Genomic DNA, 144,179 nt, shown 5'->3' with positions numbered 1-144,179 from the left:
TTTATTGTTATGTTAATCCCCATACATTACATCATTAGTTTTAGATATAGTGTTCCATGATTCATTGTTTGTGCATAACACCCAGTGCTCCATGCAGAACGTGCCCTCCTCAATACCCATCACCAGGCTAACCCATCCCCCCACCCCCCTCCCCTCTAGAACCCTCAGTTTGTTTTTCAGAGTCCATAGTCTCTCATGGTTCCTCTCCCCCTCCGATTTTCCCCCTTTATTCTTCCCCTCCTGCTATCTTCTTCTTTCTTTCTTTTTTTTTTTTTAACATATAATGTATTATTTGTTTCCGAGGTACAGGTCTGTAATTCAACAGTCTTGCATAATTCACAGCGCTCACCATAGCACATACCCTCCCCAATGTCTATCACCCAGCCACCCCATCCCTCCCACCCCCCACCACTCCAGCAACCCTCAGTTTGTTTCCTGAGATTAAGAATACCTTGTATCAGTGAGGTCATATGATACATGTCTTTCTCTGATTGACTTATTTCGCTCACCCTTTCGAGGATTCTGTGGAGGCCCCTAACACTTGATTGTGAATTGCATATTTAGTCATTCATTTGGAGCCTTTACCACTCAGGCTTTTGTTTTGAAGTAATCAAGGCAGGATTGAGTTTCCTATTCCTGCTTTCTCCATTAAATGATCTCTTCTAGTGGCTTCTGATAGAAGATGACCTTTTGCAGACTGACTCAATCTCAGGGAGGGACGTAGGGCGGTTTCTATCCCTGCCTGCCCTGTCCTATCCCTGCAGCACCTGTGGCTTTGCTGGTATCCTAAGTGCTTGGCTTGTTTTATGATTCCGTTTCTGTCCTGATAGAATAACAACAATACCTTATATTTTTGCATTGTTCTATAGTTTATAATTTTCTGGGTTTTTTTTCCCAAATGAAAAAAAATTTCCTGTCTTCAAATAAAATCTTACATAGAAGCTTAAAATAAACAAGCACATTAAATGACAATGCTCTGGTTAGCAAGGGTGTGTGGCAGAAGGTGGGAAGGAAGGTGTGTCTCCAAGTCCGAAGGGCTCCTAGCACTTGGGGGATCAAACGGCAAAGTCAGTGACATGATTATTATTACCTCAATCCTTCAAACCAGATTGGGCAGGTATTTTTCATTTGAATTTTCCAGGTAATTGAATTTAGACAAACACTCAAGCTCTTGCACTTAGTACGTAACAGAGCCGGGGCTCTGGTCAAAAGGAGCCTGGTACTCTTTTCACAAAACATGATGGGTAATTACAACCTGGGCAAAAATGAATCTTACATGTGAAATGAATAACCCTACACAGATTTTAGTTAAAGTTATCATACACAAAAACATTTTTCTTCAACTTAAAGTTGATCCAACTGATTAAATAAATTATGATACGTCCTTTCAATGGACAGTTTTGCAGTCATTAAAAAGAATAAGGCACTCTATGTGTACTAGTACAAAATGATTTCATTGTTAAATGGAAACAAGACAGAACCAGTGTTTTACAAATAGTGTCCTATTATTTATTTAAAATGTATACAAGTATGTTTATGTATATGTCTAGGTATAATGGAAGAATATACCAGAAATTGTCGACACTAGTCCTTCCAGGAGAGGGACAGGATGACTGGGGGTTAAGGGTGGGACGAAGAATTACTTTTGGCCTTTTGGCCTTATATCATGGTACATTTGGAATTTGGAATTTGTATCACCTGCATTTAATCACAATTAGAAAGTAATTATTTTATATGCAAACTTGGTCTATGACAATGCATTTTTATTAAGGGCTACTTTCTGCCTCTAAACCATATCAGGTTCCCCATGATATGTTCTCATGTCCCTCTATACCATGTCTTTAAATTATTCATCAATTGGTCATTATTCAACTATTTTGTGATTAATTGATTAATATCAATCTCTTTCACAAAACTGTTAGCTCCAGAAGGTCAGGATCCTACTTATGCTCTTAACAGGAAAAATTATCTAAGACTTTCAAATGGGTAAAAGAGGTTATTGGATGTCCTTTTCTTTTCTAGTGGACCCTCCAAACATGAACTGACTCTCTAAGGGTCTGCATCTTTGATTATTTTTCTACCAACTAAGCTATTTCAGAGCTCTATATGTGTAGAAGTTACAGAAAACTGATAGCTATGCAAATTATTCTTGTCCATAGGAATGCAAAAAATGTGTGATAGCTTATGCCTTATTGAACACGTAATACCCCAAACATTATATTTTATTGCCTTATAGGATATTGACCAGTTATACATCTATTAGTCAATTAATTACAGAATGCTGGAATATATATATATTCAAGAATATATATATGTATATATTTATATTCTTCTTTGAACCAGTTTTTAACATTTTAGCACTTCTTACTAAGTCAGAAACTGTGAAGGATCTGAGCTGTTCTCTTACTTGCAGAAATATCAGACTCTGAATAGGATGTCACACCTTCGTTATTCACAGCAATAGCAGTGTGGTGCTGGGTCCTCATGCCCAACACCTTAGTGGGTAATGTGATGGGAGCCAGAGGGTTCACTGGGGCCCATAGGAGGTGGTACCACAGGATAGAAACTCCAAAATTATTATTCTCAGGGCTTATATAGGAGCTGGAGTACCTACCTCTCTTCCTCCTAGAGTAAGAGAGAGAGATTATTTTTTACTCAGAATGTAAACATATCCTCTTGTGGAGGAAAGGAAGATCTCTCCCCTGGAAAGTGCATTTGGTCTGGGAGAGATAAGAATGATTTTCTTCATCTGAATGGGAGGAGATATCTCTATTGTAAAGGAGGCAATCAACTTCATGTGGAATATCCTTAAAATGTGGAGTAAATGGTGCTGGCAGAAAAAAGGAGAGACTCCCTATCATTGCAGTATGGCAATTTCAGTGTTCAGGAGGCCTGCACTGTTCAGGAATATGGAGTAATATAGGACAGATTGCTTGTCAACAGTTACATCATTAATAAGTCGAATAAAATCTTTGACATGTATTCACTTCGTAATTATACAAAAGTCAGATTTTTAGTTCTGGAAATTATTCTTGAGAAATCCCAGTGTCTTTCATAGTATCCCAAAATAAAAGAAGTTCAATAAATATTTATTGAATAAATAAATAAGTAGATAAAACTGTAAAAATTTAATTTGTTCTATTTTCCAAAAATGATTATGGAACTTTAATGATTTAAACAATATTGTAGAAAATACCTATCCTCCCTTCCCTTTTCCATTTTCTTTACTGTTAGTACTTGTGAAGTAAGCATTAGTAATTGAGCTGACTCTATTCTAAAAACAAGTTTATCTCACTTTGCACATTATGTACTGCATTCCTTCATTTCTTTTCCAGAGATTAGCCCTTAGCCATAACATATCTTGTACCAGGTAGCAGTCAGAAGGGCTTTATGATCATGTGTGATGCTTTGAGAAGGAGGAGGGGTCTAAATAGGCAAGTTCCAAATTCCCTTGATTACAGTTTATATTGATTAGGACTCTTTTGATTGCAAATAACAGAAAATCAATTCAAACTACTCTAAGCAAAAAAGAAAATTTACTGGAGGGATAATGGACTATGTCATTGAATTTGAGGACAATGAAGCATCTGAATATTAGGAATAAAACTAAAGATTGCAGTGCTGCAGGGAACCCTGAGAGCCCTTTTCCCATCTCTCATTTCTGCCTCTCTCTCTTCAGACATCTGTTTCATTGCACTCTCAGACCACTTTCTTATTAGCTGCATGGCCTGGTAGAAAATGGCTGGTGCCTCCTGCTTCTAAGTAACGGTTACTTATTGTAGTCTGGTGACCCACTAGGAGACAGAGTACATGTACTAGCTCGCTCCGGCTAAGGAATTGCTTTCCAATTCCCAGGGAAGAGACTGATTGCCCAGCTGGGTCAGGTACCCAATCAATGAGACCAGAGGGTGTGGGGATGGGATGACACACTATACAAATGTGTTAACTTCTGGGATGACCTTGTGGATAGCAGGGAAGGAGGTAATTTCTAGAAAAGTAGAGTTAGGCAGAAAACTCAGTAAGTGCTCACTAGAGTGACTTTTCAAAACAATTTGTGGAAAAGGAGAACATCAACCCAGCCAACTGGGAAAGCATAAGAGAGGGCAAAGTCACAGTCTGGTAATTAAGAAAAAGAACAGAGAATGTAAAGTTGTGGGAAAACAGAGCAAATGAGACTCAGAGGGAGAATGGAGGATCCAGTAAGGTGATAATGGTGCTTGCATTTTCCTAGAGGTGTTGGAAATCTAATGAACAAAGTTGTGAAAACGTTTTTGTCATCTCTCGTGTACCGTTCAATAGAATTTTCTGCAGGTGGAAATGTTCTTTACCTGCACCACCCAGTTCAGCAGTCCATTAGCCACTTGTGGCTATTGAATTCTTGGAATGTAACTAATGTGACTGAGCAGCTGAATTTTACGGTTTATTTAATTTTAATTAAATTTAAGTAGCCACATGTGGCTACTATATTGGATAGAGCAGCCTCACACTGAGGAACTGAATCTACAGACAATGGTCCTACCACAAATAAAAATAAAACTTTTACCCACAGCCTGCAGCAAATCACCAAGGAAACCAAGCCCCTTGTCTACAATAACCAGCCCAGGAGGCCAGCCTGCTGTATGTGACTTGTAGGAAGCTAGGCCGTGATATATAATAACAACCAGGAAGCCAATCAATCACCACTGTAACATTCAGCCTCAAAAGTTCAGGACTTGATTAATAATAACAGATAGCTTCACTAATTTTTTCCCCTGCTTCCAACTTGGGACTAACCAGAAAAAGCCAAATATGTCCCCCTAACCAATCATGTAGGATGCTCCACTTCCAGTTAGCCACCTACAGCTTCCTCATGCCAACAGCCTCCAATCAGGGAACACCTGAAGCCTTCCCTTTTTTCCACTAAAAAGCTTTCCCACTCCTCTGTCTGCCTTTGAATTTCTGCCAAAATGCACGTGATGGTGATTGACTTCCTTGCCATAGCAACTCTGAGTAAATAGCCTTCGCGTGTCCTCATTAGTGTGGTCTTTGTTTATTTCCACATAGCATTGATTTGATGTGTTTTTATGCTTCCACAGGAAAGGTGGAGAGTTAGAGATGACCATGCCTTTAATTGGCTTGGCCTATGGTCCTTAGTGCTGTACTCTCATGGTATCCTAATGTGAAACCACTGTTTCATAGGATTTATATTTTTTAAAAAATGATAAGAGCCCCAATCATCCTTAATATGGGGACATGCATTCAATTATCTGTGTATATTTATTATATGTGTCTGTTCATAAGTATATAGCTTAGGTTGGCCAGAGTTAACACACAAAAATAGAGGACTCCTCGGGTGCCTGGGTGGCCCAATCCGTTAAGCATCCGACTCTTGATTTCCACCCAGGTCATGATCTCAGGGTTGTGAGACCAAGCCCTGGGTCAGGCTCTGTGCTGGGTCTGGAGCCTGCTTAAGATTCTCTCACTCCCTCTTCCTCTGCCTCTTCCCTCTCTTTCTCTCTCTCTCACTCTCTAAAAAATAAAAACATTAAAAAAATAGGATTCCCAGTTAAATCTGAATTTCAGATAAACAAATTAATTTTCCATACAAGTATATTACATGCAATATTTGTCCTATTCTAAAGAAATGATTCATTGTTTACCTGAAATTAAAAATTAAGTTGGCATCCTATATTTTATCTCAAAGCCTTAGTATACATGGTCTTCTCAATGTGTGACTGTCTCTTACACAGCTTCTCACTGGCCAGGTTTGATATAGGGCAGAAACTTCAGGAGGAAGGATAGGCAGAACCAGAAATGTTTCTAGTTATCCAACTTTGTCATGTGCCCCTTTCCTTGGGTGGAAGAAAAGAGTTAGAGGATGATAAGACAGGAGAGTAGAGCAGATGGCTGGGGAGGTTTGCATTTGCTCAGGTGGGGCAAGGGTACCAGAGTGGATGGAATCCCTAGGAGAGCAGCCCTGTGTCACCCATGGCATCTGTGCTTAGTGGTTCAGTGTTGTGCAGGATTCCAAGGGAGATTCTATAGCCTCTGTAATCCTTCCGGGGACCCAGACATACTGTGCATGTCACTGAATTTAGATAGGTTTCTGTGTCTGCCTTGTCTCCTGATCTTGGCTCAGCAAACCAACAGAGCTCACTATTCTTAACAATTTGAATGAGAACTTACTGTGTGCCAGACGTTGTTCTATTTGCTAGAAATTTTGCTGAGACTAAGACAGAAAAGATCCCTGCCATTATGGATCTTACATTCTATTCCAGGAGAAAGACAAATGAGCAACAAATAAATGACTATATATGTACTGTTAGTATTAAATGATATGAATAAAAATTAAACAGGATAAGTAGAAAGAGAGTGGGCAGAATCAAGAGCCAATTCCTCCCCCAAATCATCAAAATAGACTACTGATAAAGCAAAGCTAAGTAATCACCTCTGTGATTTCAGTGCTGAAAGGGAGAGCACTACCTTGACAATGTAAAAAGTGCCTCCAATGTGGAGGAAGGAGGTGGGATCATAAGGGGTTTTGGGGATCTGGTTTAAAGGCAGGTTTTTCAATGTCAGGCCTGATTGGGATTGGTAGACACAGAGAAGCTTGGGTTTGGAAGAGAGTTTTGAAGAGGAAACTGTGTTTGATGAACACAGCTGGGCAATCTATTGCCCTGAGAAGGAATTTACTTGAATGAATTTTAGAGTTGCTTAGATAAATGGATATTGGGAATTTCCTAAAATAAGCAATAACATTATCTACAAATTAATTTTTCTGGGAAAGAGTTTCCTAAGATATGAAATCCTAAAAAAAAAAAAAAAATGAAATCCTGTTCCTGCAAATAGTGAGCTGTGTGGTTGAGATAATTTGAGGGCTAGGCACTATTTCAGTTTGGGTGGTAAGGGAAAGCCTCTCAAGTTGATGACATCTGAGTAAAGTCCTGAATGATATGAGGGTAAGCCATGAGCAGTGCTGGAAAAGAGCATTCCAGGCAGGAGAAAGACAAAGGGCCAAGCCTCTGGAATGGGAATGATTTTGAGTGTTCAACAACCAGCAAGAGAACCAGGGTGGCTGGGAGCCTAGTGAGCAAGAGAGAAATTACTTTGGAGATATGGTCAGGATCCAGCTTGTTGAGGACCTTCTCAACCCCAGGAAGGGGTTTGGATTGAACTCTAAGTGATATGGAAAATCATTAATGGTTTTCAAAAGAGAAGTGATCTGATTTACAGGGTTAAAGAACTCCTTGGGCAGGGAGATCAGTTTTGGCAGGGAGACTATTGCAGTTGTCCAGGTGAAAGATCAGGTGGCTTGGTCTTTGGCTGTAGCTCTGGAGGTGAGGAGAAGTCACTGATGTAGAGATCTATTTTAAGGTAGATGGGTTAGGTGTGTGATGTGAGGAAAAAAGAGGAACCAAGGGTAACTCCTAGTATTTTGGCTTGAACAACTAGGTGAAAAGTTATGCTATGTGTTATAGACTGAATTGTGTTCCCCCCAAATTTATATGTTGAATTACTAACTCCTGATGTAATTGTATTTGGAGATAGTGCCTTTTGGGTGGTTATTGAGGATAAAAGAGTTCATAAATGTAGGTCCCCAATCTGATAGGACTAGTGTTCACTGAAGATCTCTTTCTCTTTGTGCTCATACAGAGAATAGGCCAGGTGAGGACACAGAAAGAAGGTAGCCATCTGTAAGCCAAAAAGAGATCTCTCACCAGGACCAACTTTGATGGCACTTTATTCTTAGCTTCTGGCCTCCAGAACTGTGAGATTATAAATTTCTGTTGTTTAAACCATCTAGTCTGTGGTATTCTATTATGGCAGCCCTAACAGGCTAATAAATTATGTCATGGTATACAGAACACTATGGAAGGAATATTTATTGGGGTGAAAGGGTGGGCTAAAAATCAAGAGTTCTTGTGGAGATGTGGTTGGTTATATGAATCTTAAAATCAAGGTAAACAATGTTGAGACATAGCAGTGGGAGTCAGTTGTGTGGCTCAGAGATTTTGATTTGTCTTTTCTTCCTTAAACATCTGACTCCATCATCACCATCAGCTTCCTGTCCTGCTTTCTCCAGTACTTTTTGCTTTTATGCCATTTCTCATCTTCTTACTGAAAACTACTTTGTGAAAAGAATTAGTTGTGGCGGGGTATAAAAATCTCTGGACTGGGTGTTAAATATGCTGCATTAGGGGCCTTCTCTAACCCTTACCATTTCTAGCTAAGAAGTCTTAGGCAGCCAATGCTCTTACCTCACTAGGCATCAAGCTCCTTTCCAGAATAAGAATGAGGATATTTGCCTTACAGGGTTACTGTAAAATAACAACAATGTGGAAGAAAAATTAATATGAAAGCATTTTACAAAGTGAAAATTTCAATAAAAATGCATGGGTTCATTAGTATTCAATTACATTTTCTTGTGGTGAGTTAGTTTCCTTGGGGTGATTGCCCATAAACTGTAGATTACAAATATTTGACCCATGAAAAATATGTCTGGAATTAATGGTGTAAGAGAACTTCTGTCTGCTCTCCTTCCTTAAATCTCTCCATATAAATAAGTGACTAAAATCTATTTACAACTGAAACCAGTTTAACCCTCAGTTCTCTTTGGAATGGATCTATTTCTGTATACAAACTAGACTGCCTTGTTCTAGAAGATATAATACAGACTGTAACATGGAATTATAGAATCACAGAATGTTAAAGTAAAATAATCCTTAGATATATTTCCAAGGATGGCAAAATTGCAACTTAAATCACGATTCCCCTATCCTTTGACCATGGAAAACATTGCTTATCCCTTGGAGTACACTTCTCCACTAAACCTTTACATAGCTTCAAATCCTTTTCTTTGTAGCACTCATATAGCTGTTGCTGTTCAGTTTTAGTGGGCAAAATTCATTTCCCATCTGTGATTAGAGTTAAAGCCCCTCGTTATTCAGATGGAAAAACTGAGACCCTGAAAGTTAGTCTAACAGTGCTTAATGTTTTCAGTGGGTGCTGAAATTATCCAAGCACATATTTGATTCCAGTACTATTCCTGTGTAAAATAAATGTGCTTGTTATGAATGTGAGTGCCATCTCCCCAATATCCCCCCACAACCATACAGATGATTGTTCATTTGAAGTATTCCTTTTGGATTGAAGATATCCCTAGAGAAGCTAGAGATGGCATTTGTTCAACAAATCTTTCTTGACCCACATTGGCAGTATTAAAGCACTGCTTTCTGAGAGATATGACTCTTGTCTTTTGCCTAATTATTAAGTGAGTAAAATAAAAGTAAAGGCAGGAATTATTAGATTCTTGTAATTTGTTGTTTATTTACTATATTATAACCAAGCTCTTCTATTCTTAAATCTCTTATAACTTCTGAAAAAAGCAGGCAGAGAAGTTTCTTCTCCTTTGATTTTCTTAAGGACAGTGATACATTAAGGGAGGCTATCTTTTCTCAGGCTGCCAAAATAAGACACTAATAACACTATGATCTCTCTAAACATATCCTTCCTGTAATACCTTCCCGTGACAAGCATAATTACTTGAATATCCACAGGGGCCTCTTAATGAAACTTTCCATGTTTGTGCTCACTTTTGTTTCATTTAATAGCTCTCTGCATGAGCAGCACATGAAAATAGTTGCCTCCTTCCACAAGGAAGGGAGAATGCCAGTTCATTTCTAAGAATGGATGAAATTGAAGGTACCTAAATTAGAAAAATTCACTTTCCTTTTGGGCTCAGCAAGCCCCAAATATACAAGCCCCCATGTTACAGTATATTTTGCTACTTACCCTTACCTATGAATTTGCAAATCTTTCATCAAGATGTCAAATGGGACTCTTCCTATCTCAATGTTAATTGATGCCAAAGACAGTAAGTGCTAGGTGCCTCCTTCAAACGTGAATTGTAAGTCAAACCACCATGGTTGAATTCACTCTTAAGCCACACTGAAGTTCTAAAACTTGTTCAGTTATTGAGCATAAAGAGAATTGGAGAGGATTTCTTTGGAGAAATTCACCCCATTGAGTCCGCCCTACCAAAAGAGAGAAGCATCTGTGCACAGGGAGCAGTGCTTCCTAATCCCAATCTAGTGAGAGGAACTCCAATGAGATCTTTGAGAGCTTGGTATGGAATCTCTGCAGGTGTAGGACACAGATACATGAGACTTGGTTCATGTTTGTGAAAGCTAACGTGGCTGGGGGTATGGAAGTGGTCTGTGTCTGGAAAAGCATTGCCTGCCTTCCAGCTGCAGATCAGAGTGCATGAATCCTACGGACCAAATGTGGGGCCCACACAGGTAATGTCAGCCTGAGGTAATTTTTAAAAAGGCTTTGAAAGGACTTCCAATTATGGTAGTATGAAAAAGCTGGTGAATCCTCTCATACAAGTTGGACAAAATTCTAAAAAAAAAGAGAAAAAGTTCAGGGCTCTGGACCACAGAACCCAAATTGTGTAGACCAGAATTTGAGAAGCGTATATGCATGTATTCTTAAAAAAACTGGTGTGCTCTAGATAAGAATAACAGAAGTCTATGGCCTTTTTGCTTGGGTTACTTTCATTCTCTCTCACACCCTTGGACAGTTGACAAGAAATGTTATTTTACCAGCTAGGAGCTGGTCAAAAAACCTAGCAGTTTTATTGTCAGATGGGACATAATCAATTTGGGGAGGGTGGCAAAAATCAATAGCCGTGTCAGGTAAAAGTGAAACATTTGGTAAAAAATAAATAGAGAAAAACTGTACATTTATTTGCCCAAGTTTGTGGTCCTGGTTAAAGTGAGCAGTGGACTAGCTGAGGAAGTCTTGGAAAAGAGAGATCAATTGAAGGATTGAAAAGCTCTCTACATGTCCTTCGTTTACTAGGAAACTATTTATCCCAGCTTTATTGCAATAGAAAGTATAAATCAAGAGACCTGAGAACTTGCTGCAACTTGGAATGTACTTGCCAATCCGTATACAGATCAACAGGCAGAAGGTCTCAACCCAAATTACTGGGTGATCACCAAGCTATGCAGCCACAACGATGACCCATAAGAATCCAGGCTAAACTACAACAACAAGAATGAGAAAACGGAACCAAATCATCAGTAGGTGCACATTGTGGGTAGACAAGCATTGTAGTCTATATCCAGGCAAATGAAAGTAAATCTCAGAAAAATAAAACAGAATCTATGGTTGTATAATAGGTTATCTGAATTGTCCTGTTTTTTTTTTTTTTAAAGATTTTTTTAATTTATTTATTTGACAGAGACAGAGATAGCAAGAGCAGGAACACAAGCAGGGGGAGTGGGAGAGGGAGAAGCAGGCTTCCCGCTGAGCAGGGAGCCCGATGCGGGGCTCGATCCCAGAATCCTGGGATCATGACCCGAGCTGAAGGCAGACGCTTAATGACTGAGCCACCCAGGCGCCCCTGAATTGTCCTGTTTTTAATAAAAAATTATGAGACATGCACAGAAATAGGAAAATGTGACATATACTCAAGGAACAAACAAACAAACAATAGAAACTGACCCTTAGGAGGCCCACATGTGGGCTTTAGTAGACAAAGATTTCAAAACAACTATTATAAATATGCTCAGAGAACTAGAGAAAAATACTATGACAATGACTCAGCAAAAAACCTAGCAACTTGAAAAAGAACCAAATAAAATTCTAAAATTAAAAATTCCAAAAACTGAAATGAATTCACAAGGTGGGCTCAAGAGCAGATTCGAGATGGCAAAAGAAATAGTGAACTTGACATTGGATAAATCTGGAGAGCAGAGAGAAAAAAGATGGAAGAAAAATGAACAGAGTCTCAGAGTCTGATGGGATAATGTCAATGTACCAATATACTTGTGATGGGCCTCCCAGAAGAAAAGGAAAGAGAAAACAGTATTTGAAGAAATAATGCCTGAAAATGTTCCCAATTTGATGAAAACATTAATTTACAAATCCAAAGAGCTCAACAGACGTCAAGTAAGATAATCACAAAAAACCCACTTCTAGACCATCATGGTGCAACTGATGGATGACAAAAACAAAGAGAAAATACTGAAAGCAGCAAGAAAAAAGTGACTCATTACATATAGGGAAATATCAATACAATGAATGGTTGACTTCTCATCCAAAACAATGGAGTCCAGAAGGCAGGAGAATCATATACTCAAAATGTTGAAAGAGAAAAATAATTGTCCATTAAGAATTTTTTATCTAATGAAACTCTCTTTCAAAAGTGAAAGAAAGCTATTCCCAGATAAAACCTCAGGGAATTTGTTGTTGACAGACATGTCATACTAGAAATACTAAAGAAACTCCTTCAGGCTGAAAGGAAATGACGTCAGACAGTGACTTGAATTCATAGGAAGAAATGAAATAAATATGTGAGCATATATAAGACTGTGTGTGTATTTATATATATGTATATATATGTATGTATGTGTATATATATGTGTGTATGTGTATATATATTCATGAGAATATATATATAAAATATATATGAATATATATTGTATATTCATGAGAATATATATACACCTATATATGAAAAAAATATATATTCTCCTGTCTTTTACAAAGATGTTGGCCCGCCAGTCAGGGGCTGAGCAGTGAAAAGGCAGGACAGAAACTCAGGGGGAATCAGAAGTAGCTAGTTGGAGGACATGACTCTGTGCATGATGATAATTGCAGTCAGAGGGGCCCAGAAGGGTGATCTGTGAGGAAGGCACAAAAGTGCCCTTGAGAAAAGAATAAGCTTTAAATACTTGCCAGATTTAGAGAGCAGGAAGGCAACTTTAAACAGGAATAGTCAAATTAGAAATTTCCAATCCCCCTTACTCCTTCTTCCACCTGGCTCTGCTTTCAGTCTGGCAAGGGTTGAAAAAGCAGTCAGTGGGGAGAAAGAGAGAAGCAGCCAACCACACCCCTTCCCAAGGGGTAGGCAGCCCACCTATAACTAGCTCTCACTCAAGATGAGGAGGGAGACAAACCTCGTCTTTAACGGGGATTGATCTAGAATTGGACAGTTTTGATTACTGGCTTGTCTGTGAATGAAAGGATCTGTAGAACTGTTCACTACCTGAGGGAGGCCAGAAGAGTTGCGAGCCTGCTCATCTTGCACTTACCTCACAGGTTGAAAGAGTAAGTGGTTTGGATTTCCCTGATGCCAAGTGATGTTGAACACTTTTTCATGTGTCTGTTGGCCATTTGGATGTCTTCTTTGGAAAAATGTCTGTTCATGTCTTCTGCCCATTTCTTGATTGGATTATTTGTTCTTTGGGTGTTGAGTTTGATAAGTTCTTTATAGATTTTGGATACTAGCCCTTTATCTGATATGTCATTTGCAAATATCTTCTCCCATTCTGTCAGTTGTCTTTTGGTTTTGTTGACTGTTTCCTTTGCTGTGCAAAAGCTTTTTATCTTGATGAGGTCCCAATAGTTCATTTTGCCCTTGCTTCCCTTGCCTTTGGCGATGTTTCTAGGAAGAAGTTGCTGGGGCTGAGGTCGAAGAGGTTGCTGACTGTGTTCTCCTTTAGGATTTTGATGGACTCCTGTCTCACATTGAGGTCTTTCAACCATTTGGAGTCTATTTTTGTGTGTGGTGTAGGGAAATGGTCCAGTTTCATTCTTTTGCATGTGGCTGTCCAATTTTCCCAACACCATTTGTTGAAGAGACTGTCTTTTTTCCATTGGACATTCTCTCTTGCTTTGTCGAAGATTAGTTGACCATAGAGTTGAGGGTCCATTTCTGGGCTCTCTGTTCTGTTCCATTGATCTATGTGTCTGTTTTTGTGCCAGTACCATACTGTCTTGATGATGACAGCTTTGTAATAGAGCTTGAAGTCCGGAATTGTGATGCTGTCAGCTTTGCTTTTCTTTTTCAACATTCCTCTGGCTATTCAGGGTCTTTTCTGGTTCCATACAAATTTTAGGATTATTTGTTCCATTTCTTTGAAAAAAGTGGATGGTATTTTGATAGGGATTGCATAAAATGTGTAGATTGCTCTAGGTAGCATTGACATCTTCACCATATTTGTTCTTCCAGCCCATGAGCATGGAACTTTTTTCCATTTCTTTGTGTCTTCCTCAATTTCTTTCATGAGTATTTTATAGTTTTCTGAGTACAGATTCTTTGCCTCTTTGGTTAGATTTATTCCTAGGTATCTTATGGTTTTGGGTGCAACTGTAAATGGGATCAACTCCTTAATTTCTCTTTCTTCTGTCTTGTTGTTGGTGTATAAGAATGCCACCGATTTCTGTGCATTGATTTCATATCCTGCCACTTTACTGAATTCCTGTATGAGTTCTAGCAGTTTTGGGGTGGAGTCTCTTGGGTTTTCCACATAAAGCATCATATCATCTGCAAAGAGTGAGAGTTTGACTTCTCCTTTGCGATTCGGATGTCTTTTATTTCTTTTTGTTGTCTGATTGCTGAGGCTAGGACTTCTAATACTATGTTGAATAGCAGTGGTGATAATGGACATCCCTGCCGTGTTCCTGACCTTAGGGGAAAAGCTCTCTGTTTTTTCCCATTGAGAATGATATTCGCTGTGGGTTTTTCATAGATGGCTTTTATGATATTGAGGTATGTACCCTCTATCCCTATACTCTGAAGAGTTTTGATCAAGAAAGGATGCTGTACTTTGTCAAATGCTTTTTCTGCATCTATTGAGAGGATCCTATGGTTCTTGTTCTTTCTTTTATTAATGTATTGTATCACACTGATTGATTTGTGGATTTGAACCAAACTTTCAGCCCAGGAATAAATCCCACTTGGTCATGGTGAATAATCTTTTTAATGTACTGTTGGATCCTATTGGCTAGTATTTTGGTGAGAATTTTTACATCCATGTTCATCAAGGATATTGGTCTGTAATTCTCCTTTTTGATGGGGTCTTTGTCTGGTTTTGGGATCAAGGTAATGGTGGCCTCATAAAATGAGTTTGGAAATCCAAATCAAAACCTCAATGAGATACCACCCCACACCAGTCAGAATGGCTAAAATTAACAAGTCAGGAAATGACAGATGTTGGTGGGGATGCGGAGAAAGGGGAACCCTCCTACACTGTTGGTGGGAATGCAAGCTGGTGCAGCCACTCTGGAAACCAGTATGGAGGTTCCTCAAAAAGTTGAAAATAGAGCTACCCTATGACCTAGCAATTGCACTGCTGGATATTTACCCCAAAGATACAAATGTAGTGATCCAAGGGGGTACATGCACCCTGATGTTTATAGCAGCAATGTCCACAATAGCCAAACTGTGGAAAGACCCAAGATGTCCATCGACAGATGAATGGATAAAGATGTGGTATATATATATATATACCCACTGAGAAAATATATATATATATATATATATATATATATATATATATATATACCACAATGGAATATTATGCAGCCATCAAAAGGAATGAAATCTTGCCATTTGCAATGATGTGGATGGAACTGGAGGGTATTATGCTGAGCGAAATAAGTCAATCAGAGAAAGACATGTATCATATGATCTCACTGTTATGAGGAATTCTTAATCTCAGGAAACAAACTGAGGGTTGCTGGAGTGGTGGGGAGTGGGAGGCATGGGGTGGCTGGGTGATAGACATTGGGGAGGGTATGTGCTATGGTGAGTGCTGTGAATTGTGTAAGACTGTTGAATCACAGACTTGTACCTCTGAAACAAATAATACATTATATGTTAAAAAAAAAAAGAAGATAGTAGGAAGGGAAAAATGAAGGGGGGGAAATCAGAGGGGGAGATGAACCATGAGAGACTATGGACTCAGAAACCTACTGAGGGTTCTAGAGGGGACAGGGGTGGGGGGATGGGTTAGCCTCATGATGAGTATTAAAGAGGGCATGTATTGAGTGGAGCACTGGGTGTTATACGCAAACAATGAATCATGGAACACTACATCAAAAACTAATGATGTAATGTATGGTGATTAACATAACATAATAAAAAAATGCAAAAAAAAAAAAACCCACACTAAACTGAGCATAATCAGGTAATGAAAATGAACAATGAAAAAAAAAAAAGAAAGAGCAAGTGGAAGCCAAAGGTAATACTCGTTTTATAAATTCATCCCATCCTTCCTTTGTATTACATATTTATGGTATCTTTGCTTGTTCTTTGCCATCATTGAGATTTCTAGTCCCTCAATTCATTTTTTTACTCCCTGTTCATTCTTTTTGTGATTTAACATTCTCATCTATTCAAAGCAGTTCTCAGAATTGGTTACTTCAACCAAACTCTTCCCTACGTGTTTAATGATTACATCTGTTTTTCCAGCACACAAATCTTGAATCAATCTAATCTTTAGAGAAAATCCCACACCTGAGTTCTTGGCATCAGGATTACTTAGTGGTCTCCAGTCTCAGATGGGTCATTTACACAACTCATCAAGACTTTTGTCTGCCTCTGGTCAGTTTCCTTTCCCATTCACCCCACGGTTATCACAGCTTTTAACCACACTGTTCAAGGTCCTTATTCTACACTGGCCCTTTCTTCTTCTAGCTAGTGAAGCTGCTATCTACCTTCCAAAGATAATTGAAGTTGAAGTGGGATAAAAAGAGGAAAAACTTTATGCTCACTCACATCTTCACTTCTTGCTCACTAGCCTTAGGGAGAGAAGCTTCTATTTACAGCTGATCTTGAGCTCATTCATCCTCTCTCATCTCTTCTATATTTACCCCTCTTCTGTATTTTTAAACTTATCCTCTTCACTGGATTCTCAGCATCTTATGAACATGCTAAAGGTGTTCTCACTTTAAAATTAACCTCTCTGTCAGACCTTTGTATTCCATCACATAAAGCCCTATATCAGGGCACCCTTTTACCACCAAGCATATTGAAAAGGGGTCTCTATTTTCTGTCTACACTTTTTTAGAACCCTTAACTCTGCTCCTAGAAATAGATATGTACACCTTGTATTTGACAAATAAAATACGATTTTCTCATTAGCTCTGTGAGATTTGATACTGTTGATGGTCTCTCCTCCTGTAGACCCTCTCCGTCCTTGAGGACCTTTTGGGACCCCACTGTCCCCTGCTTATCTTTCTTTCTCCCTGATGTTTCATTCCCTTAGCCCATCCCTTTATTTCTGAGAGTTCTGTTCTCAGAGTTTTATTCTTTTACTCTATATTTTCTCCCTAAATGATGGCATCTGATCTCAAAGGTTTAACTGTGGACTTACCTAACCTGGGTCCCTGGACCAGAGCACTGTGTATTCAAGAGCTTGGACTTCTTTGTTTAGATCTCCATCCCCCAAGCACTAGGATGTGTCTAACAGTCATCTTATCTCATCCCAGCACATGCGCCTTGCCTGTCTTGGTGAATGGCACCACCTATCGTTTTACTATCCAAACCATTCACGCAAGATGAATTCTCACCTATGTCATTTACTTCTTTTCTGTCTACTCATATCCAATTGATTTTCAGATCATGGAGATTTTACCATCTTGGCATTTAGCCTATAGTTCTTAACCTCTTCTGTAAAAGTCTCAGTCTAGATCCTCAAAAGCTCTAATGGGCAATTACTACACTCCATTTCTACAACTCTGCCAGGCTAAATGTTTTAAAATGCACTGTCTTTAATCTTCATGGCTTTCAAGTTAAAGCCTAAATTTCTTAACGGGTTTATAAGGTCTTTCATGATCTAGTCTCTGCCTCTCTCTCACACATTGTTCCCTACCTCCCTGGACACAATCCTTGCTCCTTACCTTCCCAACACAGCTGAGCTCTTTTTATCTTCACTCAACTATCTGTTCTTATTCAAATCTACTATGTATTTCATGCTTCTATCCTTTTGTGCACACTATCCCCTTTGTGTTCCTATGCCTTTCCCTACTTGCCCCTTACCCTTCAAGTCTTTGAACTTTCTCTTCTTTAGTACAACAGTTTCCTTCCTTATTTCTGTTTTCACTCTCTTCTATAAAGATACTATTGTGTCACTTGGGATTAAGTTGGGTTTTCTGTAAGCTTCTTGGGGGCAGAGCCTCATTTTGTACATTAGTGTATACACAACACAGAGCATAGTGCCTGGTACACGGTAGGCACTTATCAATATTTCTTCAATATAATTGAATAATAGCAATAAGTTGCTCTGTGTCTAGATAGCACACTTCTTCATTTTACCAGTAATATTCTTTCAGGCTCTGTGTGGGGGCAGGACTGACAGCCCATACTTAACTAGGTCCAATTTCATCACTTTTAGCCAAGTGGCAGGTGGACTCCTACATCTTTCTTTGGATCACTGTACTGAGACACTTCAGTGAGCACTCGGGCAGTCAGTTCAAGTGGAAATGGTCACACCCCATTATTGTTTCTCCTATTTATTTATCTGTTTTAAAAATAAATAATCAAGAATTTTGGAATACACTCTACAATCCCAGTCAATATTTTAATGTTTGGCACAGTGAAGGTCAGCTAAGCTTCTTCAACTAACTGGAAAACATAACCTAGTGTTGTGTCTTCTTCTTTTTTTTTTTTTTTTCCAGAAAAACAGAGGCATGTGAGGTTCAATGACTTGCCAAAGGAGGTTTCTAAGTTTTTGGTGAATTAGAAAGAAATACCTGCTTCTCTTATATATAGGCCTGGACCCCTTCCCATGTCCTTTTTAAGTAAACCAGAATATGAAATTGAGGTGTTATAGAAATATTCTTCTCAAATTGCTAGTTTTTTAGACTTAATTTTTTTTTTAATTCATTCACTCTCTTTTCACCCAGTCCATCAAACGATATTGGCTGACCACCCTTTGCATTAAACATGGTGCTACAGTTGACTTACAACATCTTAAATCTCACCCTGCCACCTAGAAGCTGTGGGATCTTGGACCAATTGGTAAACCCCCTTAAGTCCCATTTTCTCAACAAGTAGAATGGGTTTGGAGGAATTATAAAAAAGCACAATTGACTCTGACCCTAAAGATTTGTTCATTAACTGGATGAATGTGCATAGTAATCCCGAGAATAACAATGCCACATAATAAAGAAATCGTTACAGTTCCATGTGAGGTAGTTAGGGTATAGAGAAGGAAACTGGTCATAGTGGTGGGCAAGGCCTCATGGCAGGGTCAGCTGGAACCCAGAAGATGTGAAGTTGTGGGTAGAAGCCATTAATTTCATTTTGTAAACTTGAAGTGTCTTCTTGGCTCAGTGATGGTAGAAGAAATTGCCCTCTTTGAATCTCTTCCCATCCTCACTTGTTTTCCTCTATTGCCTTTCTCTGTGGTGGCTGTCCTCCTTTAGCCCAGGTCTTTTATATGGTGTTCGTTTTTTACAGACTATTAGCCTGTCATGCAGGCTTATTTTCTACCTGGTCCTTCTTTAGACCTTGGAAAGCTCCTTGGTCTTGTTGATAAAGCCATGGCTCAAAGCTCCAGAATTCTAGAGATCTAATTCTGGGACAGAATATCCATGGTAAACTCAGAGAAAGAAGCCATTTGTTATCACTGTATTTTGTTTTACTGACTTTGTAGATTTGACATAAGTATAACCTAAAGAATGGGTGCCAGATACTCTGCATTGATAATTCAAGACAGTTTATGTATCCAATACATATTAATAAAACAATCATTTGAAGGTAAAGTCCCTTCCTTGATTTCTTTCTTTTTTTTGTTTATCCCACCATACCTTTGAAAACTGTCAAGAGACACACATTCTATAGCTACAACATAAATAATGATGAAGGAAGGCTGCTTAGCCAAACATCTGAGCTCCCCTTGCATGCTCTCTTCTGTGCCTGACCCTGACATCTATCCCAAACATCAAGGGGCAAGTCATACTCCATTTGTGAAGCAAATGTTTCCCTTTGTTTGAGGTACAGTCAGGATATACCAAAGCCCTGGGCTATTTCTTCTTAGTAGCAGGGAAAACCAGGCAAGTGGAAGGGGTGGCCCAAGCACTAATCTGTCAGTCCAGGCAGAAGTGAGTTAAGAAAAAATATCACAAAAGGAGTTGATGACACTCTTCCTTACACTGTAGAGCTGCCTGTTGGGAGGTGTGGATTTCTGAGCAAGCAAAGAAAGGTTTTTTTTTTTTTTAACTGCTACTGTCTTCTAGCATTAGAAATAAACAGACTAGAATCTTGAGATAATCCTTGGGAGAAAGTAGAGTAATAAAACTGTCAATCTTGATGCCAAGTAATTGTTTTGCCTTCTGGATTATGGCCATGAAAAATTTGTGAGACCCTAGTTGGTGATGATTTTCGGGAGTGTCTCTTCAGCTGCCTAAAAACTCCTCATGGGCTTGATTCATTGACCTTAGAGTTGGACATGGGGGTTTAAAAATATTTTTGGAGATTATTTTGTGAAAATCTTTAATGATGGCCAATTATAACATGATAATTTTAGGAAAATGGTTTGGAATAATGTATCATAGGATTCAGGAATATAGAAATAAGCAGAAATCATGAACTTTAGGGAAAGAATGGTTAAGGGATGATTTTCTTAGAAGTAAATAGTGCAGAATGGGACAAAAATCTTCCATAACTCAAGGATAAGGTGATCTGATAGGGCCAAGGACAAGCAAAAAAAGGAAATAATTGATTAACATAGTTACTGCTGAGCTTTGGGACATTCTTCAAGTACATTCACTTCTGTGATCCAATGCCATTGCAGATACAAAGGACACTGTGATATGTCTGTGAATCATTCATGAAGTGACGTTAAAATGTTCTCTTTAATTAGTGATGACAACCAGCTGGACAGTTTAAGGGCCTCGGTGGACTGGAGAGTGTTCCGTGACCTAGCACATGGGAGTAATCCTCCCACCTCATCAGAGCTTCAGTGAGTGTAAACTCTATGTCTGAGCTGGCTGGAAAAAACAAAAACAAAAACAAAAAACAACCAAAAAACAAAAAATGGCCTTCTGACTTTAAGAAGAGACTTTTTCAAAGTGGGCATAATTGGAGCAATGCATTTTCTGGGAGAATGAGACAGAAAGGAAATTGACTCCATGGAAAGCAAAGGCCTTTTTATATTAAAAAGAAAGAAAAGAGAAACAGTGTGCCTGACTCTCCCAAGGAGCCAGAGAATGCACTTTTCTAGGGAGTAGAGTAGGTACTATGTTTTGCAAATCCTGTATTTTTTCCCATGATGCCAGCCCCCACACGGAGGATCTCTAGGCCCAAATTGATGGTCCCTGCATTGTGCCAGTTAGAAATGGCATGGCCTCTTGGGAAGACAATTTAGCAGTCTCTTACAAAGCTAAACGTAGTCTTACCATAGGATCCAGTGTTTATGATCCTAAGTATCTACCCAAATGGGCTGAAAATTCACATCCACACAAACCCGAGCATGAATATTTATAATAGCTTTATTCATAATGGCCAAACTTAGAGGCAACCAAGATGTTCTTCAGTAGGTGAATGGATAAACAAATTTTGATACATCTACACAATGGGATATTATGCAGCAATAAAAATAGAGCTATCAAGCCATGAAAAGACATGGAGGACACTTAGGTGCATATTGCTAAGCGAAAGAAACCTGTCTGTAAATGCTACATACTGTAAGATTCCATCTATATGACATTCTGGAAAAAGACAAAACTATAGAGACAGTAAAAAGATCAGTGGCTGCCAGAATTCAAGGAGGGGGGTGCTGTGAATAAGTGGAGAACAAGGGATTTTTATAGCAGTAAATCTATTCTGCATTTTACTGTAAGGCATTTGCCAAAACCCATAGAACTGCACAACACAGTGGATCTTAATGTAATTGATGGGCTTTACTTAATAGTAATATAAGAATATTGGTTCATCCATAGTAACTAATGCAAGATGTTAATAATAGAGAAAACGTGGTTGGGAGACAGGGGACCTAAGGGCACTCTCTGTATATTTTGCTCAATTTTTCTATAAACCTTTAATTACTCTAAAAAAATAAAGTCTATTAAGAAAAAAAAAAACTTTGGTAACCTACTGGATTCAGGAGTAGAGATGAGAGAGGGCACTGGGGGTCAATGGAAGGAAGAGAATATCACCTCCTTCCTCAAACAGTATATTAGAGTCCAGCATGATCCAGAGCACACTTTCTAGTTAATGTTAGAACAAACACCAGCCTCTGAGGCTGGAAGAAATCACCACTCCCAGATTGGGATATGAACCAAAGATCAGTTGCATTTCTTGGCCCAAATATTGAAGCAGAGGAATACAGTCTCTTTGATGATGTATTAGTGCCTGATTTTGACAGAAAGTTATTTGCAAGATGGGCTATGACCTGAGTTATAGAACAGATCATTAAAACTTCCAAAGAGGATTGTTTTTTGTTTTTTTTGTTTTTTTTTTTTTAAGATTTTATTTATTTATTTATTTGAGAGAGAGAGTGAGAGAGAGAAAGAGCACAAGAGGGGGTAGGGTTAGAGGGAGAAGCAGACTCCCCGCCGAGCAGGGAGCCCCCAAAGAGGATTGTTATTCTATCCACAGTGCTGGTCAATGTCAGTGAAGGGCAAGTAAGATTTCTGTTCTAGTGAGAAACAGCTATGCCAGCCTATGGCTCTGTGTGCTGTCAGAGCTTCATGCGTTTAGAAGTGGTTTTCCTAAGAGTGAGGATGAGTTGCCCTGTGACAAGCACCCATGTTTGCCCAATCTATCCTTGCAGGCTGGCGCTGAGCCTGCGTTTTATGCCCAGAGAGGAGACTTGTTTGTTCTTTCTAAGCATTGAGGACAAACCTCAGAGCACAGAACAATCTTTTCAAATATTAAAATCTGGTCATTTAATTCTCCTGCTTAAAACCTTCAAAGCTTTCCAGTGCTCTTAAAGTAATGTTCAACATTTTAAAAGAGCCTCTAAGGTCATACAGCGTCTGGCTTGTATCTACCAGCTTTGTTTTCTGCCTCCACACTTTGCTCACAGTGCGCCAGGCACAGTGACCTTCTCAATGTTCCTTGACTTGTACAAGGTGCTCATCCTTTCTGGAGATTCTTTCCCTGGCACACCTCTCCCTCTATACTTCTGTGACCAATTTCCTCTCTTTTTTCAGGTCTTAGATTAAATGTTACTTTAAGAGGAAATTCCTTGCCTGATGTCTCCAAAGGTAGGGGGCCTGGGATTTTATTATTGTACCTTGTACAGTTTTATAACCATCATCATGGTTGTAATTATTCAGCTATTTTCTTCTTTATTGGACTGTGGACTCTATGAGGTTACGAGTTGTCTCTGTCCCAGACACTGCTCTAACTTCTGTTGCTTGCTTAGCATCTGGCAAAATTAGGTGGCTAAGAAATACTTTCTGATGACTGAATGATGTAACCATGAGTTTAGTCATTTTAGTCTCATGCTGACATTGTTGTATAATGAAACTGCATTGCTGGAAGATTCTTTAAGGCAAAATATTTTAAGCTTAACAAAGGGGATTTTTTTAATGTAAAAAGGCAACAGCAGAACTCTAGCAGAAATAAAATTGCAAGGAAAATTCGGTCCTCATGCTTCAGAGAGTAAACCAATCACCATTTCAGGGTAAGTTGAAAGATGTTTTCCTCTTGCCTTATCCATCAAAGCATTATAGTTGGCAGACTTCTTTGTGAATTCACTTTTCTTCCTCTGAATGATCTTGGATGTGGCCTGGTACATTTCTCAGTGACACTACAAAGGCAGAGGATCAGAATATTCCAAAAACAGAGCTGGGTCCACAACTTAGTGCAAAAGGTGAATATCCAAAGGGTACCACTTTCTCAAAGTAGGTTTGGCCTACTACTCCTGAAAGCTGAAGGATGCTTGTAGCAAGGTTAATTCATTTAGGTTCATTTCTAGTGCAATGGTGACTAATCCCTTTAGAGTTCTGAGAAGGAGAGCTTCTATTCTTAAATTCAATAAAGGCAGTACTATTCTAATTCCTGGAAGATCTCAGAGATGTTCTATCATCTCACTGCTCAGAGATTCAAGGTTCCTCTTCATGAAGGAGAGAATTTTCTTACTATTGTAGAATTCAGGATCTTTTTTTTTTAAAAAAGATTTTATTTATTCATTTGAGAGAGAGAGAGGGAGAGCATGATCAGGGGGAGGGGGCAGAGGGAGAAGGAGAAGCAGACTCCCTGCTGAGCAGGGAGCCAGACAGGGGTTCAATCCCAGGACCCAGGAATCATGTCCTGAGCCAAAGGCAGACCCTTAGCCATCTGAGCCACCCAGGTGCCCCAAATTCAGGATCTTGACAATTTGTGATTAGCTCTTCTGAGACTTAAGTGTGAATGAAGAGACATCATGTAGATTATGGAATTTGATGTGCTTAAATATACAATATATTAGTGTTTATTAATATATTAACATTAGGTAGAGATCTTTCTAATATGAACCTGTATGTTCTCCTTATTTTGTAAATTCAGTGCCAGGAAAATAATCCATTTTTCCTTGAGCATTGGGGAATTTCCCAAAGTTTCCATGCTATGAATATTAGTTTTTATTTTCTAGAATTATGATTGCAAATACAGAAACTGTGAAAGATTGGAATAAATGTTTACAGACCCAAAGACATAATCTGAAAATTTTATTTCTTGGAATTTTAATTACTAATATGACTTTATTTTCTCTTAACTTATTCCTTCCCACTAAAATTAAATTCCAAGAAAATTCTGAGTAAGTTGTCTAATTTGAAGACTTCCATTTTTGGAAATACTTGTCCTAAATTTAAGAGAATTTAATAAATCTTTAACTATGTCTCCTACAGTATTCTGCAGAGATGACATTTATTTGGTCTAAACTTAGATAGGGGAGAAAAACCCTCAAATCCTTGATGTCCAGGAATCAAATGTTTTTACAGAGTTTGAGAGGCAAGTTGTAAATAGATTTGTGTGTGTCTGTGTGTGTGATTCTTTCATCCAAACAACTCCTATGGAGGAATAACTTTTATTAATGCTTTACTTTGATTGACACCTACACCAATGTAGGAATTGTACTTCTAGAAGATAAAACTGTCCTATTGTAACCAATAACTAGAGCATTGCAAGTAGAAGGCAAGTTGCACGAATAAAGATGGAAAAAGAGAAGGGAGACTAAGAAAAAGAGAAGGGAGACTAAGAAGGGAGACTAAATAGGGTTTTCCCTATTTCCTAACTAGGAAAGAAAGATTTGCTTGTAGGTGACATGTGCAAAAATGATGACCTATGCAAAACACTAGCATTCCATAAATAAGGAAGCTAACAATGTGGGCCTACTATGTGCCTGATATTACATACACCTGTATTTCATTCAGTCTTTATGTAGACTCGTGAAGTAAATGCTATTATCTACATTTTATAGAAGTTAAAGTTATTGCCATAGTATATGTGGTCAGTAGTGAACACGTTTGATGATCTTCTTATTTTACTAATCATATATCACATAAAAATAATGAGATTTTTGAGCATCTTCAAGAATGAAACAGCTAAGGAAAATGCCTGACTAGATCTTGGTTTCCAGTGAAGGAAAAATATAATCCCTTCCTGAGAATTGATAATCACTAGCCTGCCCACAGGTGGGTTTAAAAACCAAGTTTTATTTAAAGTAGTCTCAGATTTGACCCCCAGGCTAAATAAATAAGTAAATAAATAAAAGTAAAAATAAAAATCACAAAATATACAAGGAAGCAAGGCACCATGAGCAAGAATAAGAACAACCAGAATTAGAACTGCAAAACTTCAGGTATTGAAATTATCAGACTGAGAATATAAAATAAGTATACTTAGTATGATTTGAGATTCAAAAGATACTTATCAAAATCTGTGCAAAGATCAAGACACTATAAAAATGGCAAAAAATTCTGTCAAAGATACAATGGGAATTTCTAGGAACAAAAACATTATAATTAAAATTAAAGAACCGCTAGATCTAAACAGAGGTTTAGAAACAGCTAGAGAAAGAATCAAGAAAATTAAAAATGGTTCTGAAGAAGTTTTCTGTAATTCAACCCGGAAAGAAAAAAAATGTAGTTAATCAATTTGGAACATAGAGTGATAACTTCTAATATATATCTAATACCAGAGGAGATAGTATAGAAAAATGGGGGGAAAAAGAAATATTTGAAGAGATGATAGCTGAGAATTAAAAAAATTGTTAAGACATTAAGCTTCAAATCCATAATTACCAGCCAGGCACGTAAAAAACCACATCATAGTGGAGAGTGAGATGACAAAGAATAGATCTGAAATGTGTGGAGAGAAAAGATTGGTCACCTCAACAGAAAAGCAGTTGGACAGAGGGTTAGGGCTCAATGACAATAAAAAAAATGAAAAATGACTGTCATATTATCTTCAATATGCTGAGAAAAAAAAAACACCCTGAATTTAGAATTCCAAGAATTGGAACTCTGAACTGAAAGAAACTACTTTTCAATAACAGGAGCACAATACATTTTCAATCAAATTAAAAATTGAGTTTATCACACTCAACACTTGTGAAGGGAAATTTTAAAGAATGTGCTTTAGGTAGAAAGAAAATAAACCCAGATGGAAGGTCTGAAATCTCAACATGAATGGCAAGGGAAAAAATTGGTAAATATGGGGTGAATCTAACAAACTCTAACTTCATAAAATAACCTCCAATTTGTGGTGTTATAAAACAAGATGAAACCAAAATATTGGACAAAACTAAGATATAAATCAGGAGGGGATGACTAGAGTTACAGCATTCAAAGAGCCATGTATTTTTTAGGAAATGGGAAAAGCTTGACCTTAAATGTAGTAAGAATGCGTGTTACAATACGTAGCATAGAGAGTATATAATTTGCAAATTAATAGAGAACACAAGAGTGAGAAAATGAAAACAGCAATTACTTTAAAAGTAATTTATAATTTATATACATTTATAAAGTAACTTATAGAGTAAATTTATAAAATAATTTATAATTAATCCCTCAATTATAAGGCTAGAGTGATGGTTTCCAACCAGGGGTGATTTGGGCAATGTCTGGAGACATTTTTAATTGTCACATGGGGGGGATGGGGACACAACTGGTATCTAGTGAGCAGAGGCCAGGGTTGCCATAGGACAGGCCCGTATAACAAAGAATTATCCAGCCCAAAATATCAATAGCGCTGAGGTTCAGAAATTCTGGAATAGAGAACGATTAGAAGTAAAAGAATTAAAGAAGATGTCCAAATATATTAGTCATGATTGGTCTGTTATGGTCTCAAATAACTCCAGAATCTCAGTGGCTTAAAAGAAAAACATGTTATTTGTCACTCGTGCCTATTGCCAGTCACTTGGGGTTCTGCTCCATGTCTCCTGCCTTCAAAGCCTGGGATGACCAACAGCCATTCCCTTGAACTGGGTTAATCATAATAAGAGCAGGATGGTTGAACACCAGCAATTTTATACTCCTGCTTGAAAGTGAGGTACTTTGTTTCCATCTACAGATCACTTGTTGGAACTTTTCCCATAACTCAACAAACCACAAAGTGTCCAGAAAGTGTAGTCCTAATCTGTGCCCCAAAGGAAGGAGAATGGAAGCATTTGGCAAACCAGAGGAATGACTACCAGGCAAATATGACCCAAAGAAGGCTACCATAGCCAGATTAGCACCAAATAAAACAACTTTAAGACAAAAGCATTCCTAGAGATAGAGTCCCTTCACAATGATAAAATAATTCAACTCACTCAAAGCCATAACAATTCTAAATTTGCATTCACCCAACAACACAGCCTCAAGAGAAACAGCAAAATTTGGCAGTCTACAAGAAGAAGGAGAAGAAGAATCCGTGAATCGTGAAAACGACATTTTCAGGCTCTGCTGCAAAAATAGATCAGGTACAAATCTACACAGGTTTTGCCCCAGACCTCTTTAGGGACCACTGGTCATTCTAATTTAAATGAGCTTTCTCCTTCTCTCAGGAGACATGCCCATCTCCTATAATTGAAAGTTAAAATGTAAGATCATTTTACTCCTCTGCTCAAAACCCTCCAGTGACTTCCTATATCACTCAAGTAAAAGGAAATGTCTTTACAATGACCTTTAGGCCCCTTCACAATCTGACTTTCCTCCCCTTTACCTTTCTGAGCTAATCTAATACTCTGCTCCTAGCTCACAACGCTCTAATCATACTGACCCATACTGTTCCTTAAAAACACTGGTTACACAGTATTATGGACTGAATTATGCCCCCCCCTTTCCTAAATTATTATGTTGAAATCCTAACCCCCAGTACCTCAGAATGTGACTGTATATGGAGACACAACCTTTGAAAAGCTGATTGATTTAAACTGAGTCCATGAGAGTAGGCCCCGATCCAATTGGACTGGTGTCTTTGTAAGAAGAGAATATTAGGATACAGAGAGACACCAGAGGCAGGCATGCACAGAGGGACAGCCACAGGAAGGAGGAGTAGGAAGGTGGCAATATGTGTGCCAAGGAGAGAGACCTCAGAAGAAACCAACCATGCGGGTATCTTGATCTTGGCCATCTAAGCTCCAGAACTGTGAGAAAGAAAGTTTCTTCTGTTTAACCACCCAGCCTGTGGTATTTTTTTATGGCAGCCTTAGCAAGTAAATATACATAATCACCCCAGGGCCTTTGAACGTGTTCTCTCTGCCCAGAACACTCTTTCCACAAATAAACACAGTTCTCATTTTTTACTAACTTCAGGTATGCCTTTATACAAATATCTGCTCAGCAAGGCCTTCCCTGGTACCCTATATAGAAGTGAAACCTGCCCCTCCCAACACTTGCTATACCCCTTCCCTGCTTTATTCTCTGCACAGTACTTCTCATCACTTACCTCTAGTATATCTTCCCCTTTTTATTGTTCTCTGTGTCCTGTTACTAGAATGTGAGTTCCATGGGGTAAGATCTTTGTCTATTTCATTTCCTCCTTTATTCTCAGAGCCAGAAGAGTGTTTATCACAAGGTAGGCACGCAATGAACATTTATCAAATACATTTTAGTATATGTGCTGCTGAAGCGAGCACTATCAAATACATTTTAATCAATTACTCTCAGTAATCCAAATATTAAGGGTTTAAATGACTCATTTTTAAAGGAGAGGTCAGGCATCCCCTAGAGAGAAAAGCAAGTTCACTGGCAAGGGGATCCAAGGCCTGCCTAGGCAGGTGGGCTCACGACAGGGTGAGCACAGGGCTCATCGTAATTGTCACCCAGGAATTTCACCCAGAAAGCAAAGCAAACATGCCATTTGCAGAACTTCTCTGGGATTTCAACATTTAGTCAATAATTCTGAAAGTTAGGAGAAGAATGGTTTTCCTTTATCCAGGGTAGCATTAGCGGATATAAAATTTTCTCTTTTAAGGAGCAGTTTCTTCTACTTCCATTTTTTTTTTTTTTTAGAAAGTAGAACTTCAGAGAATAGATATTTAATAATAGTCTGCACCGTAAAGGAGAATAGTACTCCTGCTTGTGTGTGTACAAGAATAGTTGGACTCACTTAAATTTTGAGGTACTGAAATGTTTTGGGGTACCTGACTGGCTCAGTCGGTGGAGCATGTGACTCTTGATCTCAAGGTTGTGAGTTTGAGCCCCACACTGGGTGTAGAAATTACTTAAAATCTTAAAAAAAAGTTTTACTGAAACATTTTAATGTGAATACAGCAGGCTTTCGGGCTTTTTTGCCCTCTTGGCTCTCCTAATTTTTTATTGCATGCTATAATAATAAACGGATTTGTCATCCTGGGAGAGTCTCCATTGATTTGAGTTTAAAGATATACTTCCTTTCATTCTGCACCCATGCATGACACAGGAACTCAGTTGTGCGTAAAACACGCTACTTTCAACAAATAAGCAAAATCAAAATATTTTCAGATGACTTGGCTTTTGCCAGTAAAGTGAAATGTGGCCAGGAGTGGTTTGAACATATTTCATCTCATGGGTATTGAGAGTAGTTACGGATCTTGACTTTGGAGTTGTTTAAAGTTGGTTTGAATCCCGCGTGACCACTTCCAAATTACTCTGGTTAAACCATGTAACCTCTTTTCTGTATTTGTGGAATTTGTAACTCAGAAATGTAGAAATGAGGGTCATAACACTTACCTCATCTAATTCACGTAAGGGTAGATGAGATAATGCATATAAAGTATTTAGACACCTAGTACGTGTGTAATAAATGTTAACTATCATTAATGTCATTATCTCATGCCTTGACTTTTATGCTTGTTTCCTCTGTGTTTCTCTAAGTTTTCACACTGGCAGGAAGGTTTCTTTAAAAATATAACAACACACAAACCATCCATTATCTTAAAATGCACCTCCCCTGTAGAAGGGTCTATATGAGGAAAAGTCATATCTCGTGAATCAGGCCACCTTTTCCCTTCCTCATGAGAACTCCACAGTCAGACTGTAGGGGAATTAAATTGGGAGCGTGAAGAATCCTTATTACTACAGAGACAAAGCAAGTTTCTCTCCGGCAGCTTTGAATACAATAGAATGCAAACAAGGGATTACCAAATAAACCTGTTGTTTTCTAAAATGTGTCTATTTGTTCTTTTATTAGGTTAGGTGTGCAGAATTCCAAGGCCAGAAAAATAAATTAGGGACAAAACAGTTCTTTGGTAACTTACTTGCCTTAATTTGATAGTTGCAGGCTCAGGAGTCATGGGCAGGGCAGTACCTCTCTTCGATATAGAAAAGAGGGCCCCTGCTTGGGAAGTCATGCTGTAAAGGGTCCTGCTTTGGCCTTCCTTTGGCTAAGCCCCTCCCCATCAAATGAGATGTTCAGAGGACCAAGTGTCTGCCCCCTTTGTAGACTACACATGAAGTACTTAGGACCCCCAAATTCCCTGCTCCAACACCCCAGATCTGTCTTCCTTAAGCAGACCATTGACAATATGCACATGCCTGTGTCCCAGACATGGCCAAGGAGCAATGGTTTGGGGAGTGGGGGGGTTGGGGTGGGAGATATAAATGCAGCTGCATGTGTGGATTGGGGTGCCTACATGTGTGTACACAAAGCTCCTCATCATGCAGGATAGAGTCTAGGGGGAGAAACAAAGAGGAAACTGTCTGTCTGTAGCTTAAGGGGCCCGGGGGCAGAGGGGCTGCCATATTCAGGAACTCTAAGGAACGCAAGAATTTTAATTTAAATCTAGCCTCCCACTTCTTTGAAAGGTAGGTTATCAAACATATTTCATTTAGCTCTTTACTTGATTTATATAAATTTTGTTCTATGATATTATGCTATATTATGTGACGTGGAACTCCATTTACACTCTTGCTCTGGATCCCGCGAATGTCAGATGTAGGCGGCAGCCAAGGACATATTACAGAGAGCCATAGATTATAGAATGTCAGACCTGGCAATTGTCAAGATCAATATAGTGCAATCATTTCATTTTACTAGAAGCAAAATTAGATTGTGTAGGGATTGACAAAAATTTATAGCTTTATCGATTCTTTGATGAAGGATGACACAGGTGCCATGATTCAGTAGATATGATGGTTAAAAATGGCTTCAACCATGTTAATTATTGTGTTTGAAATTTATCAGAAGATATTGGTATTTTATGGTATGTTTTGTGCACTAAAAAAAGTGTTTGGGGGCACCTGGGTGACTCAGTTGGCTAAGCAACAGACTCTTGAGGGCATGGAGCCTGCTTAAGATTCTCTCTCTCCCTCTTCCTCTGTCCCTGCCCTCCCCTCCCATGTTCTCTCTTTAAAAAAAAAAAAAAGTTTGGTTAACTTTTCCTGATGGATGGTGGTTGGAGGTATACTGGTGAATTAGAGTTCAAACCTCATGCCTCTTCAGGTAGCCCCTGCCCACCTCTGGAAAGTTATGGTCTAAGCCCTTAAATGAGAAGCAGACCCAGGTAGATCCTTAAATCTAGGTGACCATACTCTGTTCCACCTGATGCCCTCATCCTGGCCACTACTGAACATACTCAAGGAGCAGATGCCCAACTCAAGGGAGCTCACTTGACTTGCCAAACACCTAGTAAATGACTGATAGGACTATTTTACCTGACAAGGCAAAGTGACTAGTTATACTCTCTCTTGGGAAATTTGAATGTAAAATAGGAAACTGAGGGTAGGTATGGAAGCAGAAGTTAAGTGTCACACAGAGAGAAAGCAGCATGGGGACATCATGAGTAAGCAGAAACTGAAAGGGTAAAAGCAATGAGGTCAAGGAAAGGGTCCACAGACATGGAATCAAGGAGAAAAGCTGAGTCATATTAGTGGTGAAGACTGGGTGAAAACAGATTTGTGGCTCAGGTGGCATTGGGTCGGGGGGGCAGCAAAACAACATGGTCATTAGCACCACTCAAGTTTTCAATGACTTACCAGTTCAAGGTATTCCAAACTTCCTGAGGCCTGCCTGACTGAAACAGACTTTTTTCTCCCAAGAATTCTTGCCACTTAGCTTCTCCTGGAGCCTAGAAACTTAACACTGTTCATGAATAACATTTATTGATCCCTCACTTTTCACCAGAACTGTTTTAAGAGTTTTTCAAGGATTTTCCCTTTAACCTCAGAACAATTATTTGAAGTACGCACTTTCAATAACCCCATTTAAAAATAAGAAAACCAAGGCAAGAAAGGTTAAATCAGTTGCCCAAGGTCACATAGTGTTCATATAGGGAATAGAATTTGGAAGTCAAATGTAAGTAGTATGATTTAGAGCCCAGCTCAAATCAACCATACAATACCACCTCTGTACGTTTGAGATTTGTTTTCTGTCTTCCCTGTGTTTATTATTATTTTCTGCTCACCACCTGCATGCCATATTCTCGAGTAGGTTTATATTCCTTGCAACCCTGAGTTCCTAAGTAATCCAATTCTCGGCAACAAGAGACCTGCCGTTTCAATCACTAGGCAATTAATTTTAGCTTTCTTTTCATGGGCATATAGTCAGAGGTTTAGTGCTGATTCTGCTGTGCACACAGCAGGCCAGCTCCTTGGAATATAATGTTCTCTTTGACCTGCTCCTAGGAAGAGTGATCCTCTAAAACAGCACATCCTGTCCTAAACTCAGCTAAATTTTAGTGTGTCTCCTCCCCTAGACTGAGAAATCCCGAGAGCACTAATTGTTCTTTTCTTTTATTTTTTTGTCTCTGGTAGGTCTCACAATGTCTGGGACAACGATGCTCCAAAACAGGTCAGTAAATGAACATAGTGTCTTCTTACTTATACTCCGGACCTCAGATGTCCACTCACACTCTGTTCTAGCCTACTTTGGGAACAAGCCAATTTGGTCAATAGAGAATATATACCTAATCCAAGGTGGCTTTCAACTCAGAATGGTAGTATGTAGGCATTTAAGAAAATTACTTTGGTATTAGAGACAGAAGGCCAGACCAATAATTCTGTATTAGGATAGATGTAACTGAGTTAATAGTACATAATTAAAAAATAAGACCTTATTTTTATAGCACTTTATAGAGTGAAAAGCATTTACATTTAAATGGTTTCATTTCATGCTCACGGCATACCTTTGAAAATTTATTATCCTGGTCTTGAAGTCTGCGCCTGTGCTAAACCGTGTGGGCAGCCATGTGGGTCAGTGGGGTCTTCTCTGCTGCTGCAGTTCTGTGGGACTCTCCACTCTGGGCTCCTGGGTGGCACTGCCTAGGAAATCCCAGGATTGGAGTGGGATGGGGTAAGGATGGAGGAGTTCTTCCTCAGCTCTGTCTATGATCAAGCCTCTGAGAATGAGGGGGTAGGTAATGGTTTGTCCCCTGGGTGTCACCCTACTTCTTGTCACCAATCTGCCAGTCTCCTCCAACCCATCACACACCTAACTGTGATGGAGACTGAAGAAGTATTTTTCTAAAGGGTCAAATTTCAGAGGAAATAGTATCTCTCTCTAAGGAGAGTGAACCACGGAAAACTTTCTCTCTCCTGATCTCATTCATCTCTGCCCTTCTCCTTTCTATGCTGCCTTTCCCTTCAATCCCTTTTCTCTGGTCCTCCATACCCCTCCTTGATAATATCCTTTACTCTCCATGGAGAGATGCTCCCACCACCATTTCTACCTTCCTAAACCTTAGTCCAATTATTAATTCAAGAGGTTCTTGTCTGCTCATTCATTATTCAGAGGGGAGATAATGGGCCATAGTCCTACAAGTGGTGATGGTCAGAGGATCTCCAAATCCACTGTAGTCTCCCCACCAGAGATATAGCCAGGCCAATCTCCTCACAAGTTTACCTGGGATGCTGGTTCACACTGCCAAGGCCAAAACTTTCTCTGTGATAATACATTCAAATTTCATTTGCAGGAAGAACAGTCATCCTACCGCCAATAAACTCAGGCATTGTTGTTAGGGCCTTAGAGTCTTTTCTGGGCTATAATCAGGTTACCAGAACCTCTACTAGGTACAAATGTGTTTCTTTTTGCTGTCAAAGAAGGATAAACCACTTCTGATTAATATTTTAAAGTTTCAAATCCTTTCTTCCTCCACACCAAACCTAGTTCCCCTTTCCCAGGGGAGTGGGGTTAATTGATTCTAGCACAGTGTAAGAAAATGGAACCTTAGAGAAATTAAGTGAATTACCAAGCTATGGCAGATGCACGCCCTGCAATGTCTCACTCATAAATATTAATTGTATACTTTGTAAGAGATTTACTGGCAGCTCTGAGGAAACTTCTGATGGTAAATTATTGAATCTATTTGTTGGTCTCATTTTCCATATTTCCTTCATTTCCTTCCAGCTCCCTCTTAAAAAAAAAAAAAAGCAGTGTTAAATATATTGAAAAGCTCTTGATTTAGAATGATCCAAGATGTAAAGTTTTGTCTCTTACATGGACAAAGTGGAAATTTCTGAAGATAAGAAGGAAAAGGTTAAATATTCTTTATGTCATAACTTCTTTACAGATCCCCCAGAATTAATGCTCATAGCATCTATATTCTGCTTGATTATCCCCTTCCCCAACCCTGTGCCTTACACAGAGTAGGAATTTGAGGGAGTCCCTTAGAATTCCGTGTATGATTTTATTGAGAATGTTTAAGTAAAATCATCCCAGAAGTCTGATCTTTGCCAATAATATTCATGCCAGGTCAATTCCCCACCAACAAATTCTGCTCTGCTGTTGAGATTTTTTTTTTTTCAATCAAATTATGTGAAACTTAATGTGTTTACCAATATGGAAGGATCTGAAAAATATTTTTTCCTTTTATTTTTGAGGAGTACCATTTCTTGCAGAAAAATAATTTTGGCTCATTATTTTCTAAGCAGTGACTTGCTTAGGGAGATGAGTACTTTTCTCCCTTCCTCACTCAGCTTTTCTGGTCAAGCCTAATGACTGAGGAGTATAAAAAACCAAACCAAACCAAACCAAACCAAACCAAACCAAACCAAACCAAACCAACCATCTCTTACTCATTTTGCCTCCCTCTAAAAATCTTATTTCACCTTTGTGTGGTCTTCTCTCCCTACCATATTTTGCTTTCTCTCTCTGTCTTTGTCTTTCTTTCTCTCTCTCTCCCTCTTTCTCTTTCTGTCTCTCGCATATATAATACACACCTGCAGAAAGTGGAATTTCCTTTGGCAAATGCATATTACATGTGTTTTAACAACTGCTTGATGTGCCAGGAATTGGTCTTTTCATTTCTGCCAGCACCCTAAGCATCCCTGGGACATATTTCCAGATTTTCAAGGAAAGAAGCCCTGTTTTCAAGTTAAGGGTAATGAGCACCCCCCTTTTTTTTCCAGATTGGTGGGCATTCCACAGGGTGGGTACGACCCATGGTCTTTCCAGTAGCCATGAAAGAATGTGACGGGCATTCAAAGGCATTACTTTCAAGTCAGGGAATTGTAGATGAAGGTGTGCCACACAGCAAGAATGCAGACTCTGAGTAAATACCTGGATAGGATGGACTATGGAAGGCAAATAGATCCACCAAGACCTTAATAGAATGAGGCTTGATTATCACTGTAATGTCAGTGGAGTCTTTTCACTCCTTATTCTTCCCTGCTTCTGCCACTGCTCCCCTTCCCACAAATACCAGGGACAGCACAATGAATTGGAGGGCCAGTGAATGGGGAAGCTGAGCAAATGGGAACCAGCCAGAGCCTCTTCCTGCTGGTCTGTGGGTTTTTGAGCCTGAGTCAGGATCATGTCAGAGGACCCAGAAAAACTTTATGTCAGCTGAGAGACTGGAACTTGATATAAGAGAGGACTAGCTTTTTTTACATCTGAAGATGTTACGTTTATTATTTCCTGAAAACCATCAGAGATGCTATGAAATCTGTCCAAGAAATTGCTCAAAGAGAATGAAGAAAAGGCATGCATGAGAAAGAATAAGGATTCCTTTTTTTTTATCTTCATACACAACTTTGCCCAACTTATTCAATAAATTAATTTATGTTCCATGAATAAATTTTTGGCAAAAACTTCATATCAATTTATTTTACTTCAGTTGAGAAGCCCACATCACCAGACCCCCTTCAGCATATTAACCTTAAACAAAAGAAATTCTGAATGACTTGGGTGAGAAGGAATTGTTGCTGATTTAAATAATGAAGATTTAAATATCCTCTACAGGCTTTTCTAGCATTTGCTAAAGATGCTTATGGGCTCCTTTTGGTTAGGCAGTACTTCAAATAAAAATGCTCTCTGACCCTGGAAATACAGCTTGGAGCAATTCAGGTAATGGCTCATAGCCTTGGTCCTTGCTAGAATCTTACTTTACATAACACAACACATTGTTGGGAATTATGAAGAAGTTCATTATCTTCCTTTGAATAGGAATGCAGGAGAACTATTTATTTCAAGTATTATCTTAGATAATGTGTAATGTTCTCTTAAGCTAGCTAACTTTGGCCTGGCCATGTGCCCGAGTGTAGTTAATACACATAGGCTTAGAGGAAATTTTACTGTGGTGAATTGAATAATTTCTTGAAGATGGATATTCCATTTCTTCCAGTTATATAATAATTTTGATATTTACTCTTTGGGGACTGTTCTGAGATAGTCTAAACTCTTAACCCATAGTATGCCAAAATGTAGACTAGGCCGCTGTGCAGTAAATTAAGCCCCCGAGCAATGAAATGTTAGGGTTTCTGTGAAAGCAATGGAAATGTCATGAAACAGAGAATGTGCACACATTGAGAATGTCAGACCCCCCCATTGTGATTGCCAAGAATTAGATGCATTTTTTTTTTCTCCAGAAGAGATTAGACGGATAATCTCCAAATATAGAAAAAAACGTGTATGTGAAGGGTAATTGGTTCCTTCTTTCTTCTCGTATCCCATTTGGCTAAAGAATATCCATAGAATTAAGTAGAAAATATAACATCTAAGATTTAGATTAGACAAAATAAGAAAAACTTTAAATAACGATTGCTAAGAGAGAGTGTGGAGTCCCTTGGACCAGTTCTATAGCAAAGGCAGTACCCTGGTTTCGATGTTGAGATATATGTCACTGAGGGCAAGTGACTGAGTTCTAGGGGTTCATCCAATGCCCTGAGCTGCATTCCCCATGTTCCTGTATTTCACAAGCATTTCAGTTTGGGGTGGAGAGAGGTCTGTGAAGTGCTGGCCTCCTCCTATGTTGCCTTCCACTTGTGGGTTTCCAGAGCATCAAAAAAAGATTTCACTTTAAATTTAATCTAGAACCTAGGCTTAAATGTTTTCAAACTCAACTGCTTTTCCTAAAAAAAATTCAACTGTTTAAAAATCATCAAACATTTTACTCCTTTCCATGTGGGAACAAGGCACCTATTTGCAAAAGGCTTGGGAATAGGCATACCCTTGCAGAGATTCTCCTGGAACCCACCCTTTTGGAAGTTGTGAATGCCCATGTCATTAAATAGGGTATTCCTATTAAGTTGTGTGGTTGGTGGGTAAAAATCTAACACTTTGTCACTCCAACAATCATAATGAAATCTAATCTGTGTTCCCTGTTGAGTGACTCAATGAAATCATACATGACCAGCTTATTATCTTAAGAAATACAAAGCAGAAAAATGCAAGTTTCTATCATTGTTGTGCAGGCAAACTCCTTAGGAAAAAAAAGGATGACAGATCCAATGAATCTGTGAAAGAAAGTTATAGTTTCAATATGAGCGTACATATTTATATAATCTATTAGTGTAAAATCATAATAAACATACTCATGTGAAAATATCATTTATTTTGAAAGTTTCTTATTATAATCTTCTTAGAATTATCCAGCCATTTAATGCATTATTTAATACCTATTAAAAAGAAAAATTTGCCTTAGAAGACAAATTATAGAATTACTTTTCTCCAAAATATTTTCTGTAATCAAAGACAAAGCTTTTCTTCCTTTGAATTTCCATTTCTTCCCACCAATTCATGCTACTAACAATTTTCTTCTTATATTTTTATTGTTACCTTGAAAGAATTTATAGGCCATAACTATGTCCCTCTGAGTCTTCTCTTTTCAACTAAGTTTAGGTTTCCTAAGTTCTTAATATGTCATCCTGTCTAATGATTGAGTCATTCAAGGTTGTCCTTCTTTGCATCTCCTTGGGGTTGTTATTATACATGTTGGCCAACTTTTTGGGAGCTGAGGTGCACATGAGGTCCTTTTTGCAATCAATCCCAACCCGAGTCTCCTCTTACACCTCAGATTAGATGGAATCTATTAGCTTCTGTGCTGCCTCATACTGCGGCAAGGGCAGAAAGAGCTTCTTGTATCACTGAGTTTGGCTTAATGAGGCAGGACCCATTGAGGAAGAGATCCAATGTTTTCTCTCCCATGGCATCCTGCAGGGAACCTTCTCCTAATGCATCACTAACAACCAAGCAGAAAGTCAGGTGCTGAGGAGCTGGTTCTTCCCAGAGCTTTAGTGTGATCCTAAATCCAGGGCTTCTTCCTTAGGTAAATCAAGGGCTCTGGTCTGTTTGTTATTACAACAGCCTCATTGTATCGTAGGCATGCTGTGAATGAGGCAAAGATGCCATCACAAATATTTGAAAAAGTAAAGATGAATACCTTGGGAATTATGGAATCCCCTACATGCGGCATTTGAAAATAGATCCAAATTCTCTAAGCTCTGTCTGGACTCTTCTATAAGGAAATGGTAGAAATAATCACAGCACCAGCGGTGTGCTAGTGACAACAGACTCTCAGAAAAAAGTTCATGCACTTATATATGTACATAAGTGTATTATAAATTTTACTGATACAAAGGATGTGTATCACATAATTGATAAATAATAATAAAATATACTATACCCTTTATTATAAATTCCATATAGCCAATTGATTCTCACAGATTGATGTGGTTGAATTTTGCTAAACTCTATTCGTATGTGGTCCACCCACAGTTGTAATTGATGAATGAGTATAGTTCTAAAATGAGTGATGGTTAATATTTTTATTTACTTTAATGAGTAAGACTAAAGTGAAAGTGAAACAATGAAGATGTGTCAGAACTTCATTAATGTATCAATGATGTCAGCAACTTTTTGCTTCAAACCTGGGAGAATAATCTTTAATTTTTTGTGCTACTCATTTGTAATGGTGATAGACACTTACAAATTTAATCTGCATTATTAACATTTTCTCTGTTACTCCTCATGACTAGACAATCAAAAAAGAAATAAATCAGGCTCTGATTGGTAGCCACCATGATCAATTTAAAGCTACCAACATATTACTGATTGCAGAGCTTAAGAGATACACAGCAGCACATTTTCATATATTCTTCCTACCATAAAAATAGAATATGTGGTAATAACCTCAAAGGCATATATAATAGAAAATGTAGTATAATACTCAGGATGTAATGAGTTTGGGGTATTTGTTATGTTTCTTTTTAATATGATTCATTTAATATGTAAGTTTGCATGATGTAATTTTTAATAATGGCTTTGTTTAACAACTGGCTCTCAAAATCTCTGAAAAATTATTAGTCAGCTCTTGTGAGCCAGCACAAGTGGGCTCCAGAATACCATGGACCACACCTCAGATGTATTAAAACATTATAAGGATGGGACATTAGAGCTGGAATGGATCTTATCCATTGTTCCTGGTAACTGTGGACTCTGATGTGTCATGGTTTGTAGAGGAGACGGTCAGCACAGTGAGTTCTGGTCTGGTTCCCAGATTCCTGGAGTTATGAATCACCAAGAAAACATCTCTAGTACAAGTTGGCCCTTTTCATGGGGCAGCTTGGCAGGGGAGTGGCAGCTCTTGATAAAGGCCAGGCCAACTTCTGTGTCTGTTTGCCATACTCCATGTTTTGTACATGTGTGTGGGGAAAGGTGCGGCAGAGAAAAAGGCACATGTTGGGAAGTCGTATCCTACCACCCAGGACTCTAAACCCTAAGGCAATCTGGAGCTTTGGGAATGTCTGGGTTCCTCTAGGATAAAGATTTTCTCTATATATTCAGAAGCAATCAGAGAGAGTAAGCATGGAAATGGTAAAAATTTAGGAGAGAAATGAAGTTTCAATATTGTGATTATGCAGAATGGGAGAGGGAAAAGTTAAAATCATCAACTCCAGCTGGGACTAGAATCATAATAGCTCAGAACAGTTAACATTTAATGTTTCACTGCATATTTATAATATGCTAAGTACTTCACATGCATAATTTCACTTAAACTTCACCACGACCATATAAAATAGATATTATTTTTCTTGCCATTTTTCAGATAGGGAAATTGGTTGAGGTAGTTGCACAAAATAATACCAATAGAAATGGGCAGACCTGGACTTGATAGAAATCACAAACTTTGAATGATGAATATATGCAGTTGTATGATTTTCTCCATCAGCTGCCCATATATTGGGACCAAGAAGACTAGGGTTGGGTTTAAATAGGGTTGGGTTTTACTGGTTAGATTGGATAAAACAAAAAACAAAAACAAAAACAAGGGAGAGGTGGATAGAGAATTATTTCTCAGTCCTCTGGAATTCTTATCTATGACCAGGATGAAAAAGGGGATCAAATTAGCTATTTCTACCACCATTAAAACCCAGGGTCAAATACCACCAAGAATAACAAAGTGTTATGAGTAACCAAAAGAGTGTCAAATTCCAGGGTACTGACACCACAAATGAAGACTGTAATAATGGTTCCCTCACTTTAAGCTTCTGGAGCCACTTAACTATTTGTCTTCATCGAATGTTATCTTTACCCCAAAACTAGCCTGAGAGAAATAGAGGCAAATGACTGCTGGCTGTCAGACTGAAGATAGGGGTTAATTAAGAAGTGGCTGTGGTATCTGTCCCTGGATGTGGAGTAATGTCTCAGCAGGCTGGTCTACAACTGTCTGAAGCTCTGCTGGTAGTGGGAGTAGATAAGACAAAGTGGGAAAATGGTCTGTTTTATAATGGCCCATGGTGGGTCCTGCATGGGTCTGTTCCACTGTTGTCCTGAGTTGGTGCTTTGGATTCAGTATGGTCTTGACTCCTTGTACTATCAGCCCCACTTACCACCTTCAAGGTGGCAAAACTACTGGCAACAACTTTCTTTCTGTTACACAAGTCATCTCTCAACTTTTAATGTTTAAAGATAAAGCTTATTATAGCTGTTACCATGGTGGTTTTAATGGCTAGACCCAAAAGCAAGTCTGAGGATGAGGATGAAAGGAAAGCAACATGCTTCCTAATATCATCCATGGCAGTTTTAAAATATGACCTTAAAATACCAAGGTGGGGGTCTATGTCGTTTCTCTAACTACAGTTATAGTCCAGGTCAGAAAGGGCTGTGCAACTCCTACCTGGCCTTCTTGGGAATCTCCAGGACACTCCTACTCAGAACCCAGTCTCCATGCTGTGAGATGCTCAAGCCTCATGGAGAATGACAAGTAGATGCTCTGTTCATCAGTTCTAGTGGAAAGAAGTCATCTCAGCTTGCCAGACAAATGAGTGAAGAAGCCATCTTATAAATGGCTCCCCTCCTTCCAGATACGCCTTGTTCCAGACACATACTTCTTTCTGGCTAAGTCCCCCAGACATTGAGGGGCAGAGAAAAGCTGTCCCAACTGTGCCCTTTCCTAATTCTTGACCCATAGAATCTGGCATGTGAAAAACCATGCTCATGATGTTGTGCGATTTCAGAGGCAAGAGTTGCCTGGGTTCTTGGCTCCTGGAACAGTGGAGGTTCTGTGTGAGTCAGAGTCCCCTCATCAACTTCCAAGAAAACTGGCAGTGGCCTAACATTTCAAGTTAAAGCTGATAGAAGAAACACAACCAAGGATTAAGGACAGTTATTATAATCCATATAATAATGATACTAGACATCTATTTTCACTGCAGTGCTGATTTGGGGCTATTTCTGTATCTTCTTATTCTATTGCGCTTCAGTCTTTCAGTATTTTGGGTACATAGTGTTTGGGGGTTATTTCCATATCTTCTTATTCTATTTAAACTCGAGTCTTTGCATGTTTAAGGTGCACAGTGGCAGCAAGCATTCAGAGCAGTATTATGTGCCCAATGGCAACATGAAGCACAGGCAATGATCATACTGCAGCCCAAGGCAAATATGGAGTCAAATGGCTCACGTCTCTGGTTGCTCCCGAGAGGCCACCAGGAATGCAGTTGGTGAGATGCTTGCTTCAGTTCCTAGGGGTGAGACCCAGGCAAGCTGTGGTTGAACACTGTTCTGGGGGGAGGGGATGTCTATTTTCATGCTTCCAAGATGATATAACCAAAGTAAGCCCCATATTGAAAAAAATGTGCAAAGGATGCCCAGTCTCTACAATTGTATCAATATCAAAATTGTCTTTTTACATATAGCTTCCTGTTGATATTTTACTGAATGGCTTCTGGATTAAATTTCACTTTTTTAAGAGCAGAAAAACTGAGAAAATTGGCACTGATTTGGGTATTGTTATATGCAAATTGGATTAATCTTTGGGTTAATAGGTCTACTTATTCAATCCAACAATTGGTCATTTCCCTCAATCTTTGGTAGCTTATTTCCTAAGAATCATTCAGCAGTATTTATTGAATGAAATTGTTGTTTTTATGTAACATGGTTATGATCTAGTGCAGATATATTATTAATAATATAAGTAAATAAATATTAAATAATGTACAAATTAAACATTTGCATTATCTGCAGTCAAAAACATTTCCAGGAATTATAATTCCTTTGCCATTCAGAGTTCTTCCTACAGTTACAGAAATCAGATTTCTGGGCAGTATATTAACTTAAAGAAAAGGAAATAGTGCATATTCTGGGAAAACCCTTATTAACTGTAACTTTCTTCTGAAAACAAAGGTGGACTGGTGAAGTAGGCATGAATCTTGGTTTTCCCTCTGTTTAGAGCTCTACAGGCTGAGTGAGGGAAAAAATGTGCCCCCCTCCCCTTATAAGGGATCACCACATATCCCAGTTTGCTCTAGAAGCAGTCCAACTTTATATCTGCTCTCCTGATATTATTAGAACCCCTTTTCACTCTCAAAAGTGTTCTGGTTTGGATGATAAATTATATGGTCACTCTATTCACAAGTCTAAGAGAAAATTTCCAGCTACCTACCTACACAAACACACTTGGTCCATACTCCTTTTATGCACATGAATCGCTGGCCATAGCACAGAATCCTGTGTCGAATTCCTTCCATCATGTGTAAAACAGAATCCATTAAATCTATATTCCCCTTGGTTTTTCACTATAAAACCAAATTACCTGCAATCAAAGCTCAGTTTGTTTCATTTGTATGAATCAAACACCTGTAACTTTTATGGAACATCATTTGGGATTGGTTTAAATTTTGCAAACATTTGTAATTATAAGGCTTAATTTAAATACAGTACTTACTTGGGGGGCGGAGCAAGATGGCAGAGGTGTAGGAGACCTGGATTTCATCTGATCCTAGGAATTCAGCTGAATAGGGATCAAACCATTCTGAACATCTACGAACTCAACAGGAGATTGAAGAAAAGAATAGCAACAACTCTCTGAACAGAAAAGCGACCACTTTCTGGAAGGTCTTTTCTGATTTGTTTAGTGTATATTTTCTGGGGACACTGTAACCCTGTTAGCATTTTGTTCTCTCATTCATCTATTCTCCTCTGGACAAAATGACAAGACAGAAAAAATCACCTCAATAAAAAGAACAAGAGGAAGTACTGACTGCCAGGGACCTAATCAATACGGACATTAGTACGATGTCGGAACTAGAGTTCAGAATGATGATTTTAAAGATACTAGCTGGGCTTGAAAAAAGCATGGAAGTTATTAGAGAAATGCTTTCTGGAGAAATAAAAGAATTAAAATCTAACCAAGTCGAAATCAAAAAGGCTTTTAATGAGGTGCAATCAAAAATGGAGGTCTAACTGCTAGGATAAATGAGGCAGAAGAGAGAGTTAATGATATAGAAGACCAAATGATGGAAAATAAAGAAACTGAGAAAAAGAGAGATAAACAACTACTGGATCACGAGGACAGAATTCGAGAGATAAGCGATACCATAAGATGAAACAACATTAGAATAATTGGGATCCCAGAAGAAGAAGAAACAGAGAGAGGGGCAGAAGGTATATTAGAGCAAATTATAGCAGAGAACTTCCCTAATTTGGGGAAGGAAACAGGCATCAAAATCCAGGAGGCACAGAGAACCCCTCTCAAAATCAATAAAAATAGGCCAACACCCCGACATCTAATAGTAAAACTTATGAGTCTCAGAGACAAAGAGAAAATCCTGAAAGCAGCTCGGGAGAAGAGATATGTAACCTACAATGGTAGAAGTATTAGATTGGCAACAGACCTATCCACAGAGACCTGGCAGGCCACAAAGGACTGGCAGGATATATTCAGAGCACTAAATGAGAAAAACATGCAGCCAAGAATACTATATCCAGCCAGGCTGTCATTGAAAATAGAAGGAGAGATAAAAAGCTTCCAGGACAAACAAAAACTAAGGGAATTTGCAAACACAAAACCAGCCCTACAAGAAATATTGAAAGGGGTCCTCTAAGCAAAGAGAGAGCCTAAAAATAACATAGACCGAAAGGAACACAGACAATATACAATAACAGTCACCTTACAGGCAATACAGTGGCACTAAATTCATATCTTTCAATAGTTACCCTGAATGTAAATGGGCTAAATGCCCCAATCAAAAGACACAGCTATCAGATTGGATAAAAAAACAAGACCCATCAATATGCTGTCGGCAAGAGACTCATTTTAGACCCAAAGACACCCCCAGATTGAAAGTGATGAGGTGGAAAACCATTTACCATGCTGATGGACACCAAAGAAAGCTGGGGTGGCAATCCTTATAACAGACAAATTAGATTTTAAACCAAAGATGGTAATAAGAGATGAGGAAAGAACTATATCATACTTAAAGGGTCTATCCAACAAGAAGATCTAACAATTGTAAATATCTATGCCCCTAACATGGGAGCAGCCAATTATATAAGGCAGTTAATAACAAAAGCAAAGAAACACATTGACAACAATACAATAATAGTGGGGGACATTAACAACCCCCTCACTGAAATGGACAGATCATCTAAGCAAAAGATCAACAAGGAAATAAAGACTTTAAATGACACACTGGACCAAATGGACTTCACAGATATATTCAGAACATTCCATCCCAAAGCAACAGAATACACATTCTTCTCTAGTGCCCATGGAACTTTCTCCGGAATAGATCACATCCTAGGTCACAAATCAGGTCTCAACCAGTACCAAAAGATTGGGATCATTCCCTGCATATTTTCAGGCTACAATGCTTTGAAACTAGAACTCAATCACAAGAGGAAAGTCGGAAAGAACTTAAATACGTGGAGGCTAAAGAGCATCCTACTAAAGAATGAATGGGTCAACCAGGAAATTAAAGAAGAATTAAAAAAATTCATGGAAACCAATGAAAATGAAAACACAACTGTTCAAAATCTTTGGGATACAGCAAAGGCAGTCCTAAGAGGAAAGTATATAGCAATACAAGCTTTTCTCAAGAAACAAGAAAGGTCTCAAATACACAACCTAACCCTACACCTAAAGGAGCTGGAGAAAGAACAACAAATAAAGCCTAAACCCAGCAGGAGAAGAGAAATAATAAAGATCAGAGCAGAAATCAATGAAATAGAAACCAAAGAACAGTAGAACAGATCAATGAAACTAGGAGCTGGTTCTTTGAAAGAATTAACAAGATTGATAAACCCCTGGCCAGACTTATCAAAAAGAAAAGAGAAAGGACCCAAATCAACAAAATCATGAATGAAAGAGGAGAGATCACAACCAACACCAAAGAAATACAAACAATTATAAGAACATATTATGAGCAACTATATGCCAGCAAATTAGATAATCTGGAAGAAATGGATGCATTCTAAGAGATGTATCAACTACCAAAACTGAACCAGGAAGAAAGAGAAAACCTGAACAGACCTATAACCACTAAGGAAATTGAAGCAGTCATCAAAAATCTCCCAATAAATAAAGCCCAGGGCCAGATGGCTTCCCAGGGGAATTCTACCGAGCATTTAAAAAAGAATTAATACTTATCCTTCTGAAACTGTTCCAAAAAATAGAAAGAGAAGGAAAACTTCCAAACTCGTTTTATGAGGCCACCATTACCTTGATCCCCAAACCAGACAAAGACTCCATCAAAAAGGAGTATTACAGACCAATATCCTGATGAACATGGATGCAAAAATTCTCACCAAAATATGAGCCAATAGGATCCAACAGCATATTAAAAGGATTATTCACCACGACCAAGTGGGATTTAACCCTGGGCTGAAAGGTTGGTTCAACATCCGCAAATCAATCAATGTGATACAAGACATTAATAAAAGAAAGAACAAGAACCATAGGATCCTCTCAATAGATCCAGAAAAAGCATTTGACAAAGTACAGCATCCTTTCTTGATCAAAACTCTTCAGAGTATAGGGATAGAGGGTACATACCTCAATATCATAAAAGCCATCTATGAAAAACCCACAGCGAATATCATTCTCAATGGGGAAAAACTAAGAGCTATCCCCCTAAGGTCAGGAACACGGCAGGGATGTCCACTATCACCACTGCTATTCAACATAGTATTAGAAGTCCTAGCCTCAGCAGTCAGACAACAAAAATAAACAAAAGGCATCTGAATCGGCAAAGAAGAAGTCAAACTCTCACTCTTTGCAGATGATATGATACTTTACGTGGAAAACCCAAAAGACTCCACCCCAAAACTGCTAGAACTCATACAAGAATTCAGTAAAGTGGCAGATATGAAATCAATGCACAGAAATCAGTGGTATTCTTCTACACCAACAATAAGACAGAAGAAAGAGAAATTAAGGAGTCAATTCCATTTACAATCGCACCCAAAACCATAAGATACCTAGGAATAAATCTAACCAAAGAGGCAAAGAATCTGTACTCAGAAAACTATAAAATACTCATGAAAGAAATTGAGGAAGACACAAAGAAATGGAAAAACGTTCCATGCTCATGGGCTGGAAGAACAAATATGGTGAAGATGTCAATGCTACCTAGAGCAATCTACACATTTTATGCAATCCCTATCAAAATACCATCTACCTTTTTCAAAGAAATGGAGCAAGTAGTCCTAAAATCTGTGTGGAACCAGAAAAAACCCCGAATAGCCAGAGGAATGTTGAAAAAGAAAAGCAAAGCTGGCGGCATCACAATTCCGGACTTCAAGCTCTAAAAGCTGTCATCATCAAGACAGTATGGTACTGGCACAAAAACAGACACATAGATCAATGGAACAGAATAGAGAGCCCAGAAATGGACCCTCAACTCTATGGTCAACTAATCTTTGACAAAGCAGGAAAGAATGTCCAATGGAAAAAAGACAGTCTCTTCAACAAATGGTATTGGGAAAATTGGACAGCCACATGCAGAAGAATGAAACTGGACCATTTCCCTACACCACACACAAAAATAGACTACAAATGGTTGAAAGACCTAAATGTGAGACAGGAGTCCACCAAAATCCTAAAGGAGAACACAGGCAGCAACCTCTTCGACCTCAGCCGCAGCAGCTTCTTCCTAGAAACATCACCAAAGGCAAGGGAAGCAAGGGCAAAAATGAACTTTTTATCATCAAGATAAAAAGCTTTTGTACAGCAAAGGAAACAGTCAACAAAACCAAAAGACTGCCGACAGAATGGGAGAACATATTTGCAAATGACATATCAGATAAAGGGCTAGTATCCAAAATCTATAAAGACCTTATCAAACTCAACACCCAAAGAACAAATAATCCAATCAAGAAATGGGCAGAAGACATGAACAGACATTTTTCCAAAGAAGACATCCAAATGGCCAACAGACACATGAAAAAGTGCTCAACATCGCTCGGCATCAGGGAAATCCAAATCAAAACCTCAATGAGATATCACCTCACACCAGTCAGAATGGCTAAAATTAACAAGTCAGGAAACAACAGATGTTGGCGGGGATGCGGAGATAGGGGAACCCTCCAACACAGTTGGTGGGAATGCAAGCTGGTGCAGCCACTCTGTAAAACAGTACAGAGGTTCCTCAAAAAGTTGAAAATAGAGCTATCCTACGACCCAGCAATTGCACTACTGGGTATTTACCCCAAAGATACAAATGTAGGGATCCGAAGGGATATGTGCATCCCGATGTTTATAGCAGCAATGTCCACAATAGCCAAACTGTGGAAAGAGCCAAGATGTCCATCGACAGATGAATGGATAAAGAAGATGTGGTATATATATACAGTGGAATATTATGCAGCCATCAAAAGGAATGAAATCTTGCCATTTGCAATGACGTGGATAGAACTGGAGAGTGTTATGCTGAGCGAAATAAGTCAATCAGAGAAAGACATGTATCATATGACCTCACTGATAGGAGGAATTCTTAATCTCAGGAAACAAACTGAGGGTTGCTGGAATGGTGGGGGGTGGGAGGGATGGGGTGGCTGGGTGATAGCCATTGGGGAGGGTATGTGCTATGGTGAGTGCTGTGAATTGTGCAAGACTGTTGAATCACAGATCGGTACCTCGGAAACAAATAATACATTATATGTTAAAAAAAAAAAGAAGAAGAAGAAGATAGCAGGAGGGGAAGAATGAAGGGTGGGGGAAATTGGAGGGGGAGATGAACCATGAGAGACGATGGACTCTGAAAAACAAACTGAGGGTTCTAGAGGGGAGGGGGGTGGGGGGTTGGGTTAACCTGGTGATGGGTATTAAAGAGGGCACGTTCTGCATGGAGCACTGAGTGTTATATGCAAATAATGAATCATGGAACACTACATCAAAAACTAATGATGTAATGTATGGTGATTAACATAACATAATAAAAAAAAAAATACAGTACTGGGGCACCTGGGTGGCTTAGTTGTTAAGTGTCTGCCTTCGGCTCAGGTCATGATCCCAGGGTCCTGGGATCGAGCCCCGCATCAGGCTCCCTGCTCGGCGGGAAGCCTGCTTCTCCCTCTCCCTCTCCCACTCCCCCTGCTTGTGATCCCTCTCTCACTGTGTCTCTCTGTCAAATGAATAAATAAAATCTTAAAAAAAAATACAGTACTTACTCTAAGGTGGGCTAAGTGCTGTTTTCCAGAAGAATTCCTTAGTTTCAACTAGATCGAAAGGCCAGATACAGGATAGACGCAAGAACATCAGACTTGGGGTCTGGAGCTCTAATGCTTAAGTCCATACTCTGCCCTTTATATGAAGAGGGACAATGCATGACAGTTTTCCCAAGATTGTCCCTATTTACACCTACTATTCAATGTAGCTATTAAGAGTACCCCTTTTCATTCTCAACAGTGTCCTGGTTTGGAAAGTAAAGGATATGGTCACCCTACTTACAAGCCATGTAGGATCAGGCAAATGACTAACCCTTTTGTGTCTCCATCTCTTATTTGCCTAAAAATACCCATTCCCGAACATTATTTTGAGTGAATAAGAGTGCAAACATGAAAAAGCATTTAACAACCCAATATACTAAGCAAGTGTAACATATTAGATGAGCTGCTATTTTTCAGACTTCTGCCTGGGGTAAGCAAGATCAAGGATTTGTAGACTTCCCATGGCTGGGCTTGATTCTTGCTCAGTGCAGTTGTTGCCTTTTCTCTCAGGTCCCCAGCCAGCCCAGTGAGAGGGTCGGTTCCCCTTCTGTTTCACCCTGTCAGAGCTCTCCACTACATCCTGTGTACACCACATGCACTCCTGCTTCCTAACTCTTCTGCATACTCTCCTCATTTTCTGGAGTATCTTCTCTTTGCCACTCTCACTGTTCACCTTCTTAGCTAAAGTCCAATCTCAAATCATGTCATTTGAAAGAAGACTTCTGTTAGTGTGTTTAGGGTTTTGGGGGTGCTATCTAAGATTCTGGCCACTTAAGTTTAGGTACAAAAACAATAAGTAGGAAATGAAATATAGTTTTATCAATTATGGAAAGCAATGATGCTACAATGCAGCACTCTGATCAGTGGCTGGATTAGCTCTAGGCTGGGATGGGGAATTCTATTTCCTTTTCCAGATCTAAATCTTGAAATTCACATGCTTAGGTGCGCCAACGCGGGAAGTGAAAGAGGAAAAGGGAGAGAGGAAAGAAGAGAGAGAGGGCTGGCCTATGGAGCTGACTCAGAACCCACTGATTAGAAGACTTCAGGTCTTCTCACACTTGAAATCATGAAAGGATGACAAATTCTTTCATCCCAAACTAATTACTCCCTTCTTTAACACCATTTTTACTTAAAGGCAACACTGCATAGTTTAATGAATTGTTCTCTGATTGTTTCTTGATGGTCATTTTTTAAACAGTGATGATATTATCAGCTCTTGGATATCACTGATTGGTTCTTCACTTCTTCGGTATCTTTGAGAGAATCTAAGATAAACTGGACTCCTACTAGGTAATTGTTATTGGTTGAAGGATTGAGTTGCAGGCTTAAATAGCCAAAGTTTTGGGGGAGAAACTTGACCTTTTCTAATTTGATAAGATCACATGGTGGGACTGTGCCCTAATGCTGAAAATATCTCTGTCACTATATTGCTATAAAAGCCCCCCAGTGCTACAAAGAGGGAGAGGTGCTGAGATTGTATCAGCAAACACTTCACCAACTCCTTCATGCTCCTGAAAACATCAGAACAGAGGAAGCATGGAGAACAATCCAGAAAACCTATGGAAAAGACCAACTGCTGGTCAACAAACTCATCTCCTCTTCATCCTGTACCTGTAGCTACATTTTATTTCCCAGCCTCCCTTGCAGGTAGGTGTGTCTATGTGGTTGGGTTCCGGCCAATGGAATTCTGGCAGATGTGTTGTAGGCCACTTCCTGGCCCACACATGGTCTACCACACTGACCTCCTATACTCTTGCCCTTCTGCCTGGCCAGAATGAAGATGACCCACAGGGAAACACCGAGAGTCCTGGACTGGAAGGCTTGCACTGGGAGCTGGTCCTTAAATTAGTGCTTGCAGGAGAGCTACCCAAAATGGAACACTGGCATCAGTTGTAAAGAGGACTAAACTTGTATTATTTTGAGTTGCTGAAATTTGAGGTTTACCTGTTATTATTATTAGTATTAGTGTGCTAGTGCCTTCTTGATCTTATCAGAATAATCAAGGATTTCTTTCCCTCACAAATTATGTCACTAATGCCAGTTACTAAAAGAATCTATTGGCTGTAAAATGTACCTTGATTTCAGAGAGGTTAAAAGGTGAAAAAAATGTGTATCTTAAATTGATGAAATAGGATAATTCTATGTTCCTGCATGGAATTTTTCATAGCCTTTGTGTGAGTCCCATAGCGGGTGCCTTGAAGAATGGAAAAACTACTCTTTCTAATGATCAAAACATAAACTCTTAGAGGACTTACAGTTAATCTCCTTTATTCTCCCTCATGTCCCACACCCAGAACATCGCCTGGTACACTGTAGGAACTCAGTAAAATTTGTCGAATGAGAGACCAATGTCCACATTTTAGAAACCAAATGGTAATTTATTAATTTGTGATAAGAAATCTAACTTGAGGGGCGCCTGGGTGGCTCAGTCGTTAGGCGTCTGCCTTCAGCTCAGGTCATGATCCCAGGGTCCTGGGATTGAGCCCTGTGTCGGGCTCCCTGCTCAGTGGGAAGCCTGCTTCTCCCTCTCCCACTCCCCCTGTTTGTGTTCCCTCTCTCGCTGTCTCTCTCTCTGTCAAATAAATAAATAAAATCTTTTTTAAAAAAAGAGAGAAATCTAACTTGAGCATGCTGCCTGTAGCATTCAGGTCTGTGTGAGGAGGAATTCTCCTGCAGTTAAGCCTCACGGGAAAGTGAATGACAGTGAGGAGCATGGATTCAAAATCCAGAGATATCGGGTGTTTAATGGCTTCATGGTATGATGCATGTTAGCAGGGCTTCTGAAGCATGCGGGAGGAGAGTATGTGGAGGCAGACAGCTTACCTTTTTATACAGACTCCTGAAGAGCTGCCTCAAGACTGCAAAGCTGAGTTTATGTATTTATGTGAATTATAGTCTTCAGTGTTAAAAAAAATCTATAAAGCGGTTTGTCCTATTTTCTAAATAATTTCAAGGGGATGCTTTGTTTCTGATGATTGTGTTTAGGTCTCTGTGAGGATGTCTCTGTCACTGGAAGAGGAACACACACCATATAAGAGCTTGTCCTACTCTGACGTGCATTGAGTTGGCTCTTTATGGCAGGGCAGTAAGCAGGGACCGTGTCTTGCCCATTGCTGTATCCCCAGTGCCCAGTACAGCACCTGGCACTGAGCTGGTGCTCAATGCATATTTTATGAATAAGTTGTAACTATTAGTTAGAATGGCTGAAAGGATGACTCAAAGCTGAAAACCATATCAACTCCTATCTGGAATTGGAAAATAATATTAGCCCCATTTTTTGAGTTATGTTCTATGAGCCAGGCATTTTACACATATCATCTTGTCTAATATAAAAGGAAAGCACTAGCATTATTTCTAAAATAGAAAGAATTTGAGACTCAGAAGGACAAGCCATTTGCACAAAGTCCCAGATTGACAGAGCTCAGGTGTGAGCTGAGGTTTGATCTCCGATTAAGCCATTCTTGCCCGCTCTGCCTGAGAAATGGTGTGCTTTGAACAATGGAATAGCACCATTGCTCCAACATGACATAGCTCCAACTGTGTACGCTCCTACCTTCTTGGTGGAGGCGCCTGGCCTCAAACCAGCAAGTCCGCACAGAAGTGAATAATGCTGTTTTTTTTTTGAGAAAAATGGTTCTCATTTGAGCTGTACCCTTTCAGGTACCAGCCTGAGGCATTTGGGGTACCAGGTAAGAGTGAGCACGGAGTGGTTGACCACATGCCATCTATTACTTCAGCTGCTCAGGATCTGCAGCGAATTCCAGATGCCGGTTTCTGCAGCATAGTATTATAGGCTGAGGGACCAAAACATTTGCAAGGACATGGACTCCTTAGAGGTGCTAAAGGTAGGTCTCCCAGGGAAATGAAAAGGTTGCAATGTCATCATCTTTTAAGTTATAATGAAACACTCCTAGCTTTCCTTTTAATCTGAATGAAAAATCAATGCACTTTTACCCTGTGGCAGAATAGAAGTGAGACTTATATTTCAAAATAAACATCTCTGACATCCTGTCTTATGCACAGTTTATTTTGATTCAGACAGTTACAATTTGTTTTTCCTCCAGGAAGTAGGGGTGACGGTGTACATGTTACCCCCTCTCTTCCTTCCCTGAGTCCTCACCGTTCTTAGGCTGATTCATAGCATCATACTGGCCACAGATTGAAAGGATTTTACATGTGCTGGAATAGTTTGAGATAGTTCATGTTTCAGATTGGTCAGCAAACATATCACCTCTTTTTTATTCAGTGCTAGGAACTCAGCTCAGTGAGATCATTCTCAGGGAACTGATTATTTGCCAGGCATCAGTTTCTATAATAGTTGATAGTGAGTGGTCTTTGTAGAAGTCATGAATGCAATGCTCTCTGTTCTCTGAGTGCTGGTTGGAAACCAGGGAAATTTTGTAAACTGGTGATTCTATCTAGAAATTTTCGTGTAGGTACAAGACCAATTAGGGTCTCTGGTTGCTGTGCATGCAGCAGGGGGCCCTGAAGAAACCCCAAGTGCGAGGCAGAGTACTCTTCTTTTTCAGTGAAACGCTTCTACCCTAGTTTTTGGCCTAAACAATGAAGAATATAAGATGTTCTACGGAATTTAAAACCAGTCACTCTCTACACTGTTTCTGAACAGGAGAACATGAATAAATATCTTCAGGTGACACGGACTGTCTTTGAAATTATTGCCAATGAAAATTATGCTCTTAATATTTTCTTTAGCTAGTGTCATACCTCTGTCTATAATGACACAGGTTTGTTGCTCACCTCTCTGGTTATTGCAGTGGCATCAGAAACAGTATCTCACATGAAATATTGAGGTAATAATGCGCATGGACTTGCAACCACAATCTCAATCTGAGCATGCAAGCTGTGTTGTATTTCTTTATTATCAAATAAAGTCTATCCTGAGCCCCTGTCTTGTCAGGTTGGTGAGAAGCTGGTCATTGTTGGTGACTAGGAAATTTCCAGTTTATTCTAGAACAATGGCAGTTGAAATGACAAAAGTAACAACAACAATAAACCCTAGCTTCAAGGTGGCCCCTTTAGTTTTCTGTAAGAATGAAACACCCCAAGCCTTTAAGAGCCTTAAAAGTCAATGTCTATGTGGCTTCCATGCCTCATTTTGACAAGGGAAATTTTTCGATGCCAAGAATCTGAATCCTCATCACACATACCTATTAGTCCTTCTCCTTGAAGTGCTCACTGGGCAGGGCATGCTTTTTTTGCTTTTAGACCCTGATGTTTTTATGTTGACAGGAGGTGGGTTTACTATAAAGCTAATTAAAACTGGCCTCAAGGGGCCCTTTCAATGACCTTGGAGGGGCCCTGACAATGTGTTCGTATGATCACATGTTGTGTAAAATTTTCAAATGCAAAATATTTTAACCATCAACAATGAAGACCGCTGTCTCCATTCTGACTTCTCATGTTAGGTGTCTTTGAGGTTTACTGGCATTTTGGAAGTCACACTACATGGAGTCAAGGAAATGTTTAGTTTGCTTAGATCATGTTCAGTGCCTCACATATATGATTGTGTTATTGCTGGATGTAGGTATAGCGTAGGAATGGCTTCCAGGGATCCTCCTACATATGACTCTTTCAGCATTGTAAAACAATGGTGTGGGACCAGAGGTTGGTTGTGATATATAAATGTATCCTAAGGCACTGGAAATAAGTGGGTATTGGAGGAAAAAATAAGGTTTGAAATGTTTGGAGCCAGAAGCTAGTCTATGGGGAATTCTCTCAGTCATTGGGTGTTTATTATTGAAGCAATTCCTGTTGATGCCTAATGAAGACGTTCTCTGAAAGTAAACACTTGTTGATGCATTACATAATTATAAATGTAACATATTTTTCTTTTTAAAGTGAAAATCATGAAAAACATTATCAGAATTTTTGCATTTGTAGAGCAGAAACCTTTAAATACTAAGTCCTTCTCTGTGTGAAATCACATGTTTTATGCATTCCAACATATTAGCTCACATCTTGGCCTAGCTGAGGCGTATTGTCATGAAGTAACGTGAAGGTTCCAGATGGCTTGGCGTACAAAATTACCACCAATACAGCAAAAATCCTCAAGAAAGAAGTGGTCTAGTGACAGAACTCCTACATGGATTCATTGATACGTTACCAATACTAATTATATATTACTATATTAAACGCTCCAATATTTAACATATTAGTTTTATCAGTGCACATTAATCTATATAATTGCATATATAATAGAAATATTATATAACTATATAGCTCACTATAACGTGACAGTAGACTAAAAATAAATTTTTTATATGCCTTATTTTCAGATTAAGATAACATCATACATTGTTATCTAGAATTATTAATTATATATAAGTTCGGATACTATGCAAAGAATATTCTAGTGGAAGCCAAAACTGTAACAGAGACAATCAGGCAGAAGACAGTTTGGTACAGGGGGCCTGGGTGGTGCAGTCAGTTAGGCGTCCAACTCTTGGTTTTGGCTCATGACATGATCTCGGGGTCGTGAAATCAAGCCCCATGTGGGGCTCCGTGCTGAGTGTGGAGTCTGCTGAAGTTTCTCTCTCCCTCTCTCTCTGCCCCTCTCCGCCTCACATGTGTGCTTTCTCTCTCACTCTCTCTGAAATAAATAAATCTTTTTTAAAAAGACAATCTGGTACAAAAAGACAAAATTTGGCATATCAAACCTCTCTTACTGCAACCAAAACTAAAAATCTGTGTGGTCATCAGAGCACACAGGGATTTCAACAACAACTTTATTGGGAAAATTCATTGACTTCGATAAATTCCATGCTTGTCCTTGTAAATTGACTTTAACACTGTTTAATTAAAAAAAGCAGATTTTTTCCCCCAAAAGCATGATGCTGGTTATATTTACAGGGAATTAAATAGAACGTACAACAGACAGTAGAAATATTTTTCAAGTACATATGAACAACAACAGGAAAAACAAAAAGCACAATGTTTAAACTGCTATAAGATCACAGGTAGTGAGTACAAGATAAGATGTTGTGTATACTGTATAATTTATAAAGTATTTCAATAAGTCAGACATAACTTCCTAAAAGTCAGGAGGACTCTCCAGACAAGAAGGTACTTGAATGACAGATCAATCAAATACAAATATACGAGATGAACACCTTGAAGAGCAGAGAAGAAAGAACAGTCAGTTTTATTGGTAATGTTTTGTATTATTTTTAAGCATTTATAAGTGAATGGGATTTGCCCTTCAGAGGGTACAATGAAAAATGGTGTTCTTTAAATAATGATAATTACTGAAATCATGGGAATTTTTGAACAAATCATTGTATTTATTCAGTTTTGTATGAGCACACTGAAAAATGTCAAAATGAAAAAGTGGTTGCGACTCAATTATTGCAAATCATTTATCAGAATTAAATCATGGGAAAATGTGTAAAAATGAAATAATAGCTAAGTAAACAAGATATCAAGTATTACTACTTTATTGTTGAGTCTACACTAAATGTGATTGGTTGGCCCTTATTATATGCTACTGTTCTCACTGAAACCTTATGAATAACTTTTAATTCTTTTGCCAGCCAAAAATTCTGTGTGAGAGGAAGTGATAAGCAGAGATAATGAATATGACCTTGGATTGCTTGATAATCCAATTAGTGAAGAGGAGTGACTCATACAAATACATTGGAAAAAGATTTAAATTTCTTGCTGTTTTGACATAAAATAGTGACTTCAATGACCATATTGTAAATGCATGTGACCCTATCCATGAAGACATAGATAGGACAAATGGATCAGTGGGCATCATCATTGAAAGAGTATTTAAAATTGGTCACCACAAAAACAAACAAAACAAAACAAAACAAAAAGAACCTTGAAATGACCTGAGATCTTCCAGCTCATATATAAACTATAGACTTGATAGAGGTTTCCTAAATTTGACAACTCTAAAGATTTACATGATATTACCAAAGGAGTTGTAGAACTGAAAGAAACTTTTCTAAACTTAAATAAAAATCATAATATTGCAAAATTCAGTGGACCATACTAGAAGAAATACTGAATTATCTACCTTTTCTTTAGAACATACACAAATGTCATATGAAAAAAATCATTGAAGCGTACGCAGCTGAAAAGTAAGCAAAAGCAGAATCACATAGGTGTGTGGGTCAGTTCTTTTAAGAAAAGAGTGCTGTGAATTGTGCAAGACTGTTGAATCACAGATCTGTACCTCGGAAACAAATAATGCAATATATGTTAAGAAAAAAAAAAGAAGATAGCAGGAGGGGAAGAATGAAGGGGGGGAAATCGGAGCGGGAGACGAACCGTGAGAGACGATGGACTCTGAAAAACAAACTGAGGGTTCTAGAGGGGAGGGGGGTGGGGGGATGGGCTAGCCTGGTGATGGGTATTAAAGAGGGCACGTTCTGCATGGAGCACTGGGTGTTATGCACAAACAATGAATCATGGAACACTACATCAAAAACTAATGATGTAATGTATGGTGATTAACATAACAGTAAAAAAATAAGAATGAATATAGAGAGATAAATTTTAGAAGAAACTCTTATCAGGAACATTATGTACTAAATGCTTTCTCCTGGCTTTTTTTTTCTTTCATTTAGTTCTCTGAATTTTTTTCAGTAGATTATTCTAAGTTTGAATTTGAATTATGTTTATGTCTTGGGAACTGGTCCTTATATACAAGTAATCAAAGAAAATGTTGAACGTGCAATTTTTTAAATAAAACAGGATTAACAATGTAAAGGATTATGAAAAATGTCTTCAGAATGAGCAAACTGAGAGACAGAAGAGGTGGTACCAACATGTATTATCAAATTTTTTTGGTAGAATATGTTCAGAATTAATTGAAAAGTAAACTAATCTTCTATACTAAAAAAAAAAGAAAAGTAGTTTTACAAGTAAAGCTACTATATTTATGGATTTGTAATGTTTTCTGTTTTCAAATGCTTTGAAAATTTGTGATCTGTTGTGATTTCTCCTCCTAAATTTATTTTGAAATCTAATTTTGTATTCGTAATTTTTTATTTTTTTAAGATTTATTTATTTGAAAGAGAGAGAGAGAACGAGTGGGAGGGGCAGAGGGAGAGGAGAGAGAGACTCCTCACTGAGCATGGAGCCCGACTTGGGGCTTGATCTCATGACCATGAGATCCTGACCTGTGCTGAAACCAAGAGTCAGAGGTTCCACCCCCTGAGCCACCCAGATGCCCCCATAATTTTTTATTTTATTTTTAGATTTTTTAAAAATTTATTTGAGAGAGAGAGAGAGAAAGCAGGAGCAGGGGGAGAGGCAGGAGGAGAGGGGAGAAGCAGACTCCCCACCAAGCAGGGAGCCCGATGTGGGGCTCGATCCCAGGACCCCAGGATCATGACCTGAGCTGAAGGCAGGCACTTAACTGACTGAGCCACCCAGGTGCCCCAATTTTTTATTTTTTAAAGGAGACTCATTCAAGCATATAAGCTTCACCCCCATGAAACCCTTGGTCTGTCCTTCTCATTTTAGGCTCCATTCCAGTGTGAAGGTTTCTTCTTCTTTCTCCCTCTTTGGACCACTCTCCTTTCTTGCCTGGAACAAGTTGTGCTTTACACTTTAGCTGGGAAGATCAGAAGTGACTTCTGCTTTAGGAGCAATCCCTTATTTTTCCCCAGCAGCGCTGGAGCCCAACAGAGAGGGGCAGTGTCATGGAGGGTGGGGGATACAGAGACCAAAACCAAAACTCTACCTCTGGGTAGCATTCTGCCATGTTCAAATTGCTAATAAGTGTGCCCGCCCCTTGCTATGCCCCCTTGCTATGCCAGCCCCCCATCTCCTGTTCATTCTCCACTACAAAAGCAAAAATTTAAAGCAATAAATGAAGGCCTCACTTGATCAGATGACTCTCACTGATTTATTTATTGGTACCTGCTCTGCATGAACAATTCTGTGTTGTCCACTGGTGTTATTTTCAAAGATTTGGAGCTTTAAAGAAGGATCATGTGTGGAGGTTGGAGGTGAGGTGGTCAGGTGGCCACTCAGCAGCTCAGAAGAGCTATGTCATTTTCTAATTGATATCCTGGACTTTAGGGTAAGATTTTCTGAAAGAACATGTCTGTGTTTAAAAGGATTTCGAGTATCATTAGTCTTTATGCAATTTTAAACTCATGATTTGTAAGGCTCCTCAAGATCCAGCCCAAGCTCATTGACTGCTTGTCCATGATATGCATTCTCTATGCCAGCCAAAGAGAACCGCTTCTCTTTGTCTCAAATATGCTAAGTGCTCATGACCTCCACACCCTGCACACACTCTTCCCACCTATATCCAGGAGCACCTTCCTTCCCTGTCCCAGAGACAAACTTCTTTTCCTCTCCCTTCCAGCTTAAAAGCCATATCTGCTCAGTGGTGGCTCTTTTGACCCTGTTCTCGTTTCTTCCTGCCCTCTGGCAAGCCCGGGCAATCATTTATTTATTGATTCAATTTCATCATGGGACTTCGACATTGCCTTGTAATTATTTGTCCTGTTTGCTCATTATGAGTTTTCCTACAGCATTTATCTTGTTTATCTTGTATCTTTGAGACCTAGCTCAGGACCTGGTAACATACATAGCAGGTGCTTGGAAAAAAAATTACTCAGTGAATGAAGAAGAGATTTTAAAAATGAGGTAAGCTAAACAGTGTTTGTCAAGACAAAGGAATACTTCCCCGAGAAACCATTTCTTGAGCTACAAACCTCTAGTCTGTGTTTGTACTAAGCAAACAAAATGACAGATATGTCTTACCTTCATTCTACTCTGTAATCCCTCTTCCCTTCCCTGACTGACACAGCCTTAGGCTCGCCACATGATGTTTCCGTCTGGTCAGTTCGAGGAATATATAAATCAATGGTTTCTTTCCTATCAGTTGCTTCCTCCCTTTGAAATGGGAGAGTACAGAGCATGTGTTTGCCCATTTCTTTTAACTACTTTTTTCCAATGCTTATTCCGCTGTGGAAAATCTAATGTCCCTGTTTTTCAGGCATCTAAGGAAGATCCTTTTCCTCTTCTTTTGTTATATTTCTGCGACAATATCCTCAAGCCACGGCATGGCATAGGAATCATGTGAACATTACATTTTTATCAGGAAAAGGGAAGGTTGCTTTAAAAATACATGAATGCAGCAAATATTTATTGAGCACAGGCTATTCTATGTAATGGGGTCATAGAGGTGACCAGGACAGACAGCATCCCTAACATCATGGAGCTTGTTGTCTAGCTGGGGAGACCAGATAAAAGAAATACTCAGAACAGGGTGCCTGGGTGGCTCAGTTGGTTAAGCAACTGCCTTCAGCTCAGGTCGTGATCCTGGAGTCCCAGGATCGAGTCCCACATTGGGCTCCCCGCTCAGTGGGGAGTCAGCTTCTCCCTCTGACCCTCTCCCCTCTCATGCTCTCTCTCACTCTCAAATAAATAAATAAATAAAATCTTTAAAAAAAAAATACTCAGAACAAGTAACTATACTAATTCCTAGTAATTATGATTGAGATAAATGCATGAATGCCCAGCCCAGGATGCTACGCTGCTTTAGAAGGGCCTGGTGTCCATCCCGGTGGATGGGCCTCTGGTTTGAGATCTGAAGCTGAGCAACCGTGTGATGTGGGGAAGATGGGTCGAGTAGGGGGGCTTTAAGGACAGAAGCAGCAGCATGTCTAGAGATCCTCAGCTCAGAGAATCCTGCAGAGATTGAGGAAGAGAGAAAAAGTCTGTGAGACAGGAACAGAGAAGGCAAGAGCATGACTAGATATGAAGTTCATTAACAGAGTAAAATAACAAAGCAGTGTGGTCAGCCTTGAAGCTCTGCTGCTGTCCAGAGGTTCTTTTTTCAGACTGACTTTCTTAACTCAGCTTTCTTGCTTTTTCTGCTGTTTAATTATGAATAAAACGCGATATTTTCTCCTTTTGTCCTCCCAAATGTAGTGCGTTTCAGCCAAATTATGGGTAATTTAGGCATCTGTGGACATGTGTGGAACTCCCACCATCTTTTATGTGTTTGCCTCTGGGAAACAAAGCCTCCTGAAATTCAAACAGCCTACTTCCTGTGTTCTTCTGGAGCACCCCATTTCTAAGTTGGGAAGTGGCTGCCTACACAGGGGTCTTGTCTGTGATGACTGCTGAAGAGTGAACATTAAACTCATTCTGAATAGCAAGTGATAAAGCTCTTCTATCTGCCAGCGAAATTGTGGTTTTCATAATTTTATTGCTGAAGAAAGAGTTGTCATGGCAATGATTTACATAACTTGGAGCAACCATTGGTTAAGTACTGTTAATGATGTGCTTTCAATGCACCAAGAAAGTACTGTATAATGAGGAGTTTGCTCAATGCTTTGTCAGAGTTGGTGTATTTCCTGGTTTTGCTGACATAATTGATCAAATTTTTAGAGCCTCAGGTGATTTCTATACATGTTTATTTTAATCCCTCAAGATGTTCCATTATGTCAGGAACTGTCCCTTTGCTTCTTTGTGCTTTAACCTCATGCTCAGTTCATTCGGTGAGCTTATGTGGGTTCTCACAGAATGCATTTGTGAGATCCGAATCTTAGCAACTCTAAAATAATTTAATTGAATTAAAAAAATATTTTCAAGTGCACACTGTGAACAGGGCATAATGCTAGGCTCTGCAGAGGATAGAATGGATTCTGAGGCATGTACCTAAAAAATGCAGAAGGAAATTTGGAAATAAAATAAATGTTGCTTGATGTTATGATTATATAGAGTAGCATTGCTATGGGTTAGAATTTGCAGCTCATGCCACTGAGACTGAGAGTGGTGTGTGAGCACTGGAAGTCACTGCTGAATTTTCTGTACTCCTCTCTGGTTTATTTTCTATGGTTCTTGTAAAAGGGAGGTAGCATAATGAAGTCATTAAGAGTGGAATCTGGGACTCCTTCATTTAAGCACGTTTCTTATCTTCACTGAGTCAGTTTCCTTTCTGTAAAATGGGGTTATAAAACTATTTTCTTTAGAGATTCATCTTGAGGAGTAAATGAGTTAGTATGCACAAAGTATATAGATGAGTGACAGCAAATGCTGAGCAATTAGTAATAATAATAACATTATGGTGATGGTGATGATGATGATGGGTGAAGGATGGTGATCCATTTAGGTACATGTGGCACATCTTGGTTTCCTGATTTAGTCCAACTTTGGGTCTTTCTAATCAGTGAATCGTCTGGCTCAAAAAGATGGACACATCTATCCATCCAGTAATCATTGATTCAATAAACATAAATTGGGAGTCACTAGTTAGATGCTAGAGATATAGTGATGAAATAGACATAGTTGGAGTAGGGGGACCAATCAGTGGTTGTAGCCAGTTTGGATTTCATGGAGGAATAGCATTGCAAATACAAATTTGGAGATTGGCACTGGGTTGCCAACATTTTACTTTGCCGGGTCAGGATGCTTAAAAGAGGCAATTTCATTTTGTATCACCACATTTCGACCCCACAGCAGTAGGAAGAACATAATATCACAATAGATGAGTCTATAAAATTAAATAAATTTAGCATCGAGGAGAAAGGGCCCAAAATAGGTGCTCGATAATTATTTGTTGAATGAACTTGCCATTTCCTTGTTTTCCGCAGGCCTGTGCAGACCAGTGAATCTTTGTTTGCAGACCAGTATTTAGGAATATGGGAGAAAGTGGGCTTCTGTTCTTGCATTTAGATTAGACTCTGCAGACACCTTTTACTTCATACATCTCCAAGGAGAAAACTAGATGCAGAGGTGTAAGGTTATCCGTTTAACAGAAGGTAGTCAATGATGTTTAAATAAAAGGGGTTACCAAGGAGAAGGCTTGGAGTGTTCTTTGATAAATTATGGGAATGGATTTTAGTTCATAAATCAAAAATTTGTATGAGCTTTTTGTGAATTTTATATGCTTTGTGGTTGAAGGTTATATTCCTGAGAGTTTAAGCAGAAACTTCATGGTTAACAGTTAAATATCTTGGGGAACACAGTGCTGCCGCTCAGTAGAGATAACGAGACAGGACCCACAGACATATAACTTGAGAGACCTTTTATTCACTGGGATCATCTTTTATCAATGCACTTTGTTCACTGTGATCCTGTTTTTGAGGAACGTTACTATTTTCTCGCCTTCTATCCTTTATCTTTCCAGCACACAACTATAATAGACTTGTGTCAGCAGGATGTTTCTTCCTAAGGCTTATCAGATACCACCAGGTGGAACATTTTCTCTTAATTTTCACCAAGGTGGAAAATTTTTTTTCTTAATAGTTTAATATGCACAGGAACCACTGATCCAGGATTAGCTATAATCCAACTGATATCATAAGATTGAAAGTAACAACATTTCTTTTCATAAGGACATAATATATGTATCTAATAGAAAGGTGACTTTGTGCTTTTTAAAGCTTTTTAAAGTGCCACAAGTTGAAGGACAGCAAATTAGTGTGGGAACAGCACATTGAAAGGGTGTACCTCTCTGCCTTGTGATTGTCCCTGTAAACGTGGATTCTCTGGGGCTGCGAGAGGCTGACTGATGAGTGGGGTTTTTTTCTAAAGACGTCAAATTGCAGACTGCAGGAATGAAGAGTCACATTTCCTGAAAATCAGAGTCTTCTGAAGACCTGTCTCAAGTGGGCTGTGACAGATAGACATGGGATGACGATACTGCTAGAAGTCCACCTCAGATTCCTTGGGATATAGAAATTAAATTATCTCCAGGAAATGGCATTATGATCATTAAAATTTTCTATTTTGATTTCTTCAACTTCCTGTAATGAAAGTAAGTTATTTTTATAATCTCTGAAAAAGAGCATTATGTTTTTTTAAATAAAAGGTCAAGTATTATATGTCAAACACCTAAAGTTCTTAAAGAGTAGTTCACATTGTTATTCAAAACCTATTTACTCTTATTCTAATGTGTTTGGTTATTTGTGTTATTAGCTTGTATCAGTGGAAAAGGTGTAAACAGCACAAGATAAAGAACTTGCAGTTGGAAAAGCAAAAGGCACCAATTATAATTTCAGAAAAAAACAGATCCTGACAGCAGGAAAAGTGGCAAAATATTCTAAATCTAAACATAAAAGAACTTTTTTTTTAAACATAAAAATATTCCAATCCATTCCACTGAGTATAGGGGCATAAACTTCGTGTTCCTTGATTCTTTCCCCCAACAAAAGTAACGTTATATTTTATGCCTTTTAATTAAGAAGACAGCGATATATGTATTGTGCATAATTTTGTTCTTTTAAACATGTTAAAAAAGAAATTTATTATATGGGTCATTATGTGGGTCTTACTTACCTTATTTGAGCCTCGGTTTCCTCATCTCTAAAATAGGGTATATTAGTCAGTGTTCTTCAAAGATATAGAACCAATGGAATATATAAAAATGATTTTCATATTATTTATTTATATTATTGATAATGATTGGTTTATTAGAAATAATGAAAAATGATGGTTTGTTTATACTATTATATTTATTGTATATAATGATGTTTATCATAAGGGATTGGCTCACATGATTATGGAGACTGAGAAATCTCATGATCTGCAACCTACAGGCAAGTGCTCAATATTACCCAAGCTGGATCAGTCAGAGGCTGTCTCCTATACCTAATGGTGAGGCCTGGGGACTGACATTCACTAGAGCTGAGTTGAGGTCATGGCAACAGGTAAAGATAGAAAGGGTATTAATTTCTGCTCCTGAGACTCCCAGGGAGCCAATGGTGTAGTTAGAAGGCCTAAGAGACAGAGTCAATGTTGTAGATTCCAGCCCAAATCTCAAGGGCTGAGAACCAGGAGCATCATGGGCAGAAGATTGATGTCCCAGCTCAAGTAATCAGGTAGAGAGCAAATTTAACCTTCCTCTGCCTTTTTGTTCTATTCAGGCTCTCAGCAGATTGGATGATGTCCACCTTCTCTGGAGAGGATCATCTACTTTAAATGCTAATCTCTTCTAGAAACACTCTCATAGACACTCCCAAAATCATGTTTAATCAGAATTCAAAGCATCTCATGGCTCAGTCATGTTGACATATAATATTAACCACCATATTAATATATGATGCTAACTATATCTGCCAGTCAGGGTCCAACTAGAATATAGAAACTACACAGGAATTATTAAAGAAGTTTAGTATAAAAAATTGTAAACTATAAGAGAGGATTACTATAATGAGGAATTGGCTAGTAGGAAGGAATAAAACTCTAAAGAATATAAAAATAGTGAAAGCAAGGACCTTATCCCTAGGGCTGAAATAGAGCCTCCAGGAAAAGGATTCTTCAGAACTGAGATCCAGACCTCATTGGAGAGGGCATGGCCATGGCTCAGTGAATCGCACCATGCTTGTAGCTCTTGCTGGAACTCCATGAGATGCCAGTAGAATTTTTTTGAAGCTGCCTTCGGGAGTGGGTAAGGAGAGTTGTGTCAGGAGAAGTTTCTGGATAAGCATCCAGAACACAGGAATCTCTCTAACCTTGTTCTCTAGTTAACACTCTATCTTCTGCCAGGTATCCCTGACTCCAGCTGCACTCTGGTATGAAATAGGTCAAGTCTCTGGGAAGAGTGTAATAAATTTTGACTACCTTGAGGAAAAAAAATGGTTTTGAGTCAGAAATAAGGAGAAAGTGAGGAAGGTAATGTACATACACTGAAAGTGTTGAGACCTTTCTCCAAAAGGATTTAAGGCTCATTTTCAGCAATATGCTGAAAATATAATTAGCTTGGTGGTTTCTCAGCTACATCCCAAAGGAAATATTAATTTGATTTATTCAGGTTGCAAGAAACATAAAAAAATCATTTCTAGCTTAAACAAAGAATTCATTGGAAAGATACTAGGGAAGCTCAGAAAATTAAAGGAAGGGTTGAACGGCCTTTGGTTTTTAGAAGGGAAGGTCCTAGAACAGCACTGGAGTCTCAGGAGCAGAAATTAATACCCTTTCTATCTTTACCTGTTGCCATGACCTCAACTCAGCTCTAGTGAATGTCAGTCCCCAGGCCTCACCATTAGGTATAGGAGACAGCCTCTGACTGATCCAGCTTGGGTAATATTGAGCACTTGCCTGAAACCCAGGGCATGGGTCACAGGGTGTGGTCATGACCAACAGACATTTGAACTGGGTATCAGGGTCAGAACCAGAAATACTGGCATCCTGTTGAGCTAGGCAGCCAATGGAGAGAAAGCTGCATGAAGGAGAAATTTTACTTATAGCCTGTTCTTGCTAATAAAAATGTGAGGAGCTATCTGGAAGCAGCCAGCCCTGTCCTCTCAATTGATAGCTGGTCCTCATTTGGGAATGTTCAATTTGTGACTGGTAGGACTTCCATTTCCATCAGATAAAGCCTGGCAATAATGAACATCTTCCTGATAACTCTTGTCACTCCTCTCCAAGGAGCTGAAAATGGTAATTAATGCAAAAGCTGTGTTTATTGGTTCGTGAAATTGAGTGTGTACAGTCCTTTGATACTGTGTCTTCTTGACAGTGAAAGTTTGGGAGGGGGCGGGAAGCATACTGCACATTAAAGATACAATTTATTTTACAAGATATTACAACAAAGGCACCTCATGTATATGAAAATCTTGGCCTTTTGTTTGCTTTGCCAAAGTAGAGACAACAGAGCAAGAAGCAGGTGTTCTTCCCATTCTCCCTCCTCCCAGAGTCTCAACATACTCCTGTACTTTGTTTACCTCCTTAAGAAGGCAACCACAGGGTTGGAATGACATTCTGTTTTGCTCAAGGACACAGCTCAGAGTTCTGTCCCTAAAATGCCTCTTACTCTTGAGTTCTTAGTAGGAGGCCAGGGCGAGCAGTTTTATCTGATAAATTCCCAAAGCCCTCAAGGAGGTATTGAGGCGTGGAGGGGTAGAAAGACCCTTTCTGCAGCAGAAGAAAGTAAGAAACTGTGTTTAACTAATAAGGATTCTAGGACTGCTAGCCTCATAGCTGGAAGGCTTGAGTATGCTCTGCGTGTCATTATTTTAAGTTGTGAGTTTCAGTTGCAACCAAATCAGGACTGGATGGGGTTTTGTAATCATATATTAGTCATGATGGAAGTGAAAGAAATACTGAAGGGAGCCTCCAAGGAATTTTACACACATACACACACACACACACACATGCACACACATGAGGAGAAGGTTGTGTGACCATAGAGACAGAGACTGGAGATAGTAATGCAGCCACAAGCCAAGAAAAGCCACCAGAACTGGAAGATGAGTATAGACAAGAGTTGGAGACTTTGAACAGAAATAATAGGAAAGATGCTCAAAATTTGGGAACTTTCTGGATTGAAAAATCAAGTGCTTTTGGACTCTAAACACTGAGTATTGAGAAGGAAAAGAAGTTTGAACAAAGACTCAGAATTTTTTTTTTTTTTTTTGGTAAAGCAGAAACCTTTTTCTTGCAACAAAGAACTTATTAAGAACATTTCTTTCCCACTGAAATCTATTTTTTAGGTGACTTCAAAGAAGCTACCACCAAACTGAAAGAGACACATCGTGGCAAGAAGGACATGAAATTCAGCAGTATTGGATAATATGTCACAGGTTCTTGGCACATGGAGCTGAATAGAAACAAGTAGATCAGAAGCCCAGTAAGTTGTTGAGGGGATTGTATTGTAAAAGTCATCACAAGCCTGGACTAAAAAAGCCTGTGATTATAAATCAGCCTGAAGACTACTAATTTACACCAGTAGGATATGGGCTTCCCAATGCCCAGTTCAAAGGTGAGCATAGAGTATAATGGATAGAAACTCCCAGAGAACAGAACCAGGGGTTACAGAGAGCTATGGACAAGAAAGTTTCTCAGAAAAAGCAGAAGCAGAGTCAAAGTGCAGAACTTTGTCCACGGCTAATGCACAGGGTCTTTATTATTTCTTCCTGGAAGGATTCCTTTTTGCTGTGGAATCTCCCATTCTTCCCTTTACACAAGGAAATTTTAATTGAACTATGGGTCACTGGTGCACAAGGAGACACACCTATCCCTGATGGAGAACACCATATGCCACCCGGGACCCCTGGACTCTGTCCCAGGCACAGTGCCGGGATGGGGCTTTGGCTTGACTAACTTGGGGAGGCAGTGAGGGTTTTCTTGGTGGGGAGGGGGTGCACCAGGCAGACTGTGCAGAGGTGGCTTTCTGTCCATAAACATCTGTGCTTCACCTTCTATCATACTGCTGAGGAATGGTGTCTTGTCAAGGGTCACTGTTACCAGCCTTGCTTGTTTCAGGGTGAGGTCATATGATCAGTACTCACCAAAAAACTGTGAAAGAAAGTGATGTGTATCATTTCTGGTTTAAGAAGTGGGCATACCTTCTCTTCCCACCCTTTCCCCTTTTGCCTGGATGCAGTGAACTCTGAGACCTTAGGGAACGGCAGAGCCGTGGGATGGCAGGAGTGAGGGTCCCTGAAGACGAGGTGAAAACATTCACCAACTAGGAACACGTGCATTGGGTTGTTACATGAGAGAGAAGAAACAACCTCTGTGTTAAGTTGTAGGATTTATTTATTATAGCATTTGGTGTCATACTAAGGCATACCTTGTATACATATATAGGACACACACAGACATACACATACTACATTCTACTCACAGCCACCCAGACACAGATAAATCATACTCACTTTCTTATACTCCACTGGAAGGCTGTCTGACTTCAATGCTTGTGCCACCCAGCACAAGTGCCAGAAGGTCCCCAGATTTATGACCTCTTGGGACCACTGAGGACATATTTACACTTAAGAGACCAATTCTTGATTAGCAAGGACTACCATTGCAGTTTGGGACTTATCCAAAATCCGTTGCTCCCTTGAGTCTTATCTCTCTTAAAAGGGCAGGAAGCCTTTTGCTATACATGGAGATGGGTATAGGAAATGGTGGGGAATCAAAGCAGCTAGAACTGGAATGGACCCATGATAATTACATAGATGGAGAAGTGATGCAGTTTTCAGGAGATGACTTGCTGGTGGTAGAACAAGGTTTAGGGGCAGTATCTGCTAATTCTTTGTTCAGTGGTCTTTCTACCTGACTGGTTTTCTTCCCAATTTCAGAAGCCACCTAGATCACACACTAGGGACAAATCAGTAGCTCTAATAAAAGGCTTATTCCTAGAGGAAATTAAAACTATTGACAACAATAAAGTTCAAAATTACTTTTAAGCTCCAATCATCTTGCTCTACATAGCTTCATGAATGATTAAATAGAAGGTGGTTATGGCCAAGAATCAGCACTGATTCTTCACTCATTATGGGATTTACTGTTTTCTAAAAAAAGTATTTTCCAATTTGCATCCTTAATATTTTATTTTTTAACCTCATTATTTTTTGTTAATTTCAAAAAAGTATTTAAGTATATCTTCTGCTCCTTGCTTCTTAAATTCTGAGTGGATAGCCTTGCCATATTAACAAGGATTCTGGGGACCATCAACATGAGCTGTTAAATGGCGACTTTCGTCCAGACCTGCCTGTACTGCTGCCCTTTCTAATCCAACTTCAGGAGACTAGAACTTCTGCTTCCTGCCTAACACTGAAACTTTCACCCGACTCCTGGTGCCATTCTGTCTAGTGCTTCCTGAAGTTTGCACCACCAACTACTAATTCTCTGTATCTTATGTTTAAAGCCTCATCTTAGCCTGTATATGCTTATTCCTCTTTAAAAACAATCCCCAAATTAAATCTTTCAACCTTGAACCCCCTTGCAGCTAATACTTTATCTCCTTCCTTCCCTTGGCTATCTATCATCAACTACTTGAGTTTTCCCTATTCATTCTCTCTACCTCATATCTCCTTTGCTCCATACCTCATTGCAGTATGGATGTTCCTCCAAAAGTCACCAGTAATTTCCTAATTACAAAACATTAGAATCATTTTTATTCCTACTTCCTTTGACTTCTTTGTAGTATTCAGTGTTGGTTATCACTCCCTTTTTTCTGTGACCCTGTTGGTTCTCCTTCTAGCTAACTGCACCTTCTCCATCTCCTTTAACAAAACATCTTGTTTCCCTTGGGATTTAGTGCTAAACCAGAGATTCAAATAGCATCTTGCTCTTGAGATTATTGTGTGAGTGAAGTGATATAATTTATATAAAAGTTATGATAACCACTTGGGACAGAGTAAGTGCTTGGAAAAAAATGTAGTCACTACTAATGAGTTTAATTTTAGATTGGTTGATTTGAAAAGCTTGCGACAGCTAGAAATAGACAGCTAGAAATAAGGAATTGGGTATCAGGAGTGAGAGCTGGGGTTGTGGATCTGGAATCGACAGTACATGCATGAGAGCTGAAGATATGGGAGACCATGAGTTCACCCAGGGGGTGCATATCCATCAGGATAGGCTAAGTTAGGCTGAGGTAGCATCCCCAAGACTTAGTGACTTGCAGCAACAAAAGATAAGTTCCCACTCATATCATGTGTCTATTGTGGGTCTGCAGGAGTTCTGCTCATTGCTGTCATTCAAGAGCTTAGACTGCCTGAAGAGCTGCAGACTCAAATGTGGAAAAGAGGGAAAAGAGCTCTAGAGGTTTGCATAAGCAAGGAAGTGCTCTGGTCTACAAGTGATCCAAATTTCTTTTGCTCACAATTTATTGGGTAAAACATCATGAGGTGCACTCATCCATAAACATGGGCAAGAAGTGCAATTCTATCAGAGACTGGGGAGGTGAAAAGCTAGAAATATTTGGTGAGTGTACCAATCACTACCAGAATATGTCTATAATGAAAAGCAGAGAGAATATTTAGGAAAATATGCTGTATTGCCTTTCATTACCTTCCACATTTTCCTTCCCCACCCAGTGCCTACATTGTTTTTCAAATCTCACTTTTCTAGATACTCAAGCCTGATACTTCTTTTTTTAAAAAAGATTTATTTATTTGTTTTAGAGAGAGAGAGGGAGGGAGATAGAGGGAAAGGGTGAGGGAGAATTTGTTTTTGAGAGAGAGAGGAAGGGAGATAGAGGGAGAGGGCGAGAGAGCATCTCCAGCAGACTTCTCACTGAGCACAGAGCCTGACTTGGGGCTTGATTCCAGGACTCCGAGATCATGACCTGAACTGAAATCAGGAGTCGGAAGCTTAACCGCCTGAGCCACCCAGGCGCCCCTCAAGCCTGATACTTCTAAATATCTGTGACTCTTTAATCTTGTTCACTCTTTCCCTCTAATTTGAATATAAAATTCTATCAATTCAATTAGCAACGTATTTGCTGAATCCATTCCCTCCTCTCTATCAGCTCTGGGATTCTTATTAGAGGCTCCAAACTGCTTTCAGTCAGAATGACCTTATAAAACACAAATTTTGTCATCCCACATGGCTTTAAAAATACTTTTTTTTCTAATAAAATAATTATCAGGATAGGATAAAGATGGAGTGATAGTGGTTAGGTACTAGAGTTTTTATTTATTAAAATACAGACTGGGGATAGAAAAATTATAGAAAACAGAAAAAGTATAAAGGAACAAAAGTCCATGTCTCCCTGTGGCATTTGATATGATCAACTGCTCCTTTTTGAAACTATTCATGTGGTTCTAGCACTCTCTCTAGTTTTCTTCTCACTGCTTCTCTGCCCTTTACCAGCTCTTTCCTCCTCTGAGGGATGCTTAAATACTGGTAATCCTTGGGGCCCTATTTTGGTTCAAGTCTCCTCTTCTCTTACTCTGTATCTTCTCTCTAGTGATCTCATCCATATCTTACCATCAGTCAGCCCACCACACCCAGCACCAAACTTTTTCTTAATATTCTCTTAGAAGGTAAAGCATAGTGTGTTCAAAAGTTAGCTCATTTCTTCCCCCCACCAATATTCCTCTGCCTGATTCTTTACAAGTTGCACAAGCTAGACATGTGAGGACCATCCTAAGTTTCCTGTCTTCTCTACTCTCTCTACACAATTAGAACAAGCACTCTTGTTTCTAGGCTAACTCCCTGGAGCCTTCTTACCCTCTTCTCCATCCCCATTGCCACTGCCTCGATTCAGGCACTCATCATTTCTTGCCCAGGGAACTGCAACAGAGATTCTTCGTGCATCTGCCTCTACCTCCTTGCCTTTCCCCCAACCCTCAACTCACCAGTATATCCTGTCTCTACTGCAGAAGTAGACCGATTCTTCTAAAACCTGAAGCAGATCAGGATACTCTTTTATTTCTTCCCCAGCTCTCTGTTGACTTCAGGCTAAAATCCGAGGTCCTTAGCATGGCACAGAAGGTTTCCATGACCTGGTTCTCGCTTGCTTCTCAGTTTTGCTTGCAGTCTTACCTCCTCCAAATTCCTCAGGAGCACCTTGATATTCAGAAATCTCAGTGTTCAGTCTTTTAAGGCACCACACTGTTTATTTCTTTGTAAAGATCACGCACAGTCCCTTCTGCCTGGCATGCTCTTCTCTTACCCTTCCTCTCTCCACACACCTGCTTCCTTATGAGATCAAGTATATTCTATTCATCATTTAAGATGCCACTCTGGAGTGAAGTTTTCCTACCACTCCTGAAACCTCCCTCTCTGTTCTAGGTCCATTCTCTGGTTTCCATAAGATTCTGTATTAACCATTTTGTACTCCCCTTGAGGGAAAATACTTTATGTATATCCCTAACACCTAGAATAGTACCTGGCACAAACATGGCATTCAGAAATACTTGTGGAATAAATGACCATGTTCAGTGCTCCCATGGTACTTTGTCCAACAGTTTTCTCACTGCCTTGTAATTATTTCATTTATATATCTTTCTATACTAGATTATGAAATATCCCCAATATTTATGCAATTCTAGACACAAAGTAAGTACTATAGAAATGTTACCTGATGTTGTCCAATTTGAAATTCTTTTGTATTTCAAAATACTGTTCAATATAAGGCTTTATTTTAGAGTTTAATAAAAGCAGGGTATATGAACTCTTATTATTTTAATGGTGACTATAAGATACAGAAATGAAGAAAAACTGATGTTAATTTCATTTAGACTTTTTTTCTCTTCTATAGTTATTTTAATTCTCTTAGTTTTTCAAGGTTGTTCCCAACAAACATAAGACATTGTACCCGTGCCTTTCTAAGGGAACTGGAAAGAATAAAAATAAGAACAGAAGAAAAAAAAATGAGCAAAGAATAAAGGAAGGGGAAGAAGGGGAAGGAAAAGAAAAAGACAGGAAAGTTTACTTATCCAGAGTTCTGATATTTATTTAAAAATAAGGAAACATTTTAAAAAGTATTAATTAGTCAAGTTCCATTTCATGAAACAGACTTTAAGTTATCTTTACATATATTTAAAACCAGAGATAAATATTTTTACATTCTTTAAAGATTTTATTTATTTATTTTAGAGAGAAAGAGAGAGAGAGAGGGTGAATGTGAGCAGAAGAGGAGCAGAGGGAGAGGAAGAAAGAAAATCTTACTCAGACTCTCCGTTGAGCATGGAGCCCAACTTGGGGTTCAATCCCACAACGCTGAGATCATGACCTGAGCCGAAACAAGAGTCAGATGCTTAAATGACTGAGCCACCCAGGTGCCAGTAAATATTTATACATTTTTAAAGAATAAATTAACAAGTGTACTAGATTTAACATCATGTTTAACTTGTAGATTTAACATTTATTAGAAGATATGAATGTTTTATTCCCTCTGATATTTGGTTTAGTATCACCTTTGTTATATACTACAGTGAGGAGACACTGTAATAATGCTGGTGTAGAAGAAACACTAGCATTTCTAGCACATCTTAAATGCATATAGGCAATATTTGAGAATAACAAATAATTTCTGATGTGTTTTTCCTTATCTGTCCCATTTTCGTATTTTTACAAACTCTTTAAATTTACTGGTAAAACTATCTCATCAGTTTTGAATTACTTTCTTGGGGGAAATGATTAAAAAAAAATCTCTGTTAGGGGAAAAGTTCTCAGTAACTTGAGTTAATCAAAGTACAAATAAAAGAGGATTAAATTCTATGAGGCTGCTACACTTCTATGTTTTCCATCTCTTCAATCAAGACAAGGGGCTTGTTTTTAAGAGGCTTATAATCTAATTAGGGAGACAGAGCATATACATAAAAACATGAATAGCACTATGGGGAATCCAAATGAGTAGTCCAGACAGTAAATGTTTCCAATTTCAGAATCCGGAGGAGTGCCTGAAAGCTGGGGTGGCTGGACTTGAATTGATCTTCACAGAAATGAGGGGATCTTTAACAAGGGGTGGGAGGAAGTGGGGAATGACTGTTAATGCATACAGAGTTTATTTTGGGGATAATGAAAATGTTCTAAAATCGAATGTGCTGACAGTTTCGCATCCCTGTGAAAATACAAAAAAATCATTGAATAATACATTTCAAATTAGTGAATTGTATAATACCGAAGTATATCTCAATAAAGCTGCTATATTTTTAAAAATCAGCTATGGTATTGGCACCAGTTACAGAAATGGGGCCTTCAGGAGCTGTGGATATTATCTCCCCCCACCCTTTCCTTTCTCTACTTTTTTGTAAAGGGTGGCTGGTGATGCTTAACTTCACAATCTAGTTCATAAGTCACTACACAGACCAGTGAGAAGCCATATCCAAAATAGATGCGGATGGCTGCATATTACCTGGAGTTCCTGAATTATTGAGACAATATAATGACTGATGCGCTGTGTCTCCTTTCTTTGAGGAGAGTATGAGAATGACTGTCTACAAAAAATAGTTGCAACACATTAGGTAAAAGCTTGATAGTGCTATATGAAAGTAGAATATGATGGAAGTCCAGAATGGATGCAGAATGACCCATCTTTGGCCTGTTTTGCTCTCAGATCCATTCCTTTCTCTTTTCTGACTGGCTCTGTATAACCCACCCTGTGGCTGTGGGTGACTTCTGTGGAGGGCATTTTCCAGGTTATAATGGCTACTGGTTTCTGGATTGGTTTGACCAGTAGGAGGCACTAGCTGGTTGGAGGACAAGAAGAAGTGAGCCTCAAGGGTATTTCTCACTCCGTCCTGCTGCTTTGAATAGCATCTCTGGCAACAGCTACATCTTCTCTGTTGCTATAGCTTGGCTGCAGCTTTGCTCCAGTGACCTTAAATCTTGAGCTTTCTATCAAAACCTCCTCTCTTCATTCTTCTAGCTGAGATTAACTAGTGTTAATCTATGTGTTGCCTCACCATGCCTTGTTCGGCTTCTCAGCTCTCCCACCACCTATGTAACCAATTTCCTGCCCTAAGTTCCCTCTGTTTAAGGCATTTTGACTGTTTTCTGGTTTTCTGTTTGGAACCTTAAACAGTATGAACTTAATAAATGTTTGTTGAATGACTACACTTAGTCGATGGGGAACTGGAAAAATTCTGGGGCTGCTACAAACAAAGGAACGTAAGAGGTGGAAACATTTGGGTGGAGATGAGTTTGATTTTAGACATTTGAATTTGGGAATATAAGGTGGTAATGTAATCATTGGCTAAAGTAGGGAAGTGCGTTGGGACTGGGAAGCCAAAACTTGAGAGCTGTTTCCATAGAAATAAGTCCTGAAGTAGAAGCAATAGCAATAGGAAACATGAACAAGGGGGAATGTGTAGAAGATGAAGAACAATAAAAGATCATGGAGAAAAACTTGGGTACCCACAGACACAGACTACGAGGGAACCAATAAAGGATGAGAAAAGTTAGCCATAAAGGTGGGGAAGGTATCTGCTTAGCACTGAGGGCAATGTCATGGAAACCAAGTAAAATAGACAGAGAAGGAAAAATTAGTTAAATGCTAAGTAATACAGGGTAGTCATGGAAAAGAAAGACTGAAAACAATTACTGAGTTTGGTGATTAGGAGGTCATTGATTATCTTGAAAGTGTGGTTTCATTAGTAGTGTGATGGCTGATAACCCATTGCCAAATGGGTAAGTAAGTGAAGAAAAATTGAGGTTAAAAGTATACAGAGATAATGTGATTATAGAAATTCAGAAATGAAAGACAAAGCTAGGGTAACAGCTAGACTGGTAAGATAAGCAGCTTGTTGTTCTCTCTCTGTCTCTTTCTTTTTTTCTTTCAAGGAAAAGTAAAATCTAAAAATATTTGTAGATGAAGGGAAAAATACCAATGGTTATTACATGAATGAAAATGAAGAATTCACAGAGAATAAATGATGGAATAAAATGCTGGGGGAAAGAGCAAAAAGATCACTCAGGACACAGGGGAATAAACACACTGAGGAAAATGTGAACTGCTTATTTTGAAATAGAAAGTCACAGATACTCACAGGCAGAGTGGAGATTGGGGAAGTTAAGGAGCTTGTAGTAGATGGCCTGGTGAGAGTGAGGGGTCCCAGAGAGTGATGAGCAGTTTGGAGAGAGTGTTTGAGGACAGAGAGCAAGAAATCCTGAGGGGTGTCAGCAGAGAAAGTGATTGGTGGGCCAAGTTAAGGAAATGATGGTGGACAAGAGTAGGTTGGAGAACTAGGATGTGGTGGGAGAGTCAATAGCACTTGGTAACCATATGAAAGAGACAACCTAGAAAGTGCTAAGTGAAGGCTGCACCAAGTTTATTGCCACTGATAAAAAATGTTTCTGTGAGGTGTGGTAGGTAAAAGATAATGAGTTTGTTGGATGGCATCTTTAGTTTGAATTGAAAATATCTAATATGCAGTTAGAAATTTTGGACTAAATCTCAGAGAAGCAGATGTAAATTTGAAGTCAATGGGAAAGAGTTGATAGCAAAGCCAAAAAAGTGAGTAAGAGCTCTTAGGTACACAGTGTAGAACAAGAAAGGTAGAATGCCAAGGATTGAATGCATCACCATATCTGAGGATAAGAGAGGAAATGGAGCCAGAAAAATATGCAGATAGGAAAAATTAAGAACCTTTCTCAAGTGGAAAGTAGCAGTGCTTCTCTCTAAGTTAAATTCCCCTAACTCAAATGTTTCACAAGTAGAGCTACTGGTTTTGTCCATATCCTGCACATTTGCATCCCTAATAGACATCTTGCAGAGCACTTTGAATGGCCTTAATGTTTTTCCACATTTACGAAGATGAGCCCATTCACAGAGAAGCACACTAAGTGAAAGAGAAATTTCTGTAAATAGGCACATTCATGGGCTACAAAGCCCACTGAAAATTCCCAGGGATGTATATATAAAAGCTGAATTGACACATGTGGATGGTTGAGAGTGAGAACATGGAGCTGTCATAGTTGAGCCGTCGAATTCTTTCCCGAAAATAAGAGGACTTTTCTGTTCCAAGTCCTTTGACATAGATTACTGCACTGCCATGTTCCCTCAGGAACTTACTGTGGCCAAAGACTATACTAAGGTGATTTTATCTTTTGTAAGAGATTGGACACATTGATGGGCCACAATGTTATTTTATTCATCCGGGGTAAGCTGTTTACAACATTAAAAAGCTCTAGTTCCTCAGAGTTGACATACTTTTGAAGCTGGAGGTGGCATCCTGGTAATAGTCATCGCCCATCCCCAGCGAAGTCAGGCCAAATTACTTAGACCAGGGGCCAATAAGGGGCCTGGAGGCAGAAATACGGTTATATCAATACCTGGCAAACATAACCAACTTAAATTTACTTTAGGATACTTTCTTGTAGTTGTTAAAAGAAACTTCTACATTAAAAATAAATCAAACTTTCTGCTTTTAGGCAAAATTTCTGATCCAAAGACCTAGAAGCATCTAAATATTTCTGTGCCAGCCATCTAGCAATTCCTTTAAACTTACAGGTTGTGCCCTGGTTTCAAAATGAAATCTTACCCACATAAGACGATTCTAACTATTTGATAGGATTCAGATCTGCCCTCTCCTCTCCATTTGACTGCTCTGTGCAGCTCAAACAACCATCATCTCTGGCTTGCTTATGACACCTACTTCTTAACCCTCTCCTTACCTTTTGTCTCATTCATGCAAACTTGTTTTCTCATATTGCGATCAGCGTAGACTTTTTAGAATGCAAATTGTTAATGTTATTCATTTATTCATTCATGAAGATTGGTTGAACACCAACTATTTGTCAGAAACTGTCTTTGATGCCAGAAATAGAATAGTGATAGAAAAGAGTCCAATACAAGCAAGTATTCACACTGAAGAACTTATGAATATATAACAAAAGAAACTGACCGACACAGTGATGTCAGGAAAGTGGAGCCTGGTGATGGAGGAGGGGTGAGAAGCAAGGAGGGGGAAAGGGAGGTTAATCTAGTTGGAGGGAACAGTGTGTGCAGCAGGGGTGGGGGTGGGAGGACGTGGTATATTTGAATTGCTGAGAGAAGCCCAGAGAGCAGGATGACAGGAGTTGGGAAAGGTAGCAAAGACCAAATATGTAGCTTCTTATGGGCCTTTTAGGGTCTTTGATTTTCATCACAAGAGCATCGCTAAGTAATAGCTTTTAAACATGGTCAAGGCGGGATTAGATTTACATTTTAAACAGTTCTAGCTTTGATGTGACTATCAGATTGGAGGAGAATCAGTGCATTTGGGGAGTCTGGACAGTTCTTTACCACTATAGGCCAGTTGAGAGATAATGGCAACTCAGACCAAGGTGGTGACAGTGGAAGAGAAGAAAATTGATGCACTGCAGAGACATTTTTGTAGTGATGTGGGGGCAGGATGAATACGGGGATGAAGGTGATTTAATGTCAAGGATGCACTTATGTTTCTGGCTTATGAAGCATCACTGATGATGTGACATTCACTGGAATACGGAACACCAGATGAGAGCTATTTTGGAGGGAAATTAGATGTACTGAGTTTCAATACATTGAGTTTAAAGTGACTTTGAGATTTCTAAGTTTAAGTGTTTAATGGCTTCCCGTTGCCCAAAGAGTTAAATTAAATCTCCTTAAAACAGATATTTCAAATCTTTGTGACCTTATTCCAGACCCATCTTGGGTCACACTCATATATGCTCTGTATTTCAACCATTTTGAACTAGTGGAAAGATCCTGAATGCCCCAAAGTGTTTCACATCTTGATAGCTTCGCAAATACTGTTATTTTTGTTGGACAGATTTTTTTCTCTACTCCTTTCTAGAATACTAAGTTAACACTCCTTCAAGACTCAGCTTAAACATCATCTCCTTTGGAAAGAGTTTTTGTTTGTTTGTTTGTTCCTAATGTTATATATGTGTGTGTATGTCTGTGTGTGAGTATGTCTATATGTACACACACATACATATGTATATATATATATATATATGTATTGTGTATGTATATATTTTTTATGATTATCAATTTATTAATCTCAACCACTAGATTATGAACTTCTTGATGTCAGGAACTATATTTTGCTCATTTCTATAAACACATTTCTCTAAAATGCAGCAGTCAACAAACGAATTCAATGATGAAATCAATGAAAAAATGAATTCTGAATTCTTTTCCTTCTTTCCAGGAAAATATTTTTAAAAATAGACTATTTTTGGTTAACATAACCAGAGACCACTGATAAGACTGAAAAAACCAGAGCTCTGTCTTTCTTCTTTGAGCAATTATTTATTGAGGACCTACTTAGTGGCTCATCAACAAAAAGACACACTGGAAACCAAAGTAAATGCAAGATGTCAGTCATCAAATGCCTGTTTCATGAAGGGCACAGTACAAGGGTGGGGTTACAATGACAAATTGCCAGCCCTTGAGGGTCCTGGTCTGATGTAGGAGATTGGACAAGGAGTCTGACCTTGAAGTGGGTCTGGCTGTGAGTAGAGATGGATCAGGAGCTCTTTGGGCAACTTGGGGGTGGTTGTGTTGTGCACCATGGATGGCAAAGAATGAGGCTGCAAAGCAAGAATTTCTGCTGAGACTTTGAAAGGTCTAAGTGACAAATTTGGTACATCTATATAAGATTTAAACACCACACAGAGTCTAGATTTGAGCTGATAATGAAGACCTCTTACAGTTTTGAGCAGGAGACATATTGAGGACATATATTTTGATACCACACAATCACTGTGCAGCTGATAATGCACTATAATTATTATGATAAAATTATTATGATAATTTTGAGGGTAAAGTACCATTATTCCTGTTTTACATAAGAGATTAGGAAGCTTGCAGGTGATGCAGCTAAATAGTGACAAAGCCAAGACTTGAACCCATAGAACTCCTTTCCTTGTGAAAGATTTCTATTAATAATATTGAACCAAAGAATACATCAATCTCTCTTTCCCTGCCTGATCAAAAGTAAAACTCCAATTAAAAGCCATGTCTTTCCTAAGATTCACAGAATGTCATTTTAACATGACCATAAACTATAAGTCAAAACCAGTATGAAAAATCTGAATTTTAAAAATGTTTTCCACCCCCCCATTATAGAAATGATATAGGTCCACTAGGAAAAATCTAGAAAGAGTGCAAAAAATATAGAACGTAAATATAATCTCACCACCAAAAGAAAGCCACTTTTCATATTTTATTTGTAAAGTTTTCCTGTCCTTTTTCTGTGTTATCACCTATATTCTGCCAGTTTTTCTAATGGAGGTAAGCATCTAGATGTGCAAAAGGCCAGCATTCCAAGCCACCTTCTGATGGGTGATCAGAGTAATTGTGTGTTCAAAAATACATGAAAGTTTTCTAGTTCTTTCTAGGGCCTGCACCTCCTGCTTCCTCTCCAGAAAAGGTTAGAGGACGAGACAGAGCCAAGCTCACCTTGCCAGCTGGCTCTTCTTTCTCTCCCTTTGCAGAAATAAACAAACTTGGTAGCTTTAAGAGTCAGGTTTGGGGGGAGTTAGTAAAGGACCATATTTGGTCCTCAAGGCCTGAGCATTGTGCTCAACACAGTTTTTAGACAGGCAGCCTTGCTATGGGGGATATTATTCAACTACTGGGAGTTATTAGCTCAACTGCTGGAATGGATGAGTCATACTCTGAGTCAGATTTATTTTCTTATAGATACCTCTCTAAAGAAGTATATGGGGAGGACAGATGATTGTTAAGCAAGTACACAGGCATTTCTAGCTTCCCAGAACATGAATGAATTTGAAATTCCACATCTGAGTTTTAACACCATGCATCTTATAAGATTAAGGGAAAAAACGGTAGCAAAAGTGTATACAGACCCGACATGTTCGTCCAGCCAAGTGGGATACTACAATACAGTCTGAGGGATTATAACATATATACACACAACACATATACAATTTATGCATAAATATGTACACATATCCACATGTAGGCACACACTCGCATCATCAAAAAAGTAAGTTCCAGATCTACGATATTTGTCAGAATTATTTCTGTTTATTTTATGGCAACTTTGAAAACCCCAAATACGTTTGCTTTACTCTTATTTGATTCTACAAAATGACCGTATTTCTAATCAGTTGGTATAGTTTAATTCTAATATGGCAGAGTAGCTTGTTAATTATTAGGCATCTTTTCCCCTAAGTGTTCATTCATTCTCTTATTACTCACTTGGTTACTTGGCTGAGGAGAAATGTCACAATAATCAGCTGTGGATTTCTCAGCTTAATTTTTAAGGCAAAATGAACACTGTCAATGTTTTCCTCGCCTTGTCTGTGTCTGTGTCTCTCCTGCCATCTGCTCATGCCTAGGTATAGCAGTTTGCATATACTTTATTCATGGCCCCAAATCCCTGTTTGTTCTCCTACTCTGTGAATTACAGTGAATTGTGTGGAAATCTAGAAGGAAGACAACATGACAAAATGCCAAAAGTACCGAATCACTTCAGCCTCTCCTATTCAGAGCCCAGCGGGTGCCATCTTTAAATACATTGCTTGTATGCCTCATTTCCCCAAAGCCCTCATTCAAGAGGCTGTTGAAGATTTGGAGGGGACCCGTTGTATTACAAAACACCATTCTAGGGAAATGTCAGACTGTTTTATCCAGAGGATCTGAGAGGGCTACTCTCTGTGAAGTGTGGGTCAAGCAAATGAGTCTTCAAAAAAATGTCTTGTTCCACAGTGATGCAGCATAGTCTGACCATGGCTCAGAAGTGTGTATTCTGCCAGGGAGCCATTGAACAAAAAAGAGACCAGTGGTCCATTTGTAGTTTTCTTAGCTTAAATTATCTGCTATCACTATTAGGTTTCCTCCTTTATTATTCTTTTCTGTCTTTGTCCTAGTTTCCCTAGAAATAGTAATTTAAAAATCAACCAGAGTTATGTTATTTTTATGGTCATCCAAACTTTCACTCTGAAACATAGATGACTTTTTTTTTTAAGATTTTATTTATTTATTTGAGAAAGGGAGAGAGAGAGAGAGAGAGCATGAGCGGGGGGCAGGGAAGGGGAGGAAGAAGCAGGCTCCCCGCTGAGCAGGGAGCCCTATGCAGGACTCGATCCTAGGACTCTGGGATCGGGACCTGAGCTGAAGGCAGATGGTTAACTGACTGAGCCACCCAGGCACCCCTAAAATGTAGGTGACTTTTATTCAAATCATTGGTCCTTCTTTAAAATATCATATATTCTTACTTATAGAGAACCCAGTTTATAACATGAATGCAATTATAATCCTATACTACAGATTGTTGATGTTCATTAATCACCTTAAATATTTTTCTAATTAAAGAAAAGAATATACCCATGAGCTTTATCAACTCAGATTTTTAAGCATATTGTTAGATATTGAATAATTTAATAATCATGTTTTAGCTATTTGAGCTATGTGTCCCAAATCAATGACAGATAAAAGTTACATCATTAAAAACAAAGTAAAGCAAATACTCTGGATACAAAGATTACATCAACCAAATGAAAGATATTTGTAAATCTGTAGTATTTTTTTATTTGTAGTGTTTTTCCTAGATTCCCTCTTGAGGACAAGACTTTTATTTATAAAAATAAATTATTTTAATTATCTCACAAATGATGATTTTTGAGCATCTATTATATAGTAGGTTGGTGAATAAGACAGACATGGTCTTTACCCTCTTTTAACATAGAATCTATCAAGGTAGATGGATATGGACAAGTAATACATTTGATGACTAATTTGACAAGAAGCACAAGATAATGTAGGAAACATATTAAGGGTAATATCCTACTTTTTACTTCTAATATTGTAGAATAACAAGAAGACAATTTCTTGAATTTGGAAGTTTCCTTCATTGATGAAAGTCCCTTGCCACAGACAGAAATATAGTTTTATGATTTTAATGTGGAAAATAGAAATAACACCCCACTCAGGCTCATCTGGCTTTGTTGTTTTGCTAGAAGCCTTTGCTCCTAGCTTTCTCATGGTTGGCTCTATTGCCTTCTTCAAGAATAGTCCCCATTCCAGCCTTTCTCTGAGGGTATTTCTTTTCTCTATCCTGCTTATTTTCATCATAGCACTTGATACTATTAGTAACCATTTGATATCTTTTTTTTTTTTTTTTTTAAAGATTTTATTTATTTATTTGAGAGAGAGAGAATGAGACAGAGAGAGCACATGAGAGGGGGGAGGGTCAGAGGGAGAAGCAGACTCCCTGCCAAGCAGGGAGCCCGATGCGGGACTCGATCCCGGGACTCCAGGATCATGACCTGAGCCGAAGGCAGTCGCTTAACCAACTGAGCCACCCAGGCGCCCACCATTTGATATCTTTTATTGCCTGTTCTTTATTCCCAAATGACAGGACCCATATCTTTTTTATTTACCTATGTATTATCCAGCAACTATTATTATGTCAACATATAGTTTGCTCTGAATAAAAATTTGATGAATGAATGGATAAGCAAAACTCATAAGACAATGAGACAAAGTTGAGTTTCTGGTTGTTCCAGAGAATATAAATGATACTCTCATCCACTTGATTACTGTTTATTAAACTATGATCAATGAAGTTTTATTAGTTGTTTTTTAAAGGGTGCTATGGTTGCATAAGTTGGTAATCATTGACTTAAATAAACTTAATCTGATTCCCTCACTGCTGGATTTCTCAGAACACGTATATATTTTACATGTAATTTCTAGTAATGTGCACACACGCACACGCACACACACACCCTCCATGGGGTATAGTTTGGAAAATGCTCACTTTGTTAGCAGGTGGGACATGTTAAGTGACAGATAACCAAATTTTGCAGTCTCATTCAACAATTAGAAAGAGTTAGCATAGCTGGGGCTGATTCAAAGATGGCCTCAGGAAAGCACTGAGACATGAACTGATCAAATGTGTTGTGCCTCCAGCCTTTTGGACTTCTGTGTAAAGAGACTTCCTAGTCACAACAAAGACTTCTGCACCCTGTGAAGTAATCGAAAAATGATTAATCAACTTCCTGCTCTGCTTCTTTTTGCTGAGCTGTTGCCTGTGTTCTTCAAGGTTCATCCTGCTGAGATTATCTGTCCTGGAAAATCCTTATATCACACTTGCTACTTTTTCTTAAAAGTAGTTTGTTGGTCTTACCCCTGCCCTCCAGGAATCCTATATCAATACACTTCATAGCAAGAAATATTTTAAGATCAAGAGAAGCTGATATCTATCTTCTGGACAATTCATGCTCAGAGTCCTTGTCCCTCTCCGGTGGGTGTTCTTACTTTCCAGACCAAAACATAAGATCCTCTGAAGTGACAAGGAGACAGACCTCTGGTGAGGGTCTATCTGGCCTTCCCCTTCTGCAGATGGTCCAACAGGCAACTTATAAAGAGGAGGGAAGGAGGACTCCTTTGTGCCTTTGCCTCAATGTGGCCACCATCCAGTAATTCTCCCCTCTCCTGGTGAAATAGGTCTCCTGGGGTAACCTTAGAGGTCCTACGTCTTCCCAGAACTATGCTCATTTGGAACAGGGGAGTTGGTGAGTGGCAGGGAGCCTTCCAGACACTAGCCACTTCCATTCAGCCTGTGCCATGCTATTCTCATCTGCCAAGGCCTAAGGATGGTATCCCCACCCACCTTTCTAGAGTAGACTGGATTCATGTATTACTTGTAACTAAAATTTAATTTGACAGTAGCAGTGTGTTTCAAAATTTGCTCCTATCTTGATTTTAGCCTATGCAATTGTATTTCAACCCTGGCCTGTGGAAATGAATTTATCTAGCATGGTGAGACGTGTCACCTGTCCCAAGAGGGTTACATTATGGGTCACTGCTTCCCCCTTTCTTCGAAGTGTCCCTTATCTGCTAGGAATTGCTGGTGATGCAATCTACCTTGAAGGCATTAACATTCTCTTGAGAGAATTTTTGCTCAGAGTGGCCAATACTTGAGCCTTAAACCAGAGACCATTGCATCATTCTGACTTGGAGTAAACTCTTTATTTCTTTATCTTTAAATTGAACACAAAACTATTGGAGACATGAATAATAGTTTCTTCAAAGTGTTTTAGCACCATAAAGAGTTGGGATATTTTCATCTTACAACAAAGTTATTGTGTGAATGTAATAAAATATGTAATGTACCTTACACATTGCCTGACACATATTAGATATTCCATCAAACTTAATTCTTTTTTTCTTTCATAAATCTAATACAAAGAAAATGAAAATACGTTTTTATGCTTGCGTTCAGTAGCCAGTTTTTCTCTACCAGAACCCTAATGCTCCTGGGTCAGAATTCTAGCCGTTATTAGGTATAAATTAAATTCTTCTGCAAGTTATGCTGATGATGGGGAAGAAGTTGGGGGTATCTCTTCTGAACCCTATATTTTTAAATCAGTGAACAAAACTGGAAGAGCCAACTGCACAGACTGAGTATTCATATCTCTGTATCTCATTGACATGCAGCTGAGTTAATACCTTCAGCATTCCCAGCCCTTCCATCTTGGTGGCCCATAATCTCTTCTGTCTGCGAGGGAGGCAGATAGTATTTTTGATCCTGATTACCAGGATTAATATTGAAAAACCTCTTCAGGCTAGTGTCCTAGAGAAACTGGAAAAGTTCCCTTTCTATTTGAAGTGACTTAAACTGTGAGGCTGGAACAAAGGACTCATCTCTTCGATAATCATCTCACCTTCTTTTCACTCGGAGTCCAGTTAAATAAATGACTCCCTGATCTTTTGTCAATTGTCAGCAGATCTGGCTTTCACTTTTAATCAGCCTGCACATCATGTGGACTTTAAATTCTCTTTTTGCCCTTTCCTTTGTCCATAAATATGATGAGAGCAGGAGTTGAAAAATGTTGGTTTAAGAATAAGATAAATATGCAGATTTCTCTAAGCATTCTTCATATTGCTTCTAAGCCACCTTTTCTCTTTTCTCTGCAAAAATAATTAGGCTGCTGGTTTAACTTATCAGGATCACCAAATGACTTCTGAATGCTACAGGAGCCTTCCATTCAGAAGGATGATTTTAAAGACTTTTTTTTTCTCTCATTTTCACTTCTATTTCTACCTTTAAAGCACAGAGTTTCCATTCAAACAACAAAAACATGCTCTTTAATTGGAAATTGGTTAGGGGAAAAATAGGTCCTTGAAAACAGGAATGTATTGTCTCTCTTTGAAAGATTTCAGAGTCCGTCCTCCTCATCAGTGGCTATAATCCCATAATGAGTGTTTCTGTTCTACTCAGAATCGGTGAGACCTGATCCTTTTTCTCAAGAAAAAGTCCCTGACTCAAGGAGGAATGCAAGGCAAGGGGACACTGGAAGGGTAGACAGAAATGTAACAAGAGAAGAAATAAAGATACAGTAGCATCACACACACTAATCAGCAGTGTTAATTTTTTTTAAATTTTATTTTATTATGTTATGTTAGTTACCATACAATACATCATTAGGTTTTGATGTAGTGATCCACGATTCATTGTTTTCGTATAACACCCAGTGATCCATGCAGTACGTGCCCTCCTTAATACCCATCACCAGGCTAACCCATCCGCTCTAAAACCCTCAGTTTCTCGGAGTCCATAGTCTCTCATGGTTCGTCTCCCCCTCTGATTCCCCCCCTTCATTTTTCTCTTCCTTCTCCTAATGTCCTCTATACTATTCCTTATGTTCCACAAATAAGTGAAACCATATGATAATTGACTTTTTCTGCTTGACTTATTTCACTTAGCATAATCTCCTCCAGTCCCATCCATGTTGATGTAAAAGTTGGGTATTCATCCTTTCTGATGGGTGAGAAATATTCCATTGTATATATGGACCACATCTTCTTTATCCATTCATCTGTTGAAGGGCATCTTGGCTCTTTCCACAGTTTGGCTATTGTGGACATTGCTGCTATGAACATTGGGGTGCATATGGCCCTTCTTTTCACTACATCTGTGTCTTTGGGACAAACACCCAGTAGTGCAATTGCTGGGTCATAGGGTTAATCTATACTTGTATAGAGACTCGGCTTCAGTCATACCCTGCAAGGCAGGCAGCAGTGCCACTGGGAGGGGAGTCTCTGGAAGTTGCAATCTTTTCTGAAGCAGTACAAATGTCCAGCCTGGCACCTGGATAAGTTTACCTATCATCTTTTCTTTACCTTCAACTCAGATGCAAATGTAAGCTTTCGATTAATGTGAGTCAGGACCAAAAGCAAAATGACAATGGAGAGTTAAAAATAGCTTGTAAGCCTTTTATTTTTTAGCAGTATGACCTACCAAAATTCTACTCCCCTCTCCCAAATGTTGCTAGGCAAAATTTAACAAGACACTTGGATTGCATGGCTGAGTTTGAAAGCTAGAAAATGAAAATCCCCGTAAGAGGAAGGTGAAAATCAAATCACTGAGCTCTCTCAGGGGCATTTGCTGGATTTTGTGGCCAGATTTTAATTGCCCTTTGGGGTGGGAGACAAAGACTTGCACTCCATTGATGGGAAATCAATGAACTTTTCCATGTCCAACCAGTATCCCCACATTTGGTGAAAGGATGAGCAAAGAAAAAAATATATACTTACCAGCAAAGATAGACTATGAGAAAAACTACCTATGTTAGCTTTGGTGGTGGTGGAATAAAAAAAAGTCCTCTTTAAGAGTTTGTAACCCTAGGCCTGGCCCCATTTCTTTCAGTGTTTTGAAGAGATAATGTTCACCTGTTGAGAACACTGGAGGTGATCATGCATATTAGCATAGTCTCCAGGGAACACTGAACTGAAGCAAATGCAAATCCTCTCAGTAGGGCCATGCTTTCCACACAGGCCATGAGCCAGTGTCACTGGAAGTAACAAAAAGGAAATTTATGTCCCCCAAGAACATCAAATGGAACATCAAGATCCATCCTACTTTCTTTAAAGGTGTAATACAAATAGTTCTAAGAAGAAAAGATGAAATAAATCTATGATCAATTAATAAGATTAGAACAAAGCAGGCAGGTTAAGAAAAGAACCAAAATACAGTTTCTGAAAATGAAAAATATAATTGTAATGAATCATTTCATAGATAAGTTAAAGAATAGATTAGACAGAATAAAGAGAAAATTTATGAACTAAAAGCTACACATAATGAAATTCATTAGAATACAGCAAAAAGAGGTAAAAATAGAAACCTGAAAGGGATATTAAAAGATGGAGAAGAGATTGAGAAGCTCTCACGTACATTTAACCAGTACCCAGGAAGACAAAATAGAAAAAATGAGAGGCAACATTCAAAGAGAAAATGAGGGAGAATTTCCAGAATTGAAAAGAGATATGAATCTACAAAATACAGTTGACCCTTGAACAATGATTGGGTTAGGGGTGCTGACACCTTGTGCAGTTGAAATCCACATATAACCCCTGACTCTCTAAAAGCTCTACTACCAATAGCCTACTGTTGCCTGGAAGCCTTAACAATAATATAAACAGTTAATTGACACAAATTTTATATGTTATATGTATTCCACACTGTATTCTTACAATAAAGTAAGCTAGAGAAATGAAAATGTTGTTAAAAAACCATAATGAAGAGCAAATACATTTACAGTACTGTGCTGTACTGATTGAAAAGAAAAATCTACATAAACGTGGACCTGCACAGCTCTAACTCATGTTATTCAAGGGTCAGCTGTAAAATCAGTCCTACTCAGGATACATTCCTTTTAAAGAAATCCTCACATAAACACATTTTAATGAAACTGTAATAACACCAAAGACCTTAAAAGCCGCCAGAAGGAAAAGACAGATTACTTGCAATGAAGCCACTCTGACAGTGGTTTTCTCTACAACAGTAAGAGAGAAAACAGGGAAAAATGCTTGGAATATAAAAACAGAATAGAGAGCTCAAATAAACTGGTTGGAATCAATCTAAATAAGCCAGTATTTACAATAAAATTAGTAGAATAAAACTATCACAAAAATTTTCCTCACTGAGGAATTTTATGTGATTTTTCCCCAGTTAAACAGCAAGAATAAGTCTTTTGCTATCAGTGAGGCCATTCATTCATTAAATATGAATGAATTCACTTCTCTATTTCCAGCATCTATTAGGCATGTAATGCCTACTGTGTTCCAGGCACTATTTATTTTATGTGCTGGAAATAGCAAAGTGAATGAATGTGGCAAAGTCTCTATTGTCATGGATCCTACATTCCTTCAAAAAGCCATTCACTAACTGGCTATAATGTGCAAGGTATTTCTTAAAAGACATCTGCATGTTAAAAAAAAAGACAAAGGTTTTGAGCCAAGAATATTTTCTTAATTTTCCTGTAAGAAAATTTAAATTAAAATTTTCTCATTTTTGAGTTCCCATAAAAAAATAACAAAACTCTGTAATCAAGATTATGAACTGTACTTTCACAACCAGATCACAGTTCATAGCATTTTTGCTTCTGAATTAATGATGTCTGAAAGTTTTCTGCCCAAACATCCTACTGAGAGTTGAGGAAATATCAGACAATTAAATTTAATTCAATAATTAAATCCATTAGGTAATCATATCTTACTGGGTAAAGAAATGACCAAGAAATTAAAAAATTGAACCTCTAGAGTTTATTTCCAGTTGACTAGAGAATCAACCAAAAGCTCAGAAATAAAAACTGTGTCTGTTCTGTTGAATGTTCTATGCCTACCATGTAGCCCAGTTCCTGGCATGAACTGAGTACTCAGTAAGTATTGACTGAATACCATGTTGTAAATGAATGACCATTGCAAGTCAACTAAACTAAATGGCACATGCGAAGCTAGTCAGAAAAATGTAAATCAAAATTAATTCCATTTTCCTGTCTACATTCTAGAGGACTGGAGAAAATAAATAAACCAGAACATAGGAAAATACTCCTGACCCTTTAAATGAAACCTTATATGAATTGAACTGTGATGGTTATTATAGTCTTAAATTTTATGATCTGAATTTGTTCTTCACCCAATTGTTTTAAATAGCAGCATAAGTAGAGAAAATCCAGTCTTACCATACTTGTCAGCTAGAATCACTCATTGGCAAATCTTCTGTGTGTCTGGGATTAAATGGATAATGCAGTGTGTATAATGTAAAAGAAAATTAAATACAATGGCTGTCTACCTCTGATAAAAAATATCCTTAACATTTGCTGATCTCTTCATTTTTTGGGTAAGAGGATGAGCTCTGGATTAGCATAAAACAAAGTAAATTGAAGACAAATTTGTGCCAGAAAATTCAGTCTGCATTTTTCAGCCAGGGATGAATGGATGAATATTGTAATCCTACTTGAAATCTAATTAATCTCAAAAAGAAAGCCCTCAGGGGCCAAAGAGCACCTCTTTAACTTTTTATGCATAGTACCTGGTGTGGTGGGCAACGTGTGTAGGTCTGATCCATTCTCTGTGCTGGCAGTGATGGTGGTGAATAAAAGCCCATCCAAAGATATGAAGCAGCCACACCCCAGCGTTGACTTTAAAGCGGCAAATATTGCTACAGGGCAGAAGTTCATCATTTCAAAATCTTAAGGTGAAGAAGTTTCTCAATAAATACTAAGAATCGTTAGCAATTGGCTGCAGCATAAATATATTGGGAAGGGACATCTTTAGACCATAAACTGATTTGGGTTAAAATAAAAAAAAGATGCTGGTGATAATTTGAATGCATGAAATCATTCCCACATGCCTAGACTGCAGCAAAAGGAAGAGGAAATGGGTGACAAAAGTAATCTCAACGCAGGATGTCAAAACAATTAGATTGCCCAAATCAAAACAAACACTAAAAGTGGCCCTTTGGGCCAGTTACCCAGAGCCTAACAAGTAGGGGAAAGGATACAAAGATAAGTAAGCTCTCAATTACTAATTTTTTAAAAAGTGAGTTTATTATAAAGATATTGGGGAGACAGGAAATTGGAACAAACACTAGGAAGTTACTTGTTTGGTGGATGGTATCTGAACTGGCCTGGGATCCTCTCGGGGCCACTTCTCTATTGGGGGATCATCACTGGCAAACACTAAGAAATAATATCTTAACTTGCCCTCTGTTTTTTAATTCACCTTTACAAAGATAGGGATTTTTCCTTTCCCCAAATAGATATAACAAACAGAATCTACATACTTTTCACAACCTCTCCTCACTGTCCTATTATAATGACTGAAGACAAATTAAGTTTTTAATTATTAGCAATCTGGCTAGCATTTCATAACAAAGTCTACTCGCTAATTGAGATGAAATGTGTTTTGTCATCAACAAATTGAAACAATATTGTCTATGCATGCTGCAATATTTGCTTCTCTCTTTTCATAGCCTCAAAACATCATTAGTTTAGCACCATTTGGTCATCGTACCCTCTCTGAGTTTCCGAGCAATTCCAAAGGAATCAGATATTCTGATACAATGCATAAATATGTTTAGCTTCACTCATTAATTTTGGAAATTAAATGGTTATGCTTATTAATTTGACCTTTCACCACTCTCTAAACTTTTAAAATGGAACTGAAAGAAAATGGCATCACATGAATCCATACTGGAAAAATGTGGATAATGCCAGTGTTCTTTTTTGGTGGGGGAGGGATTCTTCAAGGACAAACCAAATTGTTTCTGTTCTATATGCATAGGTTGGAGAGAAGCAGCTTATCAAAAAGACAAGAAATAAAAGAGCAGGGTAACTATTATAGAACTTCAATTTAGAGTTTTTGAATTCTTTGTGCTCAGCCTATTGCTCATGGTGGTGCATCTGAAAGTCACAAAAATCAATTTGAGAGGGTTTTAGAAGACACACAGCATGAAGGCCCAATCTGCTGCTTTAATGCCCAACTCCTCCGGCCTGGCAATGAGGTTCATCAACAGCTATTTTTTTGGATTTACATGTATTTCAGGTTGGGGTGCCTTCTTTAAAAAACAAGGATATGACTGGATAATTGGCCTCAGCATCACCTCTTGACCACAGTATTTTCTTTTCAAATTAATGAGTCTAGGAAAAAAACAGCAATGGAATATCCTAGGTTTTATCTTAGGACTCACGTATGCTGACGCAGCATGAAAGAGGGACGTGCCAAGAAACATGAGAAAAAAGCCAGTGGTAAAAAAGTTTCAGATGAATTGCGAACTCTTTCCTACTCTCCTTACATAATCTTTTGTGGCAAAATCCATAGTATTGAAAATCAGGCATTTTTGTTTCTGGCACTTCCTGCAAAAAGGAGTTCATTGGCCTTACCTGGGGAAAGAATTATGCCGACAGGCAGTAGCCAGCAGTGACCTGAACAATTTCATCTTCCACGCTATCTGTCATCTGGTGTCCCCACCCTTTGTCTTAGAGTCATCGTGTGCCTTAAAGAAATGGGACTGCCATCTTCTGGTGGCCTTCAGTGTAATTAGGTGAATGTCACTACTAATATTGTCATTTTCTTTGCTCTCCAGATGACTGTATTACTGTTTGTATCATTAAAATATGCTTGTCTTAGGTCTTAGGAATAAAAATTCAGATTTGGTCAACAAAATGGAGAACCAACTGTGTACCAATAGTTTTGCCATTTTTTTCCTTTAATGTTCGTAACAACCCATCTGTGCTGTAGGTATTGCAGTGGAATAAAAAATTTACTTGATGATTCATTTGTAGAATCAGCACATCAAGCACATACTGCATGTAGTCACAACTATATAAGGAAAATCATTTGAATTGCTCATAAAGTGTGATAAACATGATTTTTTGTGTATACAATCATACACAGTAATATGTATATCACCAGTACACAATGTATGCAGTATGATTATACATAATAGCATGCACAGATATAAATTATAACTTTATGGTATTTTTTATTTATGTAAAAGGGAGCCATATGGTTGAATATCCAAAGTTAAATGCGATATAGTATCTTTACAAATGAGATAATTAAAACTCAGATAATATATGCTCTGAGTCATATACTATAAGAAGCAAAATTCAACTGTATACTAATATTTCCTGAATCTAAACCTGAGGCCAATTGCTGTCTTGTTTTTTTTTTTTTTTAAAGATTTTTTTTATTTATTTATTTGAGAGAGAGAGAATGAGAGAGAGCACATGAGAGGGGTTAGGGTCAGAGAGAGAAGCAGACTCCCCGCCGAGCAGGGAGCCCGATGCGGGACTCGATCCAGGGACTCCAGGATCATGACCTGAGCCGAAGGCAGTTGCTTAACCAACTGAGCCACCCAGGCGCCCAATTGCTGTCTTGTTATAAGACCTTAAGCCTTACAGAAATACCAAATGCACTGATGTGCAATATTTTTCAATAAGATAAAATTTATCTGACTCCTGTTTTTCAGCACTGATATTTGTTGACTAGATTAGTGATTCCAAAATATGTCTTCCTTGTATCTGCTCTCTCTATTTGAACAGATACCATGTCTCAGTTCATTTCTTTTCTCTTTTGTCCAGGGAGAATTTAAAGAACATATAATTTCGATTGGGAAAAAACTTTTCTAGTTCTCACACTGATTATCCATATTTATATACTATCTTGTTCAAGAAAGGATTTTAGTTGTCCAGTATACAACATGAAGACATGTCTACTGCTCAAGGAAAATCTGTGAAAGTAGACATTAACAGTATGCAATGAATTTAATGTAACATGGTCTATTGCTATGGACCAAAGAACACTAGTAATACACGTGTATCAAACAAAGTTAAGCTTATAAGTGTTATTAGTCATACATACCAAGGTAACTGTAGAGTGTTTCCCAAAAAAGTGAGTTAGGGAAAGCTACTTGTAGGCTGGAGTTGATTACAGGCTGAGCATCTCAAGAACTGGTCAGAATTTGCAAATAAGGGAGTTTTTCAAAGAGTCAGAAGTTTTATGAATCCAGGCAAAGTTAGATCAGTTCATCTGTGGCTTATCTTGGGACATATGGGTCTGAATAAGGTGGGAAATTGAGTTTAGATCATTTGCTTACATGTCATGATTTGGTATAGTTTAATCTGTTTTGTTAAGTGAGAGGACAGTTTTGCAAGTTGTTTTTTCTATTTTGAAATATATTGAAATTATTCAGTTTTCAGTATCAAAATAATTTCATTGTTGGCAGCCTTGATTCTGTAGAGATAAAATATGAGGTTCCTCCTTCTTACCCTCTAATAGCTGTTTTTCCTATTCATCCTTCAAATATTTATAAATGATCAGACATGTGGCAAGCATTGTGCTTTTGCTACATGGAGCTTATAATCTAGCTAGACAGTGATTTAATTACATGATTAGAACAACTTTATTTTCATTATGTTTTTTAAGGTTTTATTTTTATTTTTTTAAAGATTTTATTTATTTATTTGTCAGAAAGAGAGAGAGAGAGAGCACAAGCGGGGGGAGTGGGAGAGGGAGAAACTGGCTCCCCGCGGAGGAGGGAGCCTGTTGTGGGGCTCTATCCCAGGACCCTGGGATCAAGACCTGAGCTGAAGGCAGACACTTAACTGACTGAGCCACCCAGGCATCCCTACGGTTTTATTTTTAAGTAATCTCTACACCCAACCTGGGGCTTGAACTCACAACCCTGAGATCAAGAGTCACGTGCTCTACCAACTGAACCAGCCAAGCACCCCACAACTAGAGCAACTTTAATTTGACTTTTCCCAGTCTGCATTTTTAAGAAAATTTTTATTTTTTTTCTTAAAGGAAAGCTTCTAATTTTTAACTGAATTACTCTCTGCAGTGGACTGAATGTTTGTATCCCCTCCAAAATTCAGATGCAGAAATCTTAACCTTCAATGTGATGCTGTTAGGAGGTGGGGCCTTTGGAAAATAATTAGAACATGAGAGTGGAACCCTCATTAGTGGAATTAGTGCCTTTATAAAAGGGACCCCAGAGAGCTTTTTCAATTTCTTTCCACCACGGGAGAATACAACATGAAGAAGGTAATCTGCAATCTGAAAGAAGACTCTTACCAGAACTGGGCCATGATGACAGCCCAATCTTGAACTTCTAGCCTCCAAAACTGTAAGAAATAAATTTCTGTTTTCCATATGCCACCCAGTCTACAGTACTTTGTTATAGTAGCCCAAACCAAGATGATTCCTAACTCATGTGGGAAAATGTTTGGTTTTTACCTATGTGACAGAGAATGTTGACTTGCTCCTAGCAATAGAGGTATTGTTTTTTAGATGAGCACATGGTTGTCTTAAATTACAACTTGATTTCTCTAATTTTATAATTAAGTGCAACCACTCAATGAAGTTATGGCAGTGGGGTGTAAAGGAGAATGGGGTTTCCATTCCAGGAATTGTGTTCAATTCAAAGGGAAAGTGTATGGCCTCTTTAAAACCTCTCCCCTTCTGATGGCTGAAACGATGTAATGGCTGAAGGTTGACCAGCCATCTTGAGCCATGAGGTAGGATCTTTACAATGATAATGACAGAGGGCCAAAATAGAAGAAACCAGAGTCCCTAAGGATGATTGAGTCCCATGAACCACTAACCTCCAGAGTTCATTTACTTGAGCAAGAAATAAATATTTATCTTCTTTCTACTCCATTTCTATTTTAAGGCTTCTGTCACTATAGAAATCTATTCTGCTCAGAAGGAAAATAAGCAAGAATTGAAATTATTGTATATGACAAACTCCCCCCTCCCCCTGAGATGGACAATGGTTGTAATATTGAATATTTTAAATTTTAGAAATTTTCAATCATGAGACTGTGCAAAGCTTCTTATGAGGTACTTCTTACATTTCAGGAAATTTTGCAGATGTGAGATTGTTTGATCCCTTGGCAAACTTGTAAAGGAAACAGGAAAAGTATTAATGACCTCATTTTAGCATTAAGGGAACTGTGACTTAAAGGAATTGTCACATGCCTAGGCTTACCAAGTAGAGTAGTGACACATCCAGGGTTAAATTCCAGGCCATCCCTGGTCCAGGGATTTTACTACCCCAGTTCTTAAGTGGCAACTCATACTTTCTCTTGCAATCAAGATCATGAAAGATTAATTAGAACTCCATGTTTTTGTGGGAGCAATTTAAGTTTGAATCTCAATCACAACTGAAATCTTTTTGGAGACTCCTAAATGGGAAGGGTCACATCTGGGAGCCCTGGATCCTAACTCTGACTCTGTTCTAACTTGACTTCTTTTCTGTTAAATAGAAGAGGTAGAAAAAAATTATCTCTAAGGAATTCATTCTTTCTAGGGTTTCATTCAGCACTGATACCTTTTGGACTGGTAACAAGAGGCTAACTAACATTCACCTGTGTGCTTCCTATTTTTGGAGAAATTATAAAGAATCCAGAGAATGTTTATTGGTTTAAAAAAGAAAATGTTTTCATTAAGTATTTGGGGTTACTCTATTGTGGGAATCTTTAACTAAGAATAAATATCACCAAAGCTTTGTATGAATTGGGAATAACTTCAATTTCTATTGGTTTCCATGGCAGTAGGGTTGCCATACTTAGCAATTAAAAATACAGGAAGCCCATTTATGTCTGAATTTCAAGGAAGCAATGAATATGTCCCTTGTAGTATTTGGGAAATACTAAGAATTATTTGTTGTTTATCTGAAATTCTAATTTAACTTTGTATCTTATATTTTATCTGAGAATCCTATGTGCCACATACTGGAGACTAGCTTCCAGTTCAATCTCTTTTCAGGTACATTCCTGTACCATGGAAGCTGTAAAGCATTTTGCATGTGATTTAGGTACCATCAATCTGATGCACTTATCCAAGACTTAAATTCAGAACTGGCTTACACAGTAAGAGAAAGAAGGCATGAAGCTCCATCTCAGTGGGGCAGATCATACAAAGGCAATGTTCTCCTAGAGCTAACAGATGTGAGCAGAGCTTTCCAGTTTTACAAGCTGCTTGTTGTTTATAACAGGAAAAGCAACCCTTTGGGGAGCCCAGTTCTATGGCATGGCCTTGAGAATTATCTCTGGAAACTCAGCCTAGTCTATTTCTCTAACCATTGCCTTGATCCTACAATAAACACCATTCAGCTTAATTTGGTTGGAATGGTTTCTTTTCTTTGTAACTGGACCATGACTGATAAGTTCCTAAATTATTTTAAGTGGTAAAGGGAAGGGGGGGAAATGAAAAGTTCTCCTCCATTTTTAAGCTTATAGACAACACAATAAAAATAAACACTTATTAAAGGAAAAAAGCCTCCATCTCACCATCCTAAATAATCCTATATTTCAATTCATAAAAAAAAATCATTTTTGTGTTTCTCCCAGTTCTAGTTCACATGCAGACCTTGTTTGTCATATTGCAATCACAATGCAGGTATAACTTTACGTTCTACTTTCCTGCCTTAACATTATGCCATAAATACTTTCTGTGTTGTTACATAGTTTACATAATTATTTTAATGGCTATGTAACAGTTCTAGTTGATGTATCATATTAATTTAATTATTCTCTTATTTTTGGATGTAAAGGGTTTTTTTAACATTATAAATAATTCTTTAATTAATAAGGTTTTTTTTTCTTCTTCTGAATTACTTCCTTAAGATATATTCCCAGCAGTGGAATAACTGGGTCAAAAGGCTGTGAACATTCTGTATCTCTTAAAATGTTTTTCCAAATTGCTTTCCGCAAGGGATGTGACAATTTTCACTGGGTGGCAAATTTTATTGATGACTGAATTAAGGAAAGTCAGTGAAAGCTAAACATCATTCAGAATGTATGTGGCCCAGCTATACACAGCCCACCCATAGAAAGGGAAAATGCATGGAGCATGTGGCGAGAGAGTACGAAACCAGCAAAAAACACATGAGAAAGCCTTGTTTTTAATAAAACATTATATTCTCTGATTCCTTAAATGAAGTATATCTTACTTACTTTAAAATTTAATAAAAATGTCTTTGCATGAGGGCCCAGAAGTAGCTTCTCCAGCCTTCTATCTTGTGTTCTCATTTTCCTAAACTTTTCCTCTTATTCAGATGGAGCAGAATGTCAAGAATTTGTTTCTTTTATTAATGGAAATTAACACCAAGTGTTTATTATCTGGCTTCAGATTGGGCTCAGAAATATTGCTGTTGAATCCACCTGAATGTACAGTTGGCCTCTTGTGAGGAGAAAGGGGACAGGAATCTTATTGACTAATTTTAAACTAGATTGTTCTTTAAATTTTCTTCCAAAGATTTTCAAATGTGGAGTTTCTTTTCCAGTCACTAAATTTAATCTAGACTCATGAATGTCACATCTTCCTATTTTCCCACCAAAATTACCCCCCAGTATGGCTTTTCAGGTGTTCAACTCTAATGAACTGAAGGTCGTTTTTGGGAGAGGATGCTTAATGTGGAAGATCCTGGGTGATTCCCATTGGAAGATAGTAATTTTGGTCTCATTTGGAGCCATTAAAATAGAAAATGTTTTCAAGTGTCAGATCTCCTTTAGATATGATGTTATCTTGGTGGAAAAGTTTGGACAAAACTGACTACTTAATGATCATGATGGTAGCCAACTAACTTTTCTGAGAGATGACCAACTTTTGTCATGGAGGTCTGACTGCACAAGGCAGGGAAACACCAAGCTTTTTTTCTCTGACCGCTCAGGTAGGAAATATTTCAGCTTCACGGGCAATGCATTTTCTGTCCCAACTCTTTAATTCTGCCCTTGTAGTGTGAAAGCAGCTACAGAGAATATATAAATGAATGTGTGATTGTTCTAATAAATGTATATTTACAAAATCTGGCTGCAGGCCCCTTTGGCCAGCTGGCCATACTTTGCTGACCCCTGACTTCAGGACTCTGGCTTGAGATGTCCTGCAGTAATAATCCAACTTCGTTTCAGAAATCTCTTAACACTAATAGGATTATCAACTTTACAAGGAAAGAAAGAATTTAATAAGAAAAAGAAAACTTGTCTTAAAATAAACTCAAATAATGTCTTAAAAAAATAGACGTTATACATTTATGAGATAATCCAGAAACTATAAGAAAGGATAACTAGGAATTAACTTGGGAGAGCTATCTATAATTTGAAAGGGTTTTGGAAAATGGATTCCCTCAAAAAAGTCCACCAAGGGGCTCCTGGGTGGCTCAGGCGTTAAGCGTCTGCCTTCAGCTCAGGTCATGATCCCAGGGTCCTGGGATCGAGCCCCGCATCAGGCTCCCTGCTCGGCGGGAAGCCTGCTTCTCCCTCTCCCACTCCCCCTGCTTGTGTTCCCTCTCTCGCTGTGTCTCTCTCTGTCAAATAAATAAATAAAATCTTTAAAAAAAAAAAAAGTCCAACCAAAACTTAAGACAGGGGTTGAAGTAGCTGACCACCCTCAGGAGCAATACCTCCACCCAGGCCATCATCTTGTTATAATATTCCCTCTTTCAGGGTCTGAGTCAATTTAAGGACAGGGTTATTGATCCTTGGACAATGCTTTTCACTGCCTAGAGTTGACCGACATCCTTGGGGTTTCTGAGACAGACTGCCAACACTATGTTGCTCCCACTCCGATGTGGAACCACTGGGGGCCTGTGTTAAAGGTTGAGTCTCTGGAGTGAGGAGGAATGGGCGAGGGTAGGAATCATTTCTGCCAATCAGTGGGAGAGACAGCAATAGCTAGAAGTGCTATGTAGGCCGTTAATATATTGCTGATATAAATGAACACTAATTTTTCACTTTTTTACTTCAAGTTTAGTCAATAGGCTCTCTTTAGTGATACGTGCTTATTATTTATTCTGAGTTGGGACCTGCTCAGCTCTCTTACTTGTAGTAAATATAATGCACATACTAACAGCTGACTGTTGAGTGTATGTGGAGGTCCATGTGGTCCTGAACATAATTCTCCCAGAAACTACTCTTTTAAGTGGGGGATATGATTATTCACATGTTACAAGTGAGGAAACAGAGCCACCAAGGGTTTAGAGAGCTGCCCTGAGTCATACCCTTAATGTGGGCCATTACACACCCAATTATCTGGACTGTTAACACTCTTAAACATGACACTATACTACCTCCTTTTGGTTAGATAGGGAACAGATGCTTTTCTTCTTTTTTTTTCTCCTATTACTTCAAGTAAGCAAGTGGGCAAAAGTGAAAAATAGAACACTTAATTTTATGTCAGAGAGGTCTGGTATCCTAACATAAAAGCAACTCATGAGAAACCTGAGAAGTAAGACCTTTCTGCACATACAGAAATGCTAATCTGGCTGCATTTCTGCTGCCTGTTCACTAAAGAAGGTTCATGCCCCTTCACAGGTGAAAGCAAGTGTCCCTCCAGCGGGTAGAACCCTGGAGAGGTATAAAACAAGATGGAGCCCACAGAGGACAAGGATTCTTCTTGTCTTTCCCACAGGAGCAATAGTGTACGTATTTCTTCTCAATCTGAGCAAAATCTTTTGGCTTCTCTTCCTACTATTGGACTTTCCAATAGCTGTTTTTCTTACTCCTTAGTATTGTCTTGATTCTTCACTCTCTAAGACAGATTCCCTTGATGTCAGTCTCTGGCTCCTTGATGGCTTGGTCACCATTAAAGAGGTTAACTTTTCTTTAAGTTGGAGGGATGTCTCTCCAAATTTCAGAAGTTGACGTGAACATGGAATAAATGGAGGAATAGCTGAGTGAAGAGGTGAAGCTGTCCTCTTCCTCTGTGTTCCATGGAAAATCACCTTCCCTGCAGTCCTGGTTCCCAGGCTCTGGAATTCCATGAGTGACCAAATATTGAAGACATTCAGATACCATGACAACTTGGCCAAGTTTTAAATTTTATCCCGTAATGATACTAAAGAAACCCAAGGCAAATAATTACCGCCATAATCTCTATAGAAAGAACATTTTTAGTAGCAGAAGTGGGCCATAATCTGAGAAAAAAGAATGGTGCTTTAAAGTGAATTCATCTTGTTTTAGAAAAAACTCACCACATGGTCCTAATATTTTTCACTTTGCTTCTGACAGCTTATAACTTAATTTTGAGCTGGCTCCAGGCCAAGGGCTGGTATTTAGGAAGTGCTGGTGTAATGCAAAGAATCTTGTTTTGGAGTCAGACAGATCTGGCTACAAATTCTGGCTTCTACACTTGACCTTGAGCAAGTCAAACGATGAATTTGAGGCTCTCCTTATGAAGGGGGTTGGGAGGCCTCCAGGAGGTAGTGCTTATCAGGCACTAGGTGAGCACCTGGTGAGAGCCTGTTCTTGATTCATGTCTGCTCTGTCTTCCTTTCCTCCGTAATGCATCATAACCATTGAATAACAAGAAACAAAACAACCTTACCATGAAGCTATTGTTAATGGTTTTGTTAATGGTGTTTTTATTGATATAAGCATATCAGTTATTTGAAGTGTCGCCTTTCTATAAATTCATAAGTACTAATTAATAAAAATGATTTGGGTGATTCCTAAATTATGCCCTTAGAAACAGTTGGCGAATAAACCCAAAGTAAATCAAACAAACACAAACAGGTGGGGAAATCTGAGTCATTTCTCAGACCTGGGGCTAACACACCTCTGTTAATGTGAACGCTACATGGGTGTATCATTTGACAAGGGCTCTCACTCCTGGACCAAACTTAAGTCAAGCTCCCATGAGCCCTCTTCTTGACTAGGTCTTGTCCTTGGCCTGCCAATCCAGTTCAACAAGAGTCCTGCCAAGTCAGTTTAGCAGGATTTCCTCCACACTGGATATCAAACCAAATTCCTCTTAATCATTTTCCACTCACTCCCTTACCCTGCCCATTGGCTATAACTCCCCATCTGCCCCAGGTTGTATTCAGAGTTGCATTTAATCTCTCTCCCCTGTTGCAATAGTCTTGAACCCTATTGTAGTAATCTTGAATAAAGTCTTTTCCTTGTCTATTTAACTCCATTCAGTGCAATTTTTCTTTGACATATCGCAAACCCACACCATGTTGGAAAGAGATCTACAGAGGAGGATATGGAAGCCACATAAAGAATTCATGAACAGTCTTAGGAACAGTCAGCTCCAGGCTTTATAAATTTAAAAAAAAAATAAATTTCAGGGGTTATAACCAGATGGAATTGTTCAAGTTTGATTATTTTGGAGAAAATAGAAGTCAATTTCTATCCCCAGGGGATAAACTACTAATTTGGGAAGGTGTTGGGTGAAAGAAGAGTCATTCCTTTTTCATTCACAAAATGGTTGTTAAATGTTTTCCATTACCATAATTATTTTTCTAGTGTCTGGAAAACTAGCAAGGAAGGCTTCACTGATGACAGGTTTGTTATAGGTAAAAGTGCCAGAGGGTTTTTTTCCAAGTGTCAGCACTGATGCTGCTATTAGTAATTACCTCCCCACCAACCCTTTTCCTTCCTGCTGCTTCACGTTGGCTTCTTAATTACAAAAAAGAAAAGAGTCCTGAGGGAAGGGGGAGAAAAAGTAGTTCAGAAAGTTTACTTTTCTCTACAGAGCTGCTCAAGAGATGATTTGCGCTGTACCTTTTTTGTCCTAAAGTTCTTTTTTTCTGCAATGGTTTATAAGCCATTTCATAAAACAGCCCACGCGAGTGCTCACCACTTCCATCCTCTTGTGTCATTCTGTTGCCTATATTGCTAACCTGACAGGGTTGTGCAGACATGAGAGCATTTTGAGTACGTGGCAATCAGCTCATTGGAGCATGCTTGTGTGAGTAAGGGCTTTCTGGGCGCTCATTACACGGCTCACCACCTCTGACTTTGGCCTCTCTGTCCTGCTTACAGTGCCATCTTTCTAGTGGTAGTGGAAAAGAAGGACCAGGAAGAAGACTCCTCCAAAAATGTTTGCAACTTGTAGGTAACACCAAAGTCAGAACTGGCAAGTTGAGGTGAATCAGAGGCATGAAACACAGAAATATTTAAATGGCATTTCAGAGACTTGTGGTGGGCTCATTTCTGCAGTGGGCAGCATGGTGCCTCCATTTGATGAAACTGAACTCAGAAGGGAGCCTGGACTGCAGTTCTAAAGTCTGAACAATAAGCTTCTTTCTTGGCCCCATCTCCTCTAATGTCAAGGACTGAATCTGCATTTTTTTTGAGAGAAAGAGAAAGAGAAAATGGGGGGTGATATGTGTGTGTGGCAGGGGGGAAGGGGGCAGAGGAAGAAAATCCCAAATAAGCTCCAAACCCAGTGAGGAGCCCAATGTGGGGCTCGATCTCACAACCCTGAGATCTGACCTAAGCCAAAATCAAGAGTCAGACGCTTAACTGACAGAACCACCCAGGTGCCCCTGCACTTTTATTATAGAGCAAAATCCAGTCAATTGTTTTCTATATAAATGCCTTGATATTTACCAAAACACATTATTCATGTTAATGGAAGAGCTAATTCTTAATGCCAGTGGAGGGAGGGGGATGTCTTAAGAATATGGTTTGAGTGGGATTCTAGTGTTGGTTCTGTGCCTATGTGTGAGGATGGCCAGGTACTGAAACAGTTGTATTCGTGTAGTAGTTTGCTAAGGCTGCCACAACAAAGTACCACAAACTGAGTGGCTTCAAACAACATGGCTGTTTTCTTATTCTTATTCTTTCACACTTTTGGAGAGTACAAGTCCAAAATCAAGGTGTTGGCAGAACCACGTTCTCTCCTGGCTTCTGGAGGCTTCCAGCCTTCTTGGCCTTCCTTGGCTTGTAGCTGCTTAACTCCCATGTATGTTTCCATCCTCAGGTGGTCCTACAGCAGTCTTCTCTCTCTGTGTCTGTGTAAAAACAAGGTGCTCTCATTTCTGCACATGTCTGTCTCTGAATCTCTTCTCATCTTCTTATAAGGACAATAGTTATATTGAATTAAGGGCCCACCTTACTCTAGTATGACCTCACTGTAACTTATATCTTAATTGCATCCTCAAAGACTCTATTTCCAAATAAGTTCATACTCACAAATACTACAGGTTAGGACCTCAACAGATCTTTTGGGGGGATATAATTCAATCCACAATAGGAAGTGTATCTCCTTTTTTAACACTATTTCATATATGGATATACATGGTTCATACAATTATTCTTCTAGTACTGTTCAGGTTGTCTCTAAATTTTCACTAGTACAAATAAAGCTTTTTTATCTTTCAGCCCTTTGTTTAATATTTGTTCATTTGTTGTTTGTTCATCTCTCCCATTAGAATATAAGTGCCTGTGATGTTAAAGACCATATTTATCTTTTTTATTATACTCATCCTAGTGCAGAGCACAATGAGAAGCACATGGCCAATGAATGAAAATATCATTGTCCACTCATATAAGTACTGTTAGTAGGAAAAACTTCTGGAGGTAAATTTAAAAATTTAAAATTATTGCCAAGTTGCTCTCAAAATCAGCTGTACCAATTTACATTCCCACTGATCTTACCCATTGCCACATGTACTCATCCACACTGTTTATTATCAACAAAGTTTTCCCCAACCTGATGGGTGAAAATGGCTATTCATTATCATAAAATGATTTTATTTTATCTATCTTATGAAGCCACTAGATTCAAAGCTTCTTTTTTTTTAGATTTTATTTATTTGAGAGAGAAAGAGGGAGAGAGAGAGAGAAAGGGAGCAAGAACAAGAGCAGGGGGAGGGGCAGAAGGAGAGAGAGAGAAGCAGACTCCCTGCTGAGCAGGAAGCCTGACATGGGCCAGATCTCAGGACCCTGGGATCATGACCTGAGCCGAAGGCAGATGCTTAACCAACTGAGCCACCCAGGTGCCCCTGATTCTAAGCTTCTTACAACCAGGATCTGGCCATAGGTATCTTTTGCAACCCCAGTTTAGGGCATAGTAAGTACATAATAAATAGCTATTGAATCGACCTGCTATTCATTTTTGAATTTTTATTTAATTTTCTTCTCAGGCCTATATTAGTTTCCTAGGGCTGCCATAATAAATTACCACAAACTGGGTGGCTTAACACAACAGAAATTTATATTCTCATAGCTCTGGAGACTGAAGGTCTGAAATCAAGGTGTTGGCAGGGCCACACTCTCAGAGGACTCCAGAGGAGAGCTCCTCCTTTTATTTTCCTAGTTTCTGGTGCTTGTTGGTAATCCTTGTTATTCCTTGGCTTATGTCGCGACAGTCCCTTCCTCTGTCTTTACATGGCCTTCTCATGTGCCAAATTTCCTCTTCTTAGAAGAATGCCAGTCATTGGATTAAGGCCCCCCTTATCCAGTATGACATGTTAACTTGATTATATCTGCAAAGAACCTATTTCCAACTAAGGTCATATTCAAAACTCCTGGGTAGACATGAATTTTGGTGTTTACCGTTTAACCCAGAATAAAGAATCCTTTACCTAAGCAAGGTAGAAGACTCTGCCACCGCAAAATATGCCACTTTGTCATGAGAATTATTTTGAGCTGAATGTAATTGAGAAGAAGCAGATGTGAGGAAAGATCCCTGCCCCCCACCCTCCATTTGCTCAAATAAATTTTGCAGAAATTAAATGTGTCTCTCTTCTTCTCTGTACCAGGAAAAGCAAAAGTTAATTACCAGAAACAATTTTAGACCCTATCAGGTTGGAAACAGCAGAAAACTATATAACAAACTTTATTAACTAGTCTTCATCTACCGTTGGTTTCCTCCCATATATTTACTTTCCCATAGTTTGCCACCATTGGAAGCCAAAAACTACTTTCCTTTGTCTTGTCATTTCTCCACAGATTTATTGTTCTTTGTTGAAGTTGTTCTGTAAGCTGGAGTTTTAAGCCCTCACTTTGAGTTACTCAGTTTTCCCTGGGTGTCTCCCAGGTGTAGATGAAGTATACATGTCAATAAACTTATTTTTTTTTCTCTTGTTAATCTCTTTTATTTCCAGAGCCTCCCCCAAGAACTCAGGACAGTAGAGGGAAAATTTTTTCCTCTCCTACTCCACATGTCTTTTAAGACTTTTGTAGTTATCTTTATAGCTGCAACACCTTGAGATAGCTCTTGGCTATGCCAGGTATTAAAACTTCCTTGGTTTTCCTTTGGCTCTTAGTGAAACCTAAAATCTCTTATTGCCCTTGTTCATCACTTGTTTCAAAGTGCTCCCCAGCTTCTCAGTTTTTTGCCCAAGAGAAATAAATGGCTTTCTGCTCCACACAGCTCAGCTAAAAACGCGACAGATTGCAACAATCTCAAGAGCCTGCCATGCTAGTGTGAATCCCTCAAGACTGTTCTTTTTCAATTAGTATGAATAATTTGCCTCCTCTGACTATTTCCTCTTTCTCAGATCCTTGCCCTTTGAAGCCTGGAACTGGTTTAAATGCTAATTTGAAATTAACATACAATTTATTTCTTTGCTAACCTCTCCTGGCTAACTTCCAACTTCTTAACTTGGCCTCTAACAAATACCTTAAGCATTGATTTAATTCCTTTTTAAAGAGCCCATAACTGTTTTTCTTCAGCTAATGTTGAAACCTTTTAAAATTCTCTGTCTCTTGTGTGTATATGTTGGAGGTTGTACATGTGTGTAGGTGTATGTGCAAAGCTTAGGAATTGGACTAATGTCTTGTGACATCCTGTCTACCTCCAGTACCTACAAAAGCAATACAGTTTCATCTGGAAGTAAACGGTCACTTTTCTCTATCACTAAATTTTACAAGTTTCTGACAGTGCTCACTCTTCAGGGGTAAATTGTTGAAAAGACACTTGAGCAGGTGGTCTCAAGAGACACCACCTTCAAGACCATCCCTTTTTCCTTGAAGGGTAATTTTTTTTTGCCAGTCATTGTGATTCTTTTCATTTTCACATGGTGCCAAGTAGCTTCACTCTAATTGGCTTTTTTTTTTTATTATTGCTGCACACCATATTGATGTTTTCTGCAGCTGTTTCTGTGTGAGACACAGCTAAGCAATGCCACTGGAAGACATGCTACCTAAGACCTTGTAGAGAGACTTCACTGCATTTCTTCTTACATGGACACCTTTCTTAGCTAACCATACCTCGTCAGGGTTCATTTTCCTTTGAGCCTTTTATTTCCCTCCTTTCTTCTTCTCAAATATTTATTGAGCTTCTATTTTCTCCCAGATTAGGGATAGAACCCAGTAAGAAAAATTAAAACAAGACATAGGATTTTTCCCTGAGAGACTACCTCTATACAAACAGGCAGTGGAAAGACCATATATGATAATAGACTCTGACCCACAACCTCTACAGCAACTGGCCTGGAAAGTCAAACCACTGCCTCTGCAGCAATCAGCCAAGAATGGTCAGGACTTTGTCTATGAATGACAGCTTCCCTACTTTTCTGTCCTTGCTTCCAACTCAGGACCAACAAGAGAAAGTCAATTATACTCCCCAAACCAATCACATAAAACACGTTGCTTTTATTTTTTTATTTTTATTATTTTTTAAGATTTTATTATTTATTTATTTGCCAAAGAGAGATAGAGAGAGAGCACAAGCAGGGGGAGTGGCAGGCAAAGGGAGAAGCAGGCTCCCCGCCAAACAAGGAGCCCAATGGCGGACTCCATCCCAAGACCTCGGTATCATGACCTGGACTGAAGGCAGACTCCTAACGACTGAGCCACCCAGGCATCCAAAGACACGTTGCTTTTAGTTAGCCTACCTCCTGCTTCTTCATGTCAACAAACCTCCAATCAGAGCATACTTGGAGCTTTCCTTTTCTGCATTATAAAATTTTCCACTCTCTTCCTGCCTTTGAGTCTCTGCCAAGCACAAGTGATGATGACTGACTCCTTTGCTATAGTAAGCTCTGAATAAGCAGCCCATTTGTTCTCATTTGGTTGGTCTTTGTTTATAACCACAGTTTTCCTGGAGATTCTACTAAGATCCACTTTGCACTGCCCATCAATTTTTCAACCAGGTTTGATCTTATGGAGGCCCCTGTACTTTGCTGCTTGAGGTCTACTGAATGCATGCCACCGTGGTTAAGTCAGTATAGGTCTGAACTTGGTCTTTCTACATTGAGTTCCTTGGCAATTTATTCCCACTTTGGTGCCTGGGTTTTTTTATTGGTTCCCACTTTTTTGGCATCCTTGGTGGAATCAGACCATTCCTTTTTATCCCTTTTTGCTCTCTTTTGTGATTCCATTTTGAGTTATGTGTCTAAAAGCATTGTTTATAATCAGAATGAGAATCACTAAATAGAATGTAGGCATAGACCCTATAAGCCTATTGTTCAAAAGCCAGCTTCACTGACTGGTGAGTTTAGGTTTTTACACCATGCCAGCATCCATTTGGAAAAACATTGTTGTGTGTCAACAATACAACCAGGTAAGGTTCTCCTTCAATCTTTAATTTTTGATCTGAGTACTTGACTTGAGAGTTTGAGAGTTTTCTGCCTGTTGGGGGGTGTAGACTCTCAGGTCTGTGTTTAGAGACAGCCAAACATCAGTTGAGGCTCAAGGCATGAAGTGCACATTCATAATTTTTGAGTGATGATTGCTAGCTCTCATGAGCTTGTCTAAGTCTAAATGATCTCTTTTTCTTAGAAAAATTCCTGATTTTTTTGCATGTTTTCTTAATTCTTGTGCTTATATCTCTAATGACATAACTGCACTGAGGATGATTTGACCTTCATTGGCCACCTTGGGAACATTTGACTGGAACACAATTGTTCATTTGAGAGATGCCTTAGAAAGAAAGGGAGTAGCATTTCTCAGGCCCAGTGGGCAGCAGTGTTTGATTGGTGACAGAGGCATCCAAACAAAATCCTCATCAATAATTGCTTAACAACAAGGTTCTTTGGCCAACACTAATGAGCAATTTGACAAACTCATGTAATGAAAGATTAGACTTATTTCCCAAGTAAATTCTCCCCATCTTTGTCCTCCAGTTGCCTCTCTATATCCAACTTTTCCTTTTCTCTTTTACCTTTCTGATCTCTCCTTCTTTGCCTGTTGACTCTTCCCTTCTTTTCCTCTTGTCCAGCTCACCTACCTTGTTCCACTGATTCTCTTAAGAATCCAAATGCCAGTTTCCTATAAACATCCATCCCTCCCTGAGTCAGGTATATAGGTAGGCCATTGTAAAATTTAAACCTTGGGATCAAACTAAATCAAGAGGTATAACTGAGGATTTCCCTAAACCCAGACAAGACCAGCAAATATTCATAGAATAATTTAAAATTCTTTGGGGGCATAAGATCCAGGACTACTTGATCTATGGTAAGTTGTACACATGTGGTTGGAAACTCAGATGCTAAAATCTGGATGGCAAAAGGTGTTTGGACCAATGTAAAGGGAACGATACTATCCTTCTTCCATAATAAGTTTGAGAATAAACCCCCCTGTCCCCATAGGATAAAGTCTCCTAAAAGCCAAAATATTTCCAATAAGAATCAATTGAAAATCTGTTGCACAACAATGTGAAGCAGTTAATACTACTGAAATGTACATTAAGCAATGATTGAGATGGTTAAGCTTTTTCTTTTTTAAGATTTATTTATTTAGTTTAGAAAGAGAGAGAAAGTGCAGGCAGGGGGAGGGACAGAGGGAGAGGGAGAGAAAGAATCTCAAGCAGACTCCCATCTGAGTGAGGAGCTCGACACAGGGCTGGATCTCACGACCCTGAGATCATGACCTGAACTGAAATCAAGAGTTGGACACTTAACCAACTGAGCCACCCAGACACCCCAAGATGGTTAAGTTCTACATTATGTGTTTTTTACCACAATTAAAAGATTCTTTTTTTAATTTGAAAATTTGATTAAACTATAATTTAATCATATAAACAGAAAAGAGATGAAATCATGGGAGATTTTTTGGAAAGATTAGAGAATACCTTCCAAAAATATTCGGGAATTTAAGAAGGGGGCAGTTCTTTCGTCTCATTTTGACAATGGAGTTCAACATGAAATTGGAGATCTAATTCAAAAACAGAAATTGGAATGGGAAATAGTCCCTTTACCTGAATTATACCTGACAACATTTTCAAAGGGTTTTAGAACAAAAATGAGAACTCCAAATAATCTTAAGGCTGTATAGATCAAATAGGTGGCCTATGTCCCTAATTACTGACAGTATGTATACATGTCAATAGTATATGTGAACATATGTATATAAACAAAATGTAAACAAAATGACACTGGATAATATATGTATGTAAAGTGTGTATATGTATGTATGTACATGTAAACACATGTAAACAAAATATGTATGTATTTGTATGTAAACACTGGAAAAGAAGGCAGTTCCATCTTACAAAATGAAAACAAAAACAAAAACAAAACAAGGTATAGAAAAATCCTTTAATTTAGATGACTGAGGGATACTTCAACAAAGGAAAAAGAGCAAATATCCTGCCTAACCTATAAACACTCAAGGTGAACTAAACATAAATATGCATGGCCAAAACCTCATCAATTACTGGTAGATACAGGTATTTCTCTTTCTACACTAAACTCTTATGTGTTCACTCAACCTCCTCCTAAGAGTAAATATACCATTCAGATGGTAGGTATTTCAAATAGTCACAGATGTTTCCTATCTCCCAGTCTTTAACTGTAGCCCTGGGGACCTTGACTGAAAAACATTCCTCCCTGACCTGTGATAGCACTCCTGGAAACTTTTTTTAAAAAGATTTATTTATTTATTTTATAAAGATAGAAAGAGCTACAGCATGAGCAAGGGGGCAGGGCAGAAGGAGAGGGAGAGAGAGAATCCTCAAGCAGACTCCATGCTGAGCATGGAGCCCAACTCAGGGCTTAATCTCATGACCCTGAGATCATGACCTGAGCTGAAATCAAGAGTTGGACACTTAACTGACTGAGCCACCCAGGTGCCCCACCCCTGCAAACTTAATAGGGAGAGACTTACTTAGCAAATGAGATTGTAATATTAAATGCACACCAGAGGGATTATTTCTTGAATGCCTTTAATCAAGTCATGTCTTTTCTGTATATTCTTTTCCCTTCTCCATTATATTTGATGCATAGCCCAGATAAAGATCCTCACATCATACCTGACTCTATGAACTAAAATTTCAGCTGATATATATGAAAAATAAAAGGAGCAGAACCTACTAAAGTTCATGCAGATCCTCATTTATCCAAACTTCCCTAATATGTCTTAAAGCCAGAAGCAAAAGAAGGGATCAAATTTGTACATGAAAGCTTTACACCTACAGGACTTCTCATACTACATACCAGCCTACATACATACTACATACATACATCCTGTCCTGCCAAAAAACCAAACAGATGAAGATATCAATTTGGTCAGACCTCAGGGCCATCAATAAAATTGTCATCTTTTACTTCCTGGTCATACCTAAATTGAATGCCATCCTGTCATCAATTCTACCTGAAGCTACTTGCTTTACTGTACTGGAGCTTCGCTCAACCTTTTGCAGTGTGCATTCACACTAGAATTGTCAGCACATTTTGCCTTTACCTTAAGAGGGCAACAATATACTTGACCAGTCATATCCCATGGTTGTTCCTCAAATCAATACTTAAATTTCCCTTGTGATTCAGTTCTGACAAAATATGTGGATGATCTCCTACTTAGTTCTCTGGAACAAGGAAGCCTGTAAAAAGGGCTCAATTTACTTTCTTTCAGCCTTAGCAGATAAAGAACATAAAATTTCAAGACAAATTATAATTTTTCTAAAGTACACTTCATTATTTAAGGCGTGATCTATATAATGAGAGAAAAAGCACTCTCCTTACAGACTAAAGACAACCTAAACTTATCTAAGGTGCTTCAAAAAATAACTATTGAGAGAATTTCTACATTTTGCTGGATATTGTAGATAATGGGTGCTAAATTTCACTGAAATTACAACAGCTCTTTAGGAATTGACTAAGTCTGCCATAAGAGACTCTCTTCAGGGAGCTCAAACATTAATGGGCCTTCTGCAACCTGAAGAGGGCTATTTAACAGCTGTACTTAGGCATCACTAACTGCAAAAAGCCCTTTTGTCTCTTTGTGCATGAGCAATCTTGACAAGCTTTTGGAGTTGTAACTCAACTTCATGGCAATCACCAAAAACCCATTGCTTACCATAACCTCACTCTTGACATGATAGCTGCTGCTGTAAAATTTGTCAGTGATTCTGCTGGTTGAGCTCCCTACTTGACCTCATGGTTCCTCATGCAGTACAGACGTCAGTGCTGGCTGAGAACATGCAATACTTTTCAGCCAGCCAATTAACCTCTTACGGAATTCTTTTGCTCTCTCCCTCTCACATTACTGTTCTCCATTGTAACACCCTGAATCCCACCACTCTCTCTTCTTACCAGAAGAAGGGGAGACTCATGATTGTCTTACCTCAGTTAGCAAACAATCTGTACCCTGATCAGATTGATGGAAACTCCCGGGGTGCCTGGGTGGCTCAGTCGTTAAGCGTCTGCCTTCGGCTCAGGTCATGATCCCAGGGTCCTGGGATCGAGCCCCACATCGGGCTCCCTGCTCTGCGGGGAAGCCTGCTTCTCCCTCTCCTACTCCCCCTGCTTGTGTTCCCTCTTTCGCTGTGTCTCTCCCTGTTAAATAAATAAATAAATAAAATCTTAAAAAAAAAAAAAAAGACTTATGGAAACTCCCATTGAGAACTCTGACCTAATTATTGATGGGTCATACCTCAAAACTGAAACTGAAAATTATCAAACAGAATACCATATGCTATCCCTCATTTAAATTCTCCTTTAAACTATAGTCCTCTACCATAGGTATATATTGTTCTCTACCATGAGTACAATCAGCCAAGATGAAGAGCTTACACCACTTACTAGACCTTGTCAACTAACCGAAGACCAGAGAGTAAACACGTACAGGTAGCACATATGCTTTTGGAGTAGTACATGACTTTAGGATGCTTTGAAAACAAAAGGAGTCTCTCACTATTGCAAGAACCTCCATCAAAAATGAAACAAGTTGAGGAAATTTTAGATGCACTACCATTTCCCAGAGAGTGGCTATTACAAAGGATGCAGCCTCTGCAAAAAGACATAATATTGAAGAAAAAAGATATGCTCGAGCATATCATTATGTCAAACAAGCAGCCATAACAAAGGTTATGATCCTATCTAATCCCTGAAGAGATTAATCTCTGAAGGGATTCAAAGATGCCATTATAAAATATCAATATGTGACCCCTATTTTGTAAGGGAAAAATGAGAAAAATCTGGTTGCCCTCTTCACTCAGATAGTCTTTGGTGCTCCTAAAATGGCCTGAAACCATTCATCGAGTACAAACTGATTATTATCCTAAATCAACACTGGTGGAGAAATTCAAAAAAGTTTGCCGAGGTCATTTCTGGTTCCTTTGTCACCTGTCAACAACATAATTCTGGAAGAATTATAAAGGTAACAGATGGCCCCAAACCAAAGCCTCATGGGCTATTTGAATACCCTCAAATGCATTTCATCCAGTTTTGAGCTCCATGGGATTTGAATTTGTTTTAGTTGCTGCATATCTATTTTCAGGATGGGTTGAAGCATTTTCTTGCTGTAAAACTACAGACGTGTGTTAAAAAGCTGCTTGATTTTGTTTTCAACCTGTTACATGTCAACTTTTATGTCAGCAACAAAGGTACACACTATATGGGAAACAATATAAAAGAACTCTGTAAAGTGTTACCTCTTTCCCAAAAGTTATACTGTCCTCACCACCTTTAATCTTCTGGAAAGGTTGAAAGAATCAAAGGCTTCTTTAAATTAAAATTAGAAGAATCTTCAGAAGCCTCTGAGCTCCCTTTACCAAAGGTATTCTCACTAGTTCTTCATGATCCACTCCCTCAGGGACACATTGATAACTGGAAGACTCATGCATTTAGTGATTCCATCTTCAACTCTAAATTCCTCCTTGCTGCATGTAGATAGGACAAAATACTGCAAGGGACTCATGTGCTATACACATTCCCTTTTGCCAACATCTTCCCAAGTAGCCTCTTTATAGTCTTCAACCAAGGGGTTTTATATATTAGAAGACACATCAGAGAAAACCTGCTCTTGAACCTCCCTGGAAGTAACCTTATCAGAAAGTGTTAACAACAAATATGGCACTGAAACTCCAGGTTGTCAATCTTTGGGTTCACATGTTGCAAAGAGTGATTCAGAATTCCACACAATTGGAAAAATTACAAGGTTAGGACAAGAATAGAGGACCTTGAAGTCAGAATTCTCAGAAATTCTCTACAACAGCTTATCTTCAGAAGCAGACTCTAGCCCAAAAAGTTTGGAACAAGTAGATGACCTCAGATAGTGGTGCCCATTGGATCAAAATGCCTGTCTAATTCTCACTTTGTTTTTGATGTGCTTATATATATTCATTCTTTCTCTAGTTTTCTAAAAGTCACTGGTTTTTGACTACCTGTGACCCTTTTTTTTCCTTCCTTCCTAATAATAGTTCTATAGCATACTCTAATGCCATTTTTAAATTATCCCAAATGCTATCCACTCCACTCAATCTTACTGACTGCTATATATGTCATCTATCACCAGAGCCCTATGATCAAAACCTCTGGGCAATTCTGGTCTCATCAAGTGAGACCATAGGGAATTACAGCTGGTCACATTTCCATTTGCACCTACATGAATAGATGACCTTAAAAAATATCAACCTGTGACATTGCTAGTCTCCTTATCTTCCAGAAAAAGAACCAATTATTATAATCTCTTGATCAGATCCTAGGTAATTCTAAATTTTAATTCAGCAACTTTTGAGGGGGAATGGGCCAAATACTTGTCATCTGAAAAAGACTAATAGAGATTCAAATATATAACTCATCTGATGTAATGCCTTGGTTCCAATGTTGTGTCATAAATGACTCCTTTTTCCCTGGATCTCCATGTGTCCCTACAGGATACTACTTCCTTTGTGACCAAGACACTAATCCTCTTTGTAGCATACCAACACTTCATTTACCTTAGGGATAGTACTCTGAGAACTCTCTATACATAGAGAACTTAATTATATAAATCACTAAGCCTGAAGATAAGTATTTTAATTATAATTTTATAAAAATGAAATTCTATATCATTAATAATTTTATAAATCAGATGTGAGTTCCTAAATGAGGGCACCCATAATTATTCATTCTATCTAGAAGAATTACTGTTTATACAAACAGAACAGTATTCACAATGATGGAAATCAGACAAACAGAAAAGACTATAAGAAACTTATTCTATGAGAAGTTATTAACAATACTAACTCTGCTTTAGATGGAAAACAGATCAGTTTCAAATAGTTCGCATGTGTAGTGATGGATGTTTGTATTGCTGTTTGTTGTTGGCTAGTTCTTGAGGCATTTGTGACATTGCTTATACTTTTTGCTGTACTTGGATCAATGAAATGGGTACAAGGAAGGTGGAACAGGAGGCGTCTGGGTGGCTTAGTCAGTTAAGCATCCAACTCTTGATTTCAGCTTAGGTCACGATCTCAGGGTTATGAGATTGAGCCCCGAGTTGGGCTCTGCACTCAGCAGGGAGTCTGCTGGAGGTTCTCTCTCTCTCTCTCTCTATTTCTCTTCCTCTGTCCCTCCCCCCACTCACATGCTTGCTCTCTGTCTCTCTCTAAAAATAAATAAATAAATAAATAAATAAATAAATAAATAAATAAATAAATAAATTCTTAAAAAGAAAAGGAAGGTAGAACAGAATTAAGGAAAATTCTTAAGGAAAAATCTACTTGTCTCTCTAAGTCTGATCTTTATAGAATATAGGATTTATTCTTTTGACCTTGGTTAAGCAACTGGAATTCCTGGTTCTGAATCATCTTTCAGAGATAATTCGTTATTCTTGTTTTTGTGATAGTGGTTATGATACTGGTTTGTTGTATTTTATCCTCTCCTAAATGCTTCTGCACATCCAACTCAGATGATTGTCATGATGTTATAACAAAAAAAAGGTCAAGAAGATTTTGTGATACTGTTGATTATGGGGACAATGAAACAATCCCTATGCAGTGAAGATCTTGATATCTACCTTCTACTGAATTGGTCAACTTTCTTCAAGAGAGATAATGATAAAACAGGAGACTGAGAGACTGATGTAAAAACTGATAATGATCAGTCTACGTATGATAATAGAATTTTGACTACAATTTCTGCAGCAATTGGTCCAGAATGGCCAGAACATGGTAAATGACTTATCAGTTTCCTAATTTTTTTCCTTCTGCTTCCAACTCAAGACCAACCAGAAAGCCAAATATGCTCCACAAACCAATCACATAAGATGCACCACTTCTATTTAGCTCCCCTCTTGCTTCCTTATGCCAGATTTTAATCAGAGCATATCTGAAGCTTTCCATTTTTTGCATTATGAAGCTTTCCCACTTCCTTTGCCTGCATTTGAGTTTCTAAGTGACAGTTGCTGACTCCCTTGTTATAGCAAGCTCTAAATAAATAATCTTTGCTTGTTTTCATTCGTTTGTCTTTATTTCCATAGCTCCTCAAGGAGCTCACAACCTAATGGGAAGAGACAGTGTTAAATGTATAATTATCATACACTAATAAAAAACAAAGCAATAGAATTATAAACCAAAAGGTATAGAGGAGACAGCAAAAAGAAAGTAATAAATATTTCCTTTTTTGATTGGCTTATTTTATTGTATCACTCTTCTTCACTTTTGGTGAAGAATGATAGAGTAGCCTGAGGATTCTGGTGAATTCCTCAGGAGACTTATATTAGGTTGTAGCTGAGAAAGCCAAGAACTGTGGATGGCATCCAGTCATCATTATATAGAGTTGCTCCCTCTGTACCATAGTCACTGACACTGCTCAGTCTACATCTACAAAGCAGTAAAGGACACTACAGCCACCAAGATGTCTATGGCAATATGATGCTGAAATAGTTCGTAGGATAGTCCTTAACAGGGTGTAGCTGATAATAGAGCATGGTCTGTGACTGGAGGCTGAGCTGGAGGAGTTGGGATATTGTAGTTATGATTCTAGTTAAGAGAATCATTGATGGGGCTGCAACAAAAGGGGAACCTTCTGAGGGAGAGGATTTTCTGCAGACTTTTCCTATGTCCAGTCCAGTGATGAACACATGCTCTTCCTACAATAGGAAGGTTTTTGTGGTGGTTGGATGTTGTGAAAAAAATTCTGGCTACCTCAGAAGAGAATGACAGATTTTGGCTTGTCATTCCTCCTGGAAATTGAAGCTTTCTGGAATAAGCGCATCCATCAGTCCATGCAAAGCAAATGGCCTTCTCTTGCCATATGGGCCTCATGATAGTTATTGCTCCTCATCTCTAGGTGCCAAGAACAAACTGAGTGTAAAAACTGGGAGTCTAAAAATTTCAGTGGCTGGGGAGTTTTACCAAATATTTTGGCTGCCATACAAAAAAAGGCATGATGGTTTGATAATCTTCTTGGTGGGAAGGGGGAGGCAGAAGGAGCCCAGATAGTAGAATTTTACTAGTAGAATATTACTAGTAGTAGAATTTTAACACCATCATCACCAACATTAGCATAGGGTTTGTTTTTATAAAGATGTCTGATAATTTCAAGAGAAGATGGCCTAATGCATCTGTCTTCACGTTTTGAGTGTGTCTCCCACTGGGCCTGGGCAGTCAGTTCTTGGGCTGGACACACTCTAGTAGGGACAAAGTTGGCTCAATAATGCCATGGTTGCTACTGAAGCTGCTTGTTCTCCTTTTCCATGGTCAACTAAACCCCTTTTATATGGCATACTATTTTTCTTTAGATATAATTGTATTTTCATTCTGATCATAGTTAAAATTGTGGACCTAGGTACAAGTCTTTCTTTCGAAGATGAATTTGCTTAATTTTTTCCTAATCCTTTAAGCATTGATTTTTTTTTTAGCTCTCAGAGAAGATATATATTTTATTTCAGAGTTTGAAGAGATGCCTCCCTCTAGCTATGAGAAATGTCAAGAATTCTTACTTTAAAAATAATCCCTTTCCTTATTCACTGATTGACCTGTTTTTTGAGTGTCAATTCTTATAATTATTCCTTGGTGTAATCATTGTGATCAGAGCTGTAATGAAAAGCTTAAAAAATTCACTCACATAACAGAGGGTAAGTTTGATGCTATACTCTCATTATTGAATCTCTCATCTTATTTATCATATAAAAATCCTCAGTGGGAAAGTGGAAAGCACTCTTGACTTCAAATCATATCATGCATTTTTTTATCATTTGATAATTGTACTAACATCAAATTTTTGATATTTGTGAAAATATCCATATCAAGTGGGTAATAGTTTTGCTAATAAAGGAATTAGTTTAAATTCTCTGAGCCTCAGATTTTTTTAAATCTATAAATTAAAGATAATAATATCTAACCTGACAACCTCAGAGATGTTGTGAGGAAAAATATAATTTTTCAAAATACTTCATGAATAGTAAAGTGTCCCAAAGTCATATTGTTTCATTAAAAAATATTAATAATAATCATAACAACTCTTAGAATATTTCATTTTTGTGTAGGGCACATGTTTTATGGTTCTGCCCAGAATCCTTCCCCAGGCTAGAACAGTTATTTCCAGCTTCTAGAAAGGCTGACAGAAGATGACCCTCAGCTGTCAGACTTCCTTGGGAATTGTCTCAATTGAGATCACACCTTACTCAAGGTCATACCTCTTTCCAGGGGCAGCCCACATCCAATGACTAATTAATACAGTGATATAAAGAGTTGACCAGGTTGCCTCAACCTGGAACAGCTCTAAAGGGCCATCCAAACTGTAGATCTCCCCTTGAGGTCAGCTAATGCTTTCATTGGGATTGCATCACAGCTCAACCTCTCCTTGGGCAAATCCTATTTCCTTCTGTTCCCTTGATCAGGTTTTGAAACTGCGACCCTTCTGTAATGAACAACCTGCATTCTAATCTTCATGTCAAAATCTACTTTCCAGATATATCAAAGTGTAAGTTTGGGTGCCAGATCCAAGACAGCAAATGCTAAGATGGAATTTTGAAGCTAGATCACTTACCACCCAGTTGGAATGTGGAACTGTTGGTACATGGAATACAGGTAGACCTTGGCACTAACAGGGCAATTATTTAAACGTTCACTGGTAGTGAACTGGGATGATATGCCTATGAAAGAGAATTGTGCCATTAGTTGGTGTCATGTATCAGGCATTTGAGAAATGTAAGGACGGTACAATTGGGTAGCTATTGATAAGATTGCACTCTGAAAAAAGATAATGGAAAGCTGAGAGTGATTAATTGGCAATAAGGTAAGTGTGAAAGCCAGGGGACTATTTGGTAATGTATAAAGAGGCTCTCACTTTCTTCCGTGGAAATGCAGAGAAAGCAGAAGGCTGACTCCAGAATTTAGTCAAAAAGGGATTGTGATTCAAAAAGGGTAAACTCCAAATGAAGGCTGGTCTGACATACCAACATGAGAGCCCTGGTTGGAAGAGAATGGGACTCAGAATATGGAATGGAAACATCTGAGTTGAATGTGACTTTCAATCTTGCATCCCCAGGTTCCTCTGAGCCTATAGAAGTGGGAAGCTAGCATTCCCTCCTTGTTTGAAGAGCATTCAGAGGCCTCTTTCTTGCAAGACAGTATATGGCCCTCAGAGTCTACCCCTTTCAGCCACTAAGACAGTAACTAAAGTCAAAGTTGGGGACATACAAGGCCTTCTAGGAGTGGAAAGGGACTATATTCCCTGTAGTAACTGTAGGATCTAGACAATACAGACTGATAGGAGCTGGAAGAGCACATGTGGGACTGTTCTAAGGGTGATAGACCAAGAGGTTGCCGAACATAAATTTGGATTAGGAGAACTTATCATTAATGAGAGCACTCTCCCAGGATACATAATTTAACACCCAGCAAGCACTCGGGAGACGCTATGCATGTTCTGCCAAGATGGCTCCTGGAAGCATGGAAAAACTATGGCCCCCACCAAATGAGGTAGAAATGCCAAAATTGTCCTAGCCACCAGTGAAAGAATTAAAGTTCACAAAGGTGGGCTTGTTAGTAAGGATATACAATGTAATTCTGGAAATTCTACTAGATGACTATATATCATGCGAGGGCCTGAATCATATGCCACTTGCCATAGCAATAAAGAATGCACTGGTGAGAATGGAGGCACCATCACTGAGAAAGCCATGGCTGACAATAGGCAGATCTAGGCTCTATAATGGCACTGGGAATCATAGAATCCTAAAAAAAAACTGAAGCCAGACAGCCATTCTTAACCATCTTAAGTCAGGTGGATCCTGTTATCATAGTTAATAGTGAGGTTGGAGTGACCACCAAGTGAGCCTAACTCACAGAGAGTTATCAAGATGATTAAGAGAAAGTAGCATATCTAGGGGCAAAATAGATGGGCAGTGAGCAAGTGTTCTTGAATTTGTACAAAGGAAATCAGGATGGATGATCAGGAGATGGTGAGTAGCTAATCCAATAAAATGTGATAATTTCTTACCTGGTTTCTGGACCTGAGACAGTTTTCAGATCCAGAACTCATTGATTGAAAGAAAGGCTGGGTCCCCAGGAGGACAGGCCATGCAACACTGGCCAAATGTACCTAGTAATAAATTCCCCAGTATGCCCCCAAAAGCACCTAATGCCCATCTGTGAATGTAATTGTATACTAAGGAAAGGGAGTGCCTAACACTTTGAGACCTGCTGAACAAAGATCTGCATTGATTCCTGGAGACCGGAGACATAATCATGCCTCCTTCTCTTTTAAAGTGGGGCCATTATGGGGAGCTTGTCCAGCTTATACTGGGTCCCATGGGTCCTTAGAACAACCTGTTGTTCATTTTCTTGCTGCCCAAATGTATAATTGGAATAGACACACCTGGTAATTGGCACAACCCCTTATCATACCCAACCCTCTTCCTGCCCAAGGACCATATTGGATCTTGGCCTATAAGGTAAAAACTACTGTTGTAGGGATAGCCAAGTGAAAGCTCCTAAAACTTTCCCCTAACCTCCATATTTTATTATTAAACTAATAAGTATGACAAAAAAAATATCTTGGGTAAATGGCAGAAACTAGTGCCATTCTTAAAGCCCTAAAGAATTAAGTTGTGTTGATCCCACCATACCTCCATTTAATTTATCAATCTGGACCTTGCAAATACTAGATGAGTCTGAGAGGATGACAATGGATCACAGCAACCTCAACCAAGTAATAGGTCAGTTGCAGCCACTCTGCTTGAAGTGGCATATTTGCCAAAACGTATTAATCTAGCTTCAAGTACGTGGTATTTGGCCATTGATCAGATGTATTATTTTTCATTTCTATCCAAAAAGAGGAAGAGAAACTGTATTCATTTGACTGGATGGTAGTGTTTACCATTTTGTTCCAGCATTTTGTCAACTCTCCTTTCAGCTGTCATAATATAGACTAGAAAAACATCTTGTAGAACATTATGCTGGCCAAATGTATTGATAATATCATCCTAAACAGAATGAATAAGCAAGAAATGGCTCATAGGTTGGAGAACTTTGTAAAGACTCATGTACTCTAGATAATGGAGAATAAAGCCAACAGACATTCAGAGACTCTTTGCATCCTCCACAACATACACCTCCACCAAATTAAATGTCGAATTATTTATTTTGAAATTTCTCCCATAAAGAAGAAAACCCAATGTCTTTGTAAATATTTTCAAGTTCTTTTTTTTTTTAAGATTTATTTATTTATTTGGGAGAGAGAGAGAGCCAGCACAGCGGGGGAGGGCCAGAGGGAGAAGCAGACTCCCCACTGAGCAGGGAGTCCAATGCAGGACTCGATCCCGGGACTCCAGTATCATGACCTGAGCCAAAGGCAGTCGCTTAACCACCTGAGCCACCCAGGTGCCCCTTTCAAGTTCTTATTACAGCGTTTCCCACATCTGGAAACACAGCTCTGACCTATATTCTGGGTAATGCAAAAGGCCGCCAACTTTGAGGTAGGCCCAGGGCAAGAAAGAGTCCCAAAGAAAATCAAGGGTTTAGTGTGAATGCTCTACCACTTGAGCTATATGACCTAGCAGGCCCTGTGATATGAGATATCAGTGGTCAAGAAATATACCAAGTGGAGTTTATGATAAATCCCAAATAGGGGAAACCACAGTGTGTGAACCGTTCACAGAACTTTGGGGCAAGAATATGTCATTTGAAGCAGAGAATTATACGTCTTTTGAAAAAGAGGTCCTGGTATATCACCAGGCCCTAGTAGAGACAGAATATCTGACCATGGGTCACCAAGTACTCATTTGGACAGAACTGTCCATTATAAGCTGGATTTCACCAGACCCACTGTTTCATAAGGTAGAGCACATCTAACAACTAACCTAGATGATAGAATGGAAAATGTTCATCTGGATCAATCATAAACAGGACCAAGGACACAAGAAATCTGGATGAGCATGTAGGCCAGATACCCACTTTCTCTACCTATATTGACCCAGCAGCTCTCACTAAGTCTGCATCTATGCACATGGGCCATCCTTTATATCAGCGGACAGAGGAGGAAAATGTCCAAGTATGGTTTGTAGGAGGTTCAGCTGAAAATAGACAGTGGTTGCACTATAGTACCAAAGAGTATAGAACATACTATTCAGACACGTTTTTGAAAGAGGGTGGTGAGAAAAAGTCCTTTCAATGGGTAGAGTTTTGGGTAGTATATCTGGTCTCCTACTTTGTGGCTTAATGTATGAAACATACAAACCCATGAGCAGTGGTGAATGGCTTGGTTGTCTTGTCTGGGCCCTGGAAGGTAAAAGATTAGAAAACTAGGGTCAAGGAATCTGGAGTAGAGGCACATGAAGGGACATATGGTATGAACACAAAGTATGAAGATCTTTGTGTTGCATATTAATACGCACCAAAGTGTATCTACCATGGAAGAAGCACTGGACAACCAAATGGATAGCTGAAATCAGCCAACTTCTGTCCTTGTTCATTCCATTGCTACACGTAGATGCATGAAATGAGTAGCCATGATTGCAGGGATGCAAGTTCTACACAGGCCCAAGAGCATTTAAGAAGTGCTGACAGCTGCCTGTAGCAGAGACTAAAGCCGAGCTACAAATACAGCACCGTCCCTTGGGAAGACCAGTATCAACTTGGTGGCAGTCTGACTACACTGGAACTCTTCTATCATGGCAAGAGCTGTGATTCATTTTTACAGGAATAGACACATATTGCAGATAGGGGTGGTTTACCTTTCTGCCTGCAGGGCTTTGACCAGCACCACTATTAGGGGGCTTATAGTGCCGTTTGATTCCTAAGCAAGGATCCCCCTGTATCAGACCAACAGACACACATTACAGCAATGGCGGTACAGGTAGGGGCCTATGACCATAGAATTCACTGTTCATAATACATACTACATTACCCAGGATTTGCCAGCCTGATAGAATAGAGCGGAAGTCTGTTGAGGGCCCAGCTAAAGACATAGTTCAAAAATAATACTTTACAAGGATGGCGTTTCATCCTCTAGGACAAAATACCTTGAATCAAAGACCTTTGGATGGTGCTATGTCCCTAATAGGTGAAATATATAGTTCAGGGACCAAGTGTGGAGGAAAGAGGAGTGACACCACTAGCCATCACTCCCATGGATCTGTTTGGGAAATTTGTGCATCCTATCCTGTCAGTTTAGAGATTCTTGTTTTCAAAAGGGAAGCATTTCCATCAAAGGACACAGCAAAAGTCCCATTGAACCATAAGCTAAAGCTGTCATCTCAGCATTTGGGGCTCCTTGTGTCAAAGAATAGTAGGTAAGAAGATGAATTTCCATTTTGGTGGAGATAGTGATGCTGATCAGGAGGAAGAGGTAGTGCTGCTCTTACACATGGAAACATGAAGGAATACATCTTGCACCTGAGTGATTCACTTGGGTACTTCTTGGTACTCCTTTGCCCTACATTGACTGTAGATAGAGAAGTACAGTAACCAAAATTAGACAAGGCATAGTGATATGATCTCAGGAATAAGAGTCTGAGTCACATCATCAAGCAAATTATGGAGACCAAAGGGAGTACTGGTTGAGGCTGAGAGGAATCTAGACTTGGTAATAGAGGAGGGATAAAAAGACCATCTGTCGCAACATTGAGACCAACTCTAGCAGAGGAGGCTCTGGTTCTTCTCACTAGACTTCCTCTTCCAAGTTTCCCCAGGAAGAGAGAACTCCAAGAACCTATAGGAAGAAATGGATTCAAATGGTGCAAGAGTAGCCTGTGGTGAATGGTGTGATGTGCTGCCCCACTGCCTTTAAAGAATGAAGGACTTAGTGTCCTGCTGCTGGGAAGGTTGAGAGATGCCCCCAGCTGCCAGCCCTGTTTGAGAGTTACTGCAGCTGAAGGAAATTGGCTCACCCAAGGTCACACCTTTTTCCGAGGGCAGCCTGTATTCAGTGACTGACAGCATGGGGCATATGGCCCTGGATCTTGCCCCACTTGGATCAACTCTGGGCTGTTGCCATGAGCTGACTGAGGCTGCTGGTAGCCTTGCATCAAGTTCCATTTCTCTCTGCACAATCTGCTTTCTGTCCTCCATTGGTGTTGCTTCCACTTTCCTGTGGAAGACTGGCCTAATCTAACATTTTTGTTAGGGGTAGCAACCCACACTGCCGAGGAAAGAAAATCTAGACTGAGGGTGGGGGCCTGAAATTACTGGGGCCATATTTTTTTTCTCCTGTAAAGGTAGTTTGGACCTTGAAAAACTGGAACAATTAAGCTCTATGGAGCCAAGAGGGTAGGTTGTGTAGAGTGTGTGTTTGGTTGGAGTTGGGGGTAAGGTTAGTGGAGAAGGAGGGAAAAATGCATCATACATGAGGAGAGGCTGAGAGAGAGAGAGACAGAGAAATGGAGAGAGAGAGAGAGTTTGAGAGAGTCCCTGATCTGCCTACTTTCCTTTCCTGGCTCTAGTTAATTAAAGCCCAGTGTACCTCCCTGACATTCCTCTGAATCAGAGACCTACTTCTCCTGAATCTCCATTATACACAAACAAACAAACTGCTCTAAGTTAGCTTGAGGTGATTAATCCCTTTGCAACCAAGAGTCTTCACTAGAACAATTATATAGTATCTTTAGCTTTCCAAACTGTTTTTATATGTATTTTTGAATTAATGTAAAGGTCAAGAAGCTGAGCAAATGTTTTAGATGCACAGAAAGGAAATGAATTGAAATTTGTATTAGTCAGACAGTGACCCATCGAGAACACTCCAAAACTATGAACTCTTGGCCTACAAGTGAAGTAGAACTAGGACAGAATTATCACTCGCATTGTTTTTCTTGCATTCAAATGTCTTTAGAGCAAGGAGAATTCCATGAGAATGGAAAAGCTGCTTCATTTTTCCCACTGAGACATTTTACAAAGAGGCAGGTTTGGGAGTGAGGGCCAGAGAGAACAAGAGTGAAATCATACTAATGTTATTTAAAAAGCATAAATTTATAATTAGAATTCCAATGAGTTTGTCACTTCTAATATCAAAATTAATCATCATAGAGAAAAATATTAGTGAGATTTGAGGAATGATATTGTACCATTATCAAAATAAAATGGGAAGTTACTGTAGATGTGCCACCATGCAAGAGTTGTTTTTGTAGACAGGGTGCAATAGCATTGTGCCTGAATTCAGGATGCCTGGAAATGGCCAGGCAGGTAGCCATGACAGGAAGAAGGGAGTTTATTGACAGACCAGTGGTTTTCACAGTGAGGACCCCAGACCAGCAGCAATACCATCCCCTGGGAATGTGTTGGAAATGCCTACCAGCCCATCCATACCCTGAGAGATGCCCTAAACCCTAACCTCCTGAAAATACTATCCTGTGAACCCCATTGACTTTGATATCTGCTGCTAGGGTTATGTGGTTTTCTTCTTCCAGGCTGATGTGGTTTTGTGTGAAGAGCTATTCTTTGCCTCAGGTTTTAGGAATAGAGATTGTAAGAGTTCAGTGCCCGTGGATTCCAGGCCACCTAGTTGCCTCAGCTGCAGGTAGTTTATAGTTTATGGGGTCAGCTGAGGTTTACACTGATCAGATGGTAGAAGATGGGAAACCAGGAAAGAAGTGGAGCAAGAAGTGTGAGTTAGAATCGTACTTAGCACTCTTCCTTCTAGTGTAGCCATGCACCCCTTTGAAACATAGTACATTTTACTTGATGATGATGGTAAAAGACCTTTCTGGGCCTAATACTTTAATTACATAATCACATAGTCTTTTAACTAAGTTTGTTTTCTAAACACTTTCCTATTAGAAATTAACTGGAATATACACCCAGTACATGGAGCCTACGTATATCTTTCTGACTTACTGAGTTGTCTGAATCCATTTTCTCCTACTCTGTAGACCAGCTATATTCAGCCTGGGTCAAAACCAAAATCACCAGACTGAACTTAAACTCCAAAAGGAAGTAACAGGGCACAGAAAGTGTGTATTTCTTTTCCCATCTTCTTTAAGACTTCATGAATATTGTTGAGTTTTCTGAAAATTCCTCTATCCAGAGCGATGTCTACTTATTACTCATTTATTAGATGGTCTACAGTTGTGTGAGAAAACTTGGCTTTAAAATGCTAGCGTCTATTATTATAAAGTAAGTAGTAAAACCATTATGTTTTCATTGAGTATCAAAGTACTAGTACACTAATAGTAGGATAGCTGTTAATGAATCCCCAAATTTATTGAACTTCTAAACAAAAAACCTAAGTCACTATAACCTCGTATTACCAGAGTTACTTAGCATCACCTGAGAAGGGAAAAATGGCTAATGGATTACAATTAAATATACACTTTACACTTTATCCCACTGTCTTTTTATTTTTCTTCTTATGTTGTGTTTATTATACCGAGTGAGAAAGTGTAACATTGATTTTAACCTAAATTTGATTTCTCAATTCCTAAAATTTGATTAGAATTTGGGTCTCTGGGTGAATGCATAGAACTTGTCACCAAGAGTACAACCTGGTTTGACTGGGGAAATGAGTAAGAAGTGAGGCTCAAAGTCTCTGTCATCATCATAATCAGTATATTTCATCCAGCTCCATCTTGTTCAGGTATCCAAGCAGAAAGCAGCAAATTCCTACCTGGTCCTTGCAACTTTTCATGATCACCCAACCCTGTGTTATCCCCTGCTTTCTCCGCACACTTGCATGTACTACTTACTTGACACTGATCAGCTACTGCCCAGAATATCATAAGTATTTTGTTCTGACGGCTGGCTTACAAGCCCCCAGAGCCCAGGGACACTCTTCCCTAATCTACAGATGTCAGAGCCATAGATTCTTGTATAAAATGTTGGGAAAAATCTAGACTAGCTTCCTACTCACTTAGGTCAATAAATATTTATTGTTTTTAATGTACTATGCTAATAGCTCTCCTCAAAGATATTCTCATAGCAAGAACAACAAAATGTTTCCCCAAGAATCTCATGCAGTTCAGCAATATTCTAGAGAATGTTGTTCTCTAAGGCATGCTTGAAAAGAAAGCTGTAAAGGGAGAAAAGAATATTACAAAATTAAGCAGAAGTAAATCGTGCCACATCAGAAAAGACTGCATACATAAGTAAAGAAAGCCAGATGGTTTTCTTCATTAGAAAGATATGGAATCTGAAACCAACATGCAGACAAGAATTTTGGTTGTCAGCTCTTCAATTTTAAACTTCATCTTAAAGTACGAGTTAAATTGATTCTTCAAAAAAATTCTTCTAAGTACTTTATAATGATTTGGAGTTTGTTTTGGGGGATTAAGCTGGTATTTTCCTTATATATATCATACTTTCCTGGCTTTGGAATTAGTCCATGCTCTCTCCTTTTAAACAATGTTTCTTTTAGCTTATGTAAATCTGGATATTAAATCTTGCTTCATGTTTTACTTTCTGTATTTTTGGGGGGTCCAAAAGGTCTGAGTTCCATGTTTCTCTGTCTCTGATGTTTTTCTGGGATCACTACCTGTTTTTTCTTTTCCTATTTATTGTGTGTACTCTTGTTCTTGGTGCCTTAAGATATTATGTTATTGACTTCATTGCTTAGTGTCAATAAAAAACATAATTATAATTAAAACCCTGTCATGGAGGTTGAACAGCATGTTTTTATTATAAAGTGAGATTTGGTGCTAAAGTAAAACAGTTCTATCAAGACCTTATCTACATTGGTTATGTAATAACACAGATTTGCAGTGTATAAAATATGACAAATATTTGTAATTCTTAAGAATTCCAATGATGTCAAGTATATAGGAACTGTCCATAATTTGGAAATAGACTTCATCTAAATATATTCTCTAGTATCTGTGATGTGCATCCTTTTGCAATCCTATCACTCTATTTATTGTGATACTGTATGTAATACTTAAATCTGATAACTCGCATTTAGGGTGATATCCCTCCATTCCCTAGGAGAATGTCACCTCCTCATCTCAAAGACACATTTGTACCGAGGTAAGTGACTGAGGCTTTTAAATGGGTCAGAGCTAGTAATTACTCAGGGGTCCATTACAGAAACCTTAAAGGTGTAAATATCTCCAGAAGCAATGAGGTTGCATAGGTGTTAGTAATTAAATGTCCATGGGCCCCTAGGGAATCAGTGTATGGGCTTTAGAGAGACTAGAAACCCTCTGAAGTATTGGGTATTTGTGCATTTGTTCTTTTTTTTTTTTCTAGATAGGTTGGGCATTCTATCAAATTCATAACAAGGTTAAGAACCATGATCCTAAAGGGAGGCAGCATAGGTAAACTGCATGGAGACTTCAGTGTAAAAACCTGTGTTTCATTCATTGATGTAAGAGTGTTAGACAAAAATGAACCCCAGGAAGCTGGGTGATAGTGACATTTACCTTCCAGACAATTCCAAACTTTATCATTTCCCATTGAAACTTACCAGCACCCACATGTGGCATTCTTTTTTCCAATTCATTCATTCATTCATTCATTCATTCTATATGGAAAAGGCTGTGATTTATTGCAAAGCATAATTATATGATAAATTTCAAGGAAGGTCAAATAATTTTCAAAACCAAAATTTAAAATTTAATGGCTTAGGCCAAAGATTCAGTTACTTTTTGGAGATCTCGGAAGTATTAGAGATGGAAGAATGGTTTTCTTTTCCTTTTTCCTCCTTTTTTTTACTTTTTGTGATGTTTCCCACTTTTTGACTTATTTTTTTTTCTTTTTTCTTTTCTTTCTTCTGATATTTTTGTTTCTTTTGTTTTGAAGTGTCCTCTTCAGTGGAACTGGATGAATGAGACCTTTTCCTTTTTTTTTTATTCAATTGACTCATCAGTGTCCAGAACCTCAGTCAAGAGTGGCATAGAGGGGAAGAAAAAAAAAAAAAAAACAGTACCACCCCCTCCAAGCCATGCAAACCAGTTCAGAAAGAATGTGCTGGACTTAGAAAAGGTTTCTGGAAAAAAGACTGTTGGCAATTTTGTTATCCCTGGTATTAAGAAGTTCATTGGAAAATTCCCTACATGTGTTCAGGATGGTTTGGAAAATTAAAGAATCCAATCTCCAGGAGAGGGATACAGTGCAAGTTATTTTTGGATATTAATTGGTTTTATATTTGATAGGAAATAAAGGCTCAGTGAAACCCTCCTGTCTGTCTTTTGGTGCTCTGGGTTTTCCAGCTCAGTGAAATAAGAAAGAGAGCGCCATCTTACCTAGAGAAGGGAAAAAATTCTACTTTTATAGGCTTTGGAACACTGGGATTTTTAAGACTGAAGTGCTCTGATGTGGTCTGTGCTGTGTTTTCTTCTCCCCAACCCGATCCTCCCATCACTTCTCCTTCTTCGTGCCTACACAAAATGAGAGAGCTCCTGAAAAGAACCCTGAATTTACCCAATAAAATTAAAAGATAGTTACTCAAAGAAGCTACCCAGTTCAAACTCCTATCACATGTGAATTTATTCTAAAACATCTTAAGACATGACTTGCTTAAACACTACCAAATAGACTGAAATGTAGGTTCTACATGAGGGCTTTTGAGGCTTGGAGGATGGTTCTTAGGGATCTCTGTGCAGGGGAATAGTGATGGAAAACCTCCCAGGCTGGGTAGATGAATATAGATTGGTACACTTCTTGTTGGCCAATGTCCTCCAGATGTCCACGAAGCAGAGCTACCTCCTTGTGCATCTTCCTCGACTGAATTCACACTAGTCTTCAAAGGGGGTTTAAATTGCCCTTTCACTGATTCCTTCATAAGTGCCCAGAACCAGAACAGAGAGTATTTGGAAATAAGTGCTGGTAAAACATAGGGGCTTCCTTGGTAAACCTTCCTTCAGAAAATGACTCAGATAAATGTTCCTTCCTTCCATAATGCTAGGCTCCTTGCTGACAATCTCTATCCTGTTCTAACCCTTCCCATGCAACTTTCTTTAACCCTCTGCTACTCAGTGTTTCCACACTCTCCCTCTGGACACACCAAACTGACCAGAGACCTTGCATAGTCCCATGTGCCTTTTCAGTCCAGTCCTTGGGTAGCTTGACTGGATGTCAGTGAGCTTCATCTGCTCAAACAAGTCCTGTCTTCTAATGGCTGAAGGGGGCGCTCTGATCCCAGGTAAGATACGGTGGAACTGATGGGAGGTTCTTCAACTCTTGTTCTACCTCTGTCCAATAACACATCTGTGGTTTTATTTTCTTCTGAAGTTTTTGATACAAATGGTATGATGACCTTGAGAATTAAGTTTTTTCTTTCAATAATTGACCAAGTCTTATTTATGTAAGAACTGTGTACTCCTCCTTTTAACAAATGTTAGTCACACTTTTTATGAAATAAAAAACCCAGCCTTTTTAATGTATAAAAGTACATGATTCTCCTTTTTTTAGGCATCCCTCCAACTTACTTCTCAATGAAGTCATATATTAATTGACAATGCTTCTATAGTTCAGATAAATGGCACCTTGTTCTCAAATTCCTTTCTAATCCTCAAGCTTTTCCCTTTATCCAGAAAAAGGGGTTTTGGTGCTTCCTATCAAATTAGAGATTATGAGACACAGATTCTTTAGATATGATGGTCAAGGATTATGTCAAAGACTTGATGTATTGGGGTTTTAAATATCCTTGCCTTTGAAATCTTGGTCTTCAGTTTCCACTTAACTTTTCTAAGACGGATTTATGGTTCAGAAATTGAAAATTAGGACCAGGTCTTGAATTATATTCAGAGCTAGAAGGGAATCTGTCATGACAGTTAGTGCGATCCAGTCATTAGCCAGACCTGTCCTCATGGTGCATATTCCCTCAAGGTAGAATTTAATCAACTTCACTGGATCTACACAATACCTAGAAATATATTTATACAAACAGGTGAGTGCTCCCAGACCCTTTTAAATTGATAAAAAACCTACCTTATTTTACAATCTCCAGAGGTGTATGTAATGATGGTGATTTACAAAGTTAGAGGAAAAGACAGACTAATAGGAAGTAATCGGTACTAATTCCACAGAGTACTTGGGGAAGACTGACAAAGGGTCTGGCCATGCAGTCAGTGAGTAAAAAAAATACAGCACTGAGTATGTATGTTATAAAATAGATGATCTTTGTCACTGTATATAAAGCCCACAGAACCTTTGCATAATTTGGTTTCATTTTTGGTGAATGTTTCAAAATGCACATTTAAACAAAAAATAATGCAGGTAATTTACATTTTTTTCCAATTTTCTCAACTAGCTATGTACAATGACTATGTATGATTATTGTGTTGCGAATGAGTCACTGTGTCAAAGTAAAAGCACTTCTGATATTAAAATTTCATTCTTGTTTCCTAAGAAATCTAATCAAAATGATAGTAACATATTCTCACAAAGGATAGTCTATGAAATGATGGAGTACATTATTTACATGCCACAATATAATAATCAGAAGACCATTACACTTCATAGAATCCTATGCCCAGTGACAATACCTGTGATAATTGCAGCCATGAGCACTGGGGGAGGAAGGTGTATGAATCATTGAACAGACACTATTGTCATTAATAATAAACACTGGGAATAAGGTATTAAGGTTTTCATCATGACTGCTACTGTTCAGACTGTAGATTTATCTTCAAAGTTTGAATTGATGACCACATAAAATTAGGAACAACACCCACAGAAATAACAAAATGTAAGTTAATATATTATAGAAGACTTGAAAACCAGTCCTTACTAATTATTGTAATGCATAGATATTTACACTTAGTGGTTAACTGCTGAAATAATTAGGTAGTATTTTCCAAACAGTGATGTGGAGCTGTAAGTATTCCGGTACACCCCCTATGGGGCTGCTTTTGATCAGGAGTGGGAGGTACAAAAGGGGTCAAATATATTTCCCCTCTTATTTCCTACCCAAATCCTAAACCACCTTTGAGGCATATTTGATGACTTTCTTTTCCACATACAGCCTGACACTGATGGACTTCTCCATAAAGATTATAAGTTTATTGAGGTCAGAGGCTGTGCATTATGTTAGTTTTTATTTTCCAGGGCACATGGCATTGTATACATGGCAAGCACTCAATAAAAATTTGCTGAATTATATGCAAATAACATTATCATAGCATTTTTGACCTTATGAGGCATTCAGAAATCATTTAATTCAAGTCCCAGTTTTGTAGATGAGGAAAATGAAGCCAACAGAAGTTAAGTTCTTGATCAAGGTCATATGACTAATGTATAGTTTAAAAATAATCCAAGCGCTTTATTTGCTTAGGATGTAGAGGTCTCATTCATATTCTTACTTACCCTGTTTGTTTTCCTAACAGACTTCACTTTTCACGGACAGTGCAAAATTGCACCTCATCCCCTCTACTGCTGGGGTAAGTGAGAATTTGGCATATTTGTAGTTCTCTTTACAGCTCTGATGCTGTGATTAATATGCACAAACACATTTGCTAATGCTTGTAAACTTTTTTAACTTGATAGTCTTAGGCTTCATCATCAAACCTCTATCCTTGGTCCCAAACAGAATTATTGCAACTGTCTGGTCATATAGAGCTCTGTTTCTGCCCCAGTTTTGTTACCACAGTCAGACCTGTATTGTGGTTTGATGAATAGATGTTTGTCTCCCATACTATTCTGAGGTTGTTTGAGGATGAGAGAATCATATAATAATCACCTTGACTTCTCCATATCACTAGTCCTGTGCTTTGAGTACAGTAAGAACTTCAAAAATGCTGAAAAATGGTTTTCCAGTCTAATATGATTTAATGGTAATTACAAGAATCTGTTCTGGAGAAATCAGACATTTTGCATGAAAATGCTAACCAAATCATATTGCTTATTATCTTAAAGGAACAATTATATTACATGTCAACACAAACCAACCAACCAATTTCCTAAAATGCGATTAAAACCCAGTAAAATATCTAGTTAGAAGTAACTACCAGGTTAGGAAATAAAAAGTTTAACCAATTCATATTATAATAGTGATGCATTGGGACAGATGAACTTGTGGAACTTAAGTTGAACTTGTGGAATCACTACATTGTACACCTGAAACTAACATTGTGTGTCCACTATACTCAGCAAAACAACCAAAAAAGCTTAACCATCTCTTCCTGATCACTGAACACTTAGTAAGGCTGTTCATAATGTTGTATGCAGTAACATGTACAGTTTTAGCTGCATGTCATAAATATTATGTCTGTGACAGGGCATAGAAATGGATACACAGCAATAAACATAGTTGTTAGGGAAAACAAAGACAAGTTTACAATAAAAGCTTCATTTCTTGTAATGAACTGGTCATATGCAGCTTGAAGAAAAGTTGGGAATGGAACTGGTAAGAAGGGTTGAAGCCATTGTTTGTTAAGGGTTACAGAAGGAAGTAGTGTGAGGCATTGGGGTGACTAGGTGACAAAGGGCAATTTTAGGTAAATATCAGACTCAGAGGCACTGGGAAAGAGGCACTACCTTTCTGAGGCTGCTCCAAAGACTCCTGAATGGGAGACTGAGATCAATCTTCAGGTAGCTCACTGAGGCTTTAGGATGCAAAAAACACTTTAAAATAAGCAGCCAACTTTGCTTATTTAAAAGAAGAAAAGTTTTTAACCAGGATTCTTGTCTTATCACCACCCCATTCTGGCATGTTTGTCTTCTCATCTGCATGACTCCTTGTGCCACAGTCCTCTCTTAGGATCTACTCTCTCAGCATCAGCAACAGCAGGGACACTCCCATGCCCTTTAAATTCCACGAGATGCTGTTTCTTGAATGTAATTTAAGACTTCTATCTGCACATCCTGTTGTTAATAATGTTGCACTGAGTTTTAATGACCTAAGGATAATTTTTTTCCTTTATCAGTAATGTTAGGAAAATACTGTATTTAAAAAGATATGTGTTTTATGAAGTTTGCATATTAAAATCTAAGAAATGACTAATACAGGATATAGTCTGTGGAAATATATATGATACGGTCTCAGCTTGCTTTGTTCCTCTTCACAGGGCATATCATTCTTCCAAGGGAATAAAATTCTCAAGTCCTTAAAAATATTTATTGGGTGCCTAGAATGTTTATAGCATTGTCAAGAGCACTGTGGAGGAAACATGGACAGTTCAGATAAGGATCCTGAGATAAGGTCTGTTCAGAGTCAGCTGCACAAACTGGTGGGAAGGGATTATATCCACAAGCAAGATGCAGGAGTCAGAGGAGTGGGGTTCTGTGTCACAGAGGGAACAGTAGTGTCTGGAAGGAATTGGTGGCATCTTCAGGGCAAAGGTAGAAACTGAGTATGAGTATGAACAAGCCGGCACTCTTATTTAAAAGTAAATTTATTCTTTATAATGAGAGGTATTCCCATGGGAGTTGGGGAAAGGGTGATTCTATTTGGGAGTTGGATGTTCAGTAGTAGAGAATGGCCTTGCATTGAGGCAATTCTTTGAGAACCTTCGCATAGTAAGGATAATGCTTTGAGGCTTTGATGTGGAGGAAATTCTAAGGCCCTTTTGTTATGAAGCTTTCTGTCTTCAGTTCCTTGAAAGAGGGGAGATAGGAAATGGGGCCATGGAGCACTAATTGGGGGACTTAAATTCTTGCAAGGTACTCTGTCTTAAGGCAACATGGACTGTGTAAATAGAGATTTTAGGGTATAGGAACTAAACAAAACTATAGCTACCACCTGCTATCTGAGTGAATATCTGTTGTCTGCTGCCTAGCTTTCACTGCCCGCTCTGAAATTTCTTTTGGTCACCACCCCTCATTCTCAGCCATAGAGGGTGTGGTTTTGACCTCATTGCTGTCTCCAGCAATAGGTCCTGACTGTCTTGAATCTATCAGTGTGTCTCTTTCCTTCAGTTGATTAACTGGATCAAGGATAGTCATGTCATACCGGTGGACAGAATTCAATGTGAGATGTTGCTGGGGAAGGCACTTAGGAGAAATGTCTACAAGAAAGAAAGAAGCTTCTTCTCTTTCTCTCTTCTTTGGACAGTGTAAGGAAGTAAGGTCCAGAACCGACACTGTGACTTTTGACTTTTATTGTTGCTATTTGTTTCTGTTTATTCTGTTTTGATTTGCTTTTGGCTTTGGCTTCCACAAGAATAAAACTTAGAGCTCTTGGAGGATGGAGTGGATGTCTCAGGGTGGGTCAGGGGCGGACTGGGGTAAAACAGACGCTGGCAGCGTATAGAGATGGAGAAACCAGGCTCTTGGCGACAGTGTCAGGGCTACTAGATCAAGCTTAACCTAAAGCTGGCCCTTATAGGGATGAAGAATGTTCCTGACACCGTCATATTATAGATCTTTTAGGTATTGTTTTGGCATGATTCTGTGTATGTACGTACACGTGTGTATTGAATGTGGGGGTGGGCATAGCAAGGGCCAACCAACTTGGTAATAAGACTGTTGTAAAAATGAGCATGGAATGGCTCAGCGTAGAGTGAGGCCAAGTCATCTTATAGCAATGAAATGACCTGCTGTCAGTGTCAATACACCTAAAATTATCTTGGAAAATGCTAGTGAAGTAACTGAAAGATTCTAAATTAATGATAGTTCAAAACCACCTGAATCAAGAGAAATGCACAAAAATCAATACTTCTCTATACCAGCAACAACTGGTAAGCAAACATAGTGGAAAAAAAAATTCCATTTACAATAGCACCCCAAACCCATTAACTAATTATGAACCAATTAAAAAGTTCCTATATGAAGAAAATTACAAAAGCTTAAGAAAGATATAAAAGAACATTGGGGTACCTTTTAGCTAGATGGAAGGAGTCATAATTGTAAAGGTATAAATTCTTAAATTAATATTGTAACACTATTACAATTTATATTTGAATGACTTTTTTAAACTTAAATGATTCTAAAGTTTTTAGGAAGAATTTATTTGTGAGAATAGCTGGTTTAGGAATTGTTATTTTTGTCTAAATATTAGAGAGCGTTTCTTCTTGCCAGGCCCCACATTAATTTAGTCTTTTTATAGAGCAACAAGTGAAAGTGTCACAACTTTGAGATAGACATCAGTTTGAAGGGTTTTTCAACAAAGTCATTTGATTTTCTCCCCAATATAATATTAAGTTAAAATAAAGTGTCACCTGAATTGATTTCTCGGCCCTCTGTTGATGGTAACCTTTTCTAGCAACCCTATTAAATGTTCTAGAGGAACTGGGGATTTATTCCCCCATCTTATGTGGGACCGTGGTTACAGCCTCCCCATCTCTTTAAAGGCCAAACAGCCATTTAGTGATATCATCAATTACAACTTTTCTTTTCCTTTTGAGGCACTGGAGGTACATTTCCTCAGTCCTCCAAGCAAAAATATGAAGTTGCACAGACTCAAAAATTTTTATGACAAGATGCAATCTGAGAACAGATTACACTCTCCCTCTCTTTCTCTTATTAAGATGTGTATAAGTCATCTCATGAGAACAGAATGACGGCCTAAGCCTGGCTACACTCTGCTCCCTGAGTGACAAAGGGTCACAGTAAAGAAAATACTTTCACATTCATGTTCACATTTCATATTCATTCAGCAGACGTTTACAGCATTAGTTATCAATGAAGTGCAAATTAAGTCAAGGAGATAACTGGTTTTAGTCAATCTTTTTTGATAAAGATAGGATAGTAAAGCCACTGATGGGTAACGAAAGAAGCACAGCTATGTACTGGCAGTAAGCATGCATATTGGGGCAAATTTTCTGGTAAGCAATCCAGCAATACACATTAAGATATTTTAAAATGTTCATCATGTCTCACCCGGTAATTTCCCTTCTTTTTTTAAAAGATTTTATTTATTCATTTGAAAGAGAGCATGCGCATCTGTAAGAGAGAGCACAGACAGTGGGGAGGGGCAGAGGGAGAGGGAGAAGAAGACTCCCCAGTGAGCGGGGAATACAATTCTCAACATGGGACTCCATCCCAGGACCCATGAGATCATGACCTGAGCTGAAGGCAAGACACCTAACCAACTGAGCCACCCAGGTGCCCCAGTGATTTCACTTCTAATAATGTCTTCCATGGAATAAGATATGCACCTAAAGATTGAAAAGGGCTTATTTTCCTCATTTTAAAGTAGAAAAATCTGGAAAAAGAGACATTAAACATTTAACAAGGAATAAATGAAGAAAAGGCCATGAGGAAATGACACGAGCCCTTAAAAATTAAAACATATTTTTCGCACACATACTTTATAATTTTTAAATTGAGCTATAATACATATGAAGTGCACCAATCTTAAATCCAAAATTCAATAACTTTTATATACATCCATAACCACCACCCTGACTGACAGTACATTTGTGGTAGGTCAGAGGACTCCTCAGATTGCCTCCTACTCAGTGTCACACCCCAAAGGTCGCTGCCATTTTTGTTCCATTGATTACAATTTGCCTGTTCTCTAACTTATGTAAAGAGAATTGCACATTACACTCTTTTGTGCCTGCTTTCTAAGGTGTGGAATGTAATTACAGTGCATTCGTTTTCACTGATGCATAATGTTTCATTTTATGAATATATCAAAATCTGTTAATCCAACCTATTGAGGGATATTTGAGTTGTTTCCAGTTTGGAGTTATTGTAAATGAAGTTTCATCTTTTTTTTTTTCCAAATCATATTTTGAACATAAAAAAATGTTAAACTAAAGTGCTAATTTAAAAAACCTGGAAATACACATCTGATGAAGTATCAGTTTGAAAAATTCAGCTATGCAGAAAAAGAGATTAGAAAGAAATACAGGAGAAAATTGACTGTGGTTATATTCCAATGGTAGTACTACAGATAAGATTGTGCATGAAAAGGATATTAAAATGGGACTCTATTTCAGTCATGAGAAGAGGACAACAAAATATGAGTAAAGGTGGATTCAGGCTATTGACACCCTGCATTTTGGCTATTAAAGTATTGAAGATGAAGTGCCTTAGAAGGTTGCAAATAAGCAAGAGAATTTGATTGGGGAGAGGAATCTCCAGCTGTGACAGAGGAGTGATTTTTTTCTCCAAACCTCAGGATAGAAGATTAATAAAGAATACTTGAAAGGCCTCATGCCTGTCACAGTTGTCCAATGTCAGACAGAAGTTGAAGGAATCTAAAGCTGTGGCCCAAGATGACAGAGTAGGGGTGGGGTGGGGATAAAGTTGCACTGAGAGTTGGGTCCATGAATACCAATGGTGGGGCAAAGATGCTTCTGTGTCTTGCTTAGTGGGCTACCCTGAGGACATTGGTGGTGACTTATATCCTCTGCTAGAAGAGTATTTGGAGAACCTCACTGGAGGAGGAGACTGCTGGATTCTCAAGGGGTATGGGAAGAAAAGTATGTGGCCAGCTCAAGGAAAACATCCTTGCCTGTATTATAAAAAGCACAGTCCAAGGATTCTAGTGAGGTCTCCAAAGAACCCATGAAGAGTACCACTGAGGAAAAAGGTCAGCTTTCCTCACCCACCAGGCCTGGAAGAAGCCATCACCAATTGCATTGGGATCACTCAGGGCAGGCTTTTCCAGACTCTTCTCCTACCTTCTACCTCTCTGATTTTAGAGGCACCAGACAACTCAGGTCGCCAGTGAAGGGAGGGGATGTGATGGCTGGAAGCAAAAGAGAGAAGTCACCCATCTACTACCATCACAACTCTAGGCAGAGGAGGGGAGCTTTATATATATTTATATATTTAAAAAATATATATATATATATATATATTATTATGTTATGTTAATCACCATACATTACATCATTAGTTTTTGATGTAGTGTTCTAAAATATTTATATATTTAAAAAATATTTATATATTTTAAAAGCTTAGGATTTTTATTATTATACAAACCGATGCACTTAAATTACGGCAGTGAGGTGATTATTGTGACTAACAGTGAAAAGGACCCATTTTTATTATTTAAGAATGATAATAAATACCATAAAAATCTGCCTTAAATTTCACCAGCAGAGTGAGGAGGAAGCAGCCACAGAGATTAACCTTAAATAGGCAGTAAGGAGAAAAATAAAGTTATATTCAGACTGTATTTTGGAGATTCCTGTTTCCAAATTTTATGCAACGGCATTAGTTAATTTTTAAATAAAAATGAGTTAAAAATAATTCTTAGCAAAAGAGACTGAAATACACAGCATGGACACACAGAAACAAAGGGTCAGAGGATTAACCAAACAGTGGCAATGTCCTTGACAGCAGCATTTGTCATGTCTTATGGCCACCTAACTTCCACTGTTTGAGAAACTTCTTATATTATGAGCCCCATCTTCCCAAGGTATAAACAGGGAATTCACTTTTCCAGCCTTTCTTGTAGTTAGGGTACAGTCAGAGGACATCAGCTTCGCCAATCAAACACATCCACGAGAAACCTTGCATTAGAAGAATGTAACTTGAGGAAGGAAGTACTGAGCAGATTCCAATTTTTCTGGCATGAAGGGCAGTGGAGTTGTTTTGTTTTCTCTGGAATCAGTGGGTGAGTCTTTTGTGCTCAGCATCAGCACTGTGGGCAGCAGTGTCCGTGCCCAGCAGGGGCAGAAGCAGGACATCATCCTCTCCCATGGTGTGATTGGTATTGCCCTTGGCTTGTAGTCTCCAAACCTCTGACCTTTCGAAGATTCAATAAACTAACTGATGTCCTTTAATAAATAGTTCTACTACTTCTAGCTGGGGTAGCTTCTTTTATTTTCATCTAGAGGAGGGGATGCCTTGGACAGAGTATCCTTCACTCTCCTCCCCATGGAAATGTATGCATTGAATTACCAAAGCCTGATGCCATTGAAACACTTAACTAACTCCCTTGCTCATGAGACAGATTCATGATTGTCATTTGTGTCTACTGGGAGAAAATGCACTGAATATGCCGATGTGTTCTAGGCATTAAAACAGTTAGGTTTCTCATTTTTAATTCACAAATTATAATTCTGGTTTGTGCACAAGTCTTTTGTGAGCTTGCTTTATTATGAATTAGTCCTAAGAGATGGATTTAGTCTCTGTATGCTGACAAAATCAAATTGCTAAATTTAAAAGCTAGGATTACAAACTGGGTCTTGTTATTTTTTTCTTTGAATCAGTTGACCTCTTGTAAAGACACAGCCATGCACATTTCTTGGTGACGCTTTGATATTGCCATGAGATTTTCCTTTCAATATTTATAGTTATTTATATAAGCTCAAGAAGAATTACTTGTGTGACCCTTTTTGGTCATGTTGAATATATCAATAAAATATGCTTTTTAAAAGGATAGAACAGTTCACCTTTAACAGCATTTTCTACATAATGCTTTAAAGTTTCAATTTGATCCCAAGTAGCTGCTCCCTCTTTATGAACCCATCCAACCTAAATGAAAAACAAAAGACTAAGACTCTTACTGGAGTTAAATTCAGGTTTACAGCTTTACATGTAAAGTGGGAAATAGGAGCAATTAAAATAACAAGTCAAGTTGGATATGGAATCAATAATCTCTCTCAGATAATAGGACAGATCTTCATTTTGCAGAATTCTTTTTATAGGAATGATTCCCCTTTAATATCAATCTTATCAAGTGTTATGAGACTCTTTGTACCTGACCTACAATCTCTCCTCTGGTCAATATATCACAATTTCTTCCATATTCTTTCAAGTAATTGAATCAACATAAAATATTGACTTGGTGACCAAGTAAATAAGGAGCTTGTTGAGAGATAGTGATTCAGATTTGATGATTGTGATTTAGTCTCAAAAAGTTCTTCTGTGAGAAGCATAAAGTAAAATTTTGTGTTCAAGAATACTTCAGGGAATTAACAGTACACTTGAAAATGGTTTTAGAAGGAGTAGAAAGTGCCTGACCTAGATAAAGCACAAAAGTTATGTAGGAAGCATTAAAAGTGACTTTAGCTATCAGAAAGTAGATGGTTCTTTTATGAAAAGTTGTCCTATAGAAATCATTACAATCAGGATACTTCAGTTAATTGGTCTTAATTTAAATTTGATGGAGCAAAATCAGTTGATGGAATAATTTTGGAACAGATGAATAGATAGATATTTTTTGAACATACCAGAGAAGCAGTGGAATAACTAAAACTCTCTTTCATTCCTGGTGAGAGTGAAGAACATAGCAATCACATTTGGAAAAGCAATTTGGCAGCATCTACTTTAACAGATGCCTAATCTCTGACCCAGCAGTTCTACTCCTAGATATATATCCAAGAGAATGGATGCATGCACCCACAAAAATACATGTGCAGCAATGTTCATAGCAGCTTTATTCATAATAACCCAACTGGCAATAATAACCAAAATATCTATCAATAAGAATGGATAAATAAATTGTGGAATATTCATAGAACACTACATAGGGAGAAAAAAAATCAAAAAGAAGAAAGTCCAGATACAGATGATGGCATAGATTAATTTCATAAATATAATGTAAGAGTGAAAGAAGCCAGAAACAAAGGAGTGCAAATTGTATGATTATATTTTTATGAAGTTCAAAAAGAAGCAGAACAGAGCTACAGATTTAGAAGTGAGAATAGTGAGTACCTCTGAGTGAGATATTGACTGGGAAGGGACACATGGCAAATTTCTGGGGTGCTGAGAATATTCTCAATCTTGAAAAGATGGTGATTGCAGAGATGTATATACATGAAAAGTTCATTGAGCTGTATACTTGCAATGAGTGTGCTTTAGTGTATGTTATACCTCAATAAAGCAATTTTTCAAAACATAATAAAGTTAGTATTCAGAGGAGAAAATCATACTTGATTACATCTTTCTTTTTTTCCTCACCTCTCAACCACTTTCAGCTTAGCAAACAAATAATTGTATTATCAGACATTATTAAATAGCACCAAAGGTTAATTGGTTCTCTAACTACAGCTCAGCTGCTGGATTGTTGCTAGTCTTAGTTGGGAAAATCTTTTGTAACCACTATATTTTCCATCCCTTAAAACTAGTATCATCAAAAGCCTTTCATATTATATCATCCACCTCTTCCTGAGTGGCATTTATCATACTCAAAAACAACAGGCACCCTTTTCCAAAAGAGGTGTTTTTCTCATTAGTTTGACTACCTATCATCATGACTTTATCAAAGCATCACTCAGGTGAAAATCAGTGGCTTGTCCATTCAACCATATTCTTGTCTCTACACAAAACTGCTGTGCATTGAACTGGCATAACTTAAAACTTTTTCCAGTTGCAATAAAAAACCAAGCTATATATTTGATTAAAAAAAATCAAAACAAAAACCAAATAAAAACAAAGGGGAAAAAAAAAGATTCCAAACTAAGTAAAAGAAACAGTAGCATGTAGCACCTGGAAAACTAAAGGGTAGGAGTAAAGTTTTGCTTAAAAAAACTAGGGATTAAATAAAAGCCTACAAAATAGATGTTAATCTCTCTACCCCATTCTTTTTTTCTCCACCTTGTCCCCAAAGTGCTGGCAACCAGATTTATGACTTTCAGCTTTTCCTGACCAGCCAAGGAGAAAAGACCAATAGACGTCATTTGGGTAGCCACTTCCCTCCCCAAATCCTGATTCCCTCATAATTACCTTGCAGAGAAGCAGTTATGAAACTTGTAGTGCCCCATTCTCAAAGACGAATGAACAACCCAGTGTACTGGAGATTTCAGGAAAGATTTCAACATGAAAGAAACTAAAATAAAAAGAAACGGGGAGAAAAAGAAACAGGAGACTAATGTTATTTAAAAACCTATAAATAATATTCTTCAGAGAAGATGTTTTCATAATTGGGAAGAGGATACCGTCAAAAAGTAATGGAGATAAGAAAGAGATCTTAGAAAATAAAAAAATACTATGGTAGAAATTTCAAAAAGATCTATAGAAGAGTGGAATGCAAAAGCTAGTCAATTCTTCCAGAAAGTAGGGCTAAAATATGAAGAGATGGAAAGTAGGAGAAAGAACAAGTTAGAGGAGCGTTCAAGAAGGCATAATATCTGATTAGTAGAAATTTTGAAAATAAATAATAGATAAAATGGTGGTAGTGGTAGTTGGAGATGGTTGTCAAAGAGAATACAGAATATGATTTCACATTAAAAGGGCCCACTATGTGTCCAGCACAACAAATAGGAAAGGTCTTCCATCGCACGTAATTTCTGAACACAGCTGAGGAGAAGAGGGGAATAATAGGTTCCACAGAAAGGATTGTGAATCAGATTGACACTGAACTTTTCAATAATATATTGGAAGCTAGAAGATAATGGAACATTGACATTAAGAACACCAAGGGAAAATTCTTTCTGACTTGGAATTTTATATCCAGATAACCTTGTATAAATGTATAAAAAACTAATTTTCATATAGGCAAGATCTCAGAAACTTTTACCTCTCACAAAGTCTTTTTGGTTAAACTAATGAAATAATTACTTGATAAATAAATCAACAAAGAAGACATATTATCCATAAAACAGAGGATTCAACAAAGGAGAGAGGACACAGTCTAATGATTAATGGAAGTCCCTCTGTAGACAACAGAATACCAGGGAGAGAAAAATTGGTATACGTTGGATCAGAAGAACCAAAGCTCTAGAAATAATCTCAGAAAGGGGAACAATGGATTTGTTATATTCCCTGATGTGAATGACTACACCAAATGGTGATTTTCCCAGTTCTGTTGAGAATTTGGGAAGGAATTAGTGATAGGAAGCAGAAATTAAGAAAAAAAAAAAAGGGAGAGAGAAGGTATAATCATTAATTAACTTCTGGAAAAATTAAATTATGTAAAAGAAA

Source organism: Phoca vitulina, unplaced genomic scaffold, assembly GCF_004348235.1.
Source record: "Phoca vitulina isolate PV1807 unplaced genomic scaffold, GSC_HSeal_1.0 scaffold9, whole genome shotgun sequence".
NCBI classification, from domain to species: Eukaryota; Metazoa; Chordata; class Mammalia; order Carnivora; family Phocidae; genus Phoca; species Phoca vitulina.
This window is presented reverse-complemented; position numbering follows the sequence as displayed.